Source organism: Haliotis rufescens, unplaced genomic scaffold, assembly GCF_023055435.1.
Source record: "Haliotis rufescens isolate VD_foot unplaced genomic scaffold, xgHalRufe1.0.p SCAF_4, whole genome shotgun sequence".
NCBI lineage: Eukaryota > Metazoa > Mollusca > Gastropoda > Lepetellida > Haliotidae > Haliotis > Haliotis rufescens.
In genome coordinates, this window is record NW_025964112.1 from 17,379,701 (window position 1) to 17,523,879 (window position 144,179).

The following is a 144,179-nucleotide window of genomic DNA, read 5'->3' on the forward strand; positions in this document are numbered from 1 at the left end:
ATGTACTGTCAATAATCTTAAATTCTTTCGGTTTGTCGTGTCAAAAGATCCGGGTTACAATTGGTCTTCAGCAAGTCTTATTTGTCGTTAGAGGCCACTGACATCATCGGGTGTTCAGGCTCGCTGACTTCGTTGATGCATGGCATCGTATCCCATTTGAATAGATCATCGATTAGCCCTAATGCTGTAAATCATTGGATTTTCTAGTCCAGACTCGATTAATTACAGACAACCGTCATATAGGTACAATATTAAGATGTGGCGTAGGCCTATTTATGTACAATCAACAAAAACAAAAAATTCTCAAAATGCATTTTTGTCTCTGTAATAAACAAAATATCTGAAATTGCCAGTCTGAGCAAGGAAGTCGAACTTTGGCATATATGGTTTTCAAATTCATCTTATGATGACATATTATTTCATTTCTTAAGAATTTTACTGTGTTTCTGTGTGGAAAAATCAGAAAAAGTGTGTGGCATAGTAAAACATTTTCAGTAGGGTTTGATGTACAGAGGTGAAACTTCTGTGTTAAAATAATTTAACTGTTGTGTATTGCAATAATGTTCAACAATAGTACTTTCATACTCGCAAATTCAGAAATATTGTGGAGAGTTAGTAATTTGTTAATATTTTTGTCCTCAGTATTTACATAGAAAGTATTTGAATAGCAATTAATACTGCCATAAACTATCTGTATTGACATTGTAAACTGTTGACTATGTATCCAGGTGAGCTACAGTGCCGTGATTAATATTTCTTTTGTTGGTTACAAATCAGTAAAAGTAATTTTGATAAGAGATGGACTAGGGCACAGTCACCATGGCTGATCTGACTCAAATTATATCAATATAGATTGTCTGGTTCAGACAGACAGGCGGCCATCATAGAGCTTAAATATTACTGAGTGCAGCGTTATAAAACAACAAACAGTATCATGATTGTGACAGACCATTTTGTGGAAGGTCACCAGTATTGATGTACATATTTGGTAATTACTTTGAGGTGAAGATAGAATATGATAGTGTATTTATTCACCCTTTCCTCTAAACAGTATCAGTCATGTTTTCTTAAATATCTTTTAGGTATTTTTTGATGCAATAAAATTAACCTAATTTAAATTACTATTCAAAATCATATCATAGGCCACAATATGTATGAAGCTGTGAGAATCTTAAACCTTAGATATATCATGTGAATACACCATACTTCTAGTGGTGGGGGGAGGGGTGTCATTGATTGGAAAAAGTGTTGATATAACGACACAAACCTATTAAGATATATCAAGATATTATTACATGTAGTTTTAAAGATCATTATTCTGTTCTGTATGTGTATAGATAAACTGGGATGATTTTGGAATGACTAAAATTGAATTTCTGCCTTCTCATTGTCCATTTGAACCATTGTAATCATTTCTGTGGCAGTGAATCATTAATTTAATATCAATATTCACAAATTTGTATCAATACATCAGTCCACTCCAGAACAGAACAGAACAGAAGTGCAACTTCATCCCAGTCTGTTTCAACTGATGTGTCAACTGCTGGACACACTGAACATCGACATGTGCACTAGAGGATAATGACATTGACATGTGCACTAGAGGATAATGACATTGACATGTGCACTAGAGGATAATGACATTGACATTTGCACTAGAGGATAATGACATCATCATGTGCACTAGAGGATAATGACATCGACATGTGCACTAGAGGATAATGACATCGACATGTGCACTAGAGGATAATGACATTGACATGTGCACTAGAGGATAATGACATTGACATGTGCACTGGAGGATAATGACATTGACATGTGCACTAGAGGATAATGACATCAACGTGTGCACTAGAGGATAATGACATCGACATGTGCACTAGAGGATAATGACATCAACATATGCACTAGAGTATAATGACATCGTCATGTGCACTAGAGGATAATGACATCGACATGTGCACTAGAGGATAATGACAACGACATGTGCATTAGAGGATAATGACAACGACATGTGCACTAGAGGATAATGACATCGACATGTGCACTAGAGGATAATGACATCGACATGTGCACTAGAGTATAATGACATCGACAAGTGCACTAGAGGATAATGACGACATGTGCACTAGAGGATAATGACATCGACATGTGCACTAGAGGATAATGACATCGACATGTGCACTAGAGGATAATGACATCGACATGTGCACTAGAGGATAATGACATCGACATGTGCACTAGAGGATAGTGACAACGACATGTGCACTAGAGGATAATGACATCGACATGTGCACTAGAGGATAATGACATCGACATGTGCACTAGAGTATAATGACATCGACATGTGCACTAGAGTATAAAGACCGCCTCCGTGGTCTTGTGGTAGAGCGTCCGCCCGGAGAGCGGAAGGTCCAGGGTTCGATCCCGGGCCGCGTCATACAAAAGACGTTAAAAGATTGTACTTGTTGTTACCCTGTCTGGCGCTCGGCATTAAGGGGCTAAAACAAGGACTGGTCGGCTCGGAGTCAGTATACTGTGTCTGAGTGGGGTATCCATGTTAAACTGCGGCATGGTATCTCAGGGAGCTAGCACTATAAATTAGCATCAGTCCGGACTAGTACAAGCAGCCACACACACACATACACATGCATGTACGTTGCTATATAAGTGCAATAATCTTGGACGCGACGTTAAACCCAATTTCACCTCACTAGAGTATAATGACAACGACATGTGCACTAGAGGATAATGACATCGACATGTGCACTAAAGTATAATGACATCGACGTGCACTAGAGTATAATGACATCGACGTGCACTAGAGTATAATGACAACGACATGTGCACTAGAGGATAATGACCACCAGCTTTCAGTCTTTGTCTCCAATCGTAGATCCACTGGCAGGGGATATTCTAGCTCTATGAACGTGGTCTGTAAATAAGTCAAATCTGGACCAGATAATCCATTGATTGACATCATACGACATAAGCATCAATCTATGCAATAGGGATATGATGACATGCATCATTCAAGTCACTGAGCTCAAAGACGTATTTGCCGAGCCTGACCACTTGAACCTGTTAGTTGCCACTTATGAATAGCATGGGTGGCTGAAGACCTATTCCAACAGGGATTTTCATGGGTTGTCGGCCTTACTGAACATGAAAGTTTTACCATGTAATATTATGAAATTTTATTCGTAGCAAGTATGTGGCATGCTGGAAATAACATACTGTTACATACTTTGTGTGCCTCATTTCTTGTTTGATGTACCAGTTTTTCTGGTGCCTGCATTTTCTCTGCTGTGATGGTAATGTCTCTCAAATTTGCTCACTTAAGTCTGATCTGACTGTGGCAGTTATATTGAAATTATTTTCGTCCATTGCAGTCCTTTGAAATCAACCTCACCATTTGATAAAATGTTAAATTTAGCTGTGTACTGTGATATTTGTCATAACTTTGACTTCTGCTTTGGCTGCCAATAGAGCCATGATGTTATTTTGTCCATTTAATGAACATGCTGCCAGAATGTCTGCTTATGACCTTATATTTTTCTGGAATATTATATAAGAGAGTTTGATTTTTCATTCATATCATCCTTGATGATCCAGTGTACTTTCCCCTTATCAGGGATGAGAATGAATATTTTCCTTTTCAGCTGAAACTTCTTTGCAATGGAGCGTGGTCCATAATTTGGGGGTGTTTATTGGGGTAGCCATCAGATTTTAACAAATGTGTGGTCACTAAAATTCGCGGATCTGTGGAAGATTCTCCCCCCTGCCTCATGTAACATGTAAATCTGAGAGCATCATTCCAGCTGTTGGAGATGGCAGCGTCTTCAGTGTCATCAAGGATACCTTGGTCCTTGGTAGTCCACTTTCTTGAGAGCAGTGTGTGCTGCCCAATCTACCAGAGAGTGAGTGAGTTTGGTTTTACGCCACTCTTAGCAATATTCCAGCAATATCACGGCGGGGGACACCAGAAATGGGCTTCACACATTGTACCCATGTCAGGAATGAACCTTGGTCTTCGGCGTGACAAGCGAACGCTTTAACCTCTAGGCTACCTGACCGCCCTCCAATCTACCAGAGGTTTTGGTATGTGCGTGATGTTTCTTTCATCCATGGCCGATGGGCTACATTCAGTCCTTCCCAAAAGTCAAAAGAAAACCCAGTTTCATGTTTAGGTCATGATTAATGGAATTCTCACTTGCATCTGTTTAGCCATGAAACTGAGTTCTGTGATTGCATTTATGGCCTTTGTGACAAGGCAAAACCACTAAGAAAAACAAGATAGTACTAAGTGTTTATTCATGTGTCATGTTTGGCTTACAACAAACTGAGCAAAGTGTCTAGTCAGCAAAATAATGAAATCCAGGGCAAGATGTGCAAAACCTGAATGAAGCCTCAAACTATAAATATATTTAAGAATAGACATCTCGGAAATTGTACTAAAGTAACTAAATCATAACCCTGTCATTCACCCAGAGATCACACAAGATGGAGATATGAATGGAAAGCAAATTCTATGTGATGATTAATATCTAATTAAATGAAATGAATAGCATGATCAATAAAATGATTAAGTTTTTATGCCTCTATCATATCACAATTAGCAGTATGCAAATTTGGTTTCAGTCGAGTAAACTTACTAAAGTCCATATGTTAAAACTATGGAAAAATCTTTGACTTGAAGAGTTTTGACACAGACTTATTATTAGAAACAGAAAAACAGCTCACTAGGATGTAATCAGCTTTGCTATTAATGCGGTTATTTCAACACGTCACCGGTAGTGCATCCATAAATACACACAACACGCAAACACACATCCTGATCAAATAACTGAGGGCCCTATCCCCACAACCGTATTTCCGCTATGGCACCTTACATATAACGCTCTGGGGTGGGGACTTTGGCTACAGTTGGTAGTACCATTAACCTTTACATGTTGGACCCATGGAATTGAAAACCATATCTCAAATAATAATTCTCATCCTCACTTAACAACAAATAAAAAAGTATCTTGGCCTGCATTGGCATGGATACTGCTTTGGGGAACTATATTCGAGTGTAGGTATACAAAAATAGACTTTGCAGCAATAAGCCATACACCGGTGCATGATAGCTTTCACCTGGAGAAAAGATATGGTGATATATGCTTAGGAGGGAAAAACACCAATAAATATACTTGTACATATTGGAAGTTAAATTGTTCCAGCCAGCTCTCCTACAGAAATGATTATTTACAACACAGACAATTTTTTCATTAAGGATAAATGCTACATACATATATATTTCAGATCATTTGGATGGGAATTTGATCTGTGGGGTGAAAGTTGGAACTGTTTTCCAAATGACTACTATTTATAATTTCCTCATTGTCTGCATGTATAATATACACCCTCTCTACACAGCTGTTTATTTCCTTGGCAGAGGGAAGGAGTGTACTTTATGTACTTGAAATAAACAAAACAGTACAGACTATTCTATAACATCAAAAATATAAAAAAATCATTTTCTCACAAAGAACACAACATATTTATGTGGGAACAAAACCCAAAATCAAGTATCCGATTCACATGCACAGTTCATACAAAAATGAAGTCAATCCTAAATAATACTGCAGTGATCAATCTTTGTTAAATCAATATTTTCCCTTAATTCTTTGAAATATTTACACCCAACCAGAAACACAGTAATAACTGCGACATACACTGGACATCTTAAAGTATACTGTCAAAAATAGTTCTTTTCATCCTGTCCATTGTTTGAAAAGGCAACAGTGGACAATAGTTTCCGACATCTATTTCCAATGGGATGGTAGGAAACAAGTACACCACTTTGGGGAAAAATATCTCATCAACATAACAATCTTCAATTTCAGCTTTCATAAATAAGAAACAATCCTCTTTATGAACATGTTTGTATATTATTGAAGTATGGGCTGTTTCAATTTCAGACGGGAGACAAATGGCATGTTGATCGTAGAGGCAGAAGCTAGTCTAGGGGCTGTGGAAGGCGTTGTAGGTCGAGTACCAGAGTTCTCCAGAATGCTTCAGGGTTCTGCGAGAAAAGAAGACATCTGTAGGGAGTGTTCAGATACTGCACATTATGAAATTGATGTGAAAAATGTTTACAATCCTTACATTTATAGTGACACATTTGTATCTGGAAACAGCCACATCAGGGAGCGCAAATGCAATTCATCTCTAGAGTACAATACATGTATATGTGTGTTTCATCTATAAATATAGAATTTTGCAATTGTTTTATTACTTCACAGTCCCAAACGTTGAAAAAGTTATTCCTTTCAAGAAATTCTATGGAGCTTGGAGGCTGTATTATCAACTTTTCAAAAATCAGGAGCAGCTTTCACTTTAGTGTAAGAGACCATGTACTTTCCTGCACTGCAATAGTTTATACAGCATACTTGTATTACAAGACTGAATGTTTGAGGGAGAAGTATGTTATTTTCTGTAAAAACTCGAAGATGTAAGGATAAGTTGTGAAATATTCTTTTCATGTAAAGGGCTTTCTGCTACCCTGGGTGAATCCTGTTTTATCATCCAAAACTGGCTACATTGTAGATATCACTGCAATGAAATTGCATCACAATGCTTTGCAGACCATTGTGACATCATTGGTTACCAAGCCTCAGTTTTTCCACTTTTATCAACGAGTGTTGATATATTTGATATCAAAACACAGGGGTGAGATTCTCTATTTGTGTAGCACATACTTCTTTTAGAAAACATGTTCACTTACCGGACTATATCAGCAAAGGCTGTACCCAGAGGCTTGATTTTATATGAGATGTTGTGTTTCTCACACACTGATCTGACCAGAGCAGACATCTTGTGCAGGTTGTGTCGGGGCATGGTTGGAAACAGGCTGCAAGGAAATAAATGCAAATCTATTGCATAACAAACTGGATTTCTTTCAGAATTGGCTTTCCTTGCTTATTACAGAGAATACATAGTGTATGTAGTCACTTCAGGCAATTTTATGACCTCTACACAAAAATAATGATCCAATTTGATGCAAAGGGAGGTAACTCACTGGTGCTCAATTTGGAAGTTGAGATGGCCTGTGAACCAGTCATTGAAGAAGGACTGTTCCACATTACATGTTGCATGCAGCTGCAGGGCCAGCCAGGGTTTGGCGCTGTCCTCCTCGATGTCCATGGGGATGTGGTTAGACTGCGACACCCAGGTGAACCAGTGGGATTCCAGGCACCTGCAGTCAAAAAAGCATGTGTCATTCATGTTATACTACAGCACTAGCTGTATGTACCAACCTCAAGATGAAGTAGTAGATCCCAGTCCCTGCATATACCTACCTCAAGATGAAGTAGTAGATCCCAGTCCCTGCATATACCTACCTCAAGATGAAGTAGTAGATGACAGTCCCTGCATATACCTACCTCAAGATGAAGAAGTAGATGACAGTCCCTGCATATACCTACCTCAAGATAAAGTAGTAGATCCCAGTCCCTGCATATACCTACCTCAAGATAAAGTAGTAGACGACGGTACTATTGAGTCCCTGCATATACCTACCTCAAGATGAAGTAGTAGATGATGGTACTCCCAAGTCCCAGCATGGGGATGTAGAGGTAGAAGAACTTGACAAAGAACAGGCTCACAGACAGGAGATCCTAAGAACGATATATATTTCAAGACATTACCATGAAACCAGGGATATTTCTAACCCATAACTTTTATTGCAGGAGAATTCATTCCTATTTGAAATAATGCACGGACTATACAGATAGTGAATGTGACACTCATAGCTGGATTGATGAATGCGGTGTTTCACCAATCAGCAATATTCCAGATATTTCAAAGTCGTTGGCCCACAACTCGTCCACACTAATTAAAACTGCTCTCCAACGTCCTCAACCTTAGGGTTGGATCCACATAGCAATGTGCCAACTTGCACGTTACTTACCCACCAAGCCCTCCTGGTGAATATGTGTCTGAAGAGCATGTACTGGAAGTAGACTGGGAACAGGAGGGGTGGTCCGACTGAAACGACAAGCATTCATACATTACCTGAAAAGCAAAGACAATTGGGGACCCAGGTCAATCTGGGAGCAAAGCCCAAAGGATGTATATCGTTGACGTTTATTTACCTCATGTATGGTGCTAAAATACCCAAGACCACAATAAGGTCATATTTGGGATTAAAGCCCTTCATCAGTGGACTTGGTAGTGCCATAGACCAGTTGGCAACCCATTAAATATATATACTTATATAGCACCCAATATCCAACTTTTAGCTGTTCAGAGGCGCTTGCATGTATGTACAGTTATGATAAAATATAGACGTCCAATCTTCAGTCTCGGATCTGTCATTGAGATTGTGGTTAGCATACACTTCATCGTTTTCAGTTTGCCATCTCCTGTTCTATCACTTTTCACATGGGGAAAGAGCATTAATGAGAAAATGTACATTCTGCTATGGACATATTTAGAATTAATTGTCTTGGGTAACCTCCGCCTGACACAAGTGACATTCACGATCAGAATATGGATTACTTGTTTTGCATCTTGTCCTCATCATACCATTCCGAGTTTGAAAGTAACAGCTGGACACTACTTACTGAGGAAGAAATATCTGTGTTGCCAGTTGTACGGCATGCTCTTCTTTCTCTCTTTAGCAATCTGCAAACATTCAAACACAGAATAATTTCATTAAATACAAAAATTTTTTTCTTGATATATACTACTCCGCGATTAAAAATATTCCTGATGCACAATTCTCAGAACATGTCAAGTGTATACCGGTATTTAATGACATATCTGATTATTCCTATCAAAAGTTGAGTAGTATATTTAGCAATATAAACAGATCTAAAACAAAAGGTGAGACTTTGTTCTTTGAAAAGTTCTCTTGTAAAGCTGGTCTTGTTAATATACTCCTAAAAAAGAAGTTAAAGAACACCCTTTTTTTAATCTTAATATGACTACCGTATTCAACGTAATAAGCGCCCGCTCTAATAAGCGCCCACGGCGATATTTGCTAATATATTGGCAAGTGAACAATCCCAATTAGCATCCCTTCCCATTGATCAATGTACACAAGACTTATTTATTCGTGTATAATACGCACTCGTGTGTTATATGCACCAAACTAATAAGAACCCCCTATTTCTAATTTTGAGAGCGCCCTGGGCGCTTATTACGTCGAATACGGTATATGGTATGCCATATGAAAAAGTTGGTGATCTTTAACTTCTTTTGAGTAGTATACATACAGTACATACCATACATAATAATCAATTTTTGCCAAAGAGAAAACCAAACTGAATGTTCAGCTTCAGGGCAAGTTAAGGTCTAACAGATGTAGGGAGCTTATACCTGGACTGGCATGACCTTGCCCACAACAAACAGTTCCTCCACCCTCACATCCGGGTCCTTGTTCATCTGGAAATACAGCACAGTTACAGCTTACCAGAGCGTACATAGAGTTATGTTACATAGATATACACATACGGAACACGCAGCAGCTGCCAAAACTTAAGCGTGTGTTTGAGCTTGAATTGAGGAATGCAAAGTAAGGGTTGGTTGGTTTGTTGTTTAACGCTGCACTCAGCAATATTCCAACTATATGACGGCGGTCTGTAAATAATCAAGCCTGGACCAGACAATCCAGTGGTTGACATCATGAGCATCGAACCACACAATTGGGATCCCGCAAGTCGCCTCTTACAACAAGCATAATCGCCTTTTACGGCAAGCATGGGTTGCTGAAGACCTATTCTACCCCTCATCTTCACGGGTCGTAAAGTAAGGGGATGGATTAATTTGCCATATTATCCAGTAGTGATTGAATGTTGTCATCAATTCCAGACAAACCAACCAGTGACTAAAAGCATGAGCATAGATCGAAATACGATGACGAACTAAGGCAAGTTGAACATTGCAACATCACGATTCTTGTACATCAGCAAGAGACGGGGTAGAATAGGTATTCAGCAACCCATGCTAGCTGTAAAAGGCGGCCATGCTTGTCGTAAGAGGCAACTAATGGGATCGGGTGGTCAGGTTCGCTGACTTGGTTGATGCATGTCACTGTATCCCAATTGCATAGATCGTTGCTCATGATGTCAATCAATAGATTGTCTGGTCCAGACTCGATCATTTACAGCCCGATGTCATATAGCTGGAATATTGCTCAGTGTGGCGTTAAACAATAAACAAACAAAAAACAAAAATCATACATCAGCAGGGTGAAGACAAGCCATCAACAATTGATGGGCTTGGGGCTGCTAATGCATGGGTACTCACCACGTTCGGCTTGGCATGGTGCTGGTAATGCATGTGGTTCCACCACTGGGGGGATGCACCCTGCAGAGGAATATCCATCATTATCAAGTATCCAGCATCTACCCGTACATATCTTACAGTGTACACTCACGTGTAGGCATCGGTAAACAACTGCTATTATGAACCTATTTATACCAGAAAAGAAAGGTCTAGATATAATCAAACTGTACTAGCATTCAAGAATGTGTTGATTTAGATATGTGAGATAATACTACTAAGAATACCCTGAAGTACTCTGTAACCATGGTCAAGTTGGTAACTCAGAAATTACATGTGAGCAAGAAAATTGTTTATATGATTGCCAAAGTTCCCTCTCATAATTACTTTGTTAGTCCTATTTATACATATGAGAGATATTCAGCTTTACATCTAACCCAAATAGACTGTGTAGACCATACCACCATTTGGTAGATAGCCAATGTCCTAGGAGACATACAGAATTGGCACTTGTTGGAATGGCAATTTTGTATTTATAGTCTGTAAAAAGAGTTATAAAACATCCTGCTTCAGACTGTCCTTTTGTTCTAAGGATGCCAATATCTGTAACAATTTCATGCCCAATAGAGCACTAGAATGATCAGGTAGAATTTTGATTTCAAGGTTCATATTAACAGTTTCTTCACCAAACTACTGAATTATTTAATTAAATACAAAACAATTCTTGTAACAGATATTATAAAATATAAGATAACAGAAGACCAACAACCATTACATTAAACTGTTTCAACAATGGTTATATTTTGTGTAAGAAGGTTGTTTTACAAGACCTTTCTTTTCTTCCAAATATTTAAAAGAATACTTGAGGAGTGTGGTGTGGTTTCACAGAACAGCAATATGACTGTAACATGCAATGAAATCCCAGTATCATGAACCTTAATACACTTACTAACATCACAAACATCCCTGGCTGCATTCATGGCCCAAATAGAATATGCACTGTTATATTTACTCTTCTAATTACATGTAATCCAAAAATAACATTGATTAAAAGAGAATACATCATTGTACCCACCAAATTCAGATCCAAACAAAACTCGATATGTTTGAATAGAGTCATTTCCAAACAAACCAAATTTTTATGAAATAGCATAACCTAACTTTGAAAAAAACATATAAACATCTATTCTTTTTCAAGGTTTCGCTCACTTGGTTAAAAATCAGCAAAACAAAGAATTTACTTTATGACTATGCTTTTACATGACACATCTGCATATAAATCTTATATCAGATGTATGGGATTAAAAAATATCATTACTCATAACAAAATCAAGCTATCTGATTGGCCCAATGCAGTCCTTTTGCAAATTGGTCAGTTGCCTGTATGGTCAACATCTCCTTGTCAAGTAAGTGGCCCTGTTCACATTTTCAGTTACCAAACTGAACACACTGGCAGTCGTAAGGCAGATCTGATATTGTCAAAGATATTTCCCCAAAAATAAGTCTCTGTACTTCTGAACATGTCATAATAATTTCGTAACGTGTAAGACTATGAAAGTATTCTGTGGTGTCAAAGCCAATTCAGCTCATAAAATCCCATATACCATATATAAAACCCCATATACCATGCTGGTGACACAAGTAATTCATATCAAAATTTGTATTTCCTTACACATACATCACATGCATACAGAGATTCCATTCTCATACAACAGTCTGTCATGCAGACTTTCAAGGAAAGATATGTAAGACTGCAAAAATCATTGTTATTGAAATCTCAGCAGTATCTTAATCGATGGTCCAAACTAATGATTGTTGGGCAGATAGTGTTATCATGGCCTGACTTCCAACATGAGTGGTCATATCTCCTGGTGTGATGTCAGACATGCTGAGTCAGCTGCTGTATCAGGAGACCCCTGCATGAGCACCATGTTGCAGGGAATGATTACCTTCTCAAGAGTGATAATACGTGCAGAATAGAACAGCATTTAGTCACTCATTCAAACTATCCTATCAGTTCTTGATACTCTTAGCCTTGAATCATTTCTTTTAGCCAGGCAATGATAGAAATGAGTTGGTTGGTTTGTTTGTTTGTTTGTTGTTTAACGCCGCACTCAGCAATATTCCAGCTAAATGACGGCGGTCTGTAAATAATCAAGCCTTGACCAGACAATCCAGTGATTGACATCATGAGCATTGATCCACGCAATTGGGATCGATGACATGTATCAACCAAGTCAGCGAGCCTGACCACCCGATCCCGTTAGTCGCCTTTTACGACAAGCATAGTCGCCTTTTACGGCAAGCATGGGTTGCTGAAGACCTATTCTACCCTGGAATGATAGAAATGAGATCTGGGACATGCAAACCATAGCATATGAGTTGTATTGCAGCATGTCAGCTTGATGTTGGAGGAAAGCCCGAAGTAGGCAAACTGCAGGTCTATAGTACAAGTATCACTGGGGCAGTGTGTGACTTCTTGTCTTGAACTAGCTGTCTTTTGAAGCATTGTCGTATATCTGGAGAATTGTTCTACATCCTTCATAAAGGCTACAAGTATTGTTCTACAGTGAGGAATTGTCCAATGTTCTATCAAGATGAAATCATCTATCTATCATGCTTACATCACGCCACTCATGTTGTACAGTACAAATGGTTGGTTGTTATCTTTCCCAGTGATAACCTGCTCATGCTCCAGATAACGTTTGTGTCATTCATACTGTCAACATCCACTACACCTCACATCAATATGTGGAGTACACACGTTCAAGGCTAACTCGCATCACTGTCAGTTCATCATGAGATAGCATACAGGTGAAGCCACTAATGCCACTTTGAGCAGTAACTCAGTTTTATCATATATTGGGTAGGTTTCTCGGCAGGATAAAGCCAACGGGTAATAACGATATCCGTTGGGGCCATATGCGGATAGTTATGCAAATATCAAAGGTCAAGTAGGGACTACTTTCAGCGTTTATAAATAAACATGGCATCCCCCTTGTCATTCGTCAAACGAGTCAAAATTAACCATCGGGAATCTGGAGAAACTACAGGGATAATAGCTATCATTATAGCTCGCTAAATACAACCGGTATGTATCACAGCTGTGGAAAGGAAGTCCTGATGTGATGCTGGCCTTAATGTTTACCACTTTGATGAAATAACAAGGATAACAAACCAAAAATAAAAATCAGGGTAAAGCTGAAATTTGACTGGGCCACCCATGCCCCCTCATGTTATATAAATCCTAGCCACAAGAGGTTTTTGTTTGTTTGTTGTTTATCGCCGCAATCAGCAATATTCCAGCTATATGACGGCGGTCTGTAAATAATCAAGTCTGGACCAGACAATCCAGTGATTGACATCATGAGCATCGATCCACGCAATTGGGATACGATGACATGCATCAACCAAGTCAGCGAGCCTGACCACCCGATCCCATTAGTCGCACTTTACGGCAAGCATAGTCGCCTTTTATGGCAAGCATGGGTTGCTGAAGACCTATTCTACCCCGGATCTTCACGGGTCCCACAAGATGTACAAAACCCTCCCTCACAACACACACAATACAGAAAACAAACATCCTAATAATATAGTTCTGTGAAAGAAACATGAACACTCTGATATCTATATTGTCATTGATGCAGACATAAGATAGAGAATTAATATGTTCATTTACTTGTAAAACCACACCACTCACCTCGATTATGAAAAATTCAGTTAAGACTACACATGCAGTCATGAAATGTCAAACCTTATCATTTCTGAAATTGAACTCTCAAATTGAATTAATATATAATGTATAGAACCAAGGATAAGTAACCATGGTAATGAAAACGTCACCGTAACCATCACCATGCAAAAACAATTTCCAGGAGTCAGGTAGTATCACCATGGTCATTACAGTGGTATAATGTTTGGTAGTGTCATCCACTCCATGACTGTAGTCCACTCAATAAAATAAATTATTAAAAATTAATATGCTGTTTTACACTGCATTTAGCAGTATTTCAGAAATATCACATTTGTAGTCTAGTTAAAATATTGACTGGTAAAATATCCAAGTACTTGGTGCAACAGACATCCTGAAGCTTGTTTTGCATGGCTTGCATGGTTAGAAATCACTTGTAACATGTAATCAGTGAAACACTCAGTATTCAAATCACAATAACTAATTAATGTTAGAATCTACAGAGTCTAATTATCAAGCACCAGGAGAAGCTGTAGCAGGCTATATACGTGTCCAGGCTCATTATCAACAGGGAAATTGTTTCGTCTCTCACTAAGATACTGCAGATGCAGATAAAGGCAGTGTTGTGGGTCCCTTGCAATCGGGGAAGGTGGTAAGTTGAGAGAAAAAGATCTCATGAAACATTCAGTAAAAACACCCTTCTTTGGATGACTGTCAGCCTGCCTGGGCTTTGCCCTCATACTGCTGGTGCATGCTGGATCATTTAGGGAGAACTGTTGCAGAAGGACACAGTGTAATTATTGTGCAACCAGTGTTTACAAGGCCAGCTATGATAAAAGATAATGTAGTCAGTTATATAGCTGTATCATGGCAACCTTTTGCTAATCAGTTCATGAAGCAAACAAACCAGTGGTTGACAGCATGAGCACAGATACACACACACAGGTCAAGTCACAGACGAGAATTGGTCTTACTCATCCCAGTTCATCTCCAACAAGACAAACACCATCATAGCTGCCACTGGAACTCCTTGGATGACTGCTCTGTACCAGACTCCAAACAGCAGTCAGTTTAGAAAATTATTCAACATCTAATTGAAACTTTGTGATGAGTAAATTTAACAATTGAATATATTTACATTTCAACAATATTGTGTGTTTGTTGTTTACTGCTACACAGCAGTATTCCATCAATATGACGGCAGGCTGTAGATAATCCAGTGACTGATATCATAAAACAGTGATGGGTATGATGACACACAATCAACAAAGTCTCCGAGGCTGTCTGGAGTGTTTGTACCAAAACGTTATCAGGTTATTTCAGCTACTGAAAGGCAATTGTCATCTATCCTGTATCAGTTTACAATAACCAAAACTTTTGCAATTAATCACTTGTTGTCCTACTACTAGCACAAAAGAACTATTTTTGTGTACATGGGGCTAATGGTGCAAACAGCTTCATCAATTGCAACAAAACTATGTGCAGAAAAGTTATTATTTTTAAAGATTGAAAAGACAAATTACAAATAATAAAAAGTGTCTAAAAAAGCTAATGCAAACTCTTGAGAGACGAAACAATTTCCTAAAATAACTACACTTTGAACAAGGTTACACACACAAACATAAGGTTTCCCCAGAAATTATTCACAATCTTCAGGGTCTGAATTACTCCAGGGAGAAGCTATCAATATTTCACACCAACATGACAGGGACGAAAACACTGGGGCATGCACTTCACATCAACCAACCGAATGGGGGACATGTTAACGTCATACCACAAACAACGCGGGATAAAAACACATCTCACAAAATTAAATGTTGAATGCAAGTTGTGTAAGCCTGAGATCCAGTGTCCAGACACCCCCTGAGAACGGCAATGGCAAACCCCCTCTATTGAAGTAAATCATGTTATACCATGGTCAGCAATATCACAGCAATGATTGTGTAATTGAGTGAGTATGACCACATTTACCACTTGTCAGTCCTGGGAAGAAGAATTGGAACCCATTCTCGTGACCATTTTAATGACTGCGATCCTTTGTATGAGTGAGCATTGTGAAAAAAAAAAAGCGCCAACATGTCGTACAATTCATCCTCGATTTTCCAATGTATTAAATAGCCACCATTACAATGTTTTCAGACCAGTTCCATTGTCAAGATACTAAAAATAGACATCCATTCAAATTACACAGATATGCTGTCAAATACAATCAGAATGCCTTATAGCATAAGGACTGGATTCTGTTAAATACGAGGGAGCAGAGCCCCAGAGTTGTGAGATGGCTGTGATTAACAGCTTTATCTGACAAGCATGCCCGAGTAACAAGGGCACATCTGCATTAAATCTTTCTGGCATGGAATGCAATTTATTATTTCAAAATGTTGATACCTTTTTGTGTCAATATTGTTGTACACAGTATCTCTACAACAGATGCAATTATAATGTTGTTGTAACATTGTATTCTGACATTGTATCAGCCAACTCCGCCTTCATTTGGTGAGTATCCAATCAGCGAAGCCGATAAGGGTGGTGATATTTCAGATATATCAGAGTCTGCTTTTGAGTATGGAATATATCGCCATGAAAACATCAGCTATTGGGTTAGTTGAGGTTTCGCTTTGACAAGGCCTGATTGTGAATGTAGATCTGTGCTGAACACATTTTGATTGGTTGCTGATTTCAAGCTCATGAGAGAAATTCAGTGAAGTTACAGTGATGGAGATGGTGACGTCACTTCCAAAATGAAGGTATTTTGGTGGATACTTCCAGGGTTTTATTTATGATAACAGAATGGAGATATGATACATTGGACAATCGAGGAGGTGTACACTTCAGATACAAAACATGCCTGAAAACAGTCAGTAATTGGGAAGGGTTTCTTTGACCCAAGTATGTAAGTCAGAGGCACGTTCAGTTTAGTTCATCGTGAATTTGCCTACAAGATAATTGATAGGGGGACAAGTCTTCTTGCAGGTGACTGAAAGCGGCGAGTGGTGAACACACCAAAGATGGGCAGAGCGGGCAACAACCCATGGCAAGGTACAATGACAATGCTGCAGCTTAGAGCCTCTCATCTGTGGTGATCACCCATTTAAGTATTAGTCAATCACAGCCTCCATTTTGTCCAACTGATCACCCAAAACAGAGTTCTATTCCACAATACTGATTCTTTAAACGTCCTTTCCCTTCAGCAGTCGATCTGAAATCAAAGCAACTTTCCAGCCATAGCCATAGGAAAGGAGTGATCTGATTGGCTGGTAAACACGACCAGACTGGAGTCAGGGACTGAGATTTGACACAAAGGGCATGTCTGGCACTGCATCTGGATCTCGAGGACTGTCGTTTGGGGTGTGGTTTGCAGAGAATATATGATGTTAAATTGTCTTGTGCAAGGTGACAAGTTTAGAATCAGTAATGGTGAAGATTAATGACTTTTACTTAGTTATAACTAATAACCTATCATTCGTTCCTACCCTAATATTGGAATTCCTGTCAGTGTTTTAAGTGAGTGAGTGATATGCAGCTATGATACTCAAAAGAAGATTCTTTCATATTACTGTAGTTAATTTGACATGCCCATATTAACTGTAGTAATATGAGTGAGTGAGTGAGTGAGTTTGGTTTTACGCCGCTTTTAGCAATATCCCAGCAATATCACGACGGGGGACACCAGAAATGGGCTTCACACATTGTACCCATGTCGGGAGTCGAACCCGGGTCTTCGGCGTGACGAGCGAACGCTTTAACCACTAGGCTACCCGACCGCCCCTGTAGTAATATGAAAGAATCAGATGGTCCTTAACTTCTTTTGAGCAGTATACATGTATATCTATTCTATCAGTTTGAGTGAGTAAGTTGGTTTCACAGCGCCTTGAAGCATTTGATTTGGAACCACAATCAGTGGATCAGATTAACTCTGCCACCCACTCGTGCTTCAACAATGCAAGAGTGAAATGGTCAGTCAGTATACTTCACCTAGGACTGGTGCAGATTGTTTGCCATTTGCCTGATACATATATTCACTTGCTCACTTGTTCAAATTTCATAATTTTTAGTTCTGTTAGCAGTTATCCTTGTAAAATATTTTTAGCTGGAAACGACCTTTATGAATTCTGCAATAATTCAATGCAATGTCTGTGAAATACAGGATCTTCATTAATCATATTTAAAACATAGCTGTGCGGATCAATGGACTCCACTGCTGAATTTCGGTTTGCAAACTTTTAAAGATTACTACGATTGGGTGTTGGGCACCTCTGGTAGATTTAGAATCAACAAATTTTCAAATTACAAATTTACAATGATTTGTTCATGATACACATGATAAATTGTGGTTGATGTAAATGACAATATCTTTCTAACAACTTGAGGTATATATGGACTAAATTAGGATACATTTTCCAACACTAAAAGCTTGTTTTTGTACGCATGCACAGACAATGCAACTTTCTTCCAATCTGAGCAACTGAGACAATAGAACACACTAATCTGATGTTCATGCATTATTTTGAAAAGAAGTAAAGTGGATGATTTCTGTAATTTTTTGTGTAAAAGCTTTCATAATGTGTTGTCAGTTATTAGAACATTGACATTAGTTGATGTTTGCAAACATTCATGTTTTGTTACAGTCAGCAGGCAAAATCAGTTCACAGTCCAATGAATCCTAAATGTGCAGTGTGCATGTGTGCGTGCATGCGTGCGTGCGTGCATGTCATGCACAAGTGTTATGTTGATGCGGGTGAGAGTGATTGGGGTTTAACGTTGCTTTAAAGAGTGTTCCAGTTATATCACAGCGTGTCAGCTTTATGTGGAAGGAAATCGTGAAGTACTCTGACGTTAAAGTTTTAGTGAAAATATAGAACGTAATCGGGGCGAACAGAGATTTTAAACAATGATCATAGGGTTCTAGGCGTGCCCAAGGGACGCAACTCTGCACAGCACATTGCGGCACCTTAGACTACTGGGCCATACATGCCTGTTTTGTTGATGTGAGAAGTGGTGAGAGCAAAGGTTGCTTGTAAAGGTTTGACTATCGTGTATGTTAACTTGGGGACAGTACCACAATAGCAGCAAGTTTCAAAAGTGTAGCTCAAACTAAACATAAAAAAGGACATTGCAACAAAAAAGTTTATAACTCATTCCGATAAACCATCAAAGGAAAATATTTCCAAAGTCTTAAAATTCCACCTCTGATATAACGCACACCATGGACATTCATAAACTGTGGCAACAATCCTAATTCATTCCTTATCCCTTTTGAAATGTTTTAGGACGAAAAATAAGCATTTATTTCATGGATCAGTCATTAAGACATCTGGTTGATGACGTAGCTTACTGGTCAATGTTTATTTGCTTGTCCCTACGAAGACCTTCACTCACTCACTCAACTGATCAGACTTCCATGTACCTTGGAAAGAATATCCAGCCTACCATTGGACGATGGTCATACAAAGTGTATTCCATTTTGCTTTGACCAATCACTGACGCGATGAGTACCAAGGGATATATAAATATATTCAGTATTGAATCCCGACCAATGTTAGTCTTGAATGTCTCCGAAAGAATTAAAGAAAGGCATAGCCTCTCGGGAAATGCCTACAAATGTTAAATAGATGCCAAATGGTGAAATGGATTTACTATTATAAGGTGATTATGTTTCTTGACACTTGATGGTTAAGGGAATGAGTTATCAAACACAGCATTGTACAACTGACTGGTCTGAACAAAAACATAAACCAAAACTAGGAACTAAAACAATACAAACAAAACAAATAATATTCATGTTAGTCACAGATGTTGGTTGGTTGGTTGGTTTGTTGTTTAACGCCGCAATCAGCAATATTCCAGCTATATGACGGCGGTCTGTAAATAATCGAGTCTGGACCAGACAATCCAGTGATTGATATTATGAGCATCGGTCCACGCAATTGGTATCGATGACATGCATCAACCAAGTCAGCGAGCCTGACCACCCAATCCCGTAAGTCGCCTTTTACGGCAAGCATGGGTTGCTGAAGACTTATTCTACCCCGGATCTTCACGGGTCTAGTCACAGATGTAATGGAATCACAGATGTAATGGAATAAAGGAAGTGGCAGATCTGATATAGTATCAGCAATCACTGCAGACTGTGTGTGTTGGTGTGAGAGTGATTAGTAAGAGTCTATCAACTGCAAGCAAGTGTTAGATTGATAGGGGGAGATATGAAGTACATTTCTGAAATGTGAAATGAATCTGTACCAGTAAAAAATGGTACTTCTTATTCCTAACAGAAAAAATTATATTTTATATTAAATCACAAATTTAATAAATGGTGTAATTTAAAAATAGAAGTATTTGAAAAATATTATTGACAGATTTTTAGTCCATCAACATGATGAAAACACCAATGGTAGGATATTTCATAACACTAAATGAAGCACATCAATTTGTTTTGATGAATTTGTAAAACAATTTTCACATTTCAGAAATCAATGCAATTTACACTTGATCAAGATTCAGGCATGACACAGACCTCCACCTACTGCCAGCTAGCAAATCCATTAGTACATGTTTGTTAACAAGCAACAAGACTAGATGCAATCTTTGGAAAATATACTTTGACAAAAAGGAATAGTTTTACGCTTTGAACTGTTCGGGATGCGATATGGAGTTCACAATTATTTGTCACATCTAGAATAATGTTGATTTACGTTGATTAAATCATCATCAAAGTAGGCGGAACCTTCATGATTAGTCGATTAAGGAAGCTACAAAACAGTACATGGTTAACTGGTTGATGAGTATACGTATCTGTATGTGTTATGCAGAGGTATGAATTATTAAACTTCTATGTCTCTTCGACTGATTTTGGCCTGTGATGTGCATTTTTTACCTTTATAAATCCAATAGTAATGTGGTGGAGTAAATGGTCCCATTTGGATTTGTGAAATACTGATAAATGGCCAAAGTCATGTTGTAACCACCCAACCTGCGCCTGGAACGAGAGCCATGGACAATGCAGCAACAACGAGGTGAACGAGGTGAAGGTCAGAACGTACATCTGCAAGGACAGCCATTTTGAAAAGTCCATTTTCTAAATTTTTGACAATAAATACCCAATCTGATTCAGTTATAATTTTTCAGAGGCATAATTAAATTAAGAATTTGCAAACTCAGAACTTTATTTCAAAATGGCTGAAAACAGTGAATATCGCTTCTGCCAACAACACCCATCCTATTTCAGCTTAACCTTATATTGTTACCTTGGTAACGCCCATGGTAAATAAGTGCATTAGATGGTCCAATTTGTATCGATTTTTAAAGACGGAAATGTGACCGAAGTCATGTTGCAGCCACCCTGATTGAGCCTACAAAAAAGATGTCATATCATCATGCAGAATGTTACAGAGAGTCAAGATTTTAATGCCATAGTCAGCAATTTCCAGCTCTGTCATGGCAGCCAGCAAACAATCAATTCTGCAGCAGAAAAGCCAGTGGTTGACAGCATGAGCAACAGTGCACCTCAGCATGGTCACACATTCTAGCCAACCGATCCTCACTAGTCGACTCTTATGACAAGCACGGGGAATAGGCATTTTAGAAAAACAATTTCAAATAAAGGTCATCCTACACATTATTCTTAATCAATCATAGAGTAGGTACTAAAACTGTTATACTATTGAGAAAATTATGGAGAATAATGTTCTTTTATAAAACAGAGTCAGTATTTACTATTTTGATAATGACTGTAATGACAACCTGAAAAAGAACATGTCATTAGCAATAATATATATTGAACAACACTATAACCAAAATACCATCACCATTTTCATAAATTGTGTAAGTGTGATGCTTTTATTTCAAATAAACCCAATGTGTAATCCAAACCATATTTTGCACAGAGAGAAAAGTCAAGTTGTATTCATTAATATTCTCTTCGCATACTCTTGGTATATTATTATCTCTTACTTGAACTATGTTAATATCAAGCTAAGAAAAAAGCGTTGATCTGCAAATGACTGCATGATTATCCCTGAAACAAATACTCAATATCAACCCCGATAGTTTGATTTGCTTGTTTATTGTTTAACACCGCACTCAGCAATATTTCAGCTATATGACGGCGGTCCAGAAAATCTATTGATTGACATCATGAGCATAGGTCCACGTAAATGGGATACAATGACATGCGTCAACCAAGTCAGTGAGTCTTGCCCTTGACCCTTTGCCCTTGACCCTTCACTCTTGACCACTGTGACCTTGCTTTCTTGACTGTGACCCTGCATCCTTGACACTGTGACCCTTTGCAATTCACCAATGTGACCCTGTGAACATGACCTGTTACCCTTTACCTGTGACCCTGCATCCTTGACCTATGACCCCTTGATTTCTGATGTCCCAGCCTACCTGAACAGTCGCGTAGAATACAAGTGAGAGGATGTAGGGAATCCAACCAGTGCCAAAGTAGGCCATCACGGCATAAGCCATGTACTCTAACAGTAGGATGTGCCCCAGGTGAAGCACAAAAAACAGGGCGTTGGGCTTGAACAGGTTCTGTGGGAGAACAATCAAAGAATTACCTCACAAATACTTACGCCAATATCAGGTTTACACAATACATGTGGTTTGTATTGCCCAATATCCATTCTCTTTCATATTTTGTATACATGACAGTACCCTATTTTCTTATTGCCCACTGACCAGAGGTAATTTGTCCAATTTATATCCAGAGCCAAATGAGTCCATCACATTGACAATGTATTTGTTTTTAGCTCCCTGATTTCATTTGAACATATTTTATTCACAAGAAGTGAACAAGATTGTTGAATGAACAGTTCTTTACACCAGTCCTTCAGTAGTCCATATATAATGTTGGACTGCCTTAAATATAGCTTCATTATCTGTAACAATGTGATCTGCATTGCTGTATAATAATAGGTTCAGATCAACAGGTCCATGTACGTTAGGCTAAAAAAATAATAGTCTTGGTTCTCAGGCACCACCCGCATCATCAGAAAGTTTGCAGCACGTTTTGTTTTTATTTCCATTTTAATTTTTTTAATAAAATGTCAATGGTCAATGCACAAAAAATGCACACACAAAATTTGAAAATGGAAATAAAAACGAAACGTGCAATGACCTTTAAATGATGTGGGCAGTGACTATTAATTATTTTTAGCCTTATGAACAATATTTTTTAGGCTGTTAAACATAATTTCACATTGAGGACTAAACAATGTACATTTCATGAGATAATGATATGTATTTTTTACATGTACAGTTCAGCTGCCTGATCTCACCATTTTCTCAGCAGTGGCACGGAGCTCGCGGAAGTCACGCTCCACCTCCGTCTCCTTGGTCTCCTCCCTCAGACTGCCGATATGGATTGGCTTGAGGTATTTCTTCACGAAGCTCAGATCATTGTGGAATGCTCGAAAGGCATCCTGGACACGACAAGCGAAGTTGTCAATGAGCAGTATTAAGCTGTTGATTAATGAATATTGGTGGAGAGCTCACAGTTAACTCTTTTTGTGTGAAAAAATATGCAAGTTCCTATCTGCAGTACTTGTTGGAAATTTAGTGTAACATTCCTATTGCTGTGACTTGCCAAATACAAAGTGCATCTTTACCAGTGTAGTGGTTGATGATGTTGCTGCCTCCCGGAATGTGTACCCACTATGCCCTACTCCTACACCCTGTCACCACTCTTATCACTCAGGGCAAAACTATTTTGGCATCTTGAGTCCTATTTTCTTGACCAGCATTATAATCGGTTGATGATGATGCCTCCTGGGTAGTGCACCTATCACCCATCAGGCCTGTTACCTGTGAAATATATGCTAACACAAAAGCTTCCTATGGGCCTGCCCCTCTCCTAGAGTTGTAATGACATGATGGGGTCGGGATACAATACGTATACCGATACTATGGGTGAGATACGATTCGTATCCCAATACAGTACTTTATTTCTGTATTTATTCATAAGCAGCGTTAGAAATTGGCACTTGTCCTGTAGTCCTTGCAAAACTGCTCAATAGTTAAGGTATCATAAGTACTAGTAGATATTTGCCATTTTTAAGGGCTTTGCTATATGTTATCCTTATAAGGACTAGTAGACCGAAAACATGGCATGCCTCCTTAGACTCAAATGTATTCACCTTTTACAAGACCCAGAAATCATTGTTAGATTGTGAAAAATATTTACCTCTTCAAATGCCCTGGGAGTACAAATGTCTATTAACAAAGTTTAGAACTGGCTGTAATTCTTTTGGTGTGCAGCATCTATGAAGGGGTGTGTCAACATTGACCGATTATAATGTTGTGTGTGAACATTGCAATGCAATTGAAGATGAAATTCATGTTGTTTATGTCTGTAAACATTATGAAGACAAGTGTAAACTGTTATTACCTAAATTGTCAAATAAGTAGTATCATTCACTTAAAAGCCTATGTACTTCGTCAGATATGAATGTATTATTGCCATTTACCAAGTTCTTAACACATCTTTTAAGAACGGTTCCGCTTAATAAGTAATTTTGTTAATTTAAGTTTGTATAATTTTCATGTGGTAACTCAAATTATGATGTAAAAAGTTTTGTACTTTAGGTCACGTAGCCTTTAATGCAAATAAACCTGTCTGTCTGTCTGTCTGTCTGTCTGTCTGTCTGTCTAGTAGACTGAAAACATTAGTTTCTATCACTGATAACTTGATATTCTTTCATTTTGCATGTGATTTCAGAGATCAAAGATGGGATATGGTAGGTGGAAACATAATGGTAGACGGCACTGTGAATCTTGTGCTATTTATGTCCAACCATGAAATACTAGACAATCTGCATAAGCTGTTGCTTGAACACGTTCTGTTATTATTCACGTTTTTACACCAATAGCTTGCAATAAATGTATCGTATGTATCGCGATACAGGGGTCAATGTATTGTATCGTGGGCCTTGTATTGCGATACAATACTGTATCGCTGTATCGTTACACCACTGCCCTATTCCTACAGTCACCACCCTGCGTCCCTGACTGTTGTGTACACGGAACACTTACAGTTGCGTCTTGACCAGCGTAGTGGCCGATGACCTTGCTGCCTCCTGGATGGCGCCTCGACCAGTCGGTGATGTTGTAGACCTCACCCTGGATCACCAGCCACTTGTCATCCCGCTTGTCGTGATGCTTCACATCGTCCATGGAGAAGTCTTTCACCTTGGAGATGCCATTCTGTGTTCCTTGGCCTCCCTTGCCCATGTTTGGCAGTAAGAGGAAAGCTGCAACTAGTTGGTATTGTTTTCCTGGAAGACAAAAGTATACTTCAGGTGTCATAGGTGCAGTTATCACAAACTGTGAGATGTTAAAATCAATTGAAAAATTTAAGACATAGAAAAAAACAGAAAGACATCCAGGTTCCTTCTCCCATGTTGGTGGACACTCCCATTCATTTTACAGTACACTGTCATCAGGGTAATGTCCACTAATTGTCTCATCTACTGTGATTTAACCATTTACATGGCAGTAACCATATATCGCTGTGTATAAGGTGAGTTTTTCGTACCTAGAATGAGGGGGTTAAGAAGGGGGGTCGTCTTATTCACGGAGTCGAAGATCATACAATTTTTCCAGGTGTTTCACTTTCAGCTTCCACTGGCAATGACAACCGGCGTTCGATAGCCAGCCCAGCATTTGACAATAAAACTTCGCATTTCGTCCTAAATAACTGTTCCAATAACTATTTCCATACATAAACATGATTTGTATCTGTTTTCCTGGAATTAAGTTGAATATTTTCTGCAAATAAAGTCGATATGACCCTCGCCTCGATCCAGAATGTCAAGCCAGCTGACACGGTAAAATGATCAACATCCGTGAGCAGAGAGCCGGAAGTACTGGTATAAGCATTTGCATATTTCACACGTGACCTAACATGTGATAACCAATAGCTGTGATAGCTGAAATCAATTCCCGTTGTTTTTACAGTTGTATTAACAACTGTTGGAGACGGTGAGTATAAGTGAATGTTGAATAAACACGCTGAATGTGACGCAAACATAAGCCTGTCTTATACACAGAGTATAGGATTTTGGGTTGATTTCGAAGGCGTGTACAGGGGGGTCGTCTTATACGTGGGGTCGCCTTATACACAGCGATATACAGTAACCAGATCCTGCTTGAAGGTTTACAAGAGCCATTTGTGATATTTAATAACCATTTGTGTGGTAACATCAGTGTACAAAATTTTAACATTCTCATTACTTTTTAAAAGGAGTTCAGACACATGCATGGAGTTTGGAGCGCAGGCTTGAATTGTTAAAAAGACTGATTTGGTTATCACTGGAACAGCATTTAGTCAAACTTTGCCATTGCTAAAATCAGACAAATTTCTTGGGAGAAGGACATCCAGTCTCATTAAAATCATACCTTAGATCTAGCTATAGCTAAACAAAGATCAGACGACAATGATAATAGGGGCTATCCCTATTAATTATTATAATTATTTACCCTATTGTCATCCTTATAGATCTGAGTACATCCCATTATGGGTCATGTCAGAGGGGTGGGGGGGGTTATCTGCTGTAGTATTTGTATTCAGAAACCTAATATTTGGGGGTTTCAAATCAGGGTCAAACTTATAAGGACACCAAATCTTTCAGGCTAAATTTATACTCTGTACATGGGCATTGGGTAGTACATGATATGAATCCATATCATTTTGGTTCCTGGCTCATGTAACAACTGGGTCTGAGGACAAAATAGGTTCTCCTTCATGAGTCTCATGATGAAGGGGTCCAAGTGACCCCAAGACAATTTAAGCCAGAGCAGACACTGTAAAATGCATATCTTATCAAGGCTAAACCTCTGTGACATACTGAAACACATTCACTAACAGAAAATAGACTGTTTCATAATTTCAAGCCTCCACGGAATAACACACAGACTATCTAATGTTAACATTAGTAGTTGTGAGAACAATCTCACTTTACGCTCACAATATTTATAAAATTTCCCAGCTATCTTGGCAATCATGGTAACCTCCAGACCTTAAAACATAAGTAAAGTAGGATAGCTGAAGCAGGCATTTCGATGAGACAAATGGCATGATTAGGACATTTTCATGATTTAATCAATTAATAGGACATTCTTGTACTTATCCACCAAATTTGATAAATATCTTTAGGACATATTAGATGACGATCAGTCAATGTCCTAGAATATGTACTGATGAGAGAGCCTAGATCAAATGGGTCATCAGTCATACTGCCATCGCCATACAGGTTGTTCAGCCTCTTTACCACAAGTCTCTTAGTCACCGCATAGTTCAGACCAAAAGTAAACTGGTTCGAAGTTTTTCAAGTCTCCTTTTTTGTTTTAACGGTTCTTTTATAGGGATAGTAAATGCCAAAACATGACATGATCTACTGTCTTGACTGTCCTGCCCTTCAGTATATCATTATCAGGATTTGTTGTTGATGTCATTCACTGGATTGTTTGGACCAGACCCAATTATTTAAAGGCTACTGCCATATAGCTGGAATACTGCTAAGCATGCTAAGTGCAACATTACACAACAAACCCGTCATATAGCTGGAATATTGCTGAGTGCGGCGTTAAACAACAAACAAAACACAACAAACAAACATTAAAAAAAAAGGAAGCATCAATTAGAAATAGATTCATTTAAATCAATCTGAAAAAGAATCTGTGTGTAAAAATGTTGATGGTGATCCAACAGGCCAGGGTGCCGGCTATTTGTGCAGGGCTTCACTGCAGCTGTAGGACTCGACTGATTCTGCCACTTCAGATAATAAATATCTACCTACATAGCTTCACTGCATTAACACACATAATCTGTAATTTCACCTTTGTCTCAAAGATAACTACCCTTGGTATATTTTCATGAGGAATCATGTTGATATTTATGACTGTTCAATATTCCAATTCGAGTATTACCTATCATGATCTAAGAGAGCACTTAAGTCTTTTTCATTTCTTTTCTGAACTCTGCTGGATTGGGGTGGGATTTACACGTCTGCAAGTTTTCCATTCAACAAAATCAATTTTAAGTGGATTTACAAGTTCAACTTAAAAAATACATCAGCTCTAATCACATCTTTACGTTAAAAATGAACAGCATCTCCATTGTCAGGAGCTTAACATGCCCGGAGCTCTACAACCACCACAAGCCTTAATCATTGCTTGATAAATAAATCTCTTTGAGGTTGTCAGCAGTTTCAAAATCAATATTCAACAGAATAAAGCACAAATATTTCGAGGTAAATGATATTTAAAGTGATTGGTATATAGATGTATAAATATTTAGTACTTGTAGCCAACAGGATATATAGGAGTGTGGTGTAAATACTACAGCGCACATTGGAAGTCTTATCTGAGAGGACGATCCATAGCCCCCAGTAGTGACATGTAGAAAATCTGATATTACACAAGTAACACCTGAGTAATGGATGAAGGGATATGGCATCTGCAGAAAATCATGTACGTCAAACTTTATTGAGCTGAAAACCCTTCAATATCTGAGTTGGATGGGGAGAAATTACAAGCAGACATTTTCAAGATGTAATCAACTTTGATAAGACATGCTACTATATCTTTATCAATTTTGGAGAATTCATCAGGATATTCTGTAAGACAATCATGTCCTAGAACATGAACGGATCTGAAACACTTCTGTACTGATAAGAGGAAGACTGAATCGTGCATTATGATGCAGCCTCCACGTGTTACCATGGTTACCAGGCATGGAAATTAACCAAGAATATCTACTAGCCTGCATAGTGATAACTATTAACATATAACAATTTTCCCCAAAATGTTTTAAATTCTACTTTCCCTTGGGATACCTTTAACATTAACAAAACAGGTCTGGGCTAGCGGGCAAATGCTAATTCCAACTCTGGATTTTTTACTGAAGCTTCACGAAGCCTTACTCAATAGGCTCTTGACAACAACTGAAAAGCTTTCCTTGTCTGGGTAAAGATAAAATGACCTTGTAAAGTCAAAACAATGAGTAAACAGGGAAACTTGTACAAGCCAACAGAAATTTGTACTAGCCCTGGGCAACCAGGCTAGTGTTAAGTTCTAACATTGCTGGGGCTATTCACAAACATAACTGTAGTTTTTTAAACACACAAAGATGTTTCCTAAATATAACCATGACCTTTGGACACCAACCTTAGCTTTATACTAATGTCATACTAGTACATGCTAATACTCACGTAGCAATATTCTATACACAAATATTTTGATCAGGACAGTTAGCAACAAAGGTATGATCCTACCCTGTGTTGTACCGAGGGTATCGGGGCCTGTTCAACACGTTAACTTGGTGCACTACATCAATACAAGACCTGTGCCTGCTGACTTTGTTACAGTAATAAATGTCTCCAACGGACATTAACTTTGTCAGACATAAACCAACACCTTGGGATATCAGTCTGACTTAAACCATTAGTTCTTAGCCCAAGTGTAGTAAAATTCTGTTCTGTTTAGTAAGCTTAGCTAATAATAGTCCAAATTACAACACTAAAATTGTGCTAAAAACGATGAATAGTCCATATGACAACACTAAAATTGTGCTAAAAATGATGAATAGTCCATATGACAACACTAAAATTGTGCTAAAAATGATGAATAATCCATATGACAACACTAAACTTTGGATAAAAATGATGCTAAGAGCCAAATTCTGGCTATTAAACTGAAACCATTATGGCACAGACTGAGAGAACTGAACAAAGCAGCATAAAATTAAATTCACTAACCAATTACCAATATAATGTTATGTAATGTTCCTTGATATGGGGTTGGAGCTGCTTGCATATTTCTGATTGGTGAAGCAAATCTATCTCAACAAGCATGAAATACTCACATTCCCCCGCCAACATGACATGTCGGGTGTGTGCAATGCATTAGCTCATGTGAACTATGTTCACTGGGTCTTTTTGTAAAGAAATATAGTACGTTTTTCAAGATCTGCTCCGGGAACGAGGCCTATCGCCATTTTCAGTCTAAATCAAAGTCGTTGCCATGGAAACTCGAAAAATATTTTTTTTTTAAATCCCCAAACTATCAAAAGGCACCAGTTCACCACTAGATCTATCTATGTGCCAAGTTTGGTGAAGAAATATGATACGGTTTTCAAGATCTGCTCCGGAAACGAGGACTACCGCCATTTTCAGTCTAAATCAAAGTCTTTGCCATGGAAACTCAAAAAATTACTTTTTTAAAAATCCCAAACTACCAAAAGGCACCAGTTCAACACTAGATCTATCTATGTGCCAAGTTTGGTGAAGAAATATGGTACAGTTTTCAAGATCTGCTCCGGAAACGAGGACTACCGCCATTTTCAGTCTAAATCAAAGTCGTTGCCATGGAAACTCGAAAAATAATTTTTTTTAAAATCCCCAAACTATCAAAAGGCACCAGTTCACCACTAGATCTATCTATGTGCCAAGTTTGGTGAAGAAATATGGTACGGTTTAATAGATCTGCTCCGGAAACGAGGACTACCGCCATTTTCAGTTTAAATCAAAGTCTTTGCCATGGAAACTCAAAAAATTACTTTTTCAAAAATCCCAAACTACCAAAAGGCACCAGTTCAACACTAGATCTATCTATGTGCCAAGTTTGGTGAAGAAATATGGTACAGTTTTCAAGATCTGCTCCGGAAACGAGGACTACCGCCATTTTCAGTCTCAATCAAAGTCGTTGCCATGGAAACTCGAAAAATAATTTTTTTTTAAATCCCAAACTATCAAAAAGGCACCAGTTCACCAAATATGGTACGGTTTTCAAGATCTGCTCCGGACACGAAATGTGACGGCCGGACGGCACCCATTCCTATATCCCCCTTCCACTTCGTGGCGGGGGATAATAACCATGATAACACACAGTGGGCTTTGTCTACAGCATGACTTGCATCCCGTGTTCAAAATTACACCAAATGGCATGGAAATACATGGACTATAAATATTTCAGCGCAGGTTCAAAAGGAAAAGCGTGCCGTAGACACATTCGCGGCAGCTATTTTAGTACCGAACTTGCATCACTCATTACAACACATTTTGCGATATTTGACAGACAAAAACATTCGGGGTCGATAGACGAGCAGTAAGTAATCTATGTTAGCAAGTGTATCGTCTTGTATCGATACAGAAAAGAGTGTATTGTGAATTGTATCGTTGCATGATACTCGCAATGCACCGATGTATCATTTCACTCCTATTCAATACCATGGGAGAGACCCTCAGGGACACCAGGACCCCTAAACTTTTAACACTGCTTTGTGTATTTCTTGGATAACTGATGTTTTGTCTGAATAGTCAGAAGTTCAAGGAGGGGCAAAAAGCACAACATAACATCAATTTCAAGAGAGATGAGACAGATCTCTAGATTTATCATGCACAGAATCAGCTACAACTGATTTGAGAGAACACTAATTTCAAATTGAGCATTCTAGTAATGATATTATATTGTAAACTGTTGTATATAAAACTATTCTCTGTTTGGATGATGGGTAGTGATGGCATCATGTCTGAGAAAATAATATTTCTTGTGTACAATGTGTAGAGTGAGTGAGGGAGTATTTCTTTACGCCGCTTTTAGCAATATTCCAGCAATATCACGGCTGGGGACACCAGAAATCAGTGTTAGAAATTGGCACTAGTCCTATAGTCCTTGCCAAAGTGCCCAATAGTAAAGGTATCCCAAGGACTATAAAATTTTGCCATTTTTAAAGGTTTTGCTATGTGCTATCATTATAAGAACTAGTGGACTGAAACTGTTAGTTTCTACAGCTGGAAATGGGTCTTCACATTTTGTACCATGTCGGGAATCGAACCCTGGTCTTCGGCGTGAGTACAATGTGTAGAGAAAGACTTGATAGTTTCACTTCAGTGTCCGACACTTGGATGGAGTGAGTGGGAGGACATTTTCATAACATCAATGTGGGTAAATCTGGAGCAAGAGTCTTCAGAAGATGACAAATCCACCCAGCCCCCACAATAGCAAAAGGCACCACTTCAGCCCCTGGTAACAAGTTTGGAAAAAGAAAATTCACGGTTTTCAAATTATACGCCGGAAACGAAATATGGACGTACAGAAAGACCAGATGATAGCCATATCCCCCTGCATTATATGCCAGGGGGATAATAAAAGGTTACATGACACAAGGCATTATGATCAATATTATGTCATTCAATAATCCTGAAATAGCAAGCCTTATGAGCTCTGTTTCACAGTGTAACAAAAGAAAAGCTGTTATTTCAGGATGCTAAAGTCAATGTCTGGTTGCATTGTTAGAAAGGTAACACCTGCAAATGATCACATAATAGAAACACCAATGTGGATCAGTGTCAAGTTTGTACATATATTATCTCACCCGTGAAGATCAGGGGTAGAATAGGTCTTCAGCAACCTATGCTTGTCGTAAAAGGCGACTATCCTTGTCGTAAGAGGCAACTAACAGCAGCGTTAGAAATTGGCACAAGTCCTGTAGTCCTTGCCAAACTGCCAAATAGTTAAGGTATCATAAGGACTAGTAGAAATTCTCCATTTTTAAGGGTTTTGCTATATGTTATCACTATAAGGACTAGCGGACTAAAAATGTTTCTACCACTGTAACAGAATCGGGTGGTCAGCCTCGCTGACTTGGTTGTTGCATGTCATTGATCCCAATTGCATGGATCGAAGCTCATGATGTCGGTCACTGGATTGTCTGGTCCAGACTGCCTTCATATAACTGGAATATTGCTGAATGCAGAGTTAAACAACAAACAAACAAACAAAACATGCTTATCTGTTGTGTACATCTATCATGAAAAGTATGTAGTGACAATTTGACATGGAAGGAAGAACTGCCTAGATTAACATCCTAATACATGGACAATTGCTATTGCCCCAGTGAATCTGACATCCATGCTTGATGATCACATCACTCACTTGTAGCAAACCTCAAATTATTAAAATTCAAATAATCATGAAAACATAAAACAATTTTATTGCTTCCCTAGTAAGATACCTGTCGGTCTGATACCTTATAATTCTAACATCCTCAATACTTCACAGGTTTTGTACACACAACATTCTTCCATGTCCCATGTGAAGTATTGAGGAAGAACTTCTAATAATTTCAGTGTTCATCAAAAATTAAAAAACTGAGTAAAAACAACCAGTAACATATCTGGCATTCAATAGGCATAGAGTGAGTGAATGTGTGAGTGTGTTTAATGCTGCTAACAGTACTCCAGGTTTTCACAGCATTCAACGGGCAAAAAGGTACATGAATAAAAACATATTACTCCAGACTGTGCCAAGATTGTATACTAACCCAAACCTTACTCTCAGTATCATTTTCAGTAGATATCTGAGTAATAATCTGGACTGTTATAGGTTTTATTAGTATTTATTAGCTGAGAACCTGTAACTAACAATGTAACTTGCCCGGAGCCCAGACAAGTGGGTGACTTGCAGACTATAACTATTGCTGATGGTTGCTTAAAACAAAAACTAAAGTTATCTCACTGATGTTTGACGTGTATCACAAAGAATATAAATAGGATACATGATCATGACAACATTTTGAATCCAATTTAAATAAAAAAAACAGAACAGTGACAGACAAATTCATAGCTTATGGAAACAAGTTCAACGACCTGTGATTGACCTGTTGAACACTGTTTAGGTGCACCCTACCTGCCCCTCCTGGTTGCCAGGGACGATACGGTTTGTGTACAGGGCTTCCATGACCCAACCAGCCATTAACAAGCGCTATTCAGTACACATTCTGAGATACATAAAAAGGAACATACTGTTTCATTCAATCTGTCTAACAAAGCTCCAGAATAGAGTACTGTAGGCTAAACTGTCCAGATCAACTGACTGTAGGTTTTACATTTTTTGTTATTGCCATTTCCAAATACAATGTATAAACCACACTGATGAAATGGAAGACATACAAGATGAAAATTTCAAGGGCCAAATAAAAACTTTGTTCTGCAACTAATGTAGCTGTGAAGTTGTAGCTCTGTATTTTGTTTCTTTTACTAAATAATATTTACTGTTTATATTATATTATATTATATTATATTATATTATATTATATTATATTATATTATATTATATTATATTATATTATATTATATTATATTATATTATTACAGTCAGTGAGATGCATGGTTTTAAATGTTACACATCTGCCACACTTCTGCAGTTATTAGTGTGCTGGGAACTTGTTTATCAGGTTATATTGCTACAGGTATATTTAGACACTCCATGTGAATACCCAGTGTTGCCTGACTGTGAGTCTTCCTGGTACATATGCAATGAACATGACTGGTATCAGACTGATGCCAGACTGATGCCTGAAACAATCTATTTACAGTTAATGATATCCTCCTGGCAATGGAAAAAGACAATTTTGTCCCTGGTGTAACCCCTGAAAAAGTAAATTTGTTCCCAAAATGTTCCCTAATTGTTCATATGCTCTAAGAGAAAAATAGCATGTCTTGAAGCAGTATTTCTAACAAACACTACAGCCCCTTCCCCGTCATACCCTGTGTCAGACTAACTTGATTGCTTGTCTTACATATTTTTGTGTGAAATATGCCAAATACAAACAACAAAATAATGTCAGGATTGTTTGATTCCCTAAAATAAATAACCTTCAAACAAAAGTGTAACTGCAATTTATCTTACATTTTCCCAAAAGTAAACCTGAAATTAAAACCTGAGTGTTTGTAATTTCAATGCCGCTTGAATGTATCAATAAAGAACAAAAAGGCAGCGACATTACATTATATAAGGTTTCATTTCATTAAAGGGAAATCCTGAATACAATCACCTCCACCCAGATCTAAGGCAATATATTGTGGTATGTATCAATTTATAGCAATACAAAGACATTTTCAATAACCATCTCTACTGATTTCACTAACAGACAGAACATATCAGTTGACTGACGTGTAATATTACTAATACTTCTGTAACAAACAAATATCACGCAGATACAGCATCACTGCTCCATCAGACAATTGATTTCCAGGTGTTTAAAAGTCATATTTTGTTCATTGGGAAGTATTATTTCCCAATGAACCTGGGTTATGCAAATCGATTGCAAATCTTGATTTCCTTAAAAAATATTGAAAGTTTTAAATTGGTAGCAATTATATTCCATTAGGCATATACTGCTTCCATTTTAGTGTCACCATAAACCCATTTACATTGCTGAAAATAACGTCCCAAAATACTTGCAATCTCTAAGAAATGTTTGAACTACTATGATGATTAAAGGAATACTAAGTGGTCTTATAATTCTGTTTTATCCAGGGATGAAAATGGATATTTTCCTTTTCAGCTGGAACTTCTTTGCAATGGAGCTAGTCCATAATTTGGGGGTATTTATGGGGGAAGCCATCAGATTTTAACAAATTTGTGGTCACTAAAATTCGTGGAATGGCGGAAGATTCTTGTCCCTGTTTATCTTTCTGCATGTTTGGGGATAAAAAATGTTGTGTATTACTAAGGCAGTGATACTATCCATGATTTATGTACATAAAATAGAATTCAACAAAACAATTAACATGTATTTCCTTCAATAGCTGTTTAAAGTGACCTAATAAAGCGAAATACATCTATTAATAAAGCATTCTCTAGTTCCGAACATAACATTAAGAATGAGTGAGATGTGTTGTAACTGTTGTGAATGTAAATAGTGACGCAAACCACTTGACATCATGATCTTGATTTCCAGTGTACACCTATGACATGCTTTGACATGAACTTCTTTTACTGTATCGTTCCAATGATTTCTTAGAATTAATTAATACAATTATTTCTCATACCTACAAGATCCTGTTTCCAACATTCAAAAAATATCATGCAGGTCCATTGTCAGTAATCACAGAGTAATATTACCAATACGAACAAGTAATATGGTTTCAAAGAAATAAACGACAGAATTGGCAACACATTTATGACATAATGGTATAAATTTACAAGTCTGAAGCGTGTGTCTAGTAGATTTCTTCTGGCTTTGAACATCAGCTCATACTAGACCATGCAAAGACATGTCTTATTCCACTGAAAATAACGCCAAATACAAGTTCAGCTAGCAGACTAAATAGTTTTTTGGCACAGACTGATTCTGTGGCACAGTTCCTGTTGATTATGTAAACATATTCCATTTGTTGAAGCCCCTGTTTCTATTGCAAAAGTGGCTATGAACTTTGTACATATCATTTAACTGAATGTAAACACTGCATGACTTAGTAACCTTTGTGACTTAATGAGTATGACTCAAATGTCCGGGGCAAATCTCTCTGTTCATATAATCAAGTTTTGGCTTGTTTGGGTACAGCCCTTCTGCACAATAATATAATTCCACTCTAAACTGCTTCAATGTTACAATTTATAGAGTAAGACATCTGTGAAATACATGAAATGAAGCAAAACACTATGGTTGTGAAACTTACAACCATGTTATCACCTTACCTTGCTTACAACCTATTCTACAACCATACTCACAGTACATTGTGTCTTTGATAACCATGTATGACAGAGGCAGCAGTGTCAGAAACATTTAGTCCTATAGTCCTAACAAACATTCATATTGATTGATTGAGTGAGTGAGTGAGTTGGGTTTAACGCCGCTTTTAACAGTATTCCAGTTATATCACGACGTGTCAGCTTATGTTGGAGGAAAGCCAGAAGTGATGCAGGTCTCAGACGTTTACCACTTCGGCGAAACCCATGAGCACGGGTATGGTGCTGACAAACCTAGAAACATAATTGGGGCGAACCGGGATTCGAACCCACAATCATAGGTTTCTGGCGTGCCCAATGGACGCAACTCTGCACAGCGAATTGCGGCGCCTTAGACGACTGGGCCACCCGTACCCCCCATATTGATTGAGGAATCATACAATTGAATGATGATTAAAATGAGCTGGACAAGCATATTAACTGTGCAGGAATATTTCACTTGCAGTCCTTCAGGAACATGAAACATATAAGGCAAAACCTCAAATATAAGGTGTTTAGTGAGAGTGTTTACACTTCAACTTCCGATCAGAACTCTAGCATTTGTTTCTGTGTCAAACATACAGAGCCAAGGGATGATTCACTGACATACTATATAAAATCATTATATTAATTTTCTGCCACTTCAGTAGAATGTAAATATCAAAATGTTCAACACAGGGCATAATCCAAATACTTAACTTTGAGAAAGGATCACAGCACATTAAAAAAACAAATTCGATACTAGGACTGGGACAAGTTCAAATTTACTACCCGGGTACCAGACCCTACCCAGGTACCAGACCCTACCCGGGTACTCACTGTAGGTATCAACAGAATATCTGATTGGGAATTGTTTTTTACCACAGCCCTGGCAAAAACTGTTCAGATACATTCATCAAACGATGAGATCACTGAAGTTGACCGAGCTTTATCTTAACTCAAACATATACAAGTCAAAAGGAATGTGTGCATCGTCAGAAAGAAGTGCGAACATTAGCGACTTGTAGTGTAACCAAGGAGTTATAGTGAGTTTTTGTCATTAAACAAGTAGTAGTGAAGTAGGAGATGTAGTCAACATTCAGCATGAAAAATCAAGCACATCAACATTATTGCAAATACTGACACCTTCAGCATTTTTCAGCAATGCAGATGATCTTCAGTCTATCTCAATATAAGAAGCTCATCTGCTTCAGTGATTGTCAAATATTGTTCATGGCTTAACATGTCTAGATTTGGTTTGGTTTGGTTTGTTGTTTAACGCCGCACTCAGCAATATTCCGGCTATATGGCGGCGGTCTGTAAATAATCGAGTCTGGACCAGACAATCCAGTGAGTGATGTCATGAGCATCGTTCTGCGCAATTGGGATCGATGACATGCTTCAACCAAGTCAGCGAGCCTGACCACCCGATTTGCAGAAGCCCGAGGTCTTTGGTTAACTGCCCGACAAAGGGGGCAGTTGAAAAGACCAAGGGCATCTGCAAATGATAATGCCCTGAAAAATAGCGTTATCGTTATTATAGCTAAAATGGATAGAATTTGTTATCAAATAAAAATAAACAACAATATCGGTTTTGAAACATTTAGTGCAATCAACACGAATGTTACTGACCCACTTTTACAAATATGGAAACATCATAGAATGAACCTGATGACGTCACTATTGAACGTGACGTCACCTATCCCTATGACGTCACCTATCCCTATGACGTCACCTAACAACGGGCGTGATAGTGGCCCGTCGTCAAGCAATATGAGGTCATCATCAAGTTACAGTGGACCACTCATTTCTGATAACAGGCGGGCGGTGTAGTGATAATTTTATCCATGTTAGCTATAATATATATATCAACCGTAGACAGTATTATCTTCGGTTGACAGCAATTGTTGATGTTTATCAATTACATATTTAAGCGAGGCTGATATTCTCCAGGAAACATGTAGACATAACCTGTGACAAACCCATTTCTTTCAGGTTTCTGCATTTTGTGTAAAAATGCTTTTCATAATGAGCATATTTAGTTTGATTAGTTGGTTGGTTTGGTTGGTTGGTTTGTTGTTTTACGCCGCACTCAGCAATATTCCAGCTATATGACGGCGGTCTGTAAATAATCGAGTCTGGACCAGACAATCCAGTGATTAATATCATGATCATCGATCCACGCAATTGGGATCGATGACATTCATCAACCAAGTCAGCGAGCCTGACCACCCGATCCCTTTAGTCGCCTTTTACGACAAGCATAGTCGCCATTTACGGCAAGCATGGGTTGCTGAAGACCTATTCTACCCCGGATCTTCACGGGTCTAGTTTGATTAGTCAACAAATACCAAATGACAGCTTAGTTGTGTCTCTGAATACATGAACGAGTGAATGTTGTTTCATGATGCAGTAAACAATACTCTAGCTATATCACTGCTGCATATTATAGAGTGAGTGAGTGAGTGAGTGAGCAGCGGTAGAAACTAACAGTTTCAGTCCACTAGTCCTTATAATGATAGCATATAGCAAAACCTTTAAAAATGTCAAAATTCTACTAGTCCTTAGGATACCTTTACTATTGGGCAATTTGGCAAGGAATATAGGACTAGTGCCAATTTCTAACCCTGGTGAGTATGGTTTTACGCCGCTTTTAGCAATATTCCAGCAATATCACGGCGGGGGACACCAGAAATGGGCTTCACACATTGTACCATGTCGGGAATCGAACCCGGGTCTTCGACGTGACGAGCGATCACTTTAACCACTAGGCTACCCGACCGCCCCTGCACATTAAACAGCGAGTCTGGACCAGGAAAATCAGTGACTGACAGCTTAAGCAATGTTTCTAGGCACTGGGATACAATGACAAGTAATCAGCCAAGCCGCAGAGCCTGATCACACAATCTCCATTTGAGAGGGTTCTAAGCATGATGTAATAGTGACCTGTTCTGGCCTGGAAATCAACAGAGCCAGAATTACAGTTACAGTCAAAACTAGTTTAATCAAACACCAGTGATCTAGTAGGTGATGAGCCTTTAAAAATGCAAATGGTAGCCCTGCCGATAGTGCTGAGGGTAGAGGATTGGCCCAAATTGTAGAATCAACAAGTTTAATTCAAGTCCAAACAACACTTCTTCTGTCAACAATTTTGTATATCAATCTATGAGTTAATGGTTATCCAAATTACACAATGGCAAAGACTCTGTTTCACACGCACTAATTACAACTAAACACAAGGTCTAGCCCTAGGCTAGAAATGGGTACCAGACCACGAATCATATCCCACCCAACTCGGATTACAGTAAGCAACAAGCAGTTCTTATTGAGTCTAGACAGGGGCTAGTTCAGGGATCAACATACCCACTAATCCAATAGTCAAAGACTATTGAAAATGAGTAAGAATTAATTGTTTATCACTAAATCGTATGTTTCGTAAGCAACTAGTATTTGTGGACCGGATAGGGCCAATGGTTACTGTAAAAAAATCATATCCATGCGTGATGCATGAATGTTTTACCTTCACTACTCATAGTCATAGTTTTAAATCAAAGTATTAGGACTCCACTAAAAACACCTGTCAATCGTTTAGAAATAAAGTAAGAAAGAAATAGGTTTCACACACTGGTATAACCATCGTTTAGAAATACAGCAGGTGGTATTCCCTATGACAACAAACACCATGCGTTCTAAGATATCGTCTATGCTGATAAATCTCCTTTCCATACACTATCCGATAGCAATGGCAAACGTAGCAGACATACATGCATATAGTTTTAAATTTAATTTAACAAGTGGCCTTGACATTGACTTTATAGTTAGGTAACACAACGTCTTAGGGACGCGTCGAGTGCTTCGACGAAGTAGTCAGTTGAGTGAGATTTTAATCAACCCTTTTTGTTGACAAATCTCTACAAACAATGACATTATACTGCACAAACAGATACCCAAAGACGAAAAGCCCAACGAAACAATTAGGTGTCTGGGCACAAATAATATTATCATTCTACTCACCAGTCTAATTCGACATTACCGGTATCTCCTTTATTGACTCGCATTCACTGGATTACCTGCCCTTTGATGCAAAGCCGAAACGAGTATGAAAAAAAAGTTCAGTACTTCTCATTTAAATAGGGTTATGAATCCATAATCCGGGCCCCACTGGAACATGTCTCGCTGTCACGCCAGCCATCCAACCAATCAATGTAAAGCCGGTGCGCGAAATCGTCTGCTGGAGCAAGATAGTATTATACTATCTTTAAGACCTACTACATCAAATGAGGAGTTTCAGTGTATATATGAGTTGATTTCGATAGATTGAGTACAACCCTTAACAAATATCACGACACTAACATTGCAGGTTTTTTTCAAAACGACATGGCATTGTAATGTGATTTCTCTTTAAGATTGTATCATATTACGACTACTGTTAGAAACTAGTCGTTCGTTGCTAGTACACTCTGTTTGCGAAGTTGCTCGTACACGTGTTTCACAACGAATAAGAATTCATGGTGACGTTGAGTGTGTAATCGTTCGAACGGAAACTATGATAGCTGTCCTTATACATTCATCCGTTTGCCCATTATTTTATAGATGACATGTCTGGTTATGGGAGGTTGACAATCACACATGCATCAGCAAATCTCTTGAGCCACACTTCGAATTTCACGTTCCGCGTATCTTGTATTCAAGAGAAAACATTGATTATAGACAGGATCGATTCTTTTATTTTTTCTAGACCCTGCAGTCATTTTGCCATTGACACCGTGATAATGGGTTGGGACAGAATGTCTTCACTAACCGGAAAATGTAATGTAGTTGTCACATGGCTAGCCTGTGGTGTACATAGCATTGCGAGTGCTTGAATGGTGACTAAGTCTGAAATGATACATCACAGCTGTTGCATGTGTCTGTCATACTCCAGTTGCGTGTATTTTCATGCTATCATTTATTGGCTTGACTGATTACTGTTATAATTGTTTCTCATAAAACTTATTTCACAGTTCTCACAATGGGTCTCTAATTTATTGCTCATGGTTAACTAGCAATACAATCTTATTAACCATAAAAAAAACCACACGCACATAACTGCTGATGTCACATAAGTAGCTTGAGGCAGTTACCCAACATTTAAAGGAGAGGACATGCTGATGGATGGTTTACAGGATGAGCTTGGTTCTGCATTGTAGCTCACATGGACTCCAAATTAGTTGAAACTGATTGAAGTTTTAGATGTTTTACTTAACATTTGTCAGTCAGCACATTGATTCTAGAATATATCTGGAATCAATTGAGGTATTGCCTAACTTTGAAGGTCATCTGATTCAGGCAGGCTTTTTTATGTTTTGATGTTTTTCCCCCATGGAAAGACATTACCGTGAGCACGTAACACCGGAGATACCATGTCAACAAATCCATACTGAGGTTCGCAAATTATTCATGTACTTACACTGGCTATAAAAAAAAGTGTTCTTTGTATATCTGGACTCATGTTTGTAACTTTTTTCATTAATTTTATTCAAAATTCCTTTTAATATTGTTTTAATTAATTTCGTCGAAATCGTGTGTGAAGCGATCGGAAGATCGCACAACTCACCGTTATTAACAGAAACCACGGTCAGATTACCGCTATTGACGCCTTGAAAGGAATTTTAGTTGACAGAGAATGGATACATATATCATAAATGCCATACTTTGATTCGTTAAAAGTCAGATTTGTTTTTGTTGGACGATTCTATGTCACCACGTAATTCTCCCGATCACGCGATCACGTGCACGGGAGCCTTGACGGTGACTTGTCAGACTGGTTCCATGTAAAAAATAATACCCGGCAATAGCGATCAGCTGCTTCGCTTAGGGTTATTATTATTTTAAATATGTTTAGTAAAAGCTGCATCTAAATTAACAATATATTGGAATATATTATTCCTGATAAAAAAATAGTTTCAGATACAACTTTTGCCGATCCTTGCATTTAAAATACTGTGAAGTTATATCATTGGGTGTGTCTTGACCGAATCACCGGTAGATTCCAAGAAAACGTGTGTACAGCTGTGTCCGGCTTAGTTTACGAGAAAATACACAAGGTAATCTTAATCCCTGGATATAAAACAATGCCTAGCTGAACAAAAAATACAATTTAAACGGTAAATCAAAATGTCTGGTGATTTTTTATCTCAAATTTCGAATATGTACTGACGAAGTTCCTCATCACCCGAGCGCATTAAACATTGGTGCGCACAATACTAAAGAAAATACATGAAATACATATGGGCGGATACAGCTTTTTTTAAAAGGGGGGGTGCACAATTAAGATCTATTTATTGTATTTGGTGGTAATTTATACAGAAATAAAGATTTTTTTCGAAATAAAAAAAAAAAAGGGGGGGGGGGGGGGGTCGCGCCCATGTAATACGTTTAACAGTTTCAAAGCCAGTTTGTTGTTTCAGTAAAACATACTGTATTGCTGACAATTTGCTATAACAGTAAATAAACACCTAATATCTTCTTCAACTGTACTTGTCACATCTTTTAGATAGCAGAAAGACATCAACTTTGCTTAGCTTGTACCAGTAAACACTGTATCGTGATACGTATCGTATCGCAACCCCTGTATCGCGATACATATCGTATCCCGACCCTCCCGTATCGTTACACCTCTACATAATAGGAAGACTGAATATGGCTGACAACTATGTGAAATATTCCTTCACTCATACTTTTTAACAAGAAGATGCATGCCTCACTTGCCAGGAGCCCTTGGTTCTGGGTTCAAATCCCATGTGACCTGTGAAGATCCAGGGTAGAATAGCTCTTCAGCAACCCATGCTTGCCGTAAAAGGCGACTATGCTTGTCGTAAGAGGCGACTAACGGGATCGGGTGGTCGGGCTCGCTGACTTGGTTGATGCATGTCATCAATCCCGATTGCGTTGGTCAATGCTTATGATATCAATCACTGGATTGTCTGGTCCAGATTATTTACAGACCACCATCATATAGCGTGAATATTGCTGAATGCAGCGTTAAACAACAAAACAACTTAACAATCAAATCCCATGTCTGACTTGATACTTTTCTCTAAGAACCATAACTGTGCATGTGAGTTTCATGGAACTGGAAAATATCGATGACACTTATACATGTTTTCCTCTATATTATACTGCAGACAGTGATATGCCTGAAATACTCCAATTTACTCAGGTGTTGAAACGGTGTTGCAATAGCTCCACAGCATTCTATTGATTGAGGTGATTTAATTGATTGGATGGTCAGGCTATGTGACTTAACTGATAGCATCTCATTGTGCTCATTGGTGTGGTTTGTTTCCAGACCATGGTTTGCCTGGTCCAGACATATTTTAGAGTTTTCAAAGGCCACTGTGATATTAATGGAAAGTGCTGTGACACTAAACAAAATTCATCACACTCACTTGTCCAACTTGCTAAATCATCTACTAGCTGACCAACAATGACCTTTGGCATAAGTTTCCAAAACAAGGCTCTGTATCTTAACTGAATTAAGAAGAAATAATGGTGACCTTGTTTAAAGTCTCATTGGATTTCTGTGGGCACTTTTTAGAGACATCCTAAATGAGATCACCAGAGAGCGTCCACTAGCCTTTTTATCAAAGTCCTGTTTCCACCCTTGACACATCAAGCCCACTTTCCTGTGCTAAATATGATTGGACTATCGAACATATTGATAGTCCAATGAGAAAACGTTTCACAAAATCAACATCCACGACTTGTACACCTTCCTATGAAAGTGATTTACCGCTGCCTGTCTTTATTGACACAAATATGTCTATTTCATCTTTTAAATGATTGCCTATGTTTTTGTGTCGGGGATGAAATCGTGAATGTTTGTGTTATCTGATCGTCACCTGTGGTAGTTGCCATCTTTGTGAAGCTCTACGAGATAACAGTGATCTGATTGGATATCACGTTTTCATTACAAGGGGCACAACTTTGATATAGGCTAGTGGACACGCTTGCCACGGGAAGATGGGTTGACGCAGAAGACAGCTTTGAATTACAAAGCCCATGTCCACACCTCAGGTGAGTGAGTGAGTTAAAGTTTAACGTCACATCGTCACATCGGTAATATTTCAGCCATATCGTGACAATGTCCACACCTTAAATCTGGTGAAGAAAACCATATCATATACAGCCTCATGAACTGCTGTTGAGTACATGTCATTTGCCAGGCTACAATGAATGAATGAATGAATGAATGAATGAATGAATGAATATTGTTTTACGTTGCATAGGCTACATTGATGACAAGGAAAAAGTTCAATTGAGGAAACAATATGTATTCTTTGATATTTTATTCTTTCTAAAGTTATGTATATAAATAGGAGACCTACAAATTAACATGCACTTTTGAAAATAAATAGATACTAAAATCATCTATAGTATATCTGTAACAGGTACAATGGCCAAAAGGCAGACAACTCAAGTATTGCTACCTAAAATCTATCAAACTGCACAATCTACAAATCAAAGCATCTTTACTGTCAATGTGCCCATATTTAATTGAGCTATAAAGAGTGGAAAGGACAATTTGTGGTTCACCTGAGAATTGTAATATACAACCCTTATGCATTATGACTAGGGGCTTTACAATATTGGAAATCTTAGTTCATGTTGTGAAACATCTCTGCCATTGCAAAGACCATGATAATTTCAAGGTATTTATATCACAAAACTGCACTGATTTCATTTTCATAAATGGTTTAAGCATATTTTTACATTGTGTGAGTAGTACATCCCTTATAATGGTTGTAAAGGCATTATGGTACACAGAATACATTTGTAGGCATGTAAAACCTTTCTTTTGTCACTGAGCACGGGATGTCCCTTCCTAAAATGTATCCGACCCCTGGTGGCATACTGAGATGGTTACATGGCATTTTGCCCCTCATAGTATTCCATCACAATAGTCTATCCAAGCACTAACCCCCATAGACACTTCATCAATGATGACCAGTACTTCAGATACTATTGAAACTGTCATGTTTGTCACATTACTTACTCCAAATCATGAATATATATAAAGAAACTTCAAAATATTTAATCAAGATTTAAATATTTTAATTCTTAATTTTTCTTTAGTTTAAAGCTGGTACATGTGCTTATTTAAATGAGCACAAAAATGAATTTTCAAAAAGGATATGAAAAAGTCTGAAATTAAGGCAATGCCACTTCTTTCCAGCATTAGGCCATGGTAATGGTGCTGCAAACTTGCATTGACTGTAAGAGAGCTACAATACCTTTGAGGAACATGCAATTTGTGCATTAAGATCTGTATTGGCAAGAGTTTAATCTGAAGTTATGAATTGTTTAATGTTTTCCCAAGAATCTTCAACAAAGTGTCTGAAATACTGGGCTATATTCAGGCAGCGGATGGCAAGTTCATTAGCAATTTAACAATAATATGATATTGTGAAGTCACACATAAAATGAAACAACATGAGGACCCGAGGGACCTTCCTTTTCTAACTTCAGCCTGTACAACCTTGCCCTTCAACTCTCCTACATTGGTGGATAATGTTTATAAAGCTTCAAAGGCATGATGACCTTAATTGCATATGATATTCCCAACTTCAAGTAAACCAGTTGTTTCCTTGTTTTATGGACAAGCCTATTGTCCCTTGTTGGAAGTATTGTTTTTATATCTACTGCCTTGTAAAGTGAAGAACTCATGTATGAAATTGGTGTGGCCTGAAAAGGAGTTGATGAAGTTAGCTGAGACAAGAAACAAAAAGACTTTTTGGGGCACTTGTGCAATTTTTACAAGGAAATATCTAGACTAGTCTATCATAGAGGTGGGGGTGGTTGGAATATTTTTCATCCATGAGTACTCAAAAAGAGGACCCTCTCAAAATGTATGTAATGTTTGCGGCAATATTCTTTTTGATGTTCCTCCCTGAGCCTCTATCAGAGTTCCATACATCTTCCCAAAGCAAGGGAGTTAACTGACTTTAAAAGTCCAGTTTCCACCCTTGCGGAACTAGGTGGGAATTATGGAGAGATGATGTTTTAGCTGGACGAGTGCATAGTCCAATCCAAATCGTGGAACGAAATTGAGATTGGGTTCATAAACAACATAGCAACTGCCATACTGATTTCAGTTGCTTGCAGGATTTGCAGAGCATGTGTACTGTCAATGCTGCGTTGTCAATGCTGCGTTGACAGAGGTTTTACAAATGTTTTTAATCAAGGTGCTCAAGTGATTTGATGTACTTTGCTAGGTAAGACCCATTTTGATTATCAATCAGATCGTCTGGACTGGGCACAGCCATTTTGGATGAAGAAAATGCAATTGAAAAGAGAGGTGGAATCTGATTGGTCAATAAGTGGGCAATAGCAGGGACATAAGTTGTAACTGCTACTGGTGGCGCTATGAGCCATGAAATTCCAGCCTAGTTCGGTAAGGTGAGTGAGTGAGTGAGTATGGTTTTACGCCGCTTTTAGCAATATTCCAGCAATATCACGGCGGGGGACACCAGAAATGGGCTTCACACATTGTACCCATGTCAGGAATCGAACCCGGGTCTTCGGCGTGACGAGCGAACGCTTTAACCACTAGGCTACCCGACCGAGTTAACTCCCTTGCCTCGAGAAGATGAGTTCCATAGTGATGTATTGATATCAGGATTATCAAAGCAGTATTCATATTTCAATGAGAAGTTAACTGTCAGTAAGCCAGTTGAGCACAGATACCATCTAAAATGTAATGAAAAATAGTAACTAGGACAAGGTAAATTATGTTCAAATAGATTAGATGCACCTTTCAATTTAATCCTATGGAAAATGATTACAGATGATTTGCCAATTTAAACCCTCTGATTGATAATCAGTGAAGCTATACAGTTTTGTACAATCTGTTCAAACTTAAGATGAATTAAAATGGATAATGAATAATGAATAAATACACATTAACTTCAGGCACACAGGATTGTGACCAAAGAGGTTTGAGGAAAAAGCTTTCACCCATCTGGTCATACAAATACATTTATCAACATTGTGCACACATATATTCTTCAAATGCCATGACATATTTGTGAAATAAATTCTTTTGAACAAAGCTCATTAGAACCTCAGGACATAAGTACAAAGCTCCAACAAAACATTAAAATCATTCAAGCCCAAAATTCTCATCTCTGATTTGCTTGTTGTCTGTCATGAAACTATAGGACAGTCAACTTGTAATATAACAAAGATGGAATATAGATGCAGTAATTGATGTAATCAGACTCCAGCTTCCAAGACACTGTGGAGATTCCAGGTTAAATTAGATCCCAGCAACCTATCAGGCTTTGAAAATAATTTCAATATTTTCTCTTGTCGTCAACAAATGACATGCTACAGAGTTGCAATTTACCTAATGGCAAAAGAGGTAGTCCACAATGAAATGTCACTAGTCCTTCCTAAATGTTATTGGTCTTGGACTATCAGAATTAAGTTAATTTCGAACCCTGCCTAGGATTAAGAGACAACCAAATGGATTGGGAGGTCGGGCTCGGTGGCTTGGTTGATGGCGTTTCATTGTCCCCTGACGACATGGATTGCTGTCTTTTCTGGTCTACATTTAACAGGCAACCTTTATGTAGCTGGAAAATTGAGAGTTTTTCAAAATTATGTGATTATCAGTATGTGGAGCTGGGCCTAATTATTAACAATACCTCATACTTTCCCACAGTTCATCCCTTAACTACTGAATTTCATTATTTGTACATTTTGTTCTCTCATTATAAAGACATACTAGAAACCCAGACTGTTTCATCCTAGGGACTATTCAAATATGGTTTCAAAACGGGGATCTTACTTGACTATGCGTATCTTCGAGACTCCGTCTATTCTCTTAATTTGGTTTTAACGTGGTGTCTGCAATAAATATAACACCAATACAGAACACTTTGTCTAAATAATTAATTAGAAAAAATGATGATATTGCTTGATTTTGCAAATACAATCTTTGTCAAGGTTATCACTCTTATGAGGTTCTGGATGCAGTTTGCAATATTCCAGCAATATCATGGTGGCATAAAACGAGACAAACCTTTACACAATGTACACACTGGGAATCAAACCTGGGACTGGCTAGCAGGTTTCAAACATTAGGCTACCTGACACTCCTAAAAAGCTTATAAGTCAGAATAAGGGTGTCTGAGGTGAAGTGCTAATTACATCAACAGTGTACCAATAAGCAGTCAGACGTGGTAATTGAAGTTATTGCAAATTTTAGATACAATCAACTTTAGTGTTCGAACGGAATTCTATTTGAACAACTTCAACTGAATGTATCAAGATTTCTGATTCTCACACAACTAATGCCATTCAAGAAACTAACATTGCATCTCTTGTGACAAACAATGAACAAAAAAAAGAAAACATCTTATCTATTTCAATTTATTCCCCTGCCGTTAGACAAATATATTGGGGGGATGAAATCATTATAGAAACAGACACAGATCTAGCTTAATTTACATGCATAAGAATAAATAGGTACCAACTAATATATGGACAGATGCGACCCCCCATTCAGACCCTCACAAACGCTGTAGATATAAGGCACTCGGATATATAGGATATATACAGATGCATGGGGAGATTCTCAGTGACGTACACTTACAGACCACATGGACCTCACAATATCGGCATGTTTGTCCTGCAGCATGAATCGGCTTGGAATGATACACAAAAATTGAGATACATGCACAACTGCTCTCTGTGGAATATTTGAGATTCGAAAGATTTTTCTCTTATAAGTGAGTCAGTGAGTTTGATTCATGCTTTGAAAAGTATTTCAGTTCTAGCACGTATTGTATTATTCGGTTCAATAAATATGGTTTTGTTTCGCGACAAAATGAGGCAATATCAGTATAATTCGTAATACAACCCTTGTACATCAAAGTAAATGCTTGTACTGAAACTGTATCTTCCTAAAACATTGTATACATGTATTGTATCTTAACGGTACACTCTGGTGTACAATACCACGTGAAAAAGCCAGAGAAAGACAAACGTGTATATGGGGTGCCTGTTTTCTTTAAGAATACATCACTGTAGTCAAAAATAATGTGTTAAAAGATTCTAAATCAGATCTCTTGAAAATATTGCACAAAGAATTCATAGGAAAGAGTTTGTGGGGAAATAGAATGTAACAAAGTCAACTGAGATACGCAATCATAGACCAACAACTTCCATTCAAAATGTGATGGGTACAACCAGTCGGTGAATGTCCAGCGGTACAAACTGGACATATCTCTGTCTCCTTTCTACTGCAGTACAACAAGTCTTACACAACAACAAAAATTACAAAAGAAGTGATTCTCAGGCAAAAACTTTCGAAAAATGGGTGTTCTTGTTATTATTATTAAAACATATGCTGCCAACAGGTTAGAAGTTTCACACTGGTCTCCAAGGATGAACTAAGTGGTTTTAAACTGGGGGTCTTTTACTGATGAAGGTAGCCTGAGAAACAACAAAATAGTACAGAACACCCTGATAAACATGCCTTTAAATCACTGTGTCACCCTTGCCCCCTTTTGAAAACATAAAAAGACAACATTATCACAAATCTTCCCCATTTCATTTCAAGTCGACATTTGTTTTTGGTGTGTTCACTGTACTGAGTCAACAGGAACAACAAAATGTTCCCTATTTAATTTGACAGTAAAAAATATAGTCTGTTTCAAGTGAGACACCAAACATAAAATCAAATGGAGTCTACGAGGATATGCCGTAACTGATCATGTTAAGTGCCCTTGTGGTTGGTGGTTACCAAATACGCTAACAATCACTTGTACCATACTAAACACAAGAAATATCTCATTCCAGTTGTTGTTAGCAAATAAATAATATCATCGCAACTCGGACGAGGAACACCATTTCCCCTGCATACAAAACCCATGGCAGTGTCACAGCTCATATGACCATCAGGTTGGAATGTTCTATGAAGAATCGACACCAGCTTCAGTTCTGGGGTAACTGAATCTAGATTGATCACCAACCCATTCCAGTTTCAGACAAATGATTTTGCAGAAAACTGATTCTGGAATATGCAATGAAACATGGAACTGGTTGAAGTTTGACTAGACTGGTACGAGGAGTTGCTGTACATATTCCAAGAAGCTTCCCTTGTCTATCAAGTCTTGTGGGAGTCGGGCGCTGAGAGAATCCTAAAACAAACAGGTCTGCAAGTTAGTTACAAGTTAGCAAATGAGAGAGTACCACATGACAAAATGGATTTGGGATTTATCAAACCTCCATTAGCTAATGGGTTCATTAAGTTTGTAATGTTTCATAAGATTAATGGCGGCACAAAAACGGGTTGTACAAAGCAATAATTAAACTATCAATAATAATGATGCTTTGAGTATAAGATTTTCTTTAACGTGACATTAAACCAGGGTATTCACCTATAATTTTCCATCAATTCCATTTTAGCAAACAAGCCCTTTCTTCTTCCTGTCATCTACCAATAGTATGAGTGGTATGTAGAAAATAAATCTCTCGGCTCAAAGTCTGGTAAGTCAAAAGAGCCCAATTAAACATCTTCGGACGTTCATATTGTGATGTATTTTACATGTTCTAGAGGTTTAAATACAGCCACAATGTTTATTAATGGGACCCCTGCACGTTATCAACATTTTAGTGGATATTATCGGTCTTGTTTGGTTTAAAACAGGTCAATGGTAAAACTTTGACACAACCAACCTCAATGGAACATTAGTAAACGGAGGTTTAATGACATAAAATGACAGGTCATACCCATCCTTGACTATCCAGTGTGTTTTATTGCCATTGTGTATTCTATTATTATGAATATGCTGGAACAACTAACTTGGCTTTGTTTTGTCCTTGATTCCAATGGCACAGTGAAATTCTGTGCAAACTTAGAGTTGATGATAAAGTTACTCAACCTCTGAAATTCATTCACAAGAAATGACAAGAATAATACAATCATTAAAAATTTCAGAGGAGTGATGAAGCTACTTTCCCGGTTATGTTTGACACATAAAACTGTACAAACCTTCACTTTCTCCAAGAAGGGTTTTGCATTCACCCAGTTTTCTTTAAACCTTATTCTGTCAGGAGCACATTTGTAAAAGTCAACCAGTTTTTTCTGAAAACCAGAATGTCCTCATCATAACAATGCACTTGACAGAGTGATAACATGACTGATAACTTAACATGATAACATAACTAGCTGATAACATGACTGATAACTTAACATGAGTGAGTGAGTGAGTATGGCTTTACGCCGCTTTTAGCAATATTCAACCAATATCACGGCGGGGGACACCAGAAATGGACTTCACATATTGTACCCATGTCGGGAATCGAACCCGGGTCTTCGGCATGACGAGCGAACACTTTAACCACTAGGCTACCCGACCGCCCACTTAACATGATAACATAACCAGATGATAATATGATCATGATGATAACATGACTGATAACTTAACATGATAACATAACCAGCTGATAACATGATCATGATGATAACATGACTGATAACACCAGGGAACTTATTACTCTGGTTTCCTTTCAAATTCATATTAAACAAAGAATTGACATAAATGGTATCATGAAAATGAAAAAAATGTCTATTTTTTATCACCTCAAAACCTTTATCATTGCAATAACAGATACATCTCAGGACCTAGCAGGTAGTGACTACCCAGTTTTCACAGTGACAGGGCCTCAGTTACATACATGGCACTGATTACAACACTGAGACAGACACCAGAACATGGAGCACAGCTTCTCTCTAAGTAGGACGAGCCTTACCATTTCTGTGAGGAGCTCTTCAGATAAGGAGGGATTTTGGTACACAGTGTATGTCATGCACATGGGAATTCCATAGTCTGACGCTTGGTGATGCTGGTAAAAAAACAAAACACATGTGAAAGACATTTTAGTGAGCAAGTGAGTTGGGTTTAACGCTGCTTTGAAACATTATTTCAGTTGTATCATAGCATGTCATCTTAATGTGGGAAGAAGTGTTTAGTGTTTAGTGTTTAGTCTTCAATGTCTTTGGTGAAAACAACAACCACAGGTATGGTACCGACACCCTAGAAACATCCTCAGGGCAAACTGGGATTCAAACCCATCACCCAAAGGTTTCTGGCGTGCCCTAAGTACGCAACCGCACAGTTAAGGGAAATTTAGTCTTTCCAGTAAAAAACATTGGACACATTGTTTAGGAGGGCTTGAGGATGTATTCAATGCACCTACCATGTTAGTGCTACTCACATCTGGGGGAGGCATGACCCAGTATGCCTGAAACACTGCCTCATTCTTCTCCGGCTTCACATCATACGGTGCTGTAGATAGAACACATAGATACAGCTACTGGCAAAAACTGACCCCATACAGAACCACACTTCTAGAATAACAGAAACATCCAGGGCCCACTTGCACAAAGTGATCTTAGCGCTAAGATGATTGTAAACCCCATACTTTAACATAGGCTTACAATAGTCGTAGTGCTAAGATCGTTTTGTGCAAGTGGGCCCAGGACTCCCCTGTCATAACTACAGAAAGAAACTATAAGAATAGGTACAACATATGTATCTGTCTAATTCTGGCATGAAAATTCAACATTGACCTAATATCTGCTTCATAATATCACAGGCGACTATGCTTGTCGTAAGAGGCGACTAACAGGATCAGGTGGTCATGCTCGCTGACTTGGTTGATGCATGTCATCGTATCCCAATTGCATGGCTCGATGCTCATGATATCAATCACTGGATTGTCTGGTCCAGACTCCATTATTTACAGACCGCCGTTATATAGCTGTAATATTGCTGGGTGTGAAGTTAAAAAACAAACAAACATCATAAAATCACCCAGAAAGCTTTGAAAACTGTAGCAGAAATGTAAATGGGGTTGAGTGCTGCTTTCAACAGTACTTCATTTGTTATCTTGGTACAGTGATCCCTCGCCATAATGCTCTTCTTCATAATGTGGATTCGGTTAAGCCATGGGTATTCAATGGTTTCCATAAATTTATCATTTTCCCCACAAACACACATCTTTATGTCATTGGTCACTGCATATCAACAAATCCATACTTAATTATGATGAAGTTAATCCTGTTGTTACACAATATGTTCATTGAATATCTCGACTTGGGAATTATGTTTGTAGTCTACCTTATTACTATTGGTCACATTTTCATTCCATAATAATTGTTTACATTAAGTCTGTCATGTGTGAAACGACATGCTCACTTCACCTCATTCCCTCCGATACACTTACATCTTCTGTTTACCCTGTTCCATAGGGTCCGCTTTACCACATACCACCACAGCACCAACTCACTTTATTCACAGCAATCATAATCATATTACCATCTTGAAACAAACCTTAGTTGTCAGAGAATGGACACATATAGCATAACTGCCATACTTTGAATCGTCAATAAAATAACAGGGATTAGGTTTAAAAAAATAAAAGAATTGGTTCTCAGGCAATGTTTCATTTTAAAATTTTGGGGGTGGGGGGTGTTCAAACTAGTATGTAACCAAATAAACAGTTGTGTAACCAGATAAACAATTGTGTACTATCAATCTGGGAAAGGGCCTCCCTACATAAATGTATTCCTTGAGTAAAATATTGCAATAGTACACAGAATTTGACTAAAGGATTTTTATATATCTTTTAAAAATGGAACTAAAAATGAAACGTGCGGCGAACTTTATGATGATGCGGGTGATGCCTGAGAACCAAGACTATTATTTTTTTTAGCCTTACTGTATGTCAGAGTAATGTTGGAGGCAAGTCTAAAGCACAGTGCTGACAGCAAACTGGTGTGAAGGAGACTTACACACAATAAAACCCAGACATGGGTGGTACGAGGACCCAGATCCCTTCATGCGGAGCTGGTACGTCATCTGACAGTCGAGATCTTTCAGGGATGGGTCCGGCTGACAGTTGGGATGACTGTGGTACCAACCCACCAACTGTAGACCTGACCGACTCATCGTCCGGCGGATCTGAAACCACAAACACATCATACAGGTACATGACACTGTTCACCTGTGTTGGTTGAGGAGGGAATGTCGAGTGGATTGAGAATGGAAGAATGAATGTTTCTTTGCTCCAAAATTCCAGCAACGTAACTGGTAAATACAGCTTGCACAATAACTATGTTGAGACCAGGCAAACCAGTGACTGATAGTATGAAGAACAATTCAAGATATTGAGTATGAATAAAGATGGCACACAATCTATGAAGTCACATAGTCTGACCACCGATACTCATACTGGGAACCAGTTTCTGACCTGACTGCAAAGTTATCCAAAGTCTTCTGGCTTTATTAAATACTACCCTCAAGTGAAAGGGAATTATCCGAGTTGGGATTAACATTTATTTCAAGCCCTGTGGAAGTTTTCTCAGTTGGGACTATTTCATTCAGAAAAAATTGATTATTCAGTTTCAAGATTATATGTTTCACCAAGCTTATAATAGTGCTTGAAAAAATAGGGTTCAACACCTCTATCAAAAGTATGTCAATTGCATGACAGTGTGTTAGCTTAATGTAGGATGCAAGTCTACAAGCACAAGGATATTCTTGTTGAACCAGTGACAAGATACCGGTTTCAGCCAGAATATGATCCTTGTTTTGTAAGAACCTGTCCTGGAATCCAGGTATGGCTACGTCATGCAAATCTGCACACACAGAAAATGTGATAAGTGGGCAACTGTGTCCCTTTGTTAACATCAAGAATGCAGTGAAAAGTCATCATTGTCAACTGAAAATAGCTGTTATTTCAGTAATTAGAATTTCACATTTTACGCAGATAAAACTACACCCACCTCTTCCTCAATACCAGGTGCACGATCTTTATCACCGAGACGACAACGGCAGGGAAAAGCCTCCAGTATTGTGACATCTGAAATAGGGTGATATGTCTTAAAGTTAGAACAAGTATGTTATGTTGAGATATCCATACACACCGTTCCCACACCAGATAATGATTCTTATTAATTATCAGCTTGAGGGATCCAAAGGCAGATCCAGCATTGTAAAAGGGATGGGTCCAAAATATCAAAATCCTCTCTCAGGTAATTTTACTGCCTACAACATACTACAACCAACCCTTCGGTTTCGAAACAAAAAATCCTTTTTCATCTTATAAAAAAACCTCAAGGCAAAACAATCCATAATAGCTCACTTACGTTGTGATTGTGTCTCCCATCGCCCTCCGAGATAGCCGACCACCTCACTGCTGGTTAAATGACTGTGGAAGTCCTATAACAACATGAGATGGTTCATATACAAGGTGACTGACACACAAGTTGACTGACACACAAGTTGACTGACACACAAGGACCTGACACACAAGGACCCAACACACAAGGACCCAACACACAAGGACCTGACACAGAAGGACCTGACACAAAAGGACTGGACACAAAAGGACTGGACACACAAGGACCTGACACAAAAGGACTGGACACACAAGGACCTGACACACAAGGACCCAACACACAAGGACCCGACACAGAAGGACCCGACACAGAAGGACCTGACACAGAAGGACCTGACACACAAGATCCTGACACAAAAGGACTGGACACACAAGGACCTGACACACAAGGACCCAACACACAAGGACCTGACACAGAAGGACCTGACACAAAAGGACTGGACACACAAGGACTGGACACACAAGGACCCAACAACAAGGATCTGACACACAAGGACCCAACACACAAGGACCCAACACACAAGGACCTGACACAGAAGGACCTGACACAGAAGGACCCGACACAGAAGGACCCAACACACAAGGACCCGACACACAAGGACCCGACAGAGAAGGACCCGACAGAGAAGGACCTGACACAGAAGGACCTGACACAGAAGGATCTGACACACAAGGACCTGACACACAAGGACCCGACACACAAGGACCCGACACAGAAGGACCCGACACAGAAGGACCCGACACAGAAGGACTGGACACACAAGGACCCAACCAGAAGGACCCGACACACAAGGACCCAACAACAAGGATCTGATACACAAGGACCGGACACACAAGGACCCAACAACAAGGATCTGACACACAAGGACCCGACACACAAGGACCTGATACACAAGGACCTGATACACAAGGACCCGACACACAAGGTGACTGACACACAAGGACCGGACACACAATGACCCAACACACAAGGACCCGACACACAAGGACCTGATACACAAGGACCCAACACACAAGGACCTGATACACAAGGACCCGACACACAAGGTGTCTGACACACAATGATCAATCAATGATCAAGTCACTCCTTAGGACCAACACAGGTTGCTGTCACCCAATTCTAACCCAGAATCCCCATGGGGATATGATCATTGATAGATAAATAGTGATTAGTGAATAAAACATTTAACTATATATGTGTGAAATCTTTGGACATTAAACAGATTTTATAATAATTACAGGGAACTTAAAATGTGTTGGAAAACAGTGAGTTGGTTAACAGTAGTCAACACATTGTCAACACATCACAAGTTTAGTATATCGATACATTCTCCCATCATCCGCTAATACATATGATTGCCTTGTGGAACAGTAGTGTCATGTATTTATTTTTAGTGAAGTCATGAAATGAGGCTGTTAATTACTATCAGAAGACCAATGATCCCTGAGCATTAAGATTGTGCAAAATATTGAAGCAATATGTAGAGCAGACGGTCACAAGGCTGTGGCACATGTCCCACTAGAAAGACTGACGTGTATTCTGAGTGTTCACAGGTCCTTGCCGGTTTTGCTCCAACTGGAACCTGGCTAAGTCTAATGTCTTATCATTAAAACCAGTGACTACAAACAGTGTATGCAAACCTGTGAAGTATTGATGATTGGGTGAACGACACTTTGAACAGAGAAATCTCAAGAGAAAGGAAAGTCCAAAGTGATGTTATAGAGGTTTACCACATTGGTGAAACCTGAGTTTGTTTCTTGTTTAACCCTGAACTCTGCAATATTGCAGTTATATGATTGCAACTGATAAATAATCAATCATGAACACCTAAGTCAAATTCACTAACAAGTCGTCAAACAAGTCACAAAGCCTGATGACCCGATCCATTAGGTTGACTCTTACAACAAGCATAGGTTGCTGGGGATCAATTCTAGTTCGGAATCCCCTTGGGCAGTGAGTGAGTGAGTATGGTTTTATGCCGCTTTTAGCAATATTACAGCAATATCACGGCAGGGGACACCAGAAATGGGCTTCACACATTGTACCCATGTCGGGAATCGAACCCGGGTCTTCGGCGTGACGAGCAAACGCTTTAACCACTAGGCTATCCCACCGCCCCCCATGGGGTGTGAAACCCAGGTACATGGGTATGATGCTGACAGACCAAGGATGACAATCAGAGCAAATATGGAATGAGAACCTACTCGGATGCTGGCACCTCAATGATGCAACATGTCTCCCTATTACAAGCCCAGAATGATGTCAATGGGAAGTTCACCTACCATGACTAACATTGCATTGGATGTAATGGACACAGTGAAAGGTTGTATCTTTCCATAGTCAGCAAAGTTTTCACATTCTATAAGGGAGTTGGGGTCTCTGAAAAGATAACATATCAAATCATATCAGTATGAAAAACATATCGGTACTATCATCCAACCTGTTCTATCCTAAGTAAATTACAGTTGTGAATGTTACACTGGACACATGGTGGAAACACCTTGAATTTGAAAGTATCAAACATCGGAAAACCATTGCCTAGATATATCAATCCTGTTGTCATTCTTGAAAATAGCCTCAGACATGTTTTCAAATATGAAAACAGCCAATACCTCTGCCATGTCTACGGGTGGGCATGTTGACCTCACTTTGAAAACAGATATTAAACCATGGTCTTACAAATTATCTGTTTTGGTCAAACTGCCCCCCTCCCTTGCCGACACTATTTGTATGCTACTTGTTTGTTTGTTTGTTGTTTAATGCCACACTCAGCAATATTCCAGCTATATGACGGCAGTCTGCAAATAATTGAGTCTGGACCAGACAATCCAGTGACTGACATCATGAGCATCGATCCATGCAATTAGGATCGATGACATGCATCAACCAAGTCAGCGAGTCTGACCACCCGATCCCCTTTGTCGCCTCTTACGACAAGCATAGTTAGGGTAAGCATGGGTTGCTGAAGACCTATTCTACCTGAATCTTCACGGGTGTGTATGCTACTGTAACTATGAATACAATGTCATGGGCTGTGACTATAGCCAACACTATGCTACTGTAACCCTGAATACAATGTCATGGACTACGACTACAGCCAACACTATTTGTATGCTAATGTAACCTTGAATACAATGTCATGGACTGTGACTAAAGCCAACACTATTTGTACACTACTGTAACTCTGAATACAATGTCATGGTCTGTGACTATAGCCAACACTATTTGCACGCTGCTGTAACTCTGAATACAATGTCATGGACTACAACTAAAGCCAACACTATTTGTACACTACTGTAACTCTCAATACAATGTCATGGTCTGTGACTATAGCCATCACTATTTGCACGCTGCTGTAACTCTGAATACAATGTCATGGACTACAACTAAAGCCAACACTATTTGTACACTACTGTAACTCTCAATACAATGTCATGGTCTGTGACTACAGCCAACACTATTTGCACGCTGCTGTAACTCTGAATACAATGTCATGGACTACAACTACAGCCAACACTATTTGTACACTACTGTAACTCTCAATGGTCTGTGACTACAGCCAACACTATTTGTACACTACTGTAACTCTGAATACAATGTCATGGACTACGACTACAGCCAACACTATTTGTACACTACTGTAACTCTGAATATAATGTCATGGACGATGACTATAACCAACACTATTTGTATGCTACTGTAACCCTGAATACAATGTCATGGACTGTGACTATTGCCGACACTATTTGTACACATACCTGTCGTTACTCCTCTTCCCAAGAGCGGTGTATTTGATGGATGCTCGGCAGGTAAAAGGGCCACTGCCGGGCATGTGGACGTTGTCCGGAACAAAGTTCTTGTTCTGGTCTGAATTCTGTCGGTTCTCCTTTGACACTAAGGGTCCTGACAAGGACAGGTTCAAGGCTGAAGGAAGAACACTGTATTGATAATAGGTTTTCTTTTTGTCATGCAAGCTCTTTAACAATCAACAGGTGGCTATTTCTCAACACATTTACGCATCTTAGATCTATTGTACATTGTAACCATCAGATCATCAGTTGGCTCTTATGACAAACATGGGGTACTGGGGATCTAATCTGCCTGAATCCCCAGTAGAAATTTTCCTACTGTAGAACTGTCCTCCTTTTATACATTTGTGTAACGTTGAACTGGCATATTACCTAACAATTTGATGCACATGGTGCAGTGAGGAAGTGGAATTTTCTGCTTCTTTCGACCTTATATCAATCACCAAGAATGGAAGACACACATTATTCAAAAGGGGGACTCGAGTGAGGTGAAATGGGGTTTAACGTCGTGTCCAAGATTATTGCACTTATATAGCGACATGCATGCACTTTGCCACAGTTTAACGTGAATACCCCGAGCCGACCAGTCCTTGTTTTAGCCCCTTAATGCTGAGTGCCAGACTGGGTAACAACAAGTACCATCTTTTAATGTCTTTTGGTATGATGCGGCCGGGGCTCGAACCCTGGACCTTCCGCTCTCCGGGCGGCACTCTACCACTAGACCACGGAGGCGGTCAAGTGGGACTTGAACCAGGGCCCTTGGTGTGATGAGCTAACACTGTAACCACCAGGTTCCTCCACTCTCTGCACATATTGGACCACCTCTGGGATCTAGTGAACAGAGCATCTGCCCGGAGAGAGGAAGGTTGGTGGCTTCGATCCCTGGTTGCATCATACCAACAGACATTAAAAGGAGGAGGTACGTGTTGTTACCCTGCCTGGTGCTCATCATTAATGGGGTTAAAACAAGGACAGGTAGGCTCAACGTCAGTATAACTGACCCCAACACCTAAATTTCAAACTTTGTTCTTTTTTTTAAGTAAGTGTTGTTTGGAAAATTTCTGAGATTTTCAGTAGGCTCAGAACATACAGATATCTGACAAGAATTTAACAAGTTTTTTTCGCCTCACTCAGCAATATTTCAGCTATATGACGGTGGTCTGTGGATAATCGAGTTTTGACCAGACAATCCAGTGATTGATATCATGAGCATCAATCCACGCAATTGGGATCGATGACATGCATCAACCAAGTCAGCGAGCCTGACCAACCGATCCCGTTTGTCGCCTCTTACGACAAGCATAGTTGCCTTTCAAGGCAAGCATGGGTTGCTGAAGACCTATTCTACCCCGGATCTTCACGGGTCAAGAATTAAGTAAGTCCTCCTCACCTTCCTCTTGTACTTCTTCATGGAAGAAACTATAAAATGGCCTGCAATGGGAAGATTTTGATTGAATACATTGTTTTAGTTCAGTGAACATGTAGTAGATACCAGCCAATAGCAACCATAGTCAACATAATGCGCACCACACCAAGATACATGCATTAAACGGAGTAACCATGTTGATAATAAAAACTCCTATTGTAGACCGGGTATTAATTGTACAACAGCAAATTAATACACCACAACATAAACATTTGAAGTATATTTTCCGGACATCAACCTTTGGTCACGTACAGGAATTGTATTCCAAATGAGTTCAAGGAATAAATATCAAAATTACCTTTTTAAACTTGAGGCACCATTAGTCAGTGAGGTGTTGCCGTGTGTAGGAAGTGGAGAGGAGTTGCTTCCCTTGACATCTGACTGCAGCTCCTCCAGGAGTTTAGGTGTATTAACACGGGATGCTGAGTCCCCATTGCAGCCATTCTCACCTGTTGATGCTGAACCTGGAGACTGAAGATGAAATACACCAAATAACCAAACATTCTTGCTTCATGTGAATCACACTGTTGACTGTTAATGAAAATGTTGCCTTTCAAACTTTGAGTGAAAAAATAAAACAATAAGGGCAATTCCCCTGTTCTATATATGCAATAAATATTTTTCAAAATTTAAATGAAAAGATATATTATTTTTTGTGGCTGCAGGCTAAAATGACCTCTTTTCAAATGCAATGTTTTCATACTTACATGACGCTAAAGTTTAAACTAACCTCACTTTAATAAACAGACAGTACTAGAACAGGGAGACAGTCGAAACAAACTATAGTCTGTGCCCTGATACCCACAAGTTGACCCATACTCCCTTGTATTTTTCACGAGGCTGACGCAGTGCAGGTGGGCCTTCCGAAATGCTAATGTTTTACCTTACCTGACGTTACACAGTGCTTTATTCGACTGACATGGAAGGCTGGCTTACGATGATAAGCGCCAGTCATGCTGAGGAAGCACTGTGACAGTGTCAGGCAAGGTTCCCTCCAGGTGCCAACGAGGTAGTGTCTCCATCCTCGGCAGGCTAGGGTATATGACGGAACAAAAAAGTGGTCTGAAGGTAGAGAGAGCATTGCTTGACAATGGGCAAAAGCAAGGTGTTCCACATCCTGCTCGAGAGAGGGGTAATACAGTACCAATACTTCACCAGGTTCTGTTGGAACAGTACCCAGCAACTCAGAATGTTTATAGGGGAGCTGAAACAAGGTGTGGTACCACCTCTTCAGCAGGTGCCAGCACAGCCAGTGGGACCAAGGGCGACCTCATTCTTCTTTGAGGGCATGGTCAATGGTGTTGGAGTTGGCCAGCTGCTCTGTTGAGAGAAGGCTGGAAACAGGAAGGAACAAAAGCTGGCGTGTCGTCAACACTGCTGGGACATCTGAAGATATTGATGGAGAGCTCGAACAGGACAGAGGGCGAGTTCCACATCATGGTCTGGATCAACAATCTCTGAAAGTTGCGAGATGCGAAACTGCCGATCAGGTTGACCTGGAAGCTGATTCTTAGTGACAAAGTCCCAAGAAAGACCTGGCCATTAGGTCGATGATCGAATCTGACCCGGGTGACACCAAGAGCATGAAGCTCACAAACCCTGGCCGCCGTGGCAAGTGCCTGGAGAAAACAAAGTCTCAATGGTTAGATCTTCAAAGGGACTGTCTAGCTCCCAAGCAGCTGGGTCCGGGAATGTAGAGCTGTACACAGACAGTTAGTTGTTGCTCACCATGGCGAAGGGATCTACATTGGGAGTGCCCAGGTGGTTGCACAAGAACTGAAAAGACCTCAGGGTGAAGCATCCAAGTGGGAAGAAGTGTCTGACGAGGCATGAAAACGAAAATACGGTGACGGTAGGGCGCTGGCGACTGGTGCTAAAAGGCAGCAAAACCAGGTCGTCAGGGCGATGTTGAAGCAGTTGTTCCCAAAAAGCATGGACAAATGCTGAATTAAAAAAAATCCACCGGTACAGAGCACATGGACTGGGTGGAAGACCTTGAGGCATCAGTGTTGACGTAGAGGAGGTCTCCCAAGTCTAAGTAGGAGGCGAGGGGCCCACTCCGATGGCGGAAGAGAGACGGCAATGGAGGAGGACCTTTGCAAGGTGTTTGGATCGCTTAACAAGAGCATTTCTGTAAGAAGCATATTCTTCACTTGATATAACAGACCAATCAGAGCATCAATTTTCAAAAGAGCGCACAGGCCAGCAGTAAGGGCAAAGATGACTTTGGACGTTTACACAAAGTATAGAATACATTCTCAATTAAGTGGATATATATATCAGGGTAAGGATATATGGCTATTAAACCACTAGAAATCATCAAAAACTGATGAAAATCTAAGGTAAGATGAGTGTCCAAAACACACTTCTGGCAAAGGCAGACAGAGTAGAATATAAGGGTGTATTGGCCAAGGTGGATGACTTGAGTGTGTCGGGGCATGGGCTATAGTCTGTTTCCACTATCTCTGTTCCAGTACTGTCTGTTTGTAAAAGGTAGGGAAGCTAAAGCACTGTGTAGCGTCGGGTGAGGCAAGTCTACAAACATCTCCTCTGGCAATGAAAATTATTTTGGTCAGATTAATTTCTTTTGAGTATAAAAAACTACTGTACATTTTCTAAAAACCGATAAGGTTAATGCCTTCATAGGAAGTTATTGTTCAAAACAGGTACAACATGTAAAAGGAGGAACAACTGACTGCACGCTTGTCACACAAGAAGTGATTAACAAACATTGAACAATAATCTGTGGGAGATAATTCATGTCTAGCCAGCCGCAGACCACTAAACATGTATGAATACAACAGTAACACAACAGTACCACAGAATGATGAGGACTGTTGGCCCGGTATGGGCTGGTTCCACGGTACGGGCTGTTTCCTCGATATGGACTATTTGGACGTTGTTTCCGACACCAAGCCATCTTCCATGTGTCCAGTTTGCGACCTCTGTACTTTACCTATATAAAGATACATTGCATGTTCAGCAAATATATTCAGAAATTAGGTAACTCTTCAAGAATGAGTGAGTTGGGTTTAACGCCGCTTTTAACATTATTCCAGTTATATCACGACGTGTCAGCTTAATGTGGAAGGAAAGCCCGAAGTGATGCAGGTCTCAGACGTTTATCACTTCGGTGAAACCCACGAGCACGGGTATGGTGCTGACAAACCTAGAAACATAATCGGGGCGAACCGGGATTTGAACCCACAATCATAGGTTTCTGGCGTGCCCAAGGGACGCATCTCTGCACAGCGAATCGCGGCGCCTTAGACGACTGGGCCACCCGTGCCCCCCTAACTCTTCAAGAAGTTCCTGGAAAAGGCCAATCAATTAAAGGTGTTACTGAGTATTTCATAACCTGAAATCTTAACACATGTTTGCTTGTTTGTTTGTTTGTTTGTTGTCTAACGCAGCACTCAACAATATTCCAGCTTTATGACGGTGGTCTGTAAATAATAGAGTCTGGACCAGATGATCCAGTGATTGATATTATGAGCATCAATCTACGCAATTAGAATACAATGACATGCATAAAACAAGTCAGTAAGCCTGACCACCCGATCCCTTTAGTCGCCTCTTACGACAAACATGGGTTGCTGTAAACCTATTCTCTACACGGATCTTTACGCATCCTTAACACATGTTATATGTAAGACCTCTAAATTGACATTGCCAAATATATACTGTTACTTTTCGTTTGGAAGTCTTTTGAAGTGCACTATGTGACACTCATAACCAGTCATTTTTTTAGCAATTCATAAAATATATCATATGTCTTGCGAGTTAATATTAATCTGAGGAAACAGTTTATGGGACCGAGATCAAAGGTGGATAACTAGAAATGTGTCACTTACGGAAGCCCAACCACAACCTGACTTCTTGGCAGGATTGACAAGTTTCTTACAGAAAATGGCCCAGGCACTAGGAGTGTTGAAAACTTCAGTGGTTTCTTGACTTCGAATTTTACCACTTGGCAGTAAATCTGCTACAAACCTCTGGCCCTAATAAATAAAAATGGTAAACATGTGACAAAATATTTATTTGTTAGGATACTTGAATAAAAATTGTAACTTCTGATTACCTACGGAGTTAATGACCAACACACTGAGCAATATTCCAGCTAAATGGTGGTAGCTTGAAAATAATCAAATCTTGACCAACAATCCAGTGGTTGATATTATGAGCAATGATGACACACTGTCAGCCAAGACTCCTGAGGCTGGGTACTGATAAGTAGCCTATTACAACCAGCATAGGTTGCTGGGGAACAAATCTTCCCTAGAATCCCCATGGTGGATTTTCTATGTTGCAACATTTTACGAATTAAATGCAATACTGTTCAAAATATGTCTGGTTCTTTGTTTGTTTGTTGTTTAACGTCGCACTCAGCAATATTCCAGCTATATGACGGAGGTCTGTAAATAATCGAGTCTGGACCAGACAATCCAGTGATTGACATCATGAGCATCGAATCACGCAATTGGGATCAATGACATGCATCAACCGAGTCAGGGAACCCCACCACCCGATCCCGTTAGTCACCTCTTACGACAAACATAGTTGCCTTTCATGGCAAGCATGGGTTGCTGAAGACCTATTCTACACCGGATCTTCATGGGTAAAATGTGTCTGGTGTAACTATACATTTTGTATTTTGCAAACTATTCATAATGTTAAAATGTTCTCAACTATGTCTCCTCACCAGGTAATCAATAGAAAGAACTCCTTCTCCAGCCTCAATGACTTTGTCTTCCATGAGTGTAAGGAGAGTAACACTTCTCCCTGTGATGGCCTGACGTGCCTTCCTGTCACTCTGGGCATTTTCCTCATCTTCAGAATCATCATAGTCTTCTTCATCATCCTTCACACTTCCTCCACGAGGGCTGGATGTATCGTCTGTGTGTTCTGTTGAAAATTTAGCATATTAGAATACTTATTTTAGAAATTTAATCATGCTAATATCATTTCATGTAGATGATAATCACAAGTTCCCACTTTCGATACATTCATAAATACTCAGCAGACATAGGTTGTGGTTGGAATTAAAAATACAAGGTAAAATAAAACTGTGCCCATCAGCAATGCTCAGCGTACATTGTTGACTTTAATAATAACAACATATAACTTCAGGCCTACCTTTAGAATACAGTACCACAAACTTTTCAAACACGTGACAATACCCTATGACGTAATTTGTAGTATTTTGTTGCCAGTCGGCGAAACAATGCCCTGTGATGTCAGGGGCCACTGAGTGTGCATAAGCTCCTCGCAGTGATCTATCATCTCTACACGCAATGTCATTGAATACGTTGAGTGAGTGAGTATGGTTTTACGCCGCTTTTAGCAATATTCCAGCAATATCACGGCTGGGGACACCAGAAATGGGCTTCACACATTGTACCCATGTTGGGAATCGAACCCGGGTCTTCGGTGTGACGAGCGAACGCTTTAACCACTGGGCTACCCGACCGCCCCCAGCGGTGTTGAGAGTTTTGAATATTTGTTTACTAAATAGAGCCTGCGGTGGCGCATTTTAGAACAAGCACTTGTTTACGAAAGCACTTTTATTTTTTATATATGTTTTATTTCGTATTTCTCGTAATTCAAGTAGCTAAAATGGTGATAAATGGGAACTAATATACATACATTATGTTTCCGGTTCATTAATTTTCATTATTATGCACAAGAATGCAGTTTATTAGGGATATCACATCCAAATGTCGCCAGTGTTAGGGTAGGTTACCCCGAACTCTATCCTTAGCCCTTGGATCCCCTACGATCAATCACCCCTTAACGATCATTAGGGTTAGGTACTCGTTTAGTGGCTGTTATAGATTCTATAGAGGCTCCTATTATTCTTCACACAAAAACGTCGAGTAAAAAGGATGCAATGGTTTTGTGTCGACTGGAAACTGTCCTGGAACATTCACACAAGCCACTTTCACCCGCTACATTTTTTCAGTACTGATTCAAAAGAGAACTCAGTGTTGTGTCGTCACTAGCCATGCTCATGCCTCCCTCGTTCCTTACTATTATCCACATCATCCTTACAGTGTTCCCTACCACACTTTTCTGTCACAAAAATCACCCAACGAATTATTAAATACCATATCATTCATGCGTACTCGCGAGTTTGACGTCTGACTTCTGGAGCCGTTTTCAATTCGCTTCATATCGGCTTATTCCTCACCACTCGGTATCTTGTAGATTACGGAATAGGACGAATGTGCCAAATGGCATCGGGATCATTCGTAAGTGTCCGTAGACTAAAGTCACGAGACACCATGCCTACCCGCAACCTTTGTAAGTGTCCGTCACCTATTCGACCCTTTTTGTTCAGTTCTGTAACGTCATAGTCATGACTAGGTAAATTTGCACTTTGTTTCACAGTGTGGACGTAGCTCAGTCGGTTAGCTGTTGGCTAACTAGGGCTGGGACGAGTCCAAATTTACTACCCAGGTACCCACACCCCTATTACCCGACCCTACCCAGGTACCCGCTGTTGGTGTCAAGAGATAGGTATACAATGTCCGATTGGGAATAGTTTGACAGTAGCCCTGGCAGAATGTTTTTAGATACATGTATAAAATGATGTGGTCATGCAGACACTGAAGTTGACCGAAGTTTTACCTTTGTTTAAACATATTTAAGTCATGATGAAATGCAAACATTAGAGTCTTAACATTGTCGTGTAACCATGTAGTTAAAATTATAGTGCTTTTTCGTCATGAAACAATATATCCCGTGACTAACCACAGTAGTCCTGTGGGTACCCGGGTCCTACTCAGTACCCACCCAAGACGGGTACCCGAGTTACCCGTCCCCGGCCTATGGCTAACAATCCAAAGGTTGCGGGTTCGCGTCAGACGGATTCTCACAAAAACTGGTTGCTTGAGACATGTGACCTACGTCAGAGATCGTCCTCACGAGAAGTTGTGGAAATGTATTCTAAAGGTGCTCCATAACTTCATAAGTCCATCTTTTGTACATAAATGTGATAAAGACAGAAATATATAGGAATGAGAGTTCTTATCATGGTCAAATGTTTTATTGTTGCCTTGATGATAACAGGTAAATTATTATGTCATGAACATTGGGATTGGCCTATATTTTATTTTATCTGCAATATACTGTTGCTTCCATCAAAATGTCATCAGCAATCATCTCAAGTTCCTGTCTGTGTATCATTCAGCATGATGCCAACGCTTACATTAATCGATCATAAAATCCGATCACATGTCACTAAGCAATTGTGAAATTGTACACATAAATACATATTTCTACATCACTATGTAGAGATGAGTATATCATATATCTCATGTAGACCTATCAGCTGAGTGCTGTATATAGACGCCGAATAAGCACCAAGCATCTTTGTCACTTATCACTACAATGTACATGTATCACATTAACAGTATTGCATATGGCACACAGATCGTTCTATATTGCGACTATCTTATAAAAAGAATATTTATATTGAAAGATCATATTAATACCCATTTTAATCAGCAAAGTTCAAAAACTTTCAAGATCACTTCCTTTGTTTACATGTGCTTCCTGTGGCCCATGACCTTTCATAAGACCGCAGAAACAGTCTAATTTGATTCGTTGAAAGGTTCTAAATATTATCTCATTAACACGGGTGTGAAATATCTAAATTGAATTTAACTATTCTTAAACGTTGATTAACTGGGTAATTTACATAGATATGATAAATCATTTTTTCACCTATCAGTATTTCGTCGGTCTTACACCGCGCATCTCCTTTACCGGAAGTAAGATGGCTGTCGAGGTGAAAATGAATTTTGAGAAACTTCAAACTGATTTGGAAAATCAGGAACTAGAGGTATTGTTATCACATGAAAGTCGGCACATATTTACAATGTATTTCAAACTCGTTGACATGCCATGTTGAAATTCAAGGCAAAGGTGATAATGAAAAAGCGCTGTTGTGTATTCATGGCCATTTTATGAAATTCATCATGTTGATTCGACAGATTATGAACACGATTAACACAGGCTGCCTAACATTATCCCAGGGGCCTTAGCCCATATTAGATTTTCCGAATCCCAGTGTTATATGTTTCTATTCGTGAATACCGTGGCCTCATTAAGCATGACTTGCCATGGTAAGCAAATACGCCAAATACAGGAAACAAGAAACATATCCAAATATAGACGTAATAGTGTAGTAGGCGCCCTCTAGCATGTCTAGTAGGCTGCCCAGTGACAGTGGAGTTTGCTTGGAATAAAGTGTACAATCTTATGAAACAACAAACTGGTATGGCTTTACGTTGTGTAATAAGAACTTTATAGAAGATGGTTCTGTGATCCAGGTGGTTGGCCACACATGTAAAGTACATAGGGGTTCTTGGTAGGGAAGAACAAGACATCAAGTCCAAAATGTTGATACATTTAAGAAATAAAAAGGTTCTAACAGATTAAAGGGTTTTATCAAAACAAACAATCACTCCAGACATGTTCAAACGAACAAAGCTGTATTTTGAAAGAAAAAAAGAAGTTTTTTTAGTTAATCCATGACCTGTGACCATGTCAAAAGGCAAAATCATGCAGTTCTCTGACTGTATAACCCATCAGCTAGCAACCAGTTGGAGCATCCCTATCATAAAGCCTTGGAAAATATACCGGAAAATACAGCTAACCATGTGGTAGTGCACTACCATGACTACTGCACATAAAAACCCTGAAAGATAGGAAAATACTTGACAAGCTTGATAACCCAACAGACTAGACAAGGACCAAACTTACATGAGCAACAAGAGAATCCATGTGCTACAGGCCAGTTAAAGAAATTATGTACATATGTTTGTCGAAGTAGTAACGAATGTGCACTATGATTGAAAATAGGACTTATTTCTAACATTCTGTACAAGAGGAATAATATCATGATGATAAGAAATCTAACTTGCAAGAAAGTAGATTCCCTGTCACTAGTGAATCAGCCATAATCTCACGCCTTCTGCATTCTGCATTATGTTTGGATTTTGGATTGAAATATCTTGATAGCCATGTTCCTTTTTTGTGCTATCAACACATAATAAACACATGTCAAATTGTTAGCATCATGGTCAACAGGTTGGAAATATTTCAAGAATTAGCTTGATGAAATGAAACAATTTATTCCACTTTTAATCACAGTGATGTAAATCTTTAAACAATGAACTTGAATGAAAGTATAAATTGAATATTTTGATTTTCTTTTCATCATGTTGATGGTATTTAACTTCTGCATAGGCTCCAGGAGGAGTTGCTTCCTTTCAAGTGTACGGGCAGCTGTTGGGGCTCTATCTGCTCCACAATGACACGTAAGTTGCCAAGTGTGTTACACTCTACACATTGCTTGTGAAGGTAACACTGTTTAAACTTTAACATGTTCAAAGACACACTGATATTTCATATGTTTATATTTCTAGTGATTTTTTCACGTGATCAGTGTTTAAGTCTTCAGGGGGGTTCCATAAGACACCACAAACAGAGTGTGTTTGGTGGACATACTTTACTTACTTGACAAGATGGCGGTAAACCCGGAGTTGTGATGTCACACACATGACGTTATACACAAATGCTGGTAGTAGTGAGACTACTTGTCACAATCGGCGTATGTTATTTGTGTTGCTAATGCAGCCTGTGTGGCATTTAACATGAAATTGACAATGACCATGTTGACTAGTGAATCATGGATTTTTTCTAGTCACCATTGTGTTACAACGTATTTCAAGTTAGAAATAGGTTACAGTAACACTTGTAATCAGTATCCAGTAAGACAATATTATTTTTTTCAGGTGTAATGCAAAGTTCTTATGGAAGAGAATTCCACAAACAATCAAGTCGGTGAGTTGTCAGTAATTATTTGGTTGAGAAGTCTTGATTGTTGCTCCAATATATACTTTGTACACCTACTGCATACAAGCTAAAACATATTCCCTGTTCTAAGGCAGTTGAATTTGCTTAATTTTTTTTCGTTATACTTTATAAATAGTTCCAACAAGTGAAAAGCACAGGTATCACTCATAGCAACCAATCTCATTAAAGTCAGATCATAGTTCTCGCTATCGCTAAACAAAGATCTGAGGACATCCCATTATGGGTCACATCAGAATGACCTTTCATCCAACCAATCAAAGCGTCACTTACCAGATCATGAAAGTGACAGTCTGAATGTGTTTTCTAATCATGCAACCTCGAAAACGTTAACACGGCGTATTCCGAACGACAGTTATGGCCCGTACGACTGATTCCGTCAAAATTATCGTCTATCTCTCACTTCCGTGGGATAAACGTTTGAATGGAGGAGGTGTTGCACAGTACGTGGGAAGCACTGCCATACAATCTCAACCATCTATTAGACATTCCAGAATGTTTCGTTTGTTCAGTTAAAATTTTAATCGAGAACTGTGTCAACATATTTTTCAAACGTAGTCTGAAATGGAAGTCGCCAGGTTGAAACAAGTGCTGTAAAGCTCGAGAAAGCTGCTTTCTAATTGGCTTGTTAGTCATTTCAGTGGTCGGTCAAAGTTTGCGAAAGGTCGTTCTGACGTGACCCGTAATTGGATTGGATCAGATCTTTGTTTTGCAGCGTTGAGAACTTAGATCTGATTTTAATGAGATTGCATGGAAACAGAATAATATGTGTGAATTTTGTTGTGTGATGTGTCATTTGTAGGCTAATCCAGAGTTGTCCAGCATCTGGATAATAGGCCAAAAGATGTGGCAGCGAGATTATCCAGGAGTGTATGAGACTGTGAAGAAGGAATGGTCGGAACCCATTAAACCTGTCATGATGGCTTTGTTTGGTAAATAGCATTCTTCAAGTTCTGTTGTCATGTTTGCAACATAAAACTTGTACACTATGAAGCTGTTTCAGGCCCAGCAACAGATTAATCACTGCACGTATTTGGTGATAAAATAAAGAAAGATAAAACAAAAGTTAGAAAATTCAACCTTTAACATTGAAAAGTTCCTTTATATTTTGGTGGGTATAATGTGTCTCACCCAACACTGACAATGACAATCATAATAGTTAGTCTTCTTTTGTAACTTATTTAATTAATAGATTTATTTTCCCAAACAAAAGACTCAGCTGTCAAAATGATAATTCAATTAAAAAACATATAGGGATACAAATTTCAGTAAAATTAGTAAAAATATTTTGAGGGAAGAAATTTAAGATATAATCATTTTATTAAGCATTTTTTAATTTCGGGTTTGGTGGTCATTAATTCCATATTCCTGCACTAAAATGTATTACAGCTGATGAGAGATAATTCTACAATTTACTATGGCGGAATCCTTTAGAGACTACACATTGCAGACATATATGGTCCCCGTGAAGATCTGATTTGGAATTGGTCTTCAGCAACCCATCCTTGCCGTAACAGGCGACTAACCATGCTAACGGGATCGGGTGGTCAGGCTCGCTGACTTGGTTGATGCATGTCATTGTATCCCAATAGCGTAGATTGATGTCCATGATGTTAATCCCCTGGATTGTCTGGTCCAGACTCGTTTATTTACAAACCACCGTCATATAGCTGGAATTTTGCTGAGTGCGGCGTTAAACAACAAACAAACATATATGGCACAACAATTGACAAGAATGGAAATTGGAATTACTTGTGTTGGATAATTGTATACTGGAGAATGAGATAATTTTGTTGTGGTCTCTTGAATTGTCTGTCAACTGCATTACAATATAGTTTTGACATATTGTATTGATGTTTGTTTTCATACTGAATTTTAGAAGCTGCAAGAAAGCGAGCATTTGAGTTGGTTGCACTGGCTTACTCCTCCATCAATGCTGATGAACTGTCGTTATTTGTTGGCCTCCCTGTCAACGATGCAGTTAAAGGTGAGTGAAGCTATTTCAGCCCACCTATTTATATACTGTATAAGGGACATGGCTGCTTGAAAGAAAGTGGCTATCTCAGGCTTTTCTGTGGGTTATTAATAAATATAATTAATCACTGTTAAAATCATTATAGTTTTTTCAACTAGCCTACAATTTTGACTTGTTCTGAATGTGATTCTACATTACTGTGGTGACAACATCATCTAACATAAAAGTTGATGCTGTGGCCTTACAGTTTTTGGTGGTACATATCCAAGATAGCCAATTATTAGCTATTCTCTTACTCACCAGCTGGGGCACGGGTGGCCCAGTCGTCTAAGGCGCCGTGATTCAGTGCAGAGTTGCCCTGTGTTCCCTGGGCACGCCAGAATCCTATGATTGTGGGTTCGAATTCCGGTTCGCCCCGATTATGTTTCTAGGTTTGTCAGCACCATACCCATGCTCGTCTGAGACCTGCATCACTTCGGGCTTTCCTCCCACTTAAGCTGACATGCCTTGATATAACTGGAATACTGTTAAAAGCGGCGTTAAATCCAACTCACTCCCTTACTCACCAACTACATGAATCCTCCCTCACATAGTGAGATAACATTTCAGTAGGGGTGTCACAATAAATCGAAATATCGATATATTGCTATTAGTAAGCACTGGAAGTCAATAAATCGATCGTTAAATCAGTTTCCGATCAATAGTATCGATTTCAGTTAGGTTTATATTATTATATTTATTATTTATTACTATTTATATTTACTGTATCATGCGATTGAGTCACCAAAACATGCTCACGAACGCACCCAAGTGAGGATTAGAGTTAACTGCCCTTGATGCTTAGCAACTGATCTTTCTTAAAGTAAAATGGTGGAGGGTGACAGTCAAGTGGAGTTTGTGACAAACTTGGGTGGAAAATCGAGTGTTTGGAAGTCTTTTGGCTATGTTAAAGAAAATAACAAGCTTGACAAGAAACGTGTTGGATGCCGAAAGTCCATCTAAAATGATACACAGAAAACTATTGATATTTATCGTGTCTGTGCATGAGCCGTGTTAAAATGTCAGAACAAACAGGATGAAGGAATCTCTGTTTTATATCCAACAGAACAGAACACAGCTCACTTGAAGTTATAATTTTTAACCATTGGTTGTACTCATGGAAGGTCAAATTCATTTCCCCCAAACCGGATTCTGGATTATTATCGGTTATGCAAACCCACTCGGATCCCATTGTTCTCTTAATCCTCTGGCAATTTCCTAATTTGAATTTTCACAATAAGTCAACCTAAAACGCTACCCCGAACGACTAATGGTCGGACTAGTATGAAGACACTGCCTGCCTCATGTAGTGTGATTCTTACTTTTCACTGTGTTTGTGTGAAATTCTAAATATTCAATGTGGCCTGGCGAACAAAAGATTGTTGTCTTGTGTGAATGATTCATTTAGACTTGTTCTAGTACAGTGTTTGAAAAATAAGTGCCTGCCCATAGCCACGTGGCAAGTAGATTGTGTGTCGGGCCTGTAGTTTCAAATCTGTATGCATCCTTATGGTCAGCAGTAAATATTTGTGTCGATTTATTTGTCACTATAAGCTGCAGTTGTTTAAATGAGGACCTGAAGAGTTTAGTCAGGGCCTGCTGCTTCTAAATTCTCTGCGTCCTGACTGTTCTTGTAGTAGTATCAGATTTAACATTTTGTTGTTTGATAGGGATTTATTGCCCAATTTCATATAGTTATCTTGCTGGGTTATTGCAAAAATAGTACTTTATGCGAAACAAAACAGGTTAAAAACATGGATCGATACATGATTGGATGTAGGTTCATGACATCAGCAAATTCTCATACACATGTGTTGTATGCATACAGTGATTGAAATTAACTTGAAACGTCAGCTATTTGATCAAAAGTAATGATAATAACATAATATGGACTTCCCCTTAAAGATTAAAATTCTAAAAGGATGCCTTTGACAAACAGACCAACTGAGCTGGACAAGTTCCTCTTTCTATCCATGTGTTCATGTTGTACATCTCTTCTACAGCTGCAGTAGCTGAGGGGTGGGAGGCTGATGCTCAGACAAGGTTCCTTATTCCAAAGAGGAAAGGTAATCCCAATATTGTTTGGCATGTCAGATGGCCATGATAGCAAGTTAAAATATCAAAAGTTAACATCGATGGCAATGACCTTTACAAGGGCTCCCCTCAGTGTCCTGACTTAAAATTATCTCTGCCTTTTCATGACGAGTATTTATTATGTTTGTGCACTTCTTCATAAACGTCTCCATTTCAGTTCCTCCTCCGTGCCACGCCCCGCCCAGTGAGCACCAACTGGCCGTCTTAACAGACTACGTGTCTTTCCTGGAGAACTGACCAGTTACAGGACAGTGTGTGAGAGGGGAGAGAGAGAAGGTAACGGTTCACCCATTGTGCGGATCTTATGTATGTATTAGTGGGGCCCACGGTGACAAATAGGTGGGGGACTCTGGGCGGAAACCAATTTTATGTAACAGGTACTTCTTTTTATAAACCATAAATAAAAAAAGAGAAAGAAAAGAAATAATGCAGGGGGATATAGTCATCATATGGTCTCTCAGTCCGTCTGTCTGTTCTGAGCATTGCTTGAAAACTGTGAAAGAATTTTCATTCAACTTGGTACATGTATTAACTAAGGGCTGAAGTGATGCCTTTTGATATTGTGGGGGCCAGGGGAATTTGTCATCTTTTGATGATTCTTGTTTAACAAAGCATCTGGAGGCCACAGCAGCTGTTCTTATAAATGAGTCACAAGTCTGAAACATATTTGATATATATTCAGTTCAACCACCGTTCGTTTGTTTCTCTGAAATACTGACGAAGTTTCGTATTGTAGTAGGTGAATAGTAGCTACGGAATGAATCAGGAAAGAAATATTGCAGTGAAGCCACATAATTGAACATCATTCAGTCAATATGATCTGAAAAGATGTAACTTTGTTGTCCAGACACTGAGACAGATCCTTTGTCCTCAGTCTTTAGTCAGCATGGATGAATATATAACTTTGATGGTCCCATGGACATGATGTTAACAAGGTGTCACTGTATTTCATTTGTCACTTTTGATATTTGATGACAAAATCAGATTTGTGAAATGAGAATGGGTTTAGATTCTTCACAATGTGTAAAACAGGGAAACATATTTTGTGGGTACTTTTTTAAGTTCCTGAGTGATGCAACAAAAAACTGAAATATGTGCACCTAAGTACCCCAAAGTGGCAGAAAAGTTGAAAGTTCAGTAATAGGGAGAAGCGTAACATCACACAGCTGCAATCCCCATCAAAAAGAGGTCTGGGGCATCTGAGCTTGTGCAAAAGGACATCAGTTAATCTTGGAAATCAAGTGATGCACCCTACATGGTGCCAGCCTGGGACCCCACACATTATTACTGGAAATCTCCAGGAAATCTCCGAATCAGTCGCAACCTGCTAAATGTAATTGTTTGATGAGTGAGATGTACGAGAGTCTACCCATGCACATGATCTACTCTGGATTGTTTCTTTCAGTTGCTATTACCAAGATGGAAACACAGGCACGTCGTCACGGTCCCAAAGAAACATGTGGAAACTTCATGTTTCCCTTCCTGTAACAGCAAGGATAGACAAGACACTCATGCACTGTGTTTTACGTTTCAGGCTTAACATTTAGTTAGAAAATATATGGAGTCATCTAACACCTTAAAAGATTCCAAGTGTTTCCAGAATATATTCACATATTTATGAGACATTTTGTGCAACAACTACACTGACTCATGTATCAGCTGTGCTATTTTGAGAGAATGTATGAATGGTTTTGTAAATAAATTTATCAAATATCATTGCTGTTTGTTATTGGAGGGGGCAGTGTCAGAGTGGTCAACAGCCCTTGAATTTGCTGTTCGTGGCAATCACACATCCGGCCAGATTACGATTCTTGGTTTATCTTCCCGGTGCCCCTGCTCATGGTCAGAATTAAGTTGTATTAATGTCCACAAGTTGCATCACTCATTATGCCAGTGCTGGGATGTACTGTTAAACCCACTCCCTGGTCTTGGAGTCTTGAAGTCCACCTGAGGAAAGTGATAGAACTACAGAGTAGCCTGATGACCTCATGCACCAACACTTGTCAGTTGTCAGCCCGATGGCATGATGGGCCGACAATACAGGTAACCCTGGTCGGCCGATAATACAGGTCACCCTGATGGCATGATGGGCCATCAATACAGGTCACCCTGATGGCATGATGGGCCATCAATACAGGTCACCCTGATGGGCTGATAATACATGTCACCCTGATGGCATGATGGGCCATCAATACAGGTCACCCTGATGGGCCGATAATACATGTCACCCTGATGGCATGATGGGCCGATAATACATGTCACCCTGATGGCATGATGGGCCATCAATACAGGTCACCCTGATGGGCCGATAATACATGTCACCCTGATGGCATGATGGGCCATCAATACAGGTCACCCTGATGGGCTGATAATACATGTCACCCTGATGGCATGATGGGCCGTCAATACAGATCACCCTGATGGCATGATGGGCCGTCAATACAGGTCACCCTGATGGGCCGATAATACATGTCACCCTGATGGCATGATGGGCCATCAATACAGGTCACCCTGATGGGCCGATAATACATGTCACCCTGATGGCATGATGGGCTGACAATACAGGTCACCCTGATGGGCCGATAATACATGTCACCCTGATGGCATGATGGGCTGACAATACAGGTCACCCTGATGGGCCGATAATACATGTCGACCTGATGGCATGATGGGCCATCAATACAGGTCACCCTGATGGCATGATGGGCCATCAATACAGGTCACCCTGATGGGCCGATAATACATGTCACCCTGATGGCATGATGGGCTGTCAATACAGGTCACCCTGATGGCATGATGGGCCGTCAATACAGGTCACCCTGATGGCATGATGGGCCGTCAATACATGTCACCCTGATGGCATGATGGGCCATCAATACAGGTCACCCTGATGGCATGATGGGCCATCAATACAGGTCACCCTGGTGGCATGATGGGCCAACAATACAGGTCACCTTGATGGGCCGACAATACAGACACCCTGATGGCATGATGGGCCGTCAAAACAGGTAACCCTGATGGGCCGATTATACATGTCACCCTGATGGCATGATGGGCCGATAATACAGGTCACCTTGATGGGCCGATAATACATGTCACCCTGATGACATGATGGGCCGTCAATACAGGTCACCCTGATGGCATGATGGGCCGACAATACAGGTCACCCTGATGGCATGATGGGCCGATAATACAGGTCACCTTGATGGGCCGATATTACATGTCACCCTGATGACATGATGGGCCGTCAATACAGGTCACCCTGATGGCATGATGGGCCAACAATACAGGTCACCTTGATGGCATGATGGGCCGACAATACAGGTCACCCTGATGACATGATGGGCCGACAATACAGGTCATCCTGATGACATGATGGGCCAACAATACAGGTCACCTTGATGGGCTGATAATACATGTCACCCTGATGACATGTTGGGCCGTCAATACAGGTCACCCTGATGGCATGATGGGCCGATAATACAGGTCACCTTGATGGCATGATGGGCCGACAATACAGGTCACCCTGATGGCATGATGGGCCGATAATACAGGTCACCTTGATGGCATGATGGGCCAACAATACAGGTCACCCTGATGGCATGATGGGCCGACAATACAGGTCACCCTGATGGCATGATGGGCCAACAATACTGGTCACCCTGATGGCATGATGGGCCGACAATACAGGTCACCCTGATGACATGATGGGCAAACAATACAGGTCACCTTGATCGGCCGATAATACATGTCACCCTGATGACATGATTGGCTGTCAATACAGGTCACCCTGATGACATGATGGGCAAACAATACAGGTCACCTTGATGGGCCGATAATACATGTCACCCTGATGGCATGATGGGCCATCAATACAGGTCACCCCGATCACATGATGGGCCGACAATACAGGTCACCCTGATAACATGATGGGCCGACAATACATGTCACCCTGATGGGCCGACAATACAGGTCACCCTGATGGCATGATGGGCCGACAATACATGTCACCCTGATGGGCCGATTATACATGTCACCCTGATGACATGATGGGCCAACAATACAGGTCACCTTGATGGGCCGATAATACATGTCACCCTAATGGCATGATGGGCCGACAATACAGGTCACCCTGATGGGCCGACAATACAGGTCACCCCGATCACATGATGGGCCGACAATATATGTCACCCTGATGGCATGATGGGCCGACAATACATGTCACCCTGATGGGCCGATAATACAGGTCACCCTGATGGCATGATGGGCCGTCAATACAGGTCACCCTGATGGGCCGATAATACATGTCACCCTGATGGCATGATGGGCCATCAATACAGGTCACCCTGATGGGCCGATAATACATGTCACCCTGATGGCATGATGGGCTGACAATACAGGTCACCCTGATGGGCCGATAATACATGTCACCCTGATGGCATGATGGGCTGACAATACAGGTCACCCTGATGGGCCGATAATACATGTCGACCTGATGGCATGATGGGCCATCAATACAGGTCACCCTGATGGCATGATGGGCCATCAATACAGGTCACCCTGATGGGCCGATAATACATGTCACCCTGATGGCATGATGGGCCGATAATACAGGTCACCTTGATGGGCCGATAATACATGTCACCCTGATGACATGATGGGCCGTCAATACAGGTCACCCTGATGGCATGATGGGCCGACAATACAGGTCACCCTGATGGCATGATGGGCCGATAATACAGGTCACCTTGATGGGCCGATATTACATGTCACCCTGATGGCATGATGGGCCGACAGTACATGTCACCCTGATGGCATGATTTGCCGACAATACAGGTCACCCTGATGACATGATGGGCAAACAATACAGGTCACCTTGATCGGCCGATAATACATGTCACCCTGATGACATGATTGGCTGTCAATACAGGTCACCCTGATGACATGATGGGCAAACAATACAGGTCACCTTGATGGGCCGATAATACATGTCACCCTGATGGCATGATGGGCCATCAATACAGGTCACCCCGATCACATGATGGGCCGACAATACAGGTCACCCTGATGACATGATGGGCCGACATGCATGTCACCCTGATGGGCCGACAATACAGGTCACCCTGATGGCATGATGGGCCGACAATACATGTCACCCTGATGGGCCGATTATACATGTCACCCTGATGACATGATGGGCCAACAATACAGGTCACCTTGATGGGCCGATAATACATGTCACCCTAATGGCATGATGGGCCGACAATACAGGTCACCCTGATGGCATGATGGGCCGATTATACAGGTCACCCTGATGGAATGATGGGCCATCAATACAGGTCACCCCGATCACATGATGGGCCGACAATACAGGTCACCCTGATGGGCCGACAATACAGGTCACCCCGATCACATGATGGGCCGACAATATATGTCACCCTGATGGCATGATGGGCCGACAATACATGTCACCCTGATGGGCCGATAATACAGGTCACCCTGATGGCATGATGGGCCGACAATACAGGTCACCCTGATGGCATGATGGGCCGATAATACAGGTCACCCTGGTGGCATGATGGGCCATCAATACAGGTCACCCCGATCACATGATGGGCCGACAATACAGGTCACCCTGATGGGCCGACAATACAGGTCACCCCGATCACATGATGGGCCGACAATACATGTCACCCTGATGGCATGATGGGCTGACAATACATGTCACCCTGATGGGCCGACAATACAGGTCACCCTGATGGCATGATGGGCCGACAATACATGTCACCCTGATGGGCCGATAATACAGGTCACCCTGATGGCATGATGGGCCGACAATACATGTCACCCTGATGGCATGATTGGCCGACAATACAGGTCACCCTGATGGCATGATGGGCCGACAATACAGGTCACCCTGATGGCATGATGGGCCATCAATACAGGTCACCCCGATCACATGATGGGCCGACAATACAGGTCACCCTGATGGGCCGACAATACAGGTCACCCCGATCACATGATGGGCCGACAATACATGTCACCCTGATGGCATGATGGGCCGACAATACATGTCACCCTGATGGGCTGACAATACAGGTCACCCTGATGGCATGATGGGCCGACAATACAGGTCACCCTGATGGGCCGATAATACAGGTCACCCTGATGGCATGATGGGCCGACAGTACATGTCACCCTGATGGCATGATTGGCCGACAATACAGGTCACCCTGATGGCATGATGGGCCGACAATACAGGTCACCCCGATCACATGATGGGCCGACAATACAGGTCACCCTGATGGGCCGACAATACAGGTCACCCCGATCACATGATGGGCCGACAATACATGTCACCCTGATGGCATGATGGGCCGACAATACATGTCACCCTGATGGCATGATGGGCCGACAATACATGTCACCCTGATGGGCCGACAATACAGGTCACCCTGATGGCATGATGGGCCGACAATACATGTCACCCTGATGGGCCGATAATACAGGTCACCCTGATGGCATGATGGGCCGACAATACAGGTCACCTTGATGGCATGATGGGCCGATAATACAGGTCACCCTGATGGCATGATGGGCCATCAATACAGGTCACCCCGATCACATGATGGGCCGACAATACAGGTCACCCTGATAGGCCGACAATACAGGTCACCCCGATCACATGATGGGCTGACAATACATGTCACCCTGATGGCATGATGGGCCGACAATACATGTCACCCTGATGGGCCGACAATACAGGTCACCCTGATGGCATGATGGGCCGACAATACATGTCACCCTGATGGGCCGATAATACAGGTCACCCTGATGGCATGATGGGCCGACAATACAGGTCACCCTGATGGCATGATTGGCCGACAATACAGGTCACCCTGATGGCATGATGGGCCGACAATACAGGTCACCCTGATGGCATGATGGGCCGACAATACAGGTCACCCTGATGGGCCGACAATACAGGTCACCCCGATCCCATGATGGGCCGACAATACATGTCACCCTGATGGCATGATGGGCCGACAATACAGGTCACCCTGATGGCATGATGACTGACATTACAGGTCACCTTGATGGGCCGATAATACATGTCACCCTGATGGCATGATGGGCCGACAATACAGGTCACCCTGATGGCATGATGGGCCGACAGTACTGGTCACCCTGATGCCATTATGGGCAGACAGTACTAGTAACCCTGATGACATGATGGGTCGACAATACAGGTCACCCTGATGGGCCGTAAATACAGGTCACCCTGATGGCATGATGGGCCGACAATACAGGTCACCCTGATGGCATGATGGGACGTCAATACAGGTCACCCTGATGGCATGATGGGCCGACAGTACTGGTCATCCTGATGCCGTTATGGGCAGACAGTACTGGTAACCCTGATGACATGATGGGTGGACAATACAGGTTACCCTGATGGGCCATCAATAAAGGTCACCCTGATGGCATGATGGGCCGACAAAACAGGTCACCCTGATGGCATGATGGGCCGACAATACAGGTCACCCTGATGGGCTGACAGTACTGGTCACCCTGATGACATGATTGGTCGACAATACAGGTCACCCTGATGGGCCGTCAATACATGTCACCCTGATGGCATGATGGGCCGACAATACATGTCACCCTGATGGCATGAAGGGCTGACAGTACTGGTCACCCTGATGACATGATGGGCCGTCAATACATTTCACCCTGATGGCATGATGGGCCAACAATAGAGGTCACCCTGATGGCATGATGGGCCAACAATACATGTCACCCTGATGGCATGATGGGCCAACAATACATGTCACCCTGATGGCATGATGGGCCGACAATACATGTCACCTTGATGGCATGAAGGGCTGACAGTACAGGTCACCCTGATGACATGATGGGCCGTCAATACATGTCACCCTGATGGCATGATGGGCCAACAATACATGTCACCCTGATGGCATGATGGGCCAACAATACATGTCACCCTGATGGCATGATGGGCCAACAATACATGACACCCTGATGGCATGAAGGGCTGACAGTACTGGTCACCCTGATGACATGATGGGCCGTCAATACATGTCACCCTGATGGCATGATGGGCCATCAATACAGGTCACCCTGATGGCATGATGGGCTGACAATACAGGTCACCCTGATCACATGATGGGCCGACAATACATATCACCCTGATGGCATGATGGGCCGACAATACATGTCACCCTGATGGGCCGACAATACAGGTCACCCTGATGGCATGATGGGCCGACAATACAGGTCACCCTGATGGCATGATGGGCCGACAATACATGTCACCCTGATGGCATGATGGGCCGACAATACAGGTCACCCTGATGGATTGATGCTATTGTGGTTTAAGATGGTTGTTACATTGTTTAATTTGTGAAATAGCATTTAGCAAAGTGATTTCAATGCACTGTTTTGTTTGTTTATTAACGCCGCACTCTGCAATATTCCAGCTATATGACAGCGGTCTGTAAATAATCGAGTCTGGATCCGACAATCCAGTTATTGACATCATGAGCATTGTTCCACGCAATTGGGATATGATGACATGCATCAAGCAAATCAGCGAGCCTGACCACCCGATCCCGTTAGTCGCCTCTTACGACAAGCACAGATACCATGCTCCTGTTTAACATTGATACCCCACTCAGACGGAGTATACTGACTCTGAAGCAATCATTCCTTGTTTTTATCCACTTAATGCTGAGCGCTAGGCAAGATAACAAGTACTATCTTTGATGACAGGGGATCGAACCACCAACCTTTCTGATCTCTGGGCAGACACTATCCACTAGACCTTGGTAGCTGTTTCTTTGAAGAAAAGAAACCATGGAATACTGGTAGATCTATACCTTATAACATACTTCCCGCTTAGTACGTTACAGATTATCTGTGTAAAGTCAATGCTCAATATTTATAAGCATTAATTTCGGGTACTATTAACAGATAATCCATAATTATAGACAGCTTGTTTAGGTTATTCTCTTAACATACATTTGCTGTCCTTTAGGCGACACTTTTTTTATTTCTTGGTTTACGGATTTCAAACTCATTTCAAAAGTGAGGCAGGCCAATTAAAAAAAAAAAAAAAAAAAGCCTCTCACATTTTTTTTACCTGAATTTTGTCCTAAAAAGTTAGGTAGGTATGAAAAAAAATATCCTGGCGTAATAAAAGTAAAATAACTCAATTTTTCAAGAACATTTTATTATATCCCTGGCACTCAGCTTGTGCAAGGATGGCAACATAACAATATTCATGTCATGGGTGGAAATGCATGAAAGACGCTGCTATTTTGGCAGCATGGGCAACGTTTAACTCTTTCAACACCAGCCAACCAGAAGATTACTGCTGTGACACCAAGTTCCCAGAGACTGTTGTGTGATAGATGAAACCAACATTTATCAAGAATTATCTGCTGAAATTAACATCTTTGCTACTACATGTTTGGCCATACACTATTTGAAAGGTCTAATTAATCCTATTGTTTATAAATATGAAAGTTATGTGTATTTCATTATTTAAATAATTCATGAACAACTACATAAAGTTCGTTTTAAATAAATAATAATGTAAGCTAAAACATTCATAACGTCCAAATTAAGCGCAAATCTAACGATTTTTTCGGCAAATATAAGAATTCATAAAATCCACTTACCTATTTCTTTTTAATTTTCATTTGTTTACGTTGTTGGAACATTATTTTAAAAAGAATTACAAATAATATCTGTCATCACCCATTTCCCGATGAAAGTGGCTGTCCGCTCACTAACTTGAGGAAATACCTCGGTTTTCAAAGCTTCGTATGAATAACACATACGTCCTGCCATGTCAGTATACATTAAAAAAACTTATATTGTTTCACCGACAAAATCTGCTACAAGGTCCGTGATTGGTCAAATTTAAGCACGTGACCTAAGGCAGCTAATCAAATTACAGCAACGATAATTTTCAGATTTTGGCGAAAGGTTTGGGTTAAATCATGTTATTCTGAACGTTTTAGCATGAAATCGCGATCTATATTAAAAATATGGAACTTTATGGATGCATAGAGCTAGGTTTCGAGCTGTGACAAAGATTTCTTATGCATATATTTTGGCATTAAGACATCGTGTCCCAGCCGAGAAATCGAGGCGACGAAAGCCGAGATGTCATTTGACTTACGATATGCGATCGCATGAAAAGTTGGAAATAATAACTAAGATGTCAGTTTGGCAACTTTTATAGATATATTTTTGATGATTTTATTACTTTGTAAATAAATACGTTTCAGCGCGTGAAACGTCTTTATTTTGCTATTTGACATGTTCGATGAGGACCCGTTGTCGAAGTGTGTCCGAGAATTTTATTTTCAATAACATTGCGGGAAATAGTGTCAAGTGAATATATTTTTAATCTATAGATAAAAAAATGATAAAATCAAATGGAATACGTATTTCAGACATTGTGAAATGTGATAGATTTAATAAATGAATGATATGACAAGTAGGTTAATATAATTATAAACTATTTTGACGTGGCTTGGACGGTCTACCGTATGGCAAGCCGTTTTCACATTTATTACGGAATTACAGATATCTTCAATTGTTTTAAAGATATCTTGAAATGAATTGAAGATATCTTGAATGGAATTGAAGATATCTGGCATGGAATTGAAGATATCTTAAATGCAGATAATTGTAGATATCTGCAATAAAATTTAAGATATCTTCAATTGTTTTAACGATATCTTGAAATGAATTGAAGATATCTTGAATGGAATTGAAGATATCTTGAAAAGAATTGCTGATATCTTAAATTCGATTATTGATATCAAAATATGATTTAAAGACATCAAAATGTCATGTTCTGTTATGATGTCATTAATTCAATTCCTGATATCTTGAAACTAAATACAGATATCAATAATTAATTATTGATATCTTCAATTATTGCCATTAAAGATGTTACATTAATAATGTTACTTAAATTAGATAACTGATATTAATAATTGATATAAAGATATCATCAAAAGTATTAATGATATCTTTAATTGGATGTTTGATATCAGTAACGGTCAGAATTCATGATATCTTGAATTGAATTAAAGATATCTCTAATTGAATTAAAGATATCTCTAATTGAATTAAAGATATCTGTAATGCATTTGTGGATATGTATAACTTATTTCAAGATATCTTGAATTGAATTTAAGATATCTTGAATTTATTTCTAATATATTTATGTATTGTAGGATGGTAATTGTTTAATGATATCTTAAAATACATTTAGAGATATCACAAACTAATTTGTTGATATCACCGTAACATTTTAAGATATCAGTAATTGTATTATGGATATCAGAAAAGAATTTAAGATATCTTTAATTATTTTTTGATATCTTAAAAACATTATTGATATCTTTAAATAAAATACCGATATCTTTAAAACAATTGAAGATATCTGTAATTCCATAATAAATGTGAAAACGGCTTGCCATACGGTGTGACTTGTGGCTTTGAACGGCCAACAGTGTTGAATTAGTTAAACTGGTCACCACTGCGCTTTGCGTTGACAAGCTTTGATGGTATTAGAGAAGGATCCCAGCAAGAAATATCTAAGTGACTTCCCTTTGCTTTACGCTCGACGAGGGAATGAAATCTTTCTTTTGTTTGAACTTTTTGTCGAAAAGATCGGCGGTAATAAAAAAAAGGGTAATTTTCATTTTTATTTTTTTTTAACATTTGGACTTTGAAAGAGCGGCGCATCCGTAAACCAAGAAATAAAAAAATTGTCGCCTTAGGGGTGACAAATTCCTATGATTGTGGGTTTGATTCTGAGAATCGCCCCAATTATGATCCTTGGTTTGTGAGCACCATACCTGTGCTAGATAGTTTCACCAAAGAGGTAAATGTCTTACTTCAGTTTTCCTACATCGTGCCCACATACTGTGAAATATTGTTCAAAGTGGGATAGGATAAATCCAACACAATCCATAGTACAAAACATTCAATAAAACATTTGTACTGATGAATTTCTCAGAATAATATCCAAATAATATCTCAATAACAAAGAGGATAATAATTTGTAGCATTTTATTGTCGGATACATAACTTACAAATACATGTATTTTGACAAAGATTGGAAGACATAAAATAAATAATTTCAAACACAACCATGTTGCATACACAACAGATAGCCAAATGAATCTCCTGGCCTTTGATATGTAGACGGAAACAGGCACACATCGATCTCGTTACAATGAGCAATTTGCTTTTCTGCATCAAACTCAAGTTTTGATATCTATTGCACAGCTATTTCTCATCATTGATTGAGATTTTCACAAATCAATTACACAGAAAGCAATTTTGATAAATATGTATACAAACACTGAATGGAATGTCTGTATTAAGAAACATTACCAATTTTGTAAACATGATCACCAAACAGGGCAAATAGCATGGACCTATTACATACTGACCTCTGAATCACTGATCCTATCAAAAGCTGAAAGAAAGTAGGTGGTGTATTTGAAAAGTATTTAAGAATGTTAAAGAACTGACTAGATGAAATGAAAATACTCTGGTTGCCATTCTCCAACTGTAACAGTGACATGATGACAGTTGCTTAAGGTGAGTGATCGTTCAATGAAGTGATGTTATATACAGTGTTGCCTGTTTTGATTTGTATTCTTTAAAAATATTTGGTCTTGAGTATTCTTAACAAACGAGACTTCTTGTTGGAGTCTTAAATAGAACTGATGACAAATTGAGAACTAAAATATGGTTTATGACATATTTACAAAAATAGTCAAAGCTTTTGCTTTTGTATGACAAATATGATAAAGCAATGAAATTTGCAAATAAATGAAAGTTTAAGAAAAGAAAAATGTTGCTCTTTCTGATAATTTCCATTTCAAAATGAAATATCCAAACTAGATAAATGAACTATTTATCATTCAGTGACATTGACATTAGTAAAATTTCTATCTCTCATTTTTACATGACTAAGAGACACCTAATACCACATAACATCTTCAACACAACAGTTGTCCTGTTTGAAACAAAGCTGACAGTAAGAACCTGATTTCAACAAACTGAGACAATTTAAGATTGATTAAAACTGTCCTAAGGCACTAAAAGCTTATAACTCGTCATGTTTGGGTCCGCTAAATTCATCATGAGAAATATATCCATCTTTGTCCTTGTCTTCATGACTGAAAATTTCGGTGACCATGTTGTTGTGAGCCACGTCATCTTCTGACGGTGCTCCAGAATCCTTCATCTGGTCCTTGATAAAGCTAGACACCTGAGAGAGGAAGAAGTCAAATAAGTCATGTCCCAATAATCCTACTACTTTTTAAATGATATTTCAACCAAGAGACTTTTTTTTAGCATGCGATGGACTGGGTCTGTTGTCTGAGTCAATATTACAGCACAAATTCAGCAGGTTTGCGCTTAAGTGAATGTGACTTTGGCAAACCTGTAATTATGACATCATTCGGGGTAGATTTAACAACAAATATATACGTAGCCAGCAGGGTTTGCTCCTTTTAAAAGTTACTGGCCCTTCTCCAAACTAACTCGCCTACAACTAAATTTGAGAACCCCTAACCCCTAAAGCGTTTTTTCCTGCACTCTGAGATTAAATCTTGGCTTCCACTTGCCTCTTTTCATGGCGATTTATGAGAGAAAAAAAAGTCGTTGGAAACATCAACATATAGGCGGGGGATGTCTTTCTACCGAGATGATCCAATTAAAAAAATTAAAAATACACGAAGAAGGGGTGAAATTTTGACTAGCCAGAAGGGCCATCTACTTTACATTTCAGCAAACCCTTTGTAGTGAGTGAGTGAGTATGGTTTTACGCCGTTTTTAGCAATATTCCAGCAATATCACGGCGGGGGAAACCAGAAATGGGCTTCACACATTGTACCCATGTAGGGAATCGAACCCGGGTCTTCTGCATGACGAGTGAACACTTGAACCAAAAGACTACCCGATCGCCCCCAAACCCTTCGTAAAATTAATTGGTGACAAGCCAATGGGCTAGCAGCTAAATCAACCCCTGATAATGAGTGTTAATGACACAAAGTCAGGTCAGAAACATCAGATCCTCACTTTATTCATCTTGTACATGTATTGGTGCTGGGCATAAGTATCTTGTCAATGTCAGATTTATAGCAAACAAAATAGATCCAGTACTTTGAAAAGCTTGGACACTTCTAACACCAAGTTTGTGTTCTTATGATTAATACCATAATAATTTACCAGTCATTAAGGTGTTTATGATGAATTGATTGTGTTACACTGGGGTTGTGAATTCCAAGTTTGATTTGACAGTTCTTACACTGCCTCTATTCTATCTGATCCTTGAAGCAGCCTTAACATACCTCATCCTGTGTCAGCTTGTTGTCACCATCGATATCAATCTGCTTGAAGACATTAGGAGGGGCCTGGCCATCTTGAATATCAACCATCTCAACATCAAACTTCAGGGTTGCTCCGGGAGGAATCTTATCACCTAAAGATTGAAAACATTAAATGAGACAAAAATCAGAGTTTTGTGTTTTTCATAACTGACGAAAACAATGTAAAAAAGTTATGAACTCTTCATCTTTCAGTCCAAAAATATTACATTGATGGTAAAAGTTAGTGAGTGAATATTGCCTGTGAATAATTGTGGTGGGGATGTGACTGGCAAACCAGTGGTAGATTGAATGAGCCATGATCAAAGCCACCAGGTCACGATGACCCCCCAATCAACCAGGTCCCGATGACCCCCAATCAGCCAGGTCACGATGACCCCCAATCAGCCAGGTCACAAACTGAAACTCCATGGACAGGTATTCAGAAACGGGGATATGATCATCTGTTTCTTTCATTGGTCAATGACTCAACACTCCGGCAAATTCAAGCACAGTTTGGGATGTGTTTCTCACCTGAGCCTGTTTCACCATATCCAAGATCGGATGGGATTGTGAGTGTCCTCTTCTCCCCTACACACATGTCCACTAGACCCTCATCCCAGCCCTTGATCACCTGACCCACACCGATCTGGAACTCGAAAGGCTCACTGCGGTCATGGCTGAAACAGAGAGAGAATATACAGATATAATAACAAGAATAAATGCAAGAGACATACAAACTGAATGCTTGAGTATTTAGCTTAATTCCTTGTTAGAATGAACAGGAAATCCACTTTAACCAATAGAGAAGCCCATCACAAAGGGGACACCAACATTGGGCTTCAACCCAGGTGAAGGACTCTCACCTCATGTTAAGAATCACAGCCACTTCTAATCTGTACCTTGATATCAAATTCTATACTTGTAATGCAGATACCAAATATTTTTCACAAGAATATCATGAAAAATTGTCTGAACATTTAATACCTGTCCACACCTGATGAGTAACATATGTTTTTGTTACACTAAGAATAATGAATCAGTTTAGAAGAAAGTGCTGAAATGGGTAACATAATCCTTTGCCTTCAGGGGCTCGAATTCGGTATATAAAACATGCACCAGTGCAATCTATTATTGAAAAATGCAACCTAATATTAATGTCAACATGCACCAAGTCCATGTAAAAAGAATTCACAATTTGTGTCTCTTACTCTTACTTTTCCACACAACAACGATCTTTAAACACATTCAATTGTTGCATGTAATTTGTCACGCTTTCTTGGGGTTCATGTTTCTATTATGTTTTAAAGCAATATGTTATTAATTTATGTGACACTGGCAGCAGACCTTTCTATGTTTCATCTTTAAAAAATTAGAGACAAGGTGCAACATGGTTTTGCCTAGTGGATCTGGGATTTCATGTCAATATGCAGCTGGTGCAAGTTAAATCAAGTTCCTTAATTCGGTCCCTGATTCAAGAGGAACTGTTGTAAAGTTGTAAATTGTAGTCAGTTCCAACTTGAATATTGATCAATGTGCGGAATACTAAACCTCAAGGGATCCTTGTGTGAACCCTATTATGTTAAAATCAGGCATATAGGGGTCGCTGGTAGGGATTTGACAAATACAGGTAACTCAACCTCGATGCATCTGTGTACGAATGAGTAGGAGACAAATGCCCTTAAAATGAGTTGTTTCCCTGCACTGATAGACAGGGAAACAGTGAGACCTGATTTATTTCATGGAGAGCTGACAGATTCAGGACAACAAATATGAATGTTCTGACAAAATGCCATAAACTTAGCTTGACACTCATCTGCCCTTTGAACCAGTATGTTAACTCTGTAGCTGTCAGTTCAGAAAGGGCATGAATTAACTGACAAATGAGCACTGTCCAGATATATATGCTACTTGTGGTATATATGATTGTTTCATGTCGAATATGTCACTGTTATGTATATCATGATGTGACTCCCTCAACCATATAATCATCTTAACCCAAAATGATATTGACATACTTCAGATAAATGCAGGCCACTACTACAAGTGCACGGCCATGACAATCATTATGTTAAAAATAAAACATTTGGGTTCCCTAGATTAACATACTGAGATTCACATAGCCCCTGAAAATTTCTAACACAAGGAAAATATTTGGCACTCACCAAAAATATATATTAACATTTACCGTAGTCCTCTAAATAAAGTTATCTTATTCAAAAATAAATATCTCCAAAATAAAAAATAAAAACCAAATGGAGCCCAGAACAATGCTGAGGTAATCTAGACTTGCAAAATCATTCTAGACTTGATTTGGATTAAGTTTCTTATTTATTCTCTAGGATCTGGGAGACAGACTAACCCAAATCTATCTTCCTATGTTAAATACATGCTTTAGGGGAATGAAACTTGTTAGGTTTGGTAGTTTTCCTATATGCTATCATTATTCAGACAAGAGCTTGGAAGCATACCACTAGATTGCTTTAAGTTGGGAGTCTAGTCTACTTCAATTTAAAATATATATATTTTCTCTAGATTAAACACCTTTCATTCACAAATTATATTCATGCCAATTTCTACATCACAGAACAGTGGCATACCAAGTTTACCATATGAGTTAAGTGTATACAAAACACATTTTGGTCCAGTACATTTTCGGATTAATTTCCATCTTTGCTATTTGTTAAATATTGCTGAGGGCCCCTAATCTTGACATGCTTGAAACATCAAGGCAACAATACCCTTGGGCTGTGTCTAAAATAAACCCCTGCAAATCGTCACGTTCACAGCATTCATCAGTTCCTGAGATAGAATTGTCTGGGCAAGTCTGATTGTTTCTATTTCAGCCAGAGAATTCACAGGAGGTGAATATGATGACACATTTCCTCTGATTCTAGCCCAGAATGCCAAATATTTCCTGAAATAGTCTGATTTATCATCATATTGTACCAGTGACAGATGTGTTGCTAAGAAATTATCATTTATCGTTACGGACATAATTGAACAATATCAAGACAGCTGCTGCTATTTATAAGAATATCCTTTTAACATGCAAAAGAAATTGAATCAATCTTGATGGCAGTCAGAAGAAACGAACTGTTTTAACATTTTAATTATTATTTTTGCTAATGACCAAAATAATTAAAAACTGAACCATATGGTCATGATGGGGCTAAGACTCATAGCCACACTTGATAATAATACAGAGAAACTTAAGAATGTGGTCTTAATTGAGTAAATTATCAGGGTTTAAACAAATATCAGCAGTTTGTGTCAGAAGTTTGTCAAGTTAAACAATAACAGGTTAATTACATCTAGTTTGTGACAGGATTTGAGGTTAGAATGTTTTATTTCGTATTGATCAGTAAGTGTTTATAACACCAGCCAGCAACATTCAGCTGTATTACAGTGGCCTGTTAATAATCCTATCTGACTAACGGCAGTGTTTGATAGTATGAGCAACAATACATGCTGCTGGGATACACTGACACACAATCAGCCAAAGTTCAAATTATAACCACCTGATCCTCGCCAATCAGGTCTTACTAAAAGCTATGGTATTGGGGACCTAGCTTGCCTTCAAATCTCCACTGTGATATTGATCAGTGGCATTAATTCCCATCACTACATTTGTCTTGTCAAAGCAGGCACTGGCAAAGACTATTCTGGATGTCAATGCTGACATTGGTGACCTTAGCGGGTGTTTACTCAGTTTCTCTGTTAACTCCCCTACAAACAATGTGTGCTGCAAGAATGCTGTATTGTCAGGCTAGTGTCACTCTGCGGTATGCTTCAGGGCAGAATTAAATCCAGAAATCTACTCGAGCATAAACATGATAAAAGAATGTTTTACTATTTCTGAAATGTGTCACACTGTGATAAGCAGAGATTTAGTTAAAAAAATGAATTTACATAAGTGTCCATAATCGATATGAACATTTTTGGAGAAAAAATAATTTTGATATGAAATAAATATTTATCTAACATGTTCAATCATTCCTTTGATCTGTAAATACTTACAAACACATTCATCAACCCTTTGCAACAAATCAAGTATTTTAATTCAAGGAATAAGATTCTTCAAATTTCAAATCAAAACCTTTTACACAAAAAGAAGAATAAACCCACCATGATTGATCATTGAAAGGTGGACACAATCTCATTATTTCCAAAGACAACATTATCCTCCATACACAAATATTTCTAAACATTTTTGAGACAGATAATTTCTCTATTTGGAGTTAAGGAAAAAGCAATTCTCCCATCCAATATCCAGCAAAAGTTAGCTGGATCAATCCCCCATCATAAGTCAATGAAAAATATTTTCCAAGTAAATAAGCCATTTACTCTTGGCAGGAAATACTGTCTGGTATGGTTTATTGAAGGATGTATGAATCAAGACAAAATAAAGTTATCCCATCCGTTGTGAAAGCAAATAATTCAGTTGTGAACCCTGCGTCTCCCCCACTCCTTTCTGGCTGCTAAACGCCAGAAACAACATGAAAGATATATATTTATTAAATCTTCAAAGACAATATATGATGTACCTGATTTTAAACACACCTTTCAGCTGCATAACTAGCTGTATTCAAATGTCACAGGAGTTTTTCCATAAAGTATGGTAGACATATTGTTTTTGCAATGTCACATCTTACAGGGTATGATCCATGATTACCTTATAATCAGCTGCTAATTCAACACAATATCAAGAGTAATATATAAATAATGAATACAGCTGGAATAATGTGCCTACAAAATGATATTATGTATAGAAAATCAAACATAACTAATCTGAATGTTATTCTGTTTCAATATTTATTGAAGTACCAGCTGTTGCAGTGATTTGATTGTTCCGTTACATAGATTTGGTCTACCTGTGTGCACATATTTGATGAAACATGTCATTTAAATAAACGACCCATTCTCTTAATCGGAGAAGCCTACATGAGAAAATTACCGGCAAGTCGACACCATATTTGACCTCATGACTGACCTGCATGCGCCTCCACAGGACAAGTTATCACCCCGAGCACTTGAATAACTCATAACCCACGCCCCTTTATCAAACATTTCAGTATTCTGAATATGAAATCGAATTCTAAAATGCACATATCTTAACAAGTTTGCAACACATATACAGCTAAAACACGTTTTTCACTTGTGTCAACGACTACCATATGCTACAATCTCACCTTGAATCAAACTTTGAACCGTCCGAAGCTAAAGTTCCAGTGTAGTGCATTTTGAGTCGGTCATATTTCTTCGACAGTCTTTCGCATTCATCCGGTTTAAAAGTGGTATCAACTTTGAGTTCATCAGCGAAGCATACTAAAACATGGACAAGAGCAAGAAGCGCCGGGGTGAGATACGAAGCAGGTGACATCTTTGGAGCAAATACTGACGACTGATCGGCACAGGACGAGATAAATACCACCCCAGCACTCGCGTAAATTTGGAAGTTTCAACGTGGCGTGTGAGTGCGTCTGCTCAAGCAAACCGGAAGTTCCCAGTAAGCAACGAAACACAATGTGATTGGCTACTGCTGAAGCTATTTATAGAAACAAGCCATGTGGCAGCTCAAGTAAACAAGACCACACGCTACCTTATACCGGTAAAGTAATTAACCCCAATTGACGTGTCATGACCTCGGGTAAGGTTAAGATATAAGACGTTTATTATGTATAATTATATTGTTGTCAAAGTGGAGTAATAAAATTTATTGGGTATCATTAAACATAATCGAAATGCCTGCTAAAAGCAGTCTATTGTACGATTCCAACCTTATCATGAATATGTGTTTATGAGTCAATATTCACCCTTTAGCGCTTTTAATTTAAAAAAATAAAATGTATTGATATCTTATAGCTTACAATCAATTGCTGTTAAAAGAATGGTGCTTTATTTTATTAAGGTTAAAAATTATATTTGGCATATACGTAAAATGTTTAAATACGTGAAATACAACTTAATGAAATGATGAATAATAAATTGATAAGCAGATAATAATAATAATAATAATAATAATAATAATAATAATAATAATAACAACAACGATAAACAAATTTATTATTATTATCATTACTATTACTATTCAAGATATAGGTAAAATGTACTCATATACGGTTGGCATTTAATCAAACGGACGTAAGCTTTTTTTCATATGAAACTAACTATATATGAAACACTATCAACGTATTAAATTACAGCCAAATGCTAAAACATATAATTTCAGCAAATGGCACATTCAGATTTTATTACGGAAGATTGCCGTTACATTAATAACAGACTCGAAATAGCACTATTTATCCATGCTATATTTATTTACCATCACTTACAAATGACTAAACCAAAGGTATAACGCAATATCTTATGCAATATCAGTACAGCAATACTTAACTTTTACAGGTATAACAATTCTGATATTATTACTCGATTGGTATGCAGGCAAACGTGTCTATTTCAAATACACACAAGCTTGCTGAAATAGATGCGTGAAATGATAACGAAGCGCAGCGTGGCGACAGCTGGTTGTTCTAAACGCTGACTGTCTGAATGACATTTGTACTACAGGTGTACTGTCTGTGGAAGGCATCCGTTTTTGTCCAACGATGCAGTGTGACAAAACGACGTGTAATCGCCGTGAGCCATTGTTTATTGACTGGGAATAATATCTTCATGCTAGCTACAATAACATTAATATTCCAGCAATCCGGTTTATCGCAGAAAGAGGGGGCAAACAAAGATGCATAACTCACATCACACAGATGAAGATAGGCGACACACTCAGGTACAGATGTATAACTCACACAACACAGATAAAATGCAGACACAGACAGAAACAGAGTGAGTGAGTGAGTGAGTTGGGTTTAACGCCGCTTTTAACAGTATTCCAGTTATATCACAGCGTGTCAGCTTAATGTGGGAGGAAAGCCCGAAGTGATGCAGGTCTCAGACGTTTACCACTTCGGTGAAACCCACGAGCACGGGTATGGTGCTGACAAACCTAGAAACATAATCGGGTCGAACCGGGATTCGAACCCACAATCATAGGTATCTGGCGTGCCCAAGGGACGCGACTCTGCACAGCAAATCGCGGCGCCTTAGTCGAAGACAGAAACAGAAGCCACAATCATAGATGCTTGACCCACACAAAACCAACCTACCGCTCTCCGGCGGAACACAAAGATAGAACTGTATACATATACGCAGCACAACATATGCTTACACCAAAAGGAACAGAAAAGATCGACGTAGCTACAGACGTATCTAAACACATACTCATACACAGACACACACAGAGACAGAGAAGGCACATCTTTAGACATGGACACTCTTTTCCAGACTTTCAATCACAGTATGCGGATATGTTTATTTGTAATTCTCCAAAATAAACAAAAAACATATATTATGTATTTCCACGCTAATGTTCTTAAAATGTAAGCCATATGTTACTAAGCTTCTAAACATTGTCGAACACCGAGGACGATTCTGTTGGGGGTAAAAACGAACTCCGGGTTATTGTGACCCATAGAACAGATCACTGACGGATCGATGACTGATTACGTTTGACATCCCATTGTAAAGTATTAAGTATTAAGTGAACGAAGAAGACACTTATCACATGCAGTCTCGTCTTTGTCCTCGTTTGACAGCTTCACGAACGGTCTCTATATCATTACGTCATTGCTCGTGAAGCGCGTGGCCCCAGGGGGTGGGCTGACTCAACGCATCTGTCATGGGACAGTTTTGCAGACAAGCAGGAAGAGCCACGGGCTGCACGGGGTATGTTACAATCATAGTCGTCGTGCGACGTCTGCACAAGGACACAGTTACCGAGTGAGGCGACTATACTTGTCGCCAGAGGCGACTAACGGGATCGGGTGGTCAGGCTCGCTGACTTGGTTGATGCATGTCATCGTATCCCAATGGCGTGTATCGATGCTCATGATGTCAATCACTGGGTTGTCTGGTCCAGACTCTGATACAGACCGCCGTCATATAGCTGGAATATTGCTGTGTGCGGCGTTAAACATCAAACAAACAAAAAGGACATAGTTAGGTCACAGGTGCAAACTGGGCTTCCAGGATGCCCAATCCTTGTATAAACCATTCTTAACAGCCATTTTGGCCACCCGATTCTCAGTTTCCGCCGCGTGCAGGTATGGTGCCATGTAGACTATGTCTCGTCTGGTCACACAGTGAGAGGGGACGTGTCCCCATGGACAGACGAGGAATCAATGATGAAGACAGCTAGAAAATCACGTTTAGTAAACTGCCAAGCAAAGGAAAGTATACAAATATGTTTGATGGTGGCTACAAATGAAACAGACAAGAAATAGATATTCGTTGAAGATGTATTTGTTTCGGGTATCATAGTTGTGTTTTGGAGCTAACGTTTGCAGTGTTTTGGCGACTGTTTTCAGCCTAGTAACGTTTTGATAACGTTTGTAATCTTTTGGTCAAATCCACTTTTCAAGTCTTTACTTTATATTCAAAGAAAAAAAACCCCGTTTACTCCATGGAGACTACGTGCCGATTAAACAGTGATTTCCTGGTTGCAGTGTATGTGTGACCCGGTTTTGTTGTATATGACCGTACCACAACTTGCGTCCCTTGAAGATCCGGGTAGGAATAGGTCATCAGCAACCCATGCTTGCCGTAAGAGGCGACCGAGATCGGGTGGTCAGGCCCGGTGACTTGGTTGATGCATGTCATCGTATCCCAATTGCGTAGATCGATACTCATGATGTCAATCACTGAATTGTCTGGTCCAGACTCCATTATTTAAAGACAACCATCATATAGCCGAAGTATTGCTGAGTGCGGCGTTAACAAACAAACAAACAAACCTCGACATGCTCTCAACCGCTGGTTTGTCTGGTCCTGTCGTGGGAAGTTTAATGCGTAAAATGTTAACTGTTTTACATCATCCGTTTATTTCAGGTCGAAAAATGAAACAAAACGTAAAAAAGTTAATTCCTTAGCCCAGTTCTGATTATACGCCTTTACAACCGGAGTTTAGCAAAATGGAACGATTGGCCACAGGGGGAGTATTTTTCTTTCTCTGATCCAAGGTTTAACTCTTAGCTTGTTGAAACACACAAAAAAATAATGACATTGCTTGAATGAGGTTAGCGTTTCCAGGTCAGACGAAATCTACATGACTCTCTATCTTCCTGTGTGGGCGAAGTTGGCGCGGCAATTGACCCGGCGGACGTGGGTTGCCACAAACTGATAACAATTTCAGATAGAAAACTCGTTCTTTCAGTGTTTAGGTGAGTGACAGCATGACAGGTTCGATTCCGCTTTGAACAGCATTTCAGTTACATGATGACGTGTCAGCTTGATTGGGGAGTTAGCCCAGAGTGACGTGTTTGTTTGTTGTTTAACGCCGCACTCAGCAATATTCCAGCTGTATGACGGCGGTCTGTAAATAATCGAGTCTGGACCAGACAGTCCATTGATTGACATCATGAACATCGATCTATGTAATTGGCTTACGATGACATGCATCAACCAAGTCAGCCAGCCTGACCATCCGATCCCGTTATTCGCCTCTTTGGGCGGTTGGGTAGCCTAGTGGTTAAAGCATTCGCTCGTCACACCGAAGACCCGGTTTCGATTCCCTACGTGGGTACAATGTGTCAAGCCCATTCCTGGTGTCCCCCGCCGATATTGCTGGAATATTGCTAAAAGCGGCGTAAAACCATACTCACTCACTCACTCACTAGTCGCCTCTGTCGACAGGCATTGGCTGTTGATGACCGGTTCTGACCCGGATCTTCACGGGCACGTGGGTTCGATTTGTAAAATTTGACTGACCTGGTTAAACCAAATTTACCACATTTCTGGCAACCAGGGTTGATTAGATTCAACCTTAGCTAACCAGCGTTAATCAAAAGGAACTAAGGTCGGTACCCAAAATGAAACGCATAAAATACAGCCTTGGTTATAATAATGGCTGTCAGGTGAAGAAGAAACACAACAACCATTACTGGCTTCAAACGTCAAACGAGATCACCAAAGTTGCATTATTGATTCTACAGTATTTATATCAACAATGGGGGGGGGGGGGGGGGGGGGGGGGTGTGATGGTGCACAGTTAGGATCTATTTATTGTCTTTGGTGGTAATTTATACAGAAATAAAGATTTTTTTCGAAATAAAAAGGGGGATGCGCACCCCCCCCCCCCCCCCCCCCCCCCCCCCCTGTATCCGCCCACTGGGGCGAACCGGGATTCAAACCCACAATCATAGGTTTCTGGCGTGCCCAAGGGACGCAACTCTGCACAACGAATCGCGGCGCCTTAGACGACTGTGCAACCCGTGGCCCCTGCTGCATTTGAACTAGCCGGTATATTCGTTATACATTTGCAGTTTGTGTGATTTGACCGTTGTAACCAGTACATTCGTAGATGAGCTTAAAGTTTGCATCGCACAACGGTAGGTCAATAAAATTGTTAAATCGTTAGACATGATCTACAGTTGAAACAACAGAGAGGCGTCAAAGCCGTATTTTAACTCCACGCTACCTCACATAAAATATATAGATATATAGTTCCCGGCAACCTATGTATGTCGTAAGAGGCGACTAAAGCTAAATGCGACTAAAGCTAAAGGGGTGGTAAAGCTCTATGACATGTTTGATGACATATGATAGTTTCCAAATTGCGTGAATAGATGCTCATGACCTCAATCACTCGTTTGTCTGATCATGACTCGTCTATTAAGAGACCGCCGTCATATAGCTGGCATACTGCTGAATGCGGCGTTAAACAACTCTCAGTTCAAGAATTTGTAAACATTATCAGCAATACGAGCACCAGGATCAACAACACAAGAAAGCACCAAGCGTACTTAGGTGAATATTTTACAGACGTTTCTATCAATCACGTGTTGACGTTGACTCTCAGAAATGTATGTAATATCTTTTTTTGATATTTTGCACCAGATTTTTAAATCTTAAAATAACAGCCATTGTTTCTTCCATCGACTAAATTATTCATATTTCCGAATTTTGATTAAGGTCGTTCTGTGGTGTCTGAAACAGACTATAGAGAAATGGCTGGGGCTATCCGGGGCAGGCTCCAAGGTGTGAACCCAAATCAAACAAGGACAGTTTATTCAGTGTTAGCCCTCAAAACATAGGCCGGAAGCGACCAACACCGCCATGCGTTTGCCACGCAGAATTCGTTTTTCCTCAACAAATTCTCTAGTTTTAATTATTGTAATTACCCTCGCATTTGTGCTTCTAATTCGAAGAAACTTTGGTAAGTATTCCACTTTGTATATTCATCAAGTATGTCAACACAGTCTACATTTCAGACAGTTGTAATCATTCTAGATTTGTGCTTTATGTTAATTAATGAAAATATTTTTGATAAACGTTGTAACTATATCTGCATATTGCCTTAAGTGTGTGTGTCACACGCATTGCTTTGATGACAACTTTGTGTTTCTCTTTATTGGGAAGAGCAACGTATAACTGTACACTCTACAAAGCATAGAACTAAAGGTAATGTGAAATTGGGTTTAACGTCGCGTCCAAGATTATTGCACTTATATAGCGACGTGCATGCACGTGTGTGTGTGTGTGTGTGTGTGTGTGTGTGTGTGTGTGTGTGTGTGAAACAAGCGACCTTCCGCTCAATCCACTACACGACGGAGACGGTCTCAATTCTTAAATATGAGTCAACAGTAATAGGTGAGGTGTAACGTCGCGTCCAAGATTATTGCACTTATATAGCGACGTGCATGTACGTGTACCATGCCGCAGTTTAACATGAATACCCCACTCAGACACAGTATACTGACTCCGAGCCGACCAGTTTAAGCCCCTTTTATGCCGAGCGCCAGACAGGATAACAACAAGTACCATCTTTTAACGTCTTTTGGTATGACGCGGCCGGGAATCGAACCCCGGACCTTCCGCTCTCCGAGCGGACGCTCTACCACTAGACCACGGATGCGGTCCATAGAATTAAAGCTATCATGAAAAGTTACATATATATTATTTAATAATAGCAGTTTCATGTGTATTAGTTGGAGAAAAGTAGTGTAATATATGTGTCTTCTTAACAAGTTTAACAATTACAATACTCAGTGATTACCACCTGTGTGTTAGTCGAGCTAGATTTGTAATATATACAGTGAAATCTCTTTAATCCGGACGGTGTTGTTCAAAGTGAAATCGTCCGGATTATCAAGTTTCCGGATTAAGCATTCATTGCAATGTAGTAGTGACCCATTCAATGCATCAGGTATGTGTAGACGTTCGTAGCTTAGTGGTGGTACGCGGTACAGATCACAGGCCACAACAATCGTGACCAACTCGTGTTATTCCGGGACAAGCCGAATATTGTTGGTTACGGAAAGAGGCGAGTGGTGACGAATGAGGCCACAAATCAGGTGAAGTAAAGCAACGTTGGTCGCGGAGAATAGTTAAATGGGTGACTTGACTCCAGCTTGACTCCTGAGAGTTTCTAGGGATTCGACCGTGCCCCATACTGAAGCACATGTAGCACATGTGGTGTCTCTTTAGGCAAGTGACTTTGTTCGAAAATGCTTTGTTCCCCCAGCAGTGAATGGGTACCCGGTAGGATTAGAGGGTAACGTTATAGTACAGGCAGCTCGGGTGGTATACTTGCACACTGATCCAGTGACCGGGGCAAATATATTGTAGTTCTTTAAGCATGCCCCTGTGTGGTGTGGAAATATTTATTGTCAGGACTCCGGACTAACGAAGTCCGATGTACTATTGGTTACATCATTACGTTAATTAAGTTCACTTAATGTTGTACCTACATTAATGAACATGGTGTGTGTAACCACAGTCACTACATGTTGTACTAGAAAACAAGGCATCTGCCAGTAGTAGTAGTCAATCTAATTAAAATCAGATCACAGTTCTCGCTATCGCTGAACAAAGATCTGAGAACATCTCATTACGGGTCACGTCAGAAACGACCTTTCATCCGACCAATCATAGCGTCGCTTACCAGATCATTAACGTGACAGCTGCAATGTGTTTTCTGATTATGCTACCTCGAAAACGTTAACACGGGGTATTCCGAACGACAGTTACGGCCCGTACGACTGATTCTGTCAAACTTATTGTCTGTCTCTCGCTTCCATGGGATAAACATTTGAACGGAGGAGGCGTTGCACAGTATGTGGGAAGCACTGCTATACAATCTCAACCATATATAAGCCATTCCGGAATGTTCGTATGGTCAGTTTTCAAAATTTTAATCGAGAACTGTGTAAACATATTTTTCAAGCGTAGTCTGAAAGGTCGTTCTGACGTGACCCATAATGGGATAACTTAGATCTGATTTTAATGAGTTTGTAGTAGCAGTTGTAGTAGCACGTTCAGAACATACTTACTACGCGTTCATTATTAAAGACTGACTGATTTGTGTCCAATGTCTCACAAGTCGTGTAGATGTTGTTCGCACGAGAAGCAGCTTCTACGATCAGGTATTCTTTATGTTTAAGGTATTTATGTGTAGGATAGAGCACGTCCGAGGGTTTTATGATATTAATGATATACCTACGGAATCGGGTGGTCAGACTCGGTGACTTGGTTGATGAATGTTATTGTATCCCAATTGTGTGAATCGATGTTCATGATATCAATCACTGGCTTGTCTGGTCCAGACTCGATTATTTACAGACCACCGTCATATAGCTGGAATATTGCTGAATGCTGCGGTCTGTGAATAATCGAGTCTGGTCCAGACAATCCAGTGACTGACGTCATGATCATCGATCCAATTGGGAATCGATGACACGTGATCAACCAAGTTACCGAGTCTGACCACCCGATTTATTTAGTCCTTTAAGGACAAGCATATGTTGCTGGGAACCTATATTAAGATTATAAGATAATCGCGAAGGTATGGCGTTGATTCCCAGTATCAGTAAGTGTACACAGAGACCATATAATAGATTTATTATATGGTCTCTGGTGTACATCTTCCCTAGACAAGGGCTTTAACTGACTATAGAAGTCCAGTTTCCACCCTAGCCGAACTGGGCTGCAATTTCGTGGCTCGATTGTAGCGCGACCAGTGGCTATTACGAATTATGTACCTTCTTTCTCCTTCCTATTGACCAATCAGATTCCACCTCTCATATCACTTGCATTTGCATCAAATAAAATAGCTGCACCCAGTCAAGTCGATCTGATCGATAGTCAAGATTTTTATTGTAATAAAACGAGTTTGACCTCATATCACAGGAGCACCTTGATTAAAAACATGAAAGGATTTTGCAAATATCTGTCGACGCCCAGTTGACGACACACATGTTTTGTACATCCCGCAGTCGACCGAAATCTGTACGTTGAAATCCATGTTTACGAACCGGATGTCTAGTTCTTCATTGTGATTGGACTATGCATTGCCTTTTTTAGTCCAGCCCAGTTCGGCAAGGTGGAAACTGGACTTTTATAGTCCTTTAACCCCCATGCTTTGGGACGATGGTAAGTGTATGATCGTTTACGTCTCAGTCACCAATATTTCAGCTTTTAACAATCGAGTCAGGATCAGGCAATCTTGGGGTTGACAGTATGAGCAAAGATTCACTTCGCCGTCCTCAGCCAAGTTGGACATTGTAACCATCCGATCCTCTTGTCAGCTCGTACACCGAATCCCATCGATATCGAAGATCAGAGACCTCACTTTTCTGTAGGTCTACTGCGACATAAATTGCTTTAATAATAATATATATAATTGTCGTCAATACACATTAAAACTATAGCCCATCACCCTGAGCCTCAGTTGTTTACTCAGAACGTCTAGATACGAAAAATCCAAATTAGAATTTGTTTTCAACAACCCATGCTTTGCAGTAAGAGGCGACTATGCTTGTCGTACGAGACGACTAACGGGATCGGGTGGTCAGGCTCGCTGTCTTCGTTGATACATGTCAACGTATCCCATTTGCGTAGATCAATGCTCATGATATCAATCAATGGATTATTTAGTCCAGACTCGAATATTTACAGACGGCCGTCATATAGCTGGAGTATAGGTTTCACTTTTTGCAGTATTGCAGGAATATCACGGCGGAGGACATGGGTTTCACACGTTGAACGCCTGTAGGGAATTGAGTCCTGGTCTATGGCGTGACGGACCCGTGAAGATCCGGGGTAGAATAGGTCTTCAGCAGCCCATACTTGCCGTAGAAGGCGACTATGCTTGTCGTAAGAGGCGACTAACGGGATCGGGTGGTCAGGCTCGCTGACTTGGTTGATGCATGTCCATCGATCCCAATTGCGAAGATCGATATTAATCACTGGATTGTCTGGCCCAGACTCGAATATAAACAAACCGTCGCCAAATAGCGGGAATATTGGTGAGTGCGTCGTTAAAGACACACACACACACACACACACACACACACACACACACACACACACTAGAACCAATGTTTCTAACAAATGTCAGTATGTGTTAACAAGGTTTAGCGTTTGAGAGCTTGACAGGGCGATGAAGGGAGAGTAAATGTACCTCCATGCAAGTTTTAGCATGTCTTCGGACTCGCTAGATAAGACAGGCAATTGGTGATTCCCTTTAGAGCCAATGCCTTATTTTAATGTGTGCAGTGAGTGAACAAATGTTGCTGTGACGATAATTGTTTCTATATTTTCAGAAACACATGGAGCTGCATCTTCCCACTATGGCGTGAGTATCCGACATTAAAAACAGCACTGGGGTGCTGGGTGAATGCTGTTTTAAAAGGCAGTCAGCGGTATTACAGCTATTATTTAATAAATACATCACTGGTAAACATCAGTTACAGGGAACCTACGACTTTATGATTAAATTAATATCAGATCTTTTACTCCGATACGATACAACTCTGCGTCAAGATCTGAGGAAACATCCATATGAACTCACGTCTTTTTTGGACGACCCAATCCAAAAGAAGTATGCGTGGGTTCTTGAGCCAATCAGAGGTCAGCTTTCTAAAACGATCCGGCTTCATTTTTTCACCAGCTCGAGTTGGAAAACCGACCACAAATATACCATTGATAGTACACCCTTTAGATGTAGATGACATGGCGTTCAGAAACGACAGGGCGTATACAATATACTCACTAACATAAAAGCGCTGTTTTATGTTTTTGCATTCGGAACTCATCGATTATATTCATTTTCGACATAAAGCCATCAGATATGCTGATTGGCTGATTAGAAAGTTCCCCCGGGGGACCTTGCATGGAGGTGTCTTCAGATCTTCATGCAGAGAGCTGTCGTAAAACATCAGATTGTAATGATATCAGGAACCAGACCCAGAACATCGGGGCAAGTTTGACGGAACTCAGGTTCAATACAGTGAAACCCCGTTTATCCGGACGAGACAAATCCCAGATTAATGAATCATGGTTCTCTCATAAGTTATATGTACTAACTATTTACACATTGTCTGCATGAAAATTCATCCAGTGGAGATTCCGGGTGAAAATGCATCAGGTCCACAGAAACCTATACTCGTTTTAAGAGTCGATGAAATGAATCGGATGCTCAGGCTCGATGACTTGGTTGTTTGTGTGTCATAATGACCTGGGCCCACTTGCACAAAGCGATCTTAGCGCTAAGATGATCCTAACTCCCATACTTTAACATAGGCTTACAATAGTCTTAGCGCTAAGATCGTTTTGTGCAAGTGGGACCAGACGTTATCTAATATTTTATTCAAAAGTCACTGGTTTGTCTGGTCCAGCCATGATCATATTTACAGTCCTCCGAGATATAAACTGCCGGGAAAAAGGAAAGCATACCCTTGAAAATATGGATTTGGCCAAACAATTACAAAAGCTATGAAAACGTTACTAGGCAGAAACCAGTCGCCGAAACACTGCAAACGTAAGACCCAAAACAAACCATGATACCCGTATCAAATACATCATCATCGAATTACCATTTCTTGTACGTTTCATATATAGCCGACCCGTGGAGATAGGGTCTTCAGCAACCTATGCTTGTCCGAAAAGGATTCTATGCTTGTAAGAGGCGACTAACGGGATCGGGTGGTTAGGATTGCTGACTTGGTTGAAGCATGTCATCGTATCTCAATTGCGTGGATCGATGCTCATGATATCATTCACTGGATTATCTGGTCCAGACTTGATTATTTATAGATACCGCCGACATGGAGCTGGAATATTGCTGCGTGCAGTGTTAAACAACAAACAACCTACAACAACAACAGCAATCATATTTAGCCACCATAAAACATGGTTGTATACTTTCTAGTTTAGCATCATTGTGCGGCGCTGAAATATATATATATATATATATATATATATATATATATATATATATATATATATATATATATATACTACCCATCAAAAGTTTAGACTCACTGAAACCACTCACTATATCTCGTAAGAAAATCGTATTTGTGAAAGCTACCGATAAAAAATAACAAAATCATTCATTTAGGTCTTCATATCCTTGTTCACAAGGACGTGTGCATTGATGATTAGTGAACCAGAATGCCGTATTGGCTAGTACCATACAAAAGTGAAATTGCAAAATTTAATAACGGGTATGACCACCCCTGGCTCTAACACAGACATTGTATCGACGTTGCATACCACGAAAGAACAGTTCAATCTGCCGCTGGGGAATGTTTGCCACTCCTCAAACAATGCATTGCGAAGTTGGCGAAGGTTAGCAGGGGGAGGAACTCTGGCACGCCGTCCCAGCAGATCCCAAACATGCTCAGTGGGGTTCATATCGGGCGATAATGCTCGCTAATCCATTCGATTCACCCCATTTTGTTGTAAACAAGCTGACACGATGCGAGCTCTGTGAGGCCTGGCATTATCATCTTTGAAAACCGCGTGACCTGGCATGGCCCTTAAGAATGGAAGCACAATAGGAATGATGATCTCGTCCCTGTATCTCTGGCCAGTCAGATTTCCATCCTGTACCAGTAAATCAGTTCTTCCAGTCAGGGTGATACCTCCCCAGACGATAACGGATCCACCTCCAAATCGATCATGCTCCACAACAGCAACGTCAGCGTACCGCTCTCCCTGACGTCTGTAGACTGGGATCCGACCATCGTTGAAATGCAGATTGAACCTTGATTCGTCGGAGAAGAGTACCCTTGCCCATCTGCGGGGACCCCAGCGTAAATGTCCATTTCCCCAATTCAGTCTGTTCTGACGGTGGCGTGGTGTAAGAGGGGGTCTTACAGCTAGACGACGTGCCCGCAGTCCGTAGTGACGTAATCGGCGGCGTATTGTTGATACAGATACACGTCGTCCTGTAGCTTGTTGGAAAGCATTATTGGCTGCTGTGGCTGTAATGTGTCTGCCCCTGAGAAACAGCAAAAAGACGCATCGGTCATCTTGCTGTGATGTTACCCTTGACCTACCCGACCTGGGTCGATCCTGGACGGAGTTGGTCTGTTGAAAGCGTACCCAGAGGTTGGAAACTGCCTATTGGGATACGCCAAGACGTCTGGCAACAAACCGTTGTGATCTGCCATCTTGTAGCAGTGCCAAGGCTTGATGTCGTTGCTCAATACGGAGACTTCTCCCTCTACCCATGCTTGCATCAAAGAAGAATTTCTCCACTAACTCAGAAGAGCCAACTGCAATCCTTATAAAGATGAATTGCACGAGTATCCCGCGTCAAATTGCTGCTAAAACACGTGCATTATCGTGCATGTGAACACCTGCGATTTGGTGCGAATTTTGTTTAAAAATGTGCGACATTTCACAGTTTTATCAATTAATGAACGAAAAACTCTAATCTTTTCACCGATACAGATTTGGTTTTACGCCACAACAGTTCATGTGCTAACAGTACCTGTAAAAAGTTTAGAATATTTGGCATTATCTGGTTTGAAACAGTTGAGTATAGTGAGTGGCTACATTTACACCGGTGAGTCTAAACTTTTGATGGGTAGTATATATATATATATATGAAAACACATATTTAAGCAATGTGCTCTGAATTCAAATCTATTCTTTCAGGGACACGTGGAAAGGTTCCAGATCTGGGAGACAATGAAACAGATGTTTTCAGTTCCAAAGCATGACGAAGGTCAACAGTTCACGATGCGGATGACGACAGAACGTATGAGCCTCTTTACTCAGAAAATGATGAGATTTCAGAGCTTAGAGGTCAATGTCAATGTCAAGGTCAAGGATCCTTCATTGTTTGACCACACCACCATTAAACAAACCGAAGACGCTTCTGACCGATACTTGAACAAAGGACACAACAAGACGACACCGGAATCACTGTCTCCTATTATTACAAAAAATCGCGAAAGAAATCTGACAGCTATTGGAAATGACTTAGCTTTCAGAACCAGCCTCGTTGAAAAGGAATGTCAAAGGTTATCCGTATTTGGGACTCCGGACAACGCCGTCCGTGACATCATGACAAATATGGCATCGAAGCTGGCGTATTGTTACATCCCCAAGTGCGGCTGCACATTCTGGAAGAGAGTGATCCGGTTTCTGAACGGGGACTATGCGGGCAGGAACGTCACTTCTCCGTCACACATCCGCAGAATAGAGACCCACAGCTCAGCCTACTCCAACCCCAACACCTTCATGCCCTTCAGCGTGTATAGAAAACTTTCAAAAAGATTCAACAGTTTTATGTTTGTACGTGAACCGTACGCTAGGCTGTGGTCGGCTTATGTGGACAAATTCTATTTGCCTGATTTTTGGAGCAATTTTCAGGCTGAAATTCGAAGCAGAAGGTACCCATCTCGCGCATCACGATGTGTAAGTGACGTCACGTTTCCGGAGTTCGTTAGCCTCTCTTTGGAAACCCAGGAGCCACATTGGGACGCCATGCATCAGGCGTGTGACCCCTGTTCATTCCAGCCTTCTGCGGTTGGTAGAGTGGAATCTTTTGCATCAGATTCGAGCTACATTCTTCACAGAGCCAATCTGTCCTGGATGATGGATGGGTATGACCATGATGCACACGTGCAAGAAGAGCTCACCACTTTGATTAACTATAACATTGAGCTTGTAGCCGTTAAGCCTTACATTGGGAAATGTATATCTAAAGTGGGACTGTTTCTGCGCCTTTGGAAAGCTTTCCAGATTAACGGCTACCTTCCCGCCAACGTGAAACCACCACCTCTTTTCCGGACCACAACAACAGCCGAGTTTACCAAAATTGTTCTCGATCAGTACCGCAGTCGACCGAACACACCCGAGGTGTGGCGGAAACAGAGGAAGCGGTTCATGATCGAAGCGTACAAAACACTACCATCACGAGCTTTGCACGCAGTGAGGATGAAGTATACTCGTGATTTTATTTTGTTCAACTACAACCCTCGACCAGATGAGATATTTGGTAACAGACAGTGATTTAAATACCAACTTTTCTCTGTTTTAATCCTTTATGGTCTTTAGAAATAAATATGGTTCAATGGCATTTTTGTGTGTTAATTTTCGACCCCTCAGCATCAGCATCAGCATCATTTTAAAGCAAGTCATTGGGCTACACTCATAGTCTTAAAAACCTAAAGTAACACGTGACCCGAATACGTCACAGAGGCATTCCCTTTCTGCACACGACACCAGTGTCTTAACTGTATGTAATGGCATAGGCGTAGAAAAACCCAGATACGCTAAACATAGCACGACAATGTAATTGGGGATAAAGCAGCGCTTGGAATGAACGCTCGATGTCTTCCTTTTAGCTTAACCTTTTACCAAACTTTAAAGATATTTTACAAGTGCTTTCGAGCTGATACCAATTTCAAACTAGGTTAGTGGTTTAGATGTCTCGTTAAGCACACTTGGGCGTCTTGCATCATTGTTCCTGTTTAATATTGTTTGGAAGAAAACACATTGCAACAATGTAATTTTTTGTGGCAGGCAAGCTCTTCTTTTTATCAACAGTCTGAAGCATAATTATATTTTCAAGAATCAAATCTCAAAGAACAATGAAGAACGAAGCGTGGTTACTTCACGATAAAACATTGTTCTAACATGATGTAATTTCTGGAGATTCGAACATGCGCTCGCAACTAGATGACGTCGTGTATATATATATATATATATATATACGAGTTGAAAGCGCTAGCCTATTAAAACTGTGTTCAATCTTACTCAACTTATTTAATTATTACTATATATATCTATCTATCAAATATTGGGTAGGTTTCTCGGCAGGATAAAGCCAACAGATAAAAACGATATCCGTTGGGGTCATATGCGGATAGAGATGCAAATATCAAAGGTCAAGTAGGGACTACTTTCAGTGTTTATAAACAAACATGGCGTCGCCCTTGTCATTTGGCGATCGAGTCAGAATTAACCATCGGGAATCTGGATAAACTACAGGGATATTTGCTATCATTATCAAAAGAACAGTCTAATATACTGAAAATCAGTGTCTAACTGTGACGTAACTAGGGCATTTTATAAGTTTTGGCAACTTTGGAGATATAAATTTCGAAACAATTTTGCGAGGGCACTAGGCCGAGCCAAGCGGGATCAGTAGCCATATCTGTGCTTGTAGACCTAAGCGGCTTGAAACCTTTTCCACAAATTATAAAAAAGTTGGATTTGGCCGAAAGATGTTTGAATTGTTGCCTTGTTTCGTTTTTTCGCTGTGTATACATCTGACTGCACTTCTTAACGTTATGACAGGACAGGCCGACTGTCAACAACGTCTGAACGTGGCCGTGACGTCTCATAGACTAGGGTTAGAGTAGCTTCCCTTTGACATAGGGCAGACCGATGGATTGCCGCGAAAGGCAAGTAAAAACAATTGTTGTTTTGCGTATATGATTCTTCGCCACTGAGAAGAAACAGATTTCAGTTGGAACTATATTGGCTACTGTCACTGTCCGGCTGACAGATCACTTACCCTGTGACGTAATAAACATTAATGCGCGCATTCCAGGAAAACTCGCAATGTTTAGGTATTGTTTGTCGTGAGGGGAAGCGATTTTCAAGCACAGAATTGAAGAATGACATTATATGATAAAGAGGTTATCACGCTTGTGTGTTTGGGGATTGTAAATATCCTGTATTAGGAATAAACACTATGTATTTAGAGGCTCGCTATGTTTATACAATGTTTATTCCTAATGCAGGATATTTACCATCCCCAAACACACTCGCGTGATAACCTCTCTCTCTCTCTCTCTCTCTCTCTCTCTCTACATGTGTGTGTGTGTATATATATATATATATATATATATATATATATATATATATATAGCTGGGCAACGCAGATAAACGAGATGGCCAAACGATCACATCCCAAAGCTGGAGAGATATGACAATCGGTATTGGGAGAAAAGGTACAGGTAATCGACGTGAAGATTGTGAAAATATGCGGGAAATACCCACCTGCTGTGTTTTATTGTACGATAAACAACTCCCAATCGTCGTTTACTTCTTAAATAAAGGATATCAAAGGGGGAGGCCAATATAATGTGCTGCCACATATAAGCTGGCATGCGATGCATTTTGAGCATGCGCTTGCCAACTAGACACTGACTCATACAAACTTCAAAATCCAATCTATCCAACATACATCTGACCCAGCCATTGTTGTGAGTGAGTGGAAGTGTGAGAGAGTTGGGTTTAACGCCTCGGTTAACATTATTCCAGTTATATCACAGCGTGTCAGCTTAATGCGAGACGAAAGCCCGAAGTGATGCAGGTGTCAGAGTTTACCACTTTGTTGAAACCCACGAGCACATGAGTGGTGCTGACAAACCTAGAAAAATAATCGGGGCGAACCATGATCGTTGGTTTCTGGTGTCCAAGCCACGAAACTCTGCGCAGCGAATTACAGCGCCGCCATTTCGCCACCATCGCGTGTTCCTGGAGATGTATGAATAATGATGATGTTGGAGATTTATCGAGCGCTTCCGGAGATGCAGATTTCGCACTCAGTATAATATGGTGAAGATCTGTGAAGATCCGGGGTAGAATAGGTCATCAGCAACCCATGCTTGCCGTAAAAGGCGCCTGACTATGCTTGTCGTAAGAGGAGACTAACGGTATCGGGTGGTCAGGCTTGCTGACTTGGTTGATACATGTCATCGATCCCAATTGCGTGGATCGATGGTCATGATGTCAATCACTGGATTGTCTGGTCCAGACTCGATTATTTACAGACCGCCACCATATGGCTGGAATATTGCCGAGTGCGGCGTTAAACAACAACCAAACAAACATATAAAATAGAATCATTAGCTAACTAGATTCCGCTTAAAATGCCAAAATATATAGTTTGTCATGGTGTTGCTGTCCGCAATGACGTAATTAATACCATGCCGAAGTTTAACAAGAATACCTAACTCAGACACAGTTTCTGACTCCAAAACGACCACTCCTTGTTTTAACCTCTTAATGACGAGCGTGAGGCAGGGTAACAAGTACCATGTTTTAACCTCTGTTGGTATGATGGGGCCGGGGATGAAACAAGCGACCTTCCACTCAATCCACTACACGACGGTCTCAATTCTTAAATATGAGTCAACAGTAATAGGTGAGGTGAAATTGGGTTTAACGTCGCGTCCAAGATTATTGCACTTATATAGCGACGTGTATGTACGTGTGTGTGTTTATGTGGCTGCTTGTACTAGTCCGGACTGATGCCGATTTATAGTGCTAGCTCACTGAGATACCATGACGCAGTTTAACATGAATACCCCACTCAGACACAGTATACTGACTCCGAGCCGACCAGTCCTTGTTTTAGCCCCTTAATGCCGAGCGCCAGACAGGGTAACAACAAGTACCATTTTTTAACGTCTTTTGGTATGACGCGGTCGGGGATCGAATCCCAGACCTTCCGCTCTCCGGGCGGACGCTCTTCCACTAGACCACGGAGGCGCTCTCAACAGTAATAACTAGCCGGAGTGTCTGTTTCATTTTTAACACAAAAAGCTGCAGACATCGATACGAAATCAGTAACATCGCTCAGCACAAAACTGTAGTGCGAGACCCGGCCACTCTAGTATTAGCCAACCAGGAAACAGTAGCCCGTTTGTGGGCGTGGGCTATTTGTTTTAGGTTTATGGAAACAAACGCAAACAAATCAAATACCATGGAATCACTTGCGATTTATTGTTAAAGATATGAACTGACATATAACACAAAGGTGACACTAATCAGATTGAGGGTCAGGCAATCCTCATTGTAGAGAGCCAGAATAGAATGTACCAGAACCATTATCTGAACAAAATGAAAACAATAAAAATACTTAGTGCACAATACAATCTCTTTGGACTAACTCAGTCTGGTGATCCCAAACTTAAAATCAACACCTAACACCTACAAAATTTGAGTCAATCAAATAATCGGCAATCCGTAAATCGAAACATCATTCAATTTCGTCGTATCCAAACATATCAAAATCTGAAGCATATTTCTCGCGAATGGCTGTGATTGTTGTCAAGGAAAGAGATTCATATGCTTGTTTTAAATGTAACTTTTTTTGTTCCTTTAAAGCAGCTGGAGATATGTTTTGTCTCTTTGACGCACCAACAGTAAGATCTTCAAATTCCTTTTCAGTAATCGTGCCATGTTTTGGCAAGCGGAGATTTTCGTCATTAGACAGATGTCCATTTAGCTGAAACACCTTCCATAGTCTTAGGGCCAACCCCCTCGTGGTGATACACTCCTGGATTTTGTCGTGCTCGAATAAATTATAATTATACCTGATAAGCATTTTCATTTCATCTTCATTGTGTTTTGATGCGTGGGAATCCACTATCCAGGACAGGTTATGTCTGGAGAGAAGGTGGCGAACGTCAGCAGCAAATGTCTCCATCTTCCCCAGAAATGTGGGTTGGAATGTGCAGGGATCGCACGAATATGACATGGGTACCCAATGGGTATCCATTTTACCAACAGGGGTATCCAAAACCCTTTTGACGAAGTCTTCAAAAGTTACATTTAAAGGACATTTATCCGAAGTTAGTCCAGATACGAATGGATGCCCCCAATGGTCTGGTAGGAATATCTTATCAATATAAGCCGACCACAATCTTGTAAAAGGATTCCTTACAAACATAAATCGTTCGTAATTCGAAAAATATTTTTGCAGTTTGTAAAAGTTTGTTTGGGTTGTGTGTTTCATACCCCAGTGTACGATATCCCTGGGTATGTCAAGTGGGTGCTGGTATGTTTGGTCGCCGGTATCATGGTTCAGGAATCGGATGACTTGTTTCCAGAAGGTGCACCCGGCTTTGGCTGTGCCGCAATAACACAGGTTATCTGCTTTGCTGTAGAATATCAGATCCATGTTTGCCTCGGTAGGTTTCCGACAGGACTTGCCAATTCGGGATATGCGTTGTTCATTGGAATCCAGTTTGATTTTGGATAGGGTGTAATCTGAAAGTAATATTTGTTGAGAATTACTCTAATATGGTAGACTGACAGGGCGTTTGGCATTAAAAAATCGTCGCAAAACTTAAATCTGGGGTACACTTTTCGCACTGACCAGCCTAGTACCTACACTTGGGAATTTCAAGTGAGAATAAGCTCGGTGAGCACCCGTCGAGTACCTATTGTAAAGAGTCTGCCACGAGCACCAGTCACGTAGCTACTGTTTAGTCGGGCCACGAGTACTCCTCACGTACTTAATGTATAGAGTCAGGCCACGAGTACCCGTCACGTACCTATTGTGTAGAGTCGGGCCATGAGCACCCGTCACGTACTTATTGTGTAGAGTCAGGGTACGAGCACAAGTCACGTAACTATTGTATAGAGTCGGGCCACGAGCACCCATCACGTACCTATTGTATAGTCGGACCACGAGCATCCGTCACGTACCTATTGCATACAGTCTGGCTACGAGCACCCGCCACGTACCTGTTGTAAATAGTCTGGCCATGAGCACCCGTCACGTATCTTTTGTATAGTCGGGCTACGAGCACAAGTCACGTAACTATTGTATAGAGTCAGGCCACGAGCACCCATCACGTACCTATTGTATAGTCGGACCACGAGCATCCGTCACGTACCTATTGCATACAGTCTGGCTACGAGCACCCGCCACGTACCTGTTGCAAATAGTCTGGCCATGAGCACCCGTCACGTATCTTTTGTATAGTCGGGCTACGAGCACCCGCCACGTACCTATTGTAAAGAGTCAGGCCATGAGCACCCGTCACGTATCTATTGTATAGTCAGGCCACGAGTACCAGTCACGTATTTATTGTATAGTCAGGCCACGAGCACCCGTCACGTACCTATTGTAAAGAGTCAGGCCATGAGCACCCGTCACGTATCTATTGTATAGTCAGGCCACGAGCACCCGTCACGTACCTATTGTAAAGAGTCAGGCCATGAGCACCCGTCACGTATCTATTGTATAGTCGGGCCACGAGCACCCGTCACGTACCTATTGTATAGTCAGGCCACGAGCACCCGTCACGTATCTATTGTATAGTCAGGCCACGAGCACCCGTCACGTATTTATTGTATAGTCAGGCCACGAGTACCAGTCACGTATTTATTGTATAGTCAGGCCACGAGCACCCGTCACGTACCTATTGTACAGAGTTGGGTCACCAGCAGCAGGACCCCTAGGATGAGGAACAAGGAGAAATACCGACCGAGCCGTCTGAAACATAGGCTGCTGGAAAAAAACCAAACTATTATCAGTGTGGAGTAGATTAGATTAGAACTCATGAACACATTTATCCTCAACTTGCGGTATTGGTTACAGCCCAGACTTGCCCAAATCTATCATTTTTTCAACATTAACTGGAGTGTTCGCGTTGTGTGCACGCGAGTATTTTTCAATGAATGAATGAATGCCTCATTTTGCCACTCAAAGGATTCTGCAGCAGAGTAAATCTCCACAGATGTGATAAAGTGCTCGGTAGCTTTACTGCTTACTTCCAATGTTTCCAATAACCACCACTAGCGTCCCGTCATAATGCCTTGGGGCACCAGTCTCCAACTATGGATGGTCGTACCCTCCCGGCCACGCCCCTACTCTGTTGCCTTCGTCCCACTTTCTTATGGCTGTGCACTCACCGTGCCGTCATTGGAGACCTGTCCATATTGCCACTCGAGCCAGCTCGACGTTTTCAAAATGTGCCAAGTCATGAGGTTAAATTGAGTCTTGTGTGGTAGAAAATAGTTCCGAAGACAAGCAAGAAGTCATTAATGGTTTAAATTTATGATTTCACAATATAATAAAATAATTTATAAAAAAAACGAATTTCATGAACAATGTTGCAAACTCGCGGGAACGTGAAGAAGACAACATATATTCCTCCTACAGCCCTGGGAAAGCTTAAACACATTGCTATTTACCAAAATCGATAATCTCCACATAATTATAAATCTAATTAAACTCCACATATTTACAAACCCCAATAAACTCATATTCACAAAAGCCTTTAAACACGACAGTTGGTAGAGTTCAAACGATGTCTGATGTGATCAGTTCTTTATTCTAGTCCTTTCTCCGGGGAGTTAGTATTCGCTGTGTAGTTGTTTCCCTTTCTGAAACAAAAAGAGGAATTCACGAACTATCTATACCCCCTTTTAAGAAACTCAACCAAAACCTTTAACTTAAATGGAAAAAGGTACAACCTACGTATGGAATATTGTTGATTAGTGCACTTCTATAGCGGTGAGGTGAAATTGGGTTTTAACGTCGCGTCCAAGATTATTGCACTTATATAGCGACCTGCACGTACGCGCGTGTATGTGCGTGGCTGCTTGTAAGTTAGTTTGGACAAATTTCTTTATTGTTTAATTACAGGAATCTGTAACAGAACGTTGACTGCCATAATGTAAATTCCACTATCTGGGGCTGCCAAGACTCATCATGCTGCAACCAGCCTGTCGGTCATATAATCAGCGATGACCTCTCTTTTGTTGATCGCCACGAATAGAGGTAATTGCTGATGAAGGAATACTCATGCATTCATTTTCTATTGTTGATAGTGACAACCTTTGTCAGTTATTCACGGAATATGGACCAAAATATCCAATTGGGATCCCAACTCCCAAATCTTTATGGATCGATGCTGTCAAAAGGTACACCCTTAATAGCGCAACAAAGAAGATGAGCCTGTTGACTCTTTCAGGGTGGGTTGAGTCAGGGCGTGATGTGATGGGGTCACTGGAAGAATGCAAAACTGAAAAAAGGGCAAACAGAACTGAAATAAACCTGTATTTCCCAAACAGCTGTCATTCAAAGTCTGGCTAGCCTACATGAAACGGTTGTAGTTGTTCCAACTGACAAGGCCATATGTAATATTTAATTATATAAATCACTACATTAATTGTTTGATCAAAGAACCTGGTATAAGTGACATATACAATAATGAAATGCCAGTATGTTAACTGAGGAAGAAATCTGCCCAAACCACTCATCAGTACTATGAACTTTTGACTTAACTCTAAAACCTGAAGACATGTCCATTCCTCTTTTATACTGGGCTCTAAAGCTCCATAAAAATCCTTACACAGAGATATGATATTGCTGGGTCCATCAAATGAACTACCAAACCGTAAAGGTTAACCATAACCAATCACGGAAAGACTATATTTTATATTTTATATGTCATTATTCCAAATGAAATGAGAAAGGAAAACATACAATATACTTATGGCAGCACAAATATCGACTATCGAATATTAAGATTGTCCGGATGATGCCTACTGTGTTGTGATGGAAAACAACAAACCTGACATGTCACCATGAAACTATTATTAAGTGTCCTGTGTATACTGCTGCTTGCAACATTAGATAATAATGAGCTGAGGGACACATTAGGATTTACAGTCATCATCTGTTAAAAAATCATCTCAGAATGTAGTATTTCTTTCTCGGTTTATCGATCTATCCTTTGATATTTGCTTATCGAGTTGGAAACCTGACCGATAACGATTATTTTATCCCCCATTGCTCTTGGAAATGGCGGGCAAACATTTGAACCCTCACGATGTTTATAAACCGATAACAACATAGAAATATGTTGATCCAGAATATAAGTACCCATATTTGAAGGCAAGTGTTTAAGGCAGCGTTTTCGTGGGATTACGAGTCATGTACATTACGACAGGGTTGTGCATGTGGTATGTTCCGGATCGGGAATCTGTTAGGAAAACACTATGGAACAGCTCTGTGTAACGACGAGTCAAAAACAAAATCTTTTATAGGAACAGCACAGAGATACAGTTGCCGCAGCTACGTTTCACAAAGCGATCTTCGCGCAATGGCTGTCATGTCACCTTTACTTTAAAACATGCTTAAGATGGTCATAGAGCTAAGATCTCTTTGTGAAACGCTGCCCCGGGGTTTTGCCAATGATCAACCTAGACTTCAAAATGATTAAAACCTGTCCTTGTTAAAGGGGTTTTACTGTATTACGAACCATCAACACATTCCTTGCACCCACGACCTTACTGCCAAAGGTGAAATGCCTCAGACTGTACCTTACCTTAGAGCTTGCCTTGCACATGGTGGGAAACAACGGGATCTTGCACGTGTTGCTGATAGACCGCTCGGAGTGTGTCTACAGTGGGACTTGGCAAACAGTGATGTACATCCACACAGGTGTTACATTACAGGTAAGTGTCTATGTTGGCATCCCCACACCTGCTAACGACTGGTCAATGTCAAAACATTATAAGTGTGTATCGATCAGAACACAGAATGAGATTCACTTTCGCTCGATCCAATTTAAAACCAAGTCTTTCACTTCGATGCGATACCTATCTGCGTGACGATCTGACGATACCTTCATGGAAGTCGAGTACGGTAAACTATCTAATCACCCAATCAGCAACGAGGCTTTTAAATTCTCGAGTGAGCGAACTATTCCGACCAGCATATCTGATTTCGGTATCTCAAAAATGAGCTTAAACGATCTTTCGGTTGCATCCCATTGTGCCTTCAGCCCCAATGTGCCTACAGAACGTAGTGCAGGCACAATGGGATATTATTTACTCCCCTCGTATGATAATATCACCCCTGATAGCTGTATCATTAATTACGTGAAGTGGAAGACATTATGTCTCAGGTTAATGGAACATCCCTGATAGCTGTACGTATTAATAACATGGGTAAATGAACAATGTTTGACAAATATTTTATCACGTTAAATGCCACATATTGAAATTGTGAAATAAGGGAATATTAGACTAACGACCACGTTCCATTATCTTTAGACTGCCGAGGGTTAACCAGATGACGCATATGGGATAGGACCCGCATCTTTCCTGGTGCTGAGGGAGATAGGAAAACAAATGTAAGACGTTAATATCTATATCTGTATCTACAGCTGTTTATCATCCACCCTCATCAAATCACCCGTACCACGTGTACATTCGTTGCATACTTGCAACTGGTAAACTATTATTCTTACTAAACTTCACTCATTAACACCTTCAGCATCAAACTAAATTATATAATTCTGTCTAGTTAAGTTCGCAATAACAACTTTATCGTCAGCTTAATCAGTAAATGAAATTATCTGTAGTAACAAGAATAAGGTATAAATACGGACGACAGACAGTCACAAATCATTCTGTAGCTGTCTGATAAACAGACTGTTTATTCACTCAGGTATCTGATAAACTGATTGTTTATTCACTCAGGTATCTTGTACTATGTTAAATCTTAACTATAAGCTATTACCCTTGGCAATACCTGCAAGTTTAATTGGCTATTGGTAAAGTGTCATTCTTGAGTGTATATCTTAGATATTCCCATCTACTACTTCTGTGTATAGTTATGCCAATTATGTTAACCGTATTACGTTGTTTACCGTTTGGTATATGTATTGTGGCTTAACTGACTGTATCTTGTGGGAATACCCACTCGGGGAATATTTTAGTTAGAGTGTGTTGATGTAATGTTCTTCACATATATGTACTTCTATAGCTGATTGTAAATCTCTAATAATTGAGTGTAAACATTCTATTGTTGACTGATTATATATACACACGTATATATAATTTATGTGGCTGTCTAATAAACTGACTGTTTATTCACTCAGGCCTTGTGTTGTTGTGTGGGTTGGTCGTGTGCAGTTGCACCTCTGCTTAGCGAGCTGATTCCCCAACACTCGTTTTAATAGTATCATTAATTACGTGAGTGAGTGTTGGGTTTAGCGCCGCTTTTAACAGTATTCCAGTTATATCACGGCGTGTCAGCTTAGTGTGGGAGGAAAGCCCGAAGTGATTCAGGTCTCAGACGTTTACCACTTCGGTGAAACCCACGAGCACGGGTATGGTGCTAACAAACCTAGAAACATAATCGGGGCGAACCGGGATTCGAACCCACAATCATAGGTTTCTGGCAGGCCCAAGGGACGCAACTCTGCACAGCGAATCGCGGCGCCTTAGACGACTGGCCCACCCGTGCCCCCTAATTACGTGAAGTGGAAGACATTATATCTCAGAATAATGGAAGATCCCTGATAAGCATCATGTAATTACCTGAAGTGAAATACCTATATCCTATATCCTATATCCAAATACATTTATACATTCTAAAATGATAGAGGGGTATCATAATGAATAAGAAACTTAGGATAATTGGGATACGAAGACATGTATCAACCAAGTCAGCGAGCCTGACCACCAGATCCCGTTAGTCGCCTCTTAAGACAAGCATGGGTTGCTGATGATCTATTCTACCCCGGATCTTCACAGGTACATTGCTGAATGAAGTGGTAAGGGTTAGGGTTGGAGTTTCGCCTGATGAGATTCAGACAGACTTTGAGGCGTCGGCTATCAGGGCAGTTGAAGATGTTTATCCAGATGCTGAGGTACGAGGATGTTTTTTCGACTTCACCAGGCCGTGTGGGGGAATGTAGCCGAGAAAGGACCAGTCACTGACTGAAGGAGATGCCACAAGTCCAAGCCAATGTGAGAAGAGCAGCTGCCCTTCATCTCCTTCGGCTTGACCACGTCCAAGACACCTGGCTGCAGCTATGGAAGGAGGTCCTGACTCTGAGTAGATAGCCAACTTCAACCACTACATCACTTGACAAGGGTGTACCACGGCGCACGCTTTCCTGCACACAGTACAGTATCTAGACGCAGTATGGCAACATTGGTCCCAGGACCAACAATCACTTGATGGCACAGAAAATTCAAGAACCGTATCGCCAATTCCCACTTAAACATCTACCTCTTTGTGACCAACATCAAGAACATTGAAGCTGTGAACAAGGCAAGACGTGCCCAACTTGATCTCGGTGCCCTTCCCAAGAGTCGTAAGCCTGTTCATCGTGAACTTGACTCCAGGCTTGTGAGACTAAGAGAGCTCCTCCAGACTGGACGAAGACTCCATTACAGTTCCTAGGTCTGAGGGACATTTGATTTAGTTATCAAAAAAGTTGACTTTGTTTTTGGTAACTTTCATGTCTGTGAATTTGACGGTGACTATGACACAATTATATGAAATTCATATTGTGAATTTACATATTTCATATTGTTATTCATAAATTGTGCATTTCTATGATCATTTGTGTGCCCAAATTAAAATGATGGATTAATAAAACAACATAAAAAATGACTATGACATTGTTCTCCGCTTTTATTCATTTCCATGATTGCTTCCATTACGATGGGGGTGTTCATATTAAACTGCCGCAGGGTGTCTCATGGGCTAGCACCATAGAATCGACATTAATCCGGACTTAGCATAAACAGCCACACACACACGCGCGCGCGCGCACTTTATCCCTCCCTCCCCCTCTCTCACCACACACACACACGCACTCGCGAGCACATCGCTATGCACGTGCAATACTCTTAAACGCGACGTTAACCCCTCCCCTTTTTGTGTATCTTTACTGCTAAAAAGACATGTCATGATGTTTAATTTGCTTTCATATTTCATTGCAATATCGATTTAATAAGTAAACAACGTGACCCAGTGCGCGCTTTGCAGCCTACAAAAGTAAACTTAACAAAGGGGTTAATTGTGCACCTAGATTTGTCGTACAGTTGTTGGCGACCAGCCATGTTTGCTCATGCTTGTTTGTAGATGGCTGTATTTGAACAGAGTGAAGACACAAGCATACTCCAACAGGTGAATAAATGCAGAGTGTGGCTAGTCCACGAGTCCATTAAAAATGTTGGATGAATGTCCTGACGAAAAAATGGACAGTTACAAAAAAACCATAAAAAATATTGATAATAAAAATATCGCCTCCTCGTTATGGAGAAGATAATGAATGTCTTGAGGCACGAAGCCGAAATATATAATGCCTCTAACACAAACCCCAGACACCCCAGTATTGATTGTCAGTCCCTCTATATATCCGCTATATATCGGGGCGGTCGGGGAGCCTAATGGTTAAAGCGTTCGCTCGTCACGCCGAAGACCCGGGTTCGATTCCCGACATGGGTACAATGTGTGAAGCCCATTTCCGGTGTCCCCCGCCGTGATATTGCTGGAATATTGCTTAAAGCGGCGTAAAACCATACTCACTCACTCACTCAACCGCTATCACCAGGCATGTACGATGTCGGGATCCCTGGACAGAATGGGTCCCCTGCAATTCGTGCTTGGCGTAAGTCGACGGTAGCGGATCCGGTAGTTACAATGTGTACCCTACTTACCAACCACTGATTGGCCAACGACTCGAATGTTCAGACAAAGCAGGAATGTGGCTGACTTTGATAAGTAAAATATATTCATCAGAGAGTGTAAGCCGCTAAACACGAATGATTCTGGTTGCTATGATTTCTTTTGTCTAAGCGAGTTCAACGCAGACACGAACGGTATTTCAGTTAGATGCCTGCGTTAGATGCGGGGAAGTCTGGAGTGTGCAGGTGAGTGTGTAAAACGATGTACGCACCTGCCATATTCCCCGATGAGTTTGCTATGATTGCTATGTAAATACGCTTCGCGATTTTATATAGTTTGTTACTGTTATTATTCGATGCATGCAAAAATAAAAACGAAAAACAATTCTTATAACAAAATCAACCCTTATATGATAATTTACAAATTTGATTATTTCACATAAACATAAAACAAAACATAAATACAACTTAATAGCTACGTCATACAAAAAACAAAACAAATGTTTTTTGTAAGATTAAACAACTTAAACAACAGGAACACAAAATTTTGATTTTGAAACCATTTTCCATTTTCGTACTTTTGTGAGGGAAAAGGGCTTCACTTCACAGAGAGAGAGAGAGAGAGAGAGAGAGAGAGAGAGAGAGAGAGAGAGAGAGAGAGAGAGAGAGAGAGAGAGAGAGAGAGTGAGTTTTTACGTGCGCTTTCCAACCTATTGCTTATTTCGCACACGGGCCCGCCAGGCAAATTAGTGGTTTTACCGAAGAGGGTATGTCCGAAAAGAAAGGGCAACCTGCGGGACATTAGGGCTGCTTATCTAATTTTGGGGAAATTTGGAAATTGGAAGAATGCCGTGCTATAGGTTGGGGAACCAAAGGAGTTTTTGTGGTTGCGTGGTTTTTTTTAAAAACAACAACTTTTTTTTCAGTTTTTTTCCCCAGGGTTTTAGCGTGGTATAGAATGATTTTGTAGCTTATTGGATGCGGCCTAGTAGACCTGTTTTAATTAGGAAAGTGCCTAATGCCTTGAAGTTTTGTAGGTCGTTTTGTGGCTTTTGTTTTTTTGAGTGGCTTTTGGAGCACCTGTTTTAGTTTGATTTCTGATATTGGTTTTGCTACTAATGGAAAATTTTACTCTTAGTGATACTTTTAATCTCGTTTTTAGATATTGGTAGGTTGATGCTTATCTCTTCTAATTTTAGTGATACTTTTGCTGCTTTGTCGGCGTGTTCGTGACCAAACACTCCGACGTGGACAGGGCTCAATACGAATTCTATTTCTTTACCTAGGTTGCGGAGTTTGTTGGAGTTTTTGAGTACCTGGTGAATTAATTTAGGTAGATTTTTTGTGTTTTTGTTTTGATAGCCTGGAGTCTACTTAGTGAGTCAGTAAGGGTTAGGGTTAGATTAGGGTTAGATTTAGGTTAGATTTAGGTTAGGATCATCGTGGAATTACAACACCAGTAATGCAGCAATGCAGGCAAAAAAGATACTGATGGGAATCTTACATAGTTTAAAAACTTTCACTGATCTTTCATATCAAACCTTTTTTTAAATATTTGATACAAAAATTACTCCAATTCTTTTATATGGAGCAGATGTCTGGGGGCATGCTGAATACAGAACTATTGAACTGGTCCATCTATATGCTTGTAAACGATTCCTTGGCGTAAAAAACTCTACATCGAGTGTTATGGTATATGGTGAATGTGGACGTGTACCTCTTTACATATTTCAACATATTAGAATTCTCAAGTATTAGTTCAAGATTCTCAAAATGCCTATTGATAGATTACCTAGAAAATGTTACAATATGATGTTATTGTATGAAAAACTTGGAATCCGCAATTGGGTATATGATGTAATGTCGTTATTAAATGATTGCGGCTATGGTTATGTTTGGCGTAATCAATGTGTACAAAACAATCCAGATTCATTTTTAGTATCTTTACGCCAAAGACTTAAGGATATATATACTTACAAAAAATGGGTATCGCATGTTTTAAGTTCAGAAAAATGCAATTATTACAAGCTTTTCAAGACAACAATTTCCCCAGAATACTATTTGTTTGACATCAACTTTAAAAGGTTTACAATAAGTTTAGCACAATTTAGATGCAGCTCTCATAGACTTAGGATCGAAGTAGGCAGGCATAGAAACATTGAGAGAGAATTGAGAATATGTGAGCAATGTGGTTTAAAGGTGATTGAAGATGAGTTTCATTTTCTGTTAGTTTGTCCAAAATACGACCACCTTAGAAGAAAATATATTGATCTGCCGTGTTATGTACATCCCACTCTACAAAGATTTATAACGATCATGTCAACAACTGATAAAGATACTTTAAAAAATCTATCAGTGTTCATTTATCATGCTATGTTAATTTGAATATGACATATTAAACGGATCTGTAACCACTCCCGAAAACAGAATTGTACCATGGGCCTGAGGCCTTTCAGTATGGAATAAAACTTATCCTACATCCTATAGATGTGACACCAATTTGGCCATTTTTCGTGTATGTATGATAGTGTGATGGCTTTAGCGGTATTAGGATCGGTTTCTTTATTTCGTTTGGAGGAGAGTGTTGTGTCTATATTGGGGATTTGTAGTTTTGGTGTGAATATGTTGTTTGGTTTTGTGTTAAGTTTTAAATCGTTTAGGTTGTGTATGTTTAAGTAGTTGAGTGTGCGTTGAGAGATTGGTGTTTATAGTGTTTTTTCTGTGCTAGTGCTTGGTGTTTTAGGCGTATATTGTTTTTAAGGATGTGTTGGATTAGGGTGTGTTGTTGATAATTGTTCTTGGCGTAAATCCAGGGGTGGGGGGGGGGTGGGTGGGGGGGAGGGGTTCGCCTGTTAGGGCCTGCAGTGAGGTAAGCGGGGTGCCCTACTGTCTGCGAGTGATTGCCTAAAAGTCGGGCCGGGCCGGGCCAAAGTTGTATTGGCTAATTACTACATTATCGGCGACCATATCATATATTATTGATGCAACATACACACATGATATTAATGAACAATCACCAATTAAAAAACGTGCACCATAATTAAGTGATTCGGAGACAATCGCTTGAAAACCAGAAAGTGGAGCTGTGTGTAAGCGTCGCTGATCTAGATAACATGTAAAAGGGCAATCGTTAAACGAAATAGGATTTGAAACGTATCAAATACTTCTAGCTATCGTGATACAAATTTCCCTCTGTCGACATAGCTTTACATTTATAGGACAGTACTATATCTAAGTAAATACCACTTAATAATGCCACAGTTCATCGTATTTCAAGCAGGCACGTTGGTTAAAGCACGGACATATACAAATCCGTGGCTAAAGTAGACCTCTTCTCCACATACTCTCAACAGTCTCACTAGTGTTCGGTCCGACTTGGCCTAGGCTGTCAAAATCATGTTTAAACACACAGATGTATAATCAAATGTGTTTACCTCTATAAATTAGTATTATATCTACCTATACACTACTTTATAATGTCACAGATCGCGGTATTTAAAGAAAATAAGGTGAAAGTGAAGCCCTTTCCCCTCTACATTCTGAACATAGACTCTATCAGAAGTGTTTGGCTCAATTCTCATATTGTTTCCATATCATTATAATACATTTGTTTTAAAATAAACTTGTATATAAATATAATGTGCCTTCTCTGTATGTTGAATGTACGTGTGTGTTTTGCACGTATTGTGCATATAGTTTGTAGTTTGTGATAGCGTAATATTACCACTGTTTCTTCCTGGAATGTTACGCAATACACATATCTCATCTTAAACATCTTTGTTGTAGGATAGTTTGTTACAGCTGTGTACAGGGGCACGGTTGGCCCAGTCGCCTTATGCGCTGCAATTCGCTATGCAGAGTTGTGTCCCTTGGACACGCCAGAAACCTATGACAGTGTGTTCGAATCCTGGTTCTCCCCGATTAATTTATGTTGTCAGCACCATACCCCTGCCCGTGGGTTTCACCAAAGTGGTGAACGTCTCAGACCTGCATCACTTCGGGCTTTCCTCTCACATCAAGCTGACACGCCGTGATATAACCGGAATTATACTATTCAAAGCGGCTTTAAACCCATCTCACTCACTCACTACTCTTGTGTACGGTTCCGTTTGGTTAACTGGGTTTGTGTTCTGATTGCTTCCGGTTCAAATTTGAAGTATGTTTAGAAGAATGATACTATGTTCCACCCAAACATCGTGAATATATCATGCAACCGAATTATTTTTAGGAAACTAATTGCAAACTTCAGGCCAACATGTTGATTTCCAGTGTATCCAGAAGCAAAGAACTTATACGGGTGTTTAATCTCTGCAGGAAGTTAAAACAACTGTCAATACAATAAACCATGCAGAACCGTAAACCGACGTATGAAACGGTATGAATCATACTTTACATACAGTGAACTGCTTGAAACTGTGCTCGAATCTACACAGCATGCACCATACATGTGATTGTAAAGAGAACTTATTACAAATTTCTGATATCAAACCCGTTGTTTTACATGTGTTGTTTATTGAACAAAGTCATGCTTAAACCTGGTATTTATACTTTAATAGTGTTGATAAGTTGCAATAGCAGTGTGAAGGGAGAAAGATTAAGTACGCGTCACATGCTTGACCTGTATTCCTCCCTGGAACCAGTCTCTTTGGCTGCCTGAATAGCATACGATACAGTGCAACGGTAGTGCGCAACAGAACTATTCGGGTAAGGGAGATAATCACTCACTCGCAGTGATACAGCTTGAATAAGATACGATGTACAGCATTGCAAGGTCACGCGTGATAAAGCTCTATACTACGCATATAGCTAAAGGAGATAATCGCTCAATGCGCAATAGTTTATTCTTACAAAATATAGACCGGTCAACTTTAGCGAAAGGAGATATACACTCTTCGAAAAAAGAAACGCAAAGGTAGATTTGTAGTAAATTCATTGTACCTGAAAAAGTCGATATATTTAAGTTAATATCATAGATACAAATATTAAATTTTGGAGTCCGATTGTCACATGTTTTCGTTGTACAAAGGCATTGAAAACTGATCATTGTCATGTCACATAAGGCCACAAGGGTGCGCTGAACTCAGTATCTCGTGTGACCGCCCCTCAATCTCATTAAAATCAGATCTTAGTTCTCGCTATCGCTAAACAAAGATCTGAGGACATCCCATTACAGGTCACGTCAGAACGACCTTTCATCCAACCAATCACAGCGTCGCTCTTAATTGAGCAAAACTATACGTTTGTGGACATTTGAGATCTGCCGAGATATGTACGTTTCGTTTTATTATTCTGCCCAAGGGAAGCAACTCTGCACAGCGAATTGTGGCACCTCAGACGACCCGAATTTATACAGGTCGTAAACGTTCATCATAATGGCGGAACCAGTCCTGACAAACCAAGAATCAGGGCAAATCTGCGATTCGAACCCACAATCATTAATAGAATTTCGACAAAAAAAGGGACGCAACTCTTCAAAGGAAAATGATAAGTTGATCAAACATGTGCCGGTTTTCCGAGTAACTGCAAGAGTAAAACGTGAACTATCTCTACGAAAGGTTCACCCCCCATTAGTCTTACAAGCCATTTTTCATAAAAGTAGATGTCAGCCCTGCTGCTGGGGAGTTGTGGAAAGGCTTTGTAAACAGTTGTCATGGATTGGATACGTCTTTCCCAAAATGTAAAACTGGCCCTCACTATTTAGTGTCTAATATCAAAACAAACATTACCGTATTCGACGTAATAAGCGCCAACGGCAATATTTGCTAATATATTGGATAGTGAACAATCCCAATTAGCACCCCTTCCGAATGATCAATGTACACAAGACTTATTTATTCGTGTACATACGCACTTGTGTGTTATATGCACCCTTATTATGGGCAAGTAAATTCTGGAAAATATATTTATCGAGTACAATACGCACAGATTCTTCTTTTGTATCATTTCAGGCTGTCAACATAAGCCAAAATATTTACAATCTTTCAACTGTTTCTTTTCTCACCAAAATTATATTCTAATAAGAGCCCCCTATTTCTAATTTTGAGAGCGCCCTGGCTGCTTATTACGTCAAATACGGTAAATCCTTGCTCCAAATGATACAGGCATCCTGGCCGCACTACCTGCATCTGTTAAACCTATATGTGTCGGCCTTATAGCACACTCCATTGTCACACACCTAACACAGCATACGACAGGGTTGACTCAAAGATGGAAAAGGTCTATACACGTCTTTAGTTGACTGTACAGCTAATCCCCTTCCTATTACCTGACTGTTAGACCCCTGCAGATCTGGGGTAGAATAGGTCTTCAGCAACCCATGCTTGCCGTAAAAGGCGAGTATGCTTGTCGTAAGACGTGACTAACAGGGTCGGGTGGTCAGGCTCGCTGACTTAGTTGATGCATGTCCAATTGTGTGGATCGATGCTCATGACGTCAATCACTGGATTGTCTGGTCCAGACTTGATTATTTACAGACCGCCGTCATATAGCTGGAATATTGCTGAGTGCGGCATTTAACAACAAACCAAGCAACCAACCTGACTGTTATATAGAATGATCCAGGCAGGACAACACAACACCAGACTTTCTAGAGAATCTTTATGTGTGTACTTATTCATCACAATATGACTCTACATTATCTAAAATATTAATATACAGTGTCATACAACATAACAGTCTCGCTCAACCAAGTCTCAGCAGATGACCAAAGTCATCCAGGTACTTGGTTGATGTCTTTATTCCCTGTTGAACTGGTTCTTTAGGCGATTTTCTTCTGTAGACACACTTCTGTCTAGGTGATGCTCCAGTGAAGTCGAGTTGTGCCAGTTTCCAGACAGTAGGTTAGAGGTGAAGTAATATGGGGTTTAACGTTGTGTCCAAGATTATTGCACATATATAGCGACTTGCATGTGTGGCTGCTTGTACTAGTCCGGACTGATGTCAATTCTTAGTGCTATCACACAGAGATACCATGTCGCAGTTTAACATGAATACCCCACTCAGAATACTGACTCCGAGCCAACCAGTCCATGTTTTAGCCCCTTAATGCTGAGCGTCAGACAGGGTAACAACAAGTACCATCTTTTAATGTCTTTTGGTGTAGTTTAGAGAATTAGTCTGACATGCTGTATCAGTTAGCCTAATCCATGAACTCTCCCTGAAGTATGTGTAGAGAAGACATGCAGTCTTATATAGCTGCATGTGAGGTTTGGCTCAACCCAGCTGTGAACAGCATTTCATTCAATTATACAACAGCGTGTCAGCTTGCTATGGGAAGAAAGCCCGAAGTGATGCAGGTCTTTGACGTTACCACTTTGGTGCTCCAAGAGCATAGATATGGTGCTGACAAACATAGAACATAATCAGGGCCAATTATGGGAATCGAACACACGATCACAGCTTTCTAGGATATCTGATGATGCAACTCTACATAGCGAAGAATTATGTCGCCTTAAATGACTGGGACACCCATGCCTTTAGTTGTAATGACCATGAGATTTAAGGAGCCCCAGTGATTTTTCCACTTTCGCACAAAGAACAATAAAAGTAACCTGTTTTTAAATAAGTTTGTATTAAGTTGTTATGAATGAGCAGTTAAATGCAGAGATTGAGATTACTGTGTGTATTTTCTTTTAAACTAAGTCATAAGTAGCAATCAGCTGTACACACGTTTCTCGATTCGGTTTATAATTACTCAATAATATAATTTAAAGAATTTTGATAAAATGATCGAAAGAAACTCGCCTTATACACAGCGATACCATCAGTCACACTGTAAGTTTTTCTGAAACCTTGATATTTTTCCAAAGAGATGGTTTATATCTCAGTCATATTCCATAGATTCCAGCTTCTTCTGATAGTCCAGCTCCATTAGCAGCCTGTACACAATCCGGTCCGGGTCAGGAAACCAGTGGCTGATTTCATGATCAACAATCCACATCTTTTGTACAATGACACACGACCAGCCAGATCACACATTGTAACCATCTACCCCTCTCCTACAAGCATGGATTACTGAAGACACATCCTCCCAGAATCCAAACATGGAGCCTCCATGCGACACAAAGAGATAAATTTATACAGATAATTAGATCCTGCTTCTTGGCTACATAGGCCTCTTGGATGTTGATGACCTGCACTTCATCCTGGACTACATGGGCTGATCATGGCACTACCCTCCACTGGTCTCCACAGGTCCACTATAAGCTTGCATCAGACCCAACATCAGGCTGACTCATGTATCCGCCAATCGCTCTACCACTCTCTTTGCTATAGATCTGTATGCCTCTGCCTGTAAAACACAGCAAGTAGAGTCTGTATAGCCTTTCGCAACATTTCAATTACTCATTATTCAGGTTGAGAAGAACGGAACGACAAGGCTCTGTAGTGCTGTTCTGCATTAGTCACTGTATGTTCATGTATTTGATGCCAGCAGTAAATGAACCCTGGGCCCACTTGCTCAACGCGATCTTAGCGCTAAGATGATCGTAACTCCCATACTTTAACATAGGCTTACGATAGTCTTAACGCTAAGATCGCTTTGTGCAAGTGGGCCCTGGTGTTATATTGGAATATCAGTACCTCATGCTACTGATTATTTCAATTTCCCTACCAGTGATCAAGTGATATTGTCAGGAACTTACCTGAGGACTGTCTGGTTCAGCTATCACAATTGGCTGTCCGGAGTCGGACAGCTCCTGGATGCGTCTGTGCAGTGGTATGTCACCTGTGGAAGATAAGTCACTCACTCACTCACTAACACACACAGCATATATGTCGACATAGTGTTTATAATATTGGCAACCTTCATAGTGGATGTGTTATTTTTTGTTTGTTTAAAACTGATCGAGGTGTATGACACCAGCCTGTTAATGCAGCTTGGATTCTGGCACAAGGAAATGTTAGTGTCGAGGTGAAATGGTGCTTAACATGGCATTCAAGATAATTGCACTTTCATAAAAAATAATTGCACTTTCATAGCAACGTGTGTGTGTGTGTGTGTGTGTGTGTGTGTGTGTGTTAGTTATAGCTCTAGTCCAGACTCATGATGGTTTTATACAGCTAGCCCACTGAGATGGACATCCCACTCAGACACATCATACTGGCTCCGAGCTGACCAGTCCCTGTTTCATCCCCTTAATCATGTTAATGCCAAGTGCCAGGAATGGTAACAAGCACTACCTTTCAGTGTCTACTGGTATGATGATCAAACCATCTAAATGAACCAGTTGGACTTAATTCATGTTACTCTCAGCCATACTATCCACACTATCCCCATTTCATTGTGTAGTATTACAGGCTTGACAACATAGTCAGTCAGCATGGTCACAGATACTCAACTCTGATGTTGTTGGACTACTGGTTGTCAGGATACTTACCAATAATGTCTAAGTTCAACTCTCTAGCGATTCTCTCCGCACCATCTTTCCCAAATATATGTTCTGGGTGTCCGCACTTCGGACACACGAAGACACTCATGTTCTGCACCAGTCCCAGCACAGGGACGTCCACTTTCCGGAACATCTCCGCTCCGCGCCTGGCATCCTGCAGGGCTATGTCCTGTGGCGTTGTCACCACTACAGCACCTGTCCAACAGAGAACTGTCTTTGAAAATAGTAATAATTGGCCATTTGATTAGCAGAGGATCATAGGGCAGTGTTTTCATGACACAGACATGTGTGCCAGTATGCACAAATGTATAGAATGGATGCAGAGTAAACAGATATTGCGGGGGATGCACAATAATATCCATTGTACCAAATTCCTGATAAGAAATTTATAGGTTCTATTATCAAATAATATAGGGGATCAGAGTATCCCCCTTATTTATAAACTTATCCTGGCACAATAGTGTGCAATATTCCTTCTTGCTTTGATCATATAACAGTGTAGAACAATGAAAAATAATCACCAGAACACACGTTCAGACCACATCACTCCAAGCATGATCCTGTGATACTCGTCGCTTTTTCCCACCATCCCCTGGAGACAGGTGACGAGTTGATCCGAAACTTCGCGGGGATGGACAGACGGGCAGTCATGGCCTGTGGTGTCAGGATAAGTATAACAAGTATTTGTCACAGAGTGACGAAATATCCCCCGCCTGTACACCATAGTACCAAATATGAAAACAATCCAGCGATTAGTTCTTGAGATATTGTGGCAACACCGTTTTCCAACTCCAAAAACAGATTTGCCTGCTGTGACCTTGAAAATGGGGTCAAGGTCACCAAATCTGACAGGTGTATGCGGTGTCTGTATATACACTATAGTTCCAAATATGAAGACAATCCAGCGATTAGTTCTTGAGATATCGCGGCACCACCGTTTTCTAACTCCAAAAGCAGATTTGCCTGCTGTGACCTTGACAATGGGGTCAAGGTCACCAAAACCGACTGGTGTCTGCGGTGTCTGTATATACACCATAGTTCCAAATATGAAGACAATCCAGTGTTTAGTTCTTGAGATATCGCGGCAACACCGTTTTCCAACTCCAAAAGCAGATTTGCCTGCTGTGACCTTGAAAATGGGATCAAGGTCACCAAAACCGACTGGTGTCTGCGGAGTCTGTATATACACCATAGTTCCAAATATGAAGACAATCCAGTGTTTAGTTCTTGAGATATCGCGGCAACACCGTTTTCCAACTCTAAAAGCAGATTTGTCTGCTGTGACCTTGAAAATGGGATCAAGGTCACCAAAACCGACTGGTGTCTGCGGAGTCTGTATATACACCATAGTTCCAAATATGAAGACAATCCAGTGTTTAGTTCTTGAGATATCGCGGCAACACCGTTTTCCAACTCCAAAAGCAGATATGCCTGCTGTGACCTTGAAAATGGGGTCAAGGTCACCAAAACCGAATGGTGTCTGCGGAGTCTGTATATACACCATAGTTCCAAATATGAAGACAATCCAGTGTTTAGTTCTTGAGATATCGCGGCAACAAACAGGTGGGACGTACGGACGGACGGACGGTCGTGAATACTATATCCCCCGCTTCGCGCTTTCGCGCGGCGGGGGATAAAAATAAGGGGAATACTCTGATTCTCTCTATCTTTAACTTATCCCTCCACAACAGTATACAATTACCCCGCAGTAGGACAACGGATTGGTTCAGCTGCATATCCCCATTTGCAATTTAGTAGTCGTGCACAGACTAGACTTGACTGCCACTTTATCTCCAACACATGGGTTTGTTCAATTTCACGAGTCCCGTAATACATCACCACCATGCCTGGCTACAGATAAGGCTTGGTCTGAAATTACATTGCAACTGGAGGTACTCAAAAGATTGGGAACAGTAGTTGCCCTCACGATATGTAGTACCCTTGGTACTGAGTTATCGCAAACATTCCGTAGAAAGAAGAACAAAACATGCAGGAGTACCGATTTGGAGGGCCTTGATGGCAGCTGCTCCATTCCCATCTCATCAACAGTGATATAGAGGTGCGACGAGTTGCTGGGCGAAGAAGAGAGGACCCAGCTGATGGACACCATCAACATCCTCAACAGACAGAACCTGGAGGTAGAAGTTGGCGAAAGAAGTGTCGGTTTGCTAAAAGCAGCCTTGGATATTGTCTGAGGGAGCTGTTGGTGTGGATTGCCATCGTGGACGATAAAGCCAGAGTCTTATGCGGATTGGTGGATCCAGTCCAACATAGGCGTAAGCCTGAATAATGGTTGGACGCAACCAGAATGACAAACTTGGCGGTTGGAAGGAAAAGGCATTTATGTTGGCGCAGAAAGCGACTAGTTATGTCAATATCATGGTGTAGCATGAACTGGGCAGAGGGAGATGTCCTCTGTGTCACCAGACCCAACAATGTTAGTCAGAAGGGTGACAGTGAAGGTGCGATCTAACTGATCAGGCAATTGATATTTGGAAATAAGCCAAATGTACCTCTGCCTGTGGCCCATGTCCAAACTTGATCTGGATGATGTCTAGAGCGTGAAGTTCACGGACATGTGCTATAGTGGCAAATGACAGGAGAAAATAGACCAGAAGTCTGTTGTGAATGGAGTCGTCTCGAAAGTAGGATCCATATCATGTTGACAGCAATGAGTCTCGAAAGAACCATTTCTGGTCACACGGGGATGGTGGTGTGTCTGACAGATGGCGATAGCCGCCGCCATGGAGAAACCCCAGGCTGTCAATGCGCTCTGCAAATGAACTACACTTGTAGATCCCGCAACACTGGGCAAGAATCTGGATGTTCACTGTGGATGCCAGTTTCTGTAGAACACGGGGAAGGAGCACCAGGGGTTGAAACAAAACACCACTTGATGGCGTGGGGCGGCAAGATCACAAGCTAGAATGTCCTGTATCAGTGATATTATTGCTGAAGCTGGTGGCTGTAGTGGGTGGGTGGCCAAACCACTGGCAAAACATCGAGAAATTATCTGGGGACAACTGCCACTCCACGGGGACTGACTGGGGCGAGATGGGGCAATGGCAAGAATGTTTGAGATGCCCAGAATGTTGCGAACTCTCATCGTCAACGGGAAGTTGTCTATGGGATGGTGGAATGCGAATGTGAGATCCAGGAGACTCTGTGAGTGGATCCCAACAGATTGATGTAATGAGCCACCGTGACGTTGTCCATTTTATCATGAGGCAATTTCCCCGCAAGATAGTCCGTTGGCAGGGAAAATACATGTGTGAGGAAGGTAAGTAGCTGTATAATTATATTTACTGATACGTAACTGCCAGGGACCCTAATAATGATGCACTAAGGATGATCAAATTCAAATGACAAAAACTAATCCAATCGTAAATGTGTCCGTTCACCACGGGCAATGAAGGAAAAAGTGACATGTAGTACAGGAGCATGCTGGGAGCGAGGTGATTGGAGGGTGTGTTCTGGTGATTGTATTACATTGTTCTACACTGTTATATGATCGATGCTAGAAGGAAAACTACATACTGTTGTGGAGGGATAAGTTACAAAATGATCAAATCTTACAGTTCATATAGTTTGAAGGTAGTAGGTTTATTGTGCTGACTGTTGAGCATACAGCCTCCACATGGTCCATGATATAAGGGAGATCATTCATGCATAACAGAGCTAGTAGTCTTTAGGCGACAGAGCACCTAACCATGGTCATATATAATATAGATAACCCTACACTGTAAGGACCCTTGACATTAATTATGGACTGTTGCTTTGACCCTTAGTTTTGTAGATCAAGGTGAAGCCCTGATAGGGTATGACATAATAACATGACAAGACACATCATGTTTTCAGAGTGGGGCAAAACCAAAGGATTCCCCTGATTAGTTTGTAGCTTCAAACCAACAGCTCTAGGGGCATGAGAACACTTGTACCTGAGACTGGGATGTTTTGGGATATGGACAACTGGGCGTCGCCCGTCCCTGGGGGCATGTCTATCACCAGATAGTCCAGGGGGCTCCATGACACCTGCAAGAACATTCATCAGGATCATTATGGTTGCGGTGGTACAAAACAATTAGGAGATAAACATACTGTGTTTTCAATGTAGAGCTAGGTTACCTGTAGATTTAAATGCACAAACTTGAATTTGTAACCGTATTAGATTTGTTAAATTTAGCGCGGTTAAATCTACAGGTAACCTAGCTCTAAAAACACAATATGTTTATCTCCATTCTACCACATCTTCCCGAGGCAAGTGAGTTAACTGACTATAAAAGTCCAGTTTCCACCCTTGCCAAACTAGGCTGGTATTATAGAGTTACATTTTGGCGGGACTAACGAGTCTATGCATAGTCCAATCAAAATCTCGCACCGAAATTGAAATCCGGTTTGTAAAGTGTCGTGCAGATTTCGGTCGATTGTAGGATTTGCAAAGCATGTGTACCGCCAACTCATTGTCAGCAGATATTTTCTAAATCTTTTCATGTTTTTAATCAAGGTGCTCACGTGATTTGATGCATTTTGCGATGTACGACCCGTTTTATCACAATATAGATCTTGATTATCTATCAGATCGTCCTGACCGAGCGCCACCATTTTGTGTGAAGCAAACGCAAGTGATACGAGAGGTGGAAATGATTGGTCCACAGGAGAGGCTTAGAAGGGACATAACTGGTAATAGCCACTGGTGGTGCTACGATTGAGCCCAGTAATTCCAGCCTAGTTCGGCAAGGGTGGAAACTGGACTTTTAAAGTCAGTTAACTCTCTCAAAATTGACACTGTATGTAGATCATGAATATATAACAGACTTGAATGGCATCATGTTGCAAGGTGATTTGTTGCATGTTTCTAGTTTTTAGTACTTCAGTCTTACATACGTGACCAAAGTATATTCTTTAGAGAACTAGTTTTAACTAGTTGCTACCAGGCACCATGATCAAGATACAGTCTACAGAATGCTTGATGCAGAACACCATACTCACTTGCCTGGTCAGTCTCTCAATAGCTGCCATCACCATGAGCCCCCTCCACACAATGGCTGCAGTCTCCTCCACCAGAAAGCCCATGGACATACTGCAGAACAGACACTACTGATACTTAGATTTAACAGAGAGCTCATGGAAGAGGGCAGTCATTGTGTTACAGAGGTAGAAGTTTATTTGTTATAGAGTGAGTGGGTGAATGTTGTAAGGGAACCGTAGGCAATCAAGTTTGGACCAATCTTCCTGAGGCAAGGGAGTTAGTTAACTGACCTTAAAGACCAGTTTCCACTCTTGTCGAACTAGACTGCAATTTCTGGGGTCAATTGTAGCGCTACCAGTAGCTATTATGAGTTATGTCCCTTCAATGTCCCTCATACTGACCAATCAGATTCCACCTTTCAAATCACTTCCAAACAAAATGGCGGTGCCCAGTCAAGACAACCTGATTAAGTCAATCAAAGAAAAGTTTCAGATTCCCTGCCTCACAAACACCTAGTGCCAATCAGTCGAGACTCTGCAGGACGAAAAAGACATACATGTATTCGTTTTGATAAGGATGGGTAATGGCAAATGAATATCATATGAATGTGTGAAATATTTTGTACGAAGGATCGAGTGTTCTCGTACTCACACAGCTGACCTCCATCATGGCAGGACAGTGCAAGAAGTCAAACAACATGAGATTCAGGGCAACAGGACATTTAAAGTCTGTCATTTAGAGAGTAGTCATTGTGTCATGGAGGAAGCAGTCATTGTGTCATTTAGAGAGTAGTCATGGAGGAAGCAGTCATTGTGTCATGGAGGAAGCAGTCATTGTGTCATGTTGGAAATCAGTTATTTCCATTTCCAGCAGGCATTGTGACTTTAAATTTCTGTATCAATCTGCTTGAATGCCACATATTGGTCTTGTTGGACCTACTATGCCTTGGTCTCTCTACAATCTCTAGGTGAAGATTACTGCAGTCAGCAACACACAACAGCTACACTACATCAGATGCCGTGACACACTATCTGCCAGGTCACAAATTGTGACAACTCAATCCCAACTTTTGTTGGTTTTTACACCAATCATGGAGTATCAGGGACAAACTGGAATCCACACTGAGAAAACACAACGTTAATCTCATCATCATCATCATATTATTATTATTATTATACCATTTTATTCCATAATTCACCAGTGGCCTCATCAGATTATCTGAAGAAAGAAGTAAGCCATCAATTATTATTCATGTTAATCAGGTAGGATTTACAACACACATCTTGGTCAAAAGTTTAACTAAAAATGTAATTGAATATATCGCTTGAACAGGACTAATGGTTTAGGTATTTAACATACTACCCGCAGTCTGTGCCAAAAACATTGGAGTCTACTAGCCAGAACTTGGTTCTTGCCATCCTGCTCAGTAGATGTTAGTGTCATAATATGGAATATTAGATGAGCTTACTGGAACAGAATTTTTCTAGACTTGGGCTTTGACTAGCGGCTAATGTCTGTACCTGGAGTAAGCTCTGGCTCTCCTCGCAGGTTCATCAGCTTGGGTACTGACGGCCCATAGACATCAGCATCCAGCAAGCCAACATCCTTGAGCTGCAACACACATCACTGTCAAACATACATGTAAACAGACACATACTAGAGCTGTCATCGATAGGAAATTAAAGTATCAACTCAAAAGTATCATGATATATTGATTGATAATAAAAATAAATTATTCTGTATGTGAATAGGAAACAATTACGTATGTAGACGTGCAATTAATCAATTCATTGCTTGATAAGAACTAGGCTGATCCATCACATGTCAGTGCCCCTGACCAGTGGATTCCGTTAGTTGCCTCTTACAACAAGCATAGTCATCTCTTGTGGCAAGACCAGCGGATCCCGTTAGTTGCCTCTTACAACAAACATAGCCATCTCTTGTGGCAAGACCAGCGGATCCCATTAGTTGCCTCTTACAACAAGCATAGTCATCTCTTGTGGCAAGCATGGGTTGCTGAAGGCCTATTCTCTACCTGAATCTTCACGGGTTGCCCCGGGAATGTGTGTGACTAAACATGATGAAAGGAAAAGACTTACTAACACTGTAAACAAGGGACTAGACCATTACTTAATGTCAGCATAAAGACATTATCAAAAGTGGTTTCTGTTTAGCAAATGCATTGTATTTTCTGTATCCTTTCTATCATGGTCTATCATTCCTCAAACAAATATACATGGAATTGTTTATACCAACAAAATGTAAAATAGGTTAATGTTTTTGAGTAATATATATGTACAGAAATGAAATGAAAATAGCTTACTGGTTCATTGGCTGCTAGGCCTAATGCAAGATTCACTGAAAAAGATGTGAAAAATATCTCTAGATCATGTTGCATTGAGCCATCATATGACATTAGCTTTAGACTTGGCCGCCCTCCCATTTAGCCAGTATTAATGCTAGCTGTGCAGTGTCACGTTATCAATGTCAAAATGTCTACTTCATTAATATCACTGAAAACGGTGATTCAAAGCACTGAGTGAGTGAGTGAGCTGCTTGTACATAGGGCCTGACGTCTGTCCTTGACAAAACACAGGAGTGCATGTCATTTATTTTGTCAGGGATGATACACTTGCTGCTGTTTAATAAAGAGTTTGAAACTTTTTGCTTTAGAGTGACAATGACATGGTCAAATGCAATATTCATTATATTGTTACCATATCACTATATCAAGATAGTGAATTGAATATTTACACAAGTTAACTGTGCAAACACATGAGAATTGAAGTATGAACACACTCTGCACTGTCTGAACCATAAAATAAAAATGAAGAATCAGAAATTAGAAAGACTAACTCCTATGGACATTCTACCTGATAATATGGCTTTCACCCCTTTAAGAACTTTAAGAGCTGACAGATCTGGTGCTGTTCAAAAACATCCAAACATCCAGGTCACAACATAAACGTTTGTCTTTTCTGTCCGTTACCATGGTTACCTATCAATGTACTAGTCATACAAAGCAGACATTGTGACCATTCTACTGACGAATATGTTGTTTTCCACCAACATCCACTCACTACCAAGCCTCACCTGCTGTTGTTGATTTTCCAACTCCTCCTTTTCCTGATGCAACAATGATAACATGTTTCACTCCATCAATCTGACGTTTCCGTGGCAACCCTCGAGCCATGTGCTCTCTTCTCATTTCCTCTGGTGACTTTTTACTTGATGATGGAGGAATGCCCTGAAAATAGTGTGATCTTCACAATGGCGACATGATATCGAATGAGAGCGAGTGGTTTAACGTTATTTTTAGCACTGTTCCAACAATTATATGGCAGGGTACGTCAGAAATGGGCTTCACACATTGTTTCCAAGTTGGGAGTTGAACCCATGAACTCTTTATCGTGACAAGAGAACGCTTAAACCACCAGGCTACCCCTCTGCCCTGTCAGCATGATTAGTGTGAAGACTTAGCAAGGCAAACTAGCGGTTGACACTGTTCTTACTACTGCAATAGAGAAAATGTGACCACTAGTTTAATAGTACTTGTTTAACCTTCCATTAAAATACTAGCTTCTCATTGGTTAACTAGCGGGCAATTATTTTCCATGTACCCCGCTGAGAAATCAATCGTAACACACCTTAAGTAACTTGCTTATCTCTCATAAGTATCATGGAGCTGAAATGAACCGATGGTTATCCAAATGCATTGGATAAAGGCAAGTAACCCGGTTCATTTGCCTGAATCAAAGCATTTTACCGAGTGAGGCTCAGGGTCTATACAAGGTACAACACACCATAGACCCCTTGAGACCGGTTGACAACTTATATTGTTATCATGTTTCACTTTTGGACCACACATGGTCCTGTAATTGTAAATAGTATTATCAGTAAAATCAAGTTATCTAACTGGCCAGGGGACATCTTGTGAAAAACCTATACAAGTCGCCCCGCTGGCCTGTATTGGGATTATAACATCACAGTGTTTCACGATGTCATCTGCTTGTCATGACAAAATTGAGCCTAATTCACATTTGAGAACCCAATGGGGTTCACAAGGCAGACTTGGTATTGTCCTACAAACATAATTTGCTGAAAATAAATCTCTGTACATGTGAACACATTATGATAAATTTGTTACTTTGGTCTCGTGGTGTACAAGCCCACTCAGCTCATAGAATCCTGTACACCCTACTTGTGACACATGTAACGGATCGAGTAACATGTTCCCATGACACCAACCTGATCTTGTCGTGGTCACAGACATATTATTGTATTTTAGGGCTGGGACGGGGTAATTTGGGTACTTGGGTTGGGTGGTATGGAATAGGGCCTGGGTACCCACTGGACTCGTGGTCATATGGGAGCTGCTATAGAATATGTAGCCACTATTTTCATTCAAGGATCAAAGGGCTAAGGATAGAGTTGGGAGTTACCTAATCCCTAACACTATTAACCCTAAGGATTGAAGAGGCATGAGCAAATATGTATTTTCCTATACTAAATCTTTTTTCTTGTGACATATCTAATTTTTATGATACTATTTGGTGGCGAACAGATTCTATAATTGCACCGTCACATGATATATTGTTTAATGACAAAAAAAACAACACACCATGTCTATACTACAAGTCGCTAATGTTCACATTTTTTTCAGACTATGCATGCATTCCTTCTGACTTATATGTTTGTGTACTGATAAAGCTTCAATCAACTTCAGTGTTTGCATGATCAGATCGTGTTATACGTGTATCTCAATAGTATTTGCCAGGGATCCAGTACAACAGTTCCCAAACCGAAATTTTGTACCGAACTTCAATGTCCCTTAGCCTAGGTCATGTGGGAACTGAGGACGACCTTGCTGGTTATACATCCTTACAGTACTAAAGTTAAGAGTTTAAGTTATATAACTTTGCATGTATAACTATCTCCCGCATAGAAACACATGGATCTGGGGTGACCACCATTACCAGGAGTCAGGAGAGTTTATTGTTGTTGTCCTCTTTCTGTGTTACTCACAAGATTATATGACCACTTCTCTTAGTTCGTTTATGACTTTTCTTCAAGTAATGACGATGTGAAACTGTGCTACTTACAAAGGGGTTGTCATGCGATGAAAATAACCTTATCCATGCGCTACAGGCATTCCTTCTCGTCGGACTGCTCCAAATCTTGAGAAACAACATTCTGTCAAACAACCACGTGTTGTTTGTTGTGGAGCTCTTCAGCCGTGGAAACGCGAAATGAACAAATTGGAAAACGAAATTGAAATAAAACGGAAAATGGTTGATATTGGGATACCAATAAATGTAATCTCAGAGGAAACACCTATCTGATGATAATATCGCTACCGACATAAACGTACAGCAAATATCCTGAACTATTACATGTATACATGTTATTCAAATGACACAACATCATATGCAACAGACGAAGCGCTAGTACAATCAGTGGTATGGCGATTCTAATTATTAGTCGAACTCGGACGTTGCGATAACATGAAGCTGTGCTGTCCGTGAAAGCTGTTTCAACACTTAAATTTTATACTTTTCCAAATGTATTAACATTTCATTTCAACAAAGCAGCCCCAGATTATTAGACGACTTAACGCGAACGTTACCCCACGGACCTATATATAACCCGTCCGTGGTTACTCGAATTTGAATTTGGATCATAGACATTAGCAAAAAATGACGACAGGAGAACTTCAGTGAGTAATATTACTTCTATATGGGTTAAACATATTTTTATTTCATAGATGGAATTCCTATTGGTAAACAAGCAAAACATTTATTATATAAATACCGCTCCAAAAAAACAACAGATTACAGTTGGGTACTATTGGAATCCTTTATGTTTAACAATATATCGTGGACTGATCTGAGAATTTCCATGTTGATTGCGTCACTATGAAGAGCTTCCGTATAAAACCATTTTCATGTTATACCCATGGGTATAAAAACACATATAACTTCCAATGTGTGTGTAGTTTCCAGCTGTATGGCAATGGTCTGTAAATAATCGTGTCTCGACAGCCACCAAGTGAAAGCATATCCTCAGGCTGCGACTACAGTATCAGGTACCGAAAAATGGCTTAACGGTTTAACACGTCGTTCAGTCAACACGTAGGTGTTCAGACAGTCAGACATGTGGGTATTCAGTCAACACGTGGGTATTCACAGTCAATACGTAGATATTCAGACATTCAACCCGTAGATATTCAGACAGTCAACACGCAGTTATTCAGACATTCAACCCGTAGATATTCAGACAGTCAACACGCAGATATTCAGACAGTCAACACGTAGATATTCAGACAGTCAACACGTAGTTATTCAGACAGTCAACCCGTAGATATTCAGACAGTCAACGCGCAGATATTCAGACAGTCAACACGCAGTTATTCAGACAGTCAACCCGTAGATATTCAGACAGTCAACCCGTAGATATTCAGACAGTCAACACGTAGATATTCAGACAGTCAACACGTAGTTATTCAGACAGTCAACCCGTAGATATTCAGACAGTCAACACGCAGATATTCAGACAGTCAACACGCAGTTATTCAGACAGTCAACCCGTAGATATTCAGACAGTCAACCCGTAGATATTCAGACAGTCAACACGCAGATATTCAGACAGTCAATCCGTAGATATTCAGACAGTCAACCCGTATAGTTATTCAGACAGTCAACACGTAGATATTCAGACAGTCAACACGCAGATATTCAGACAGTCAATCCGTAGATATTCAGACAGTCAACCCGTAGATATTCAGTCAACACGCAGTTATTCAGACAGTCAACACGCAGTTAATCAGACAGTCAACGCGCAGTTATTCAGACAGTCAACACGTAGATATTCAGACAGCCAACACGCAGTTATTTAGACAGTCAACCCGTAGGTATTCAGTCAACGCGT

At 40.2% G+C, this 144,179-nt stretch overlaps 7 protein-coding genes across 11 annotated transcripts; 2 read left to right on the forward strand and 5 right to left on the reverse strand.

Moving 5' to 3' along the window:
• Positions 1-4,297: 4,297 nt before the first annotated feature.
• Positions 4,298-40,627, reverse strand: LOC124149223 (acyl-CoA 6-desaturase-like). Of its 2 annotated transcripts, none has more exons than XM_046520671.2 (13): positions 40,472-40,627; positions 24,998-25,239; positions 23,245-23,388; positions 22,352-22,498; positions 20,838-20,939; positions 10,297-10,356; positions 9,367-9,432; positions 8,610-8,670; positions 7,955-8,031; positions 7,564-7,661; positions 7,064-7,240; positions 6,770-6,895; positions 4,298-6,067 (listed from the first exon to the last, which is right to left on the reverse strand). In XM_046520671.2, exons 2-13 carry the CDS (start codon positions 25,193-25,195, stop codon positions 6,007-6,009), a joined length of 1,317 nt encoding a protein of 438 aa, XP_046376627.1. In that variant the 5' UTR covers positions 25,196-25,239; positions 40,472-40,627; the 3' UTR covers positions 4,298-6,006. The 2 variants fall into 2 exon arrangements, with proteins under 2 accessions (XP_046376627.1, XP_046376626.1); XM_046520670.2 differs by lacking the exon at positions 20,838-20,939 and adding an exon at positions 21,208-21,312 and having other exon boundaries at positions 40,472-40,626.
• Positions 40,628-44,772: 4,145 nt separating this feature from the next.
• LOC124149224 (MPN domain-containing protein-like) lies at positions 44,773-68,495 on the reverse strand. 2 transcript variants are annotated; one of them, XM_046520673.2, is made up of 15 exons: positions 68,426-68,495; positions 65,632-65,834; positions 64,784-64,930; positions 63,748-63,885; positions 61,228-61,400; positions 60,894-60,934; positions 59,453-59,618; positions 57,977-58,073; positions 55,662-55,734; positions 55,299-55,375; positions 54,306-54,474; positions 52,727-52,797; positions 52,262-52,354; positions 51,501-51,593; positions 44,773-50,646 (listed from the first exon to the last, which is right to left on the reverse strand). In XM_046520673.2, the coding sequence occupies exons 1-15, from the start codon at positions 68,427-68,429 to the stop codon at positions 50,560-50,562; spliced, it is 1,632 nt and encodes a 543-aa protein (XP_046376629.1). In that variant the 5' UTR covers positions 68,430-68,495; the 3' UTR covers positions 44,773-50,559. The 2 variants fall into 2 exon arrangements, with proteins under 2 accessions (XP_046376629.1, XP_046376628.1); XM_046520672.2 differs by having other exon boundaries at positions 52,709-52,797.
• Positions 68,496-68,672: 177 nt separating this feature from the next.
• Positions 68,673-76,635, forward strand: LOC124149226 (COP9 signalosome complex subunit 8-like). Its single transcript, XM_046520674.2, has 8 exons — positions 68,673-68,775; positions 70,185-70,255; positions 70,733-70,781; positions 71,614-71,743; positions 72,691-72,798; positions 74,829-74,891; positions 75,077-75,195; positions 76,325-76,635. The coding sequence occupies exons 1-7, from the start codon at positions 68,710-68,712 to the stop codon at positions 75,154-75,156; spliced, it is 567 nt and encodes a 188-aa protein (XP_046376630.2). The 5' UTR covers positions 68,673-68,709; the 3' UTR covers positions 75,157-75,195; positions 76,325-76,635.
• Positions 76,636-87,025: 10,390 nt separating this feature from the next.
• Positions 87,026-94,852, reverse strand: LOC124149227 (FK506-binding protein 2-like). The gene is made up of 4 exons (XM_046520675.1): positions 94,544-94,852; positions 89,886-90,031; positions 89,337-89,467; positions 87,026-88,252 (listed from the first exon to the last, which is right to left on the reverse strand). Exons 1-4 carry the CDS (start codon positions 94,732-94,734, stop codon positions 88,088-88,090), a joined length of 633 nt encoding a protein of 210 aa, XP_046376631.1. The 5' UTR covers positions 94,735-94,852; the 3' UTR covers positions 87,026-88,087.
• Positions 94,853-100,502: 5,650 nt separating this feature from the next.
• LOC124149201 (carbohydrate sulfotransferase 11-like) lies at positions 100,503-109,775 on the forward strand. The gene is made up of 3 exons (XM_046520635.2): positions 100,503-100,620; positions 105,008-105,039; positions 108,354-109,775. Exons 1-3 carry the CDS (start codon positions 100,521-100,523, stop codon positions 109,713-109,715), a joined length of 1,494 nt encoding a protein of 497 aa, XP_046376591.2. The 5' UTR covers positions 100,503-100,520; the 3' UTR covers positions 109,716-109,775.
• Positions 109,776-113,422: 3,647 nt separating this feature from the next.
• On the reverse strand, positions 113,423-119,575 carry LOC124149202. 2 transcript variants are annotated; one of them, XM_046520637.2, is made up of 4 exons: positions 118,790-119,575; positions 116,707-116,840; positions 115,874-115,962; positions 113,423-114,713 (listed from the first exon to the last, which is right to left on the reverse strand). In XM_046520637.2, the coding sequence occupies exons 2-4, from the start codon at positions 116,718-116,720 to the stop codon at positions 113,701-113,703; spliced, it is 1,116 nt and encodes a 371-aa protein (XP_046376593.2). In that variant the 5' UTR covers positions 116,721-116,840; positions 118,790-119,575; the 3' UTR covers positions 113,423-113,700. The 2 variants fall into 2 exon arrangements, with proteins under 2 accessions (XP_046376593.2, XP_048237582.1); XM_048381625.1 differs by lacking the exon at positions 118,790-119,575 and having other exon boundaries at positions 115,874-117,781.
• Positions 119,576-129,866: 10,291 nt separating this feature from the next.
• On the reverse strand, positions 129,867-142,612 carry LOC124149228 (iron-sulfur protein NUBPL-like). Of its 2 annotated transcripts, XR_007218115.1 has the most exons (11): positions 142,355-142,612; positions 140,346-140,499; positions 139,576-139,610; positions 138,773-138,863; positions 138,431-138,470; positions 137,273-137,363; positions 136,222-136,315; positions 132,805-132,937; positions 132,272-132,478; positions 131,537-131,619; positions 131,126-131,184 (listed from the first exon to the last, which is right to left on the reverse strand). XR_007218115.1 is itself a non-coding variant. In XM_046520676.2 (10 exons), the coding sequence occupies exons 1-10, from the start codon at positions 142,442-142,444 to the stop codon at positions 131,128-131,130; spliced, it is 942 nt and encodes a 313-aa protein (XP_046376632.2). In that variant the 5' UTR covers positions 142,445-142,599; the 3' UTR covers positions 129,867-131,127. The 2 variants fall into 2 exon arrangements, 1 of the variants encoding a protein (XP_046376632.2); XM_046520676.2 differs by lacking the exon at positions 132,805-132,937 and having other exon boundaries at positions 129,867-131,184; positions 142,355-142,599.
• Positions 142,613-144,179: the final 1,567 nt, after the last annotated feature.

Bases quoted from the DNA above. Each gene is read 5' to 3' on its own strand.
- LOC124149227 (XM_046520675.1), bottom strand. From the start codon at position 94,734: ATGTCACCTGCTTCGTATCTCACCCCGGCGCTTCTTGCTCTTGTCCAT. The intron at 89,468-89,885 runs GTGAGAAACACA...TTCAATCTTTAG, and splicing joins ATATGGTGAAACAGGCTCAG to GTGATAAGATTCCTCCCGGA. The intron at 88,253-89,336 runs GTATGTTAAGGC...TTCCTCTCTCAG, and splicing joins ACAAGCTGACACAGGATGAG to GTGTCTAGCTTTATCAAGGA.
- LOC124149223 (XM_046520670.2), bottom strand. From the start codon at position 25,195: ATGGGCAAGGGAGGCCAAGGAACACAGAATGGCATCTCCAAGGTGAAA. The intron at 21,313-22,351 runs GTAGGCTGGGAC...TCTTTTTTGTAG, and splicing joins TATTCTACGCGACTGTTCAG to GCTCAATCAGGGTGGCTGCA. The intron at 8,671-9,366 runs GTATAAGCTCCC...GAATGTTTGCAG, and splicing joins GCAAGGTCATGCCAGTCCAG to ATTGCTAAAGAGAGAAAGAA.
- LOC124149226 (XM_046520674.2), top strand. From the start codon at position 68,710: ATGGCTGTCGAGGTGAAAATGAATTTTGAGAAACTTCAAACTGATTTG. The intron at 68,776-70,184 runs GTATTGTTATCA...ACTTCTGCATAG, and splicing joins TGGAAAATCAGGAACTAGAG to GCTCCAGGAGGAGTTGCTTC. The intron at 72,799-74,828 runs GTGAGTGAAGCT...TCTCTTCTACAG, and splicing joins TGTCAACGATGCAGTTAAAG to CTGCAGTAGCTGAGGGGTGG.
- LOC124149202 (XM_048381625.1), bottom strand. From the start codon at position 116,015: ATGAGTTCTAATCTAATCTACTCCACACTGATAATAGTTTGGTTTTTT. The intron at 114,714-115,873 runs GTACGTGACGGG...TATTACTTTCAG, and splicing joins GACCCAACTCTGTACAATAG to ATTACACCCTATCCAAAATC.
- LOC124149228 (XM_046520676.2), bottom strand. From the start codon at position 142,444: ATGTTGTTTCTCAAGATTTGGAGCAGTCCGACGAGAAGGAATGCCTGT. The intron at 140,500-142,354 runs GTAAGTAGCACA...CACTATTTTCAG, and splicing joins CATCGCATGACAACCCCTTT to GGCATTCCTCCATCATCAAG. The intron at 131,185-131,536 runs GTAAGTTCCTGA...TGTGTTTTACAG, and splicing joins CTGAACCAGACAGTCCTCAG to GCAGAGGCATACAGATCTAT.
- LOC124149201 (XM_046520635.2), top strand. From the start codon at position 100,521: ATGCGTTTGCCACGCAGAATTCGTTTTTCCTCAACAAATTCTCTAGTT. The intron at 100,621-105,007 runs GTAAGTATTCCA...CTATATTTTCAG, and splicing joins TCTAATTCGAAGAAACTTTG to AAACACATGGAGCTGCATCT. The intron at 105,040-108,353 runs GTGAGTATCCGA...CTATTCTTTCAG, and splicing joins CTGCATCTTCCCACTATGGC to GGACACGTGGAAAGGTTCCA.
- LOC124149224 (XM_046520672.2), bottom strand. The intron at 64,931-65,631 runs GTGAGGAGACAT...TTTATTTATTAG, and splicing joins TTCTTTCTATTGATTACCTG to GGCCAGAGGTTTGTAGCAGA. The intron at 51,594-52,261 runs GTAAGGCTCGTC...TCTGGTTTTCAG, and splicing joins AAGAGCTCCTCACAGAAATG to AAAAAACTGGTTGACTTTTA.